The 116,835-nt window shown below is 30.3% G+C and overlaps 3 protein-coding genes, 3 non-coding genes and 1 pseudogene across 17 annotated transcripts; 3 read left to right on the top strand and 4 right to left on the bottom strand.

The window, feature by feature from the left end:
• Nucleotides 1-17,079: 17,079 nt before the first annotated feature.
• Nucleotides 17,080-20,081, top strand: LOC111291177 (uncharacterized). Its single transcript, XM_022882801.2, has 5 exons — nucleotides 17,080-17,310; nucleotides 17,446-17,495; nucleotides 17,855-17,981; nucleotides 19,142-19,246; nucleotides 19,327-20,081. The coding sequence occupies exons 1-5, from the start codon at nucleotides 17,205-17,207 to the stop codon at nucleotides 19,947-19,949; spliced, it is 1,011 nt and encodes a 336-aa protein (XP_022738536.2). The 5' UTR covers nucleotides 17,080-17,204; the 3' UTR covers nucleotides 19,950-20,081.
• Nucleotides 20,082-29,890: 9,809 nt separating this feature from the next.
• On the top strand, nucleotides 29,891-30,001 carry LOC149516052 (small nucleolar RNA R71). Its single transcript, XR_016346762.1, has one exon. It is a non-coding gene; the product is annotated as a small nucleolar RNA R71 (small nucleolar RNA).
• Nucleotides 30,002-44,198: 14,197 nt separating this feature from the next.
• Nucleotides 44,199-51,489, bottom strand: LOC111290510 (Vacuolar protein sorting-associated protein 26). Of its 9 annotated transcripts, XM_089767998.1 has the most exons (13): nucleotides 51,246-51,489; nucleotides 51,067-51,159; nucleotides 50,882-50,946; nucleotides 49,667-49,721; nucleotides 48,921-49,010; nucleotides 48,741-48,825; nucleotides 48,560-48,655; nucleotides 48,190-48,374; nucleotides 47,990-48,078; nucleotides 46,584-46,683; nucleotides 46,469-46,505; nucleotides 45,254-45,332; nucleotides 45,071-45,134 (listed from the first exon to the last, which is right to left on the bottom strand). In XM_089767998.1, exons 1-13 carry the CDS (start codon nucleotides 51,300-51,302, stop codon nucleotides 45,086-45,088), a joined length of 1,080 nt encoding a protein of 359 aa, XP_089624124.1. In that variant the 5' UTR covers nucleotides 51,303-51,489; the 3' UTR covers nucleotides 45,071-45,085. The 9 variants fall into 9 exon arrangements, with proteins under 9 accessions (XP_089624123.1, XP_089624125.1, XP_022737585.1 ...); XM_089767997.1 differs by lacking the exons at nucleotides 45,071-45,134; nucleotides 45,254-45,332 and adding an exon at nucleotides 44,199-45,030; XM_089767999.1 differs by lacking the exons at nucleotides 45,071-45,134; nucleotides 45,254-45,332 and adding an exon at nucleotides 44,199-45,030 and having other exon boundaries at nucleotides 46,469-46,509; nucleotides 51,246-51,486.
• Nucleotides 51,490-68,299: 16,810 nt separating this feature from the next.
• On the top strand, nucleotides 68,300-76,971 carry LOC111291474 (ERAD-associated E3 ubiquitin-protein ligase component HRD3B-like; annotated as a pseudogene). Its single transcript, XR_016346348.1, has 5 exons — nucleotides 68,300-69,672; nucleotides 70,178-70,393; nucleotides 70,512-70,834; nucleotides 70,952-71,194; nucleotides 76,478-76,971. The product of XR_016346348.1 is annotated as an ERAD-associated E3 ubiquitin-protein ligase component HRD3B-like (transcript).
• Nucleotides 76,972-77,613: 642 nt separating this feature from the next.
• Nucleotides 77,614-93,202, bottom strand: LOC111291475 (protection of telomeres protein 1b-like). 3 transcript variants are annotated; one of them, XM_022883266.2, is made up of 10 exons: nucleotides 92,911-93,202; nucleotides 92,308-92,444; nucleotides 85,440-85,629; nucleotides 84,209-84,273; nucleotides 83,970-84,058; nucleotides 80,491-80,772; nucleotides 80,297-80,373; nucleotides 80,085-80,143; nucleotides 78,671-78,823; nucleotides 77,614-78,026 (listed from the first exon to the last, which is right to left on the bottom strand). In XM_022883266.2, the coding sequence occupies exons 1-10, from the start codon at nucleotides 93,023-93,025 to the stop codon at nucleotides 77,772-77,774; spliced, it is 1,422 nt and encodes a 473-aa protein (XP_022739001.2). In that variant the 5' UTR covers nucleotides 93,026-93,202; the 3' UTR covers nucleotides 77,614-77,771. The 3 variants fall into 3 exon arrangements, with proteins under 3 accessions (XP_022739001.2, XP_022739002.2, XP_022739003.2); XM_022883267.2 differs by lacking the exon at nucleotides 78,671-78,823; XM_022883268.2 differs by lacking the exon at nucleotides 92,308-92,444.
• On the bottom strand, nucleotides 92,638-92,739 carry LOC149516051 (small nucleolar RNA snoR113). The gene has a single exon (XR_016346737.1). It is a non-coding gene; the product is annotated as a small nucleolar RNA snoR113 (small nucleolar RNA).
• Nucleotides 93,203-105,158: 11,956 nt separating the features above from the next.
• Nucleotides 105,159-105,265, bottom strand: LOC149516050 (small nucleolar RNA R71). The gene has a single exon (XR_016346752.1). It is a non-coding gene; the product is annotated as a small nucleolar RNA R71 (small nucleolar RNA).
• Between the last annotated feature and the right edge of the window lie 11,570 nt (nucleotides 105,266-116,835).

Below are 116,835 nucleotides of genomic sequence, written 5' to 3'. Positions count from 1 at the left end.
TTATCAAATTATTGGGAGATTTACATCAAAATAAAACTTACCAAACTATTAAAAGATTTTACCGATTACTTCTTTAACTAAAATTTAAATGAATCCGATGATGAAGCTTCTTCAAGGTGGGACACTAGTCTCCATGAATACTCTTGAGGTGAGAGAATTATCTTAAACTACTAATAAACTATTGGAGTAATTTTAAGATCAATTTTTAATAGTAAATATTTTGATAAATCATAAATATGGTTAAGGCTTGGATAATTTAAAATCAAACTGGTACTATCATTTGGATAGGCACCATAGGGGTACTATAACCTTTTTCATGTATAATCGTATTTCTGAACTTAAAATCTCATTTCGTGGACTAAAATTTACTATTTAAAAATACCTAAATCAATCTTAAGATTCCTCTTTAAATATGACAGATTCGATCAGGTCGCTAATCATACCTTAACAAAAAAGATTGGTGATGACTCCTTTAATCCATATCTAGCGGTAGGTCCATGGATCTATGCGTTATGACATAAAGCATTAGCAATTCCATCAAAATACATCCTTCAAGACTTCCTAACAAGTTCATTCTCTTTAATGACTATCACATTTTCATCAAGAAAATCTAACTTCATTGGTTCATAATCTTCAGTTGCATGATCAACAAGAAACTCGACTATTACACTTCTTTTAATTACCTTTTGAGTTACATAGACAATATAATATTCTGAAAGTATAACTTACCATCGCATTATTCTCCCTATCAATGAAAGCTTTTTGAAGATATACTTGATAGGATCTAACTTTACTATCAGCCAAGTAATGTGATAAAACATATATTGCTTGAGCCTTCGAGCTATCCAGACTAGTGCACAATATATTTTCTCTAATGGCGAATACTTAAACTTATAATTAGTGAACTTTTTGCACAAGTAGTAGGTTGCTCACTCTTTTTTATTGGTTTTATCTCTTTGCCCCAACACACATCTTATTAAATTTTCATTTACTGTTAAATTTAAAATCAAAAACTTTCCCAAAACTGACGGCACCAACACAGGTGGATTTGATAAATATTCAAACTTGCTTAGCATTCATCATTCTATTCTCTTGGATCATGTTTGCTAAAAAGTTTGAAAATGAGATCGCATTTGTACGTGAGTTGAGAGATGAAACAAGTAATATAGTTTAATCTTCCCAAAAAGCCTTGCATTTCTTTTAAGGTATGATGAGGGAATAAGTTTTAAATATCACATATTTTATCCAAATCCACTTCTATTCCCCTTTCACTAACCATAAAGCCTAATAGTTTTCTTGATTTAGCACCAAATGTACACTTGGTCGAGTTAACTTCAACTGGAATCTTCTCAATCTATTAAACAACTTTTTGAGATTGACTACATGATCTTCTCTTTTATTAGATTTTATAATTATATCACCCACATACACTTCTATCTCTTTATGCATCATGTTATGAAAGAGAGTCACCATCACTTTTGATAAGTAGCACTAGTATTTTTTAACCCAAAAAGCATGACTTTGTAACAAAATGTCTCTCACATGATCACAAACATTGTTTTCTCCATATCCTTTCAAGCCATCTTAATCTGATCGTAGATTGAGAAGCCATCCATAAAGGAAAATGTAAAATGATTAGCAGTGTTATCCATTAGGGTATCAATATTGGATAAAGAAAAATTATTCTTAAGACTCGCCCTATTCAAATCCCGATAATTGACACACATTCTCACCTTTTCATTTTTCTTAAGAACATGCACTATATTAGCTACCCATTTAGGATATTTTGCTACCTCTAAAAATCTAGCATTAAATTGCTTTTTTACCTTCTCTTTAAATTTTAGTAGCATTTATGGCTTCATGTGCCTTAGCTTTTGTTGTACTAGCTTGTATTCCAATTTCAAAGGTAATTTATGCTATACAATATCGATACTGAGTTCTGACATATCCTGCTAAGACCATGTGAACATATCCACATATTCTCGAAATAGTTCTTCTAGCATTTACCTATCAGTTGGTGAAGAGACATACCAATTTTAACTTCTACTTTATTTTCATCATTCTTTAAGTTCACTAATTTGGTAATTTCTTGGTGAGGCTCAATTGGCTTATCTTCATGTTCTATTAATTTCAAAAAATCAGGAAATAATGTGTAATTATCTAAATCTTCTTCATTATCAAGTTTATCAATATGAATTGAATTTTCAAAATTGAATCCAAGATTATTGTCATGATTATCTTCATGTTCATTATTTGAGACTCTTCAAGGGATGAGATGAAGAGAATATTGGCATGCAAAAGTGGAATGGCAAAAAAATGATTAAGACAAAATGAAAAGAAAAATGGATCTAATAAATGAAAATGAAAACAAATAGAAGAAATGCATACACATCTTCTAAATATTTTATTAAAATGACAAATATAAACACACCACAAAAGATCTCCTAATGCTCATAGAAAGTAATTAGAGATTTAAAGTTTCACAGTACATTACTTTTAAAAAATTTTAAAGACAGTAGGCAGTTCTATTACATTCTAATTATTAAGCTCAAAATTCGAAGAACAAAGATGCACAAACAACTCTTCATCTTGACTTTTTTTTTCTCATCCACTATCTGAATGGCCAGCTCAGAAAAAGCTTCAATCAACTCCGTAATTAGGATTTTAGATGAATCTGGGTAAATACAACCTCCTAAATGAAAATAATCATAAGGGTAAGGAATAACCATTGGCTTTGACTCCGGCACATATCCCCTAAAATTAGCCATTCTCTTTTTTTTTTCTTATTCATGATTTTCATTTTGTTTTCTCTTATCGGTTTATAACCTAAGCTAAATCTATCTTTCTTATCATATATTGTTGGTGGCTTTGTGATTCATTGCAAATTTTTTCCAAGTCTAGCTTTAAGTTACCATCCCATCCCATCTCATCCCATTATGGTAAGTTGTTTAACAACCATTTTAGTAGTCGTAGATAGGTGCAACGAATATAATTTAGATCCTTCAGTCACATATGATATGTTGGCAATTTCAAAAGATCTACAAAAGCATTTTAAGGCTTTATTTGTCGCTTTTATATAAGGAATATTTATCAGTTAGGTTACCAATAAATCTTCTTTTTCTGTCATGCAAGTAAGCTTTCCATCAATAATGAATTTAAATTTTTTATGTAATGAGAATGGAATAGCACCTATTGTATGAATTCATGACCTACTTAACAAGCAACTATATGAAAGGGAGATATTTATAACTTGAAATTTCATATTGAAAGTGTAAGGGCCAATTAATAACGACACTTCTGTAGCTCTTAGCACCTTATTTTAGGTCTCATCAAAAGCTCAAACTACCATATAATAAGGTTTTATGTAAGATCCATCAACCGGTAGTTTTGCCAAAGTAGTCATAGGCATAACATTAATTGATGAGCCATTGTCAATTAGAACCTTAGCCATTATATAACTCTTGTACTTTATAGTAATGTGAAGAAGTTTAGTACTTCATCATTCCTTAGGAAAATCTTTTCATCACTGAAAGAGATATAGTTTAAAGTTACAAGATTGTCGATAAGCTATTTTATGTATTCAACAAAGACATTATGAGACATATATGCTGGATTTAACACCTTCAATAAAACATTATGGTACGACTCTAAGCTTAGTAATAATGACTTTAGTAAAATTCTAGTTGGCATATTGTTCAACTGTTCTACCATGCTGTACTCACTATGTTTTATTAACTTTAAAAATTCATAAACTTCATTTTCAGATACTAGCTTTTGGCATTCTTTATCAGGGACTATCACAAAATTACTCTAATTTTTTTTCTTTAACTTTAACTATTTTTTCTTAGTTTTTTTTAGTGTTTCTAAGGTGTAACATCTCTCACTTCGGGTTATACCTTCTATGCTTATTATGTTTGTAGTATTTGGATTAACCATAACGTCACAATCGTACTTCTATGATACTGATTTGTCATTATGGTATGAAAAAAGATCAGGGACTTTAATTGTCACTATTAGTCGAAAGATGGCCTTTTCTAGCCTTAGGGTCAGTTTATCATCATAATAAATAGTTATCAATCCATACATAAACCTATTCTTCAAATCAATGGTAGACACTTCAACTTTCATTCTATTTTTTTTTTTTTATAAAATTCTATTTGACCCATATCCATCAATTTTTACACTTCCTAATGGAGTTGGTCACAACTCTCGATAAAATGCATTAAAACACTTTTATGATAGTCATAACTTTTAACTGAATTAATTGTTTTGGAGCATTTATAAGGCTCTATTGACTTCAACATATCAACCTTGACTAAGGCTTCAAACACCTTAACCGTTGAAGTCTTGACTTCATCTATCCCTCTCTTCACATGGCATGTTTGTCCATCAATCAAAGCACTTATTAATGGTCTAGTATGATTTAGTAAAGGGGTTTCCATTAACATTTGGAGTCCTTTTCTAGTTGGTATCAAAGTTTAATACATTTTCATTGATTAACCTTTACACTTTATACTTCAAAGCAGTATAATTTTTTGTAGAATGACTCGACTTTTTGTATTGATAATCATAGTATACATTAGACTCATACCATTTTAGAAATAAAGGTTTTAATGGTTTAACAATAATAGGGGCCAGTAAATGTTTCTCAATAAGTCATGGGTATAGATCTATACATGTCATGGAGATAGGGTTAAAAATAGTTTTTTACTGGGTATTTCTTAGGGCTCTCGGACCACTACTTGGATTGGGTCTCTATTTTGATCTAGTAGGTACAATAGGATGGTTGTATGCATAGGTAAGTACCTGAAAGGATAGTTGAAAATGGGGTAGATAAGCTGGTTATTGTTTTAGTTGATACGGTTGACAAGGATGAGAGATGGATATAATATTATTTATAGGAGGGTAATAGGTTTGGTACACTGGTGCAAAATATACAGTGAAACCTTTAAACTGTTGCTCTACATAGTTCACTGCTTGAGCTTCATTTTTTATCTTTTTAGGTGCTCTACCTTTTTTGGTGCCACTTGTTTCTCCTACATCAAGCTTGCCATTCTTTATGGTATTTTTAATAATCTCACATGATATTACTATATCTATAAAGTTTTTGATTGCATTGCCTATTAGTTTTTCATAATATGACACACTTTAAGGTGTTCACAAACATGATAGTTGTCTCTTTTTCAATGAGGAGAGGTTGTACTTGTACAGCTATATTTCTCCATCTCTGTGCATACTCCTTGAAGTTTTCTATCACCTTTTTTTCCATGCTATGCAAAGACAAATGATCTAGAACCAAATCTATAACATGTTGGTATTGTGTAAAAAATCCCTTTGTGAGCTCTTTCTAGGAATAGATACGAATCTTGTCTAGTTGAACATACTATCTAGCTGTAAAACTTATAAGATTATCCTAAAATATGTGCATCAATAGTTTTCCTTATAAGCATATGCTATCATATTTCGATAATACATAATGACATGAGTCATTGGACATTTTATGCCATCATATTTTTCAAATTCAGAGACTTTGAATTTAGGTGAAATAACTACGTTCAGGACCAAACAAAGCTCAACTATGTCCATGAAGCCATAAAAACTTATTCCCTTTATGATTCTAAGCTTTTCTTCTAATAATTTCATCTTCTATTGAGCACTGGTATTTTTCACTTTTTCATATGTTTTTATCCTTATCTTCTTTCTTTCTTTGGGATCATTCAAGTCAAGAATCAAGATTGACTCGGATGATTTTTCTATCATAACGAGATTAGCAAAATTTTGAAATTATCTTACAATAAGTGTGGATGTCATTCTTGGATAAGGATAGGAATATCCTTTAAGAATATAAATTTACACTATGGCTCCTTAAGAGGATTAGATCAATTACGGCTCAAACCTTGGAGGATATATAGGATCCATCATATCTGGTGATTGCTCTTGAGAGTTATGATTTTCTTCCACCATTTTTTTTGTCAAGATTTTTGAGCATGTCCATTATCTTACTACAATTCCTTTTTAGTTCTTTTTAAGCCTTCTCAGTCCTTTCAAATCGATTGGCTTATTCCTGTTCCATGATTCTTGTTTGAGTCCTAGTGTTGTATGAATGGCAAGTAGGTTGAATCAAAATTTTTAGGAAGTGAGCTATTCTTAAACTTTTATTACCATAAATTTTCAAAAATCAGAATGCCATGAGTTGATAATTTTATTTTTCTCTTTTTTTTATGATTTTTTTAAAAAATATGGTCATTAAAAATGGAGCACGTGATGCATAAATACAAGTGAGATATTTACTTTTGGATGAATTTCAACACTAGAAAATTTCATTGATTTCAATTTTTGTTACATGAGATTTATTATTCTAGAATTATATCCATTAAAGCATTTGACTTGCTTATAATAATCCTTGGCTTTATATAGAAAATTCACTAGATGTTGTCCATATTTTCCTACTGAATTGACTTCTCTTTTTAATGCTTTTACCTTTTCAACCATCTCCTATGCCTTCTTCATCGCCTTGTAAACTTGATTGGTTAGGTACTCTATGTACTGTTACCTCTCTAAGCTTTTTGTTTTCTTTTTATGTAGGCATCTCTTTTCAAATCACATGTGAAGATCTAATCTTTTTCCCTTCTTTGCCACTTATCTATTATTGCTAAAATTTGGTTCTTGTGGTCTTATAATTGCAGCTCCAACCTTTTGGTGAAGGGATTTTTTTTCATTCAATACTTCAAGGTGCTTTTATTTTCTGTTTTATGAGCATAGCCTTCAAGCTTTCTTTTTCTTTTTGGCATTTAGCTAATCTTGCAGAAGCTGTAAAGTATAATTCTTCCTAATTCTAACATTCTTAAGAATTTTTGGTGGTTTTTTTTTTCTTTATTTTAAGCTTTGCCTTTCTATTGGTTCACTTCTTTTCAGAGCTTATCCATTTTATGTTACCAACTAAGGTAAGACTTGTGACTTTTTTAGTCTTGAATTGGACTCACAATCTTTTATTTTCTTGGTGTAAATCTTTCAAATCATCGTTGGCCAAATCTTTTTTTTATGACCTTCTCTAATATATTCCCTTGTATTTTTACTTTGCATTTCAACTATCCTATCTTTTCATGAAATCTTAGATTTTCTTTTCTTATTTCCTCTTTTTTAGCTTCTAATTCTTTTCTGACAAGCTCGACTTCTGATAATTATACTTATATTGAAAGGTTAGCTGATTGATATGAGCCGTTATCAAGAGGTAATATTATGGCTCTAAGTCACTTTGCTTTCCAAATCTAGTAATCAGGAGTGACTCTGTTGAGAAAAGGCCCTAATCTCATCCTTCACATTTTTTTCTATGCTTAGATTAACTGCTTCGAGGTTCTTGGTGGATTGGTCTCCCCATAGGTGAATTTATACTTGAACCAGGGTAAAAGTGGTAGAAACAAACTACTTTGCATCGAATTGCCTAAGTACCATCAATGAAGCATAACTTACCACGCCCTATAGTCTTAATAGTGGTATCCATGGTTCATTTCTTCCTTGATACAACATAGGCACACGAGGCATCCATGGCACCATCCATTCTATTTCATCCACATTAAGCCTTTGCAAGAATATAACACATTCTTTCTTAGTGTTCAAAGTTGGCCATTGGCTTTTGTAAAATCTTCGATTAGTGTCTTGTTTCGAAGATATGGCTTTAAGAATGCATTTTTTTATACTTGAAATGACTTTTAACCCACATATATAATAGCGGTGCACACCCTATGAACCATCTTTTTCTATTCCATTGACAAAAATTTAATGACCTGATGGTTTTGGCTAGGATTGCTGGTGTAGAATTAATTACTTGAGTTTCAATTTGCTAGAAAAAGTCCACCATCATTATCTTGATGTACCCTAAGGTTTTTAAAAAAATCATGTTATACAATGCTAAGGCAAACACAGCCATACGTTGATCATCATCTAAATGCCCTTGAATAAAATTTTGGAAAAAGTCCTAATGGATACCAAGATGTTCACCTTTAGGTTTTACGAAGGAATCTATGGTTTCCACTTTAACCTTTATAAGCTTGGTCAACTGTTTGCGATAACTTGATTTTGGCTTTTGAGTAAATACTTTATTTGGACGCTATAGTTTTATCCTGAGCAAAATTGAGTACTCCTCAATGGTTAGCACCAAATCTTTCTGATTAAAAGTTATGCATCTATAAAATAGATCCTAAAACTGTATGGTTGCTCTGACCAACTGTTCCTCAATCACTATTGTAATGAATGATGCAATTTATCCGTACTTTTTGTAAAAACTTTTTTTTTTCTCATTTAACTGATCTCAGATGATGGCTAAGTCTTCTAAATTATTTTGTGTGAAAACCAAATACCACTTTTGTGTAACTCAAACACATAACTACTGAGCAAACAATCTCCATTCTTTTGCTGAGCTTCCTTCGACCAAACATATACGTCATTATATGATTCACATAGGATATTGATAGATGATGAGCAAATTTGTAGTTTTACAGGATCCATGAAAAACTTATTGAGAGAAAGATATCCTAAAGCAAATACCTCGATGCAAAACTATATGATATGATTTATGTAAAAAGAAAAAGAAAGGAAAACAAAATTGAGTTAGTGTGAGGATGTGGTTTGAGATTAAAAAAATATTTTTTAATGAGATTTTTTATTTTTTTTTATTTTTTTATTACACACAACTTTTATTCCTACACGTTTTGGACTTAGGTATTTTCTACAAAATGGTGGGCGAGACTCTACCGAAGGCTGGCTTCTTATGACTTATTATATGCTTGATTCAGATTTACATGTGTCTAGAGGTTCCCAAATTATTCCTCACTGTCGTTCATGCTGGACTAGTAAGGCACCTCGACCTTTACCCATTATAGACAACAAATGAATAGGGTTCAATTTACATGAAAGTATTTCGTTTACCATGGCGAGGTTATCACCTTATTAAAGCATAGGTATTTTACTTCCTCTTATAAGGGACGAAGCTCAGGTATAAAGCTCATGCATGAAATGCAAGATATCATCGTGTGTGCAAATGTTTCTTAATTTATTAAGAATAATATATACAGATAAATAAAATAAATGAAAAATGCATGTGAAATTTTCTTTTTTTTTTTCAATTTGTTATTGATTGTTAATTTTTGATAGGTTTTTATTTTTTACTGAAAAGAAATCAAAATTTAGGAACTTAAAATTAAATATCAATTAAGACTATTTAAAGCAAAATTGAGGATAATATGTAGTTAATTTTGGCCTAACTTTTCAAAAAATGGCTTCCCCACGAGAGTCGCCAAACTGTGCAACGGTTTTGGCATTGTTCAATGAATTTGGAAACGAAAATGAAAAAAAATGAAAAAATAGGGTCACCACCAATCTTTTTTTAGCTAAGTGCAATTAGTCACCTATTAAAATAATAAAATTTTAAAATTAATTAAATTTTTTAAAAAGATAATTTTAGGGTATACAGAACAATTTGGGTTTGAGAGTCAGCTACACGTGGGGAAGGATTAGCGCCCTCATAACGTCCATTTAAAACTGTACCAATTAAATACATATTGTCCTTTAATTTTGATTAAAATAATCTTTAATTTGATGTTTGAAGATCGTTTCTTTGACTTTTTTTGTTTATTGAAATTTGGTTTTTCTTTTTTTTCTTTTATTATTATTATTATTATTATTATTATTATTATTATTATTGCATTTTATTCAAGAAAAATAAATTAGAACCCTTTTATGGAAATAATTTTTAAAATGTCCTAGTACATTGGTAATATTAGAATAACTCTTTCTTACCTAGAGATTTTTTAGGCATAACTTCTCAGAATACCTTAGAATCTTATTATCGGGGGGGTTCATATTTACTTTTTGTAAAATGAACATATGTATGCTATGCAAATGACAACATGTTGATGTACACATTTTATTTTACTTTTAAAAATTTTATTGATTTTTTTATTAAAAATTTTGAAGAAAAGAAGAATTTTTATCATATTAAAGATATTTTATAAATACTCCCATACGTTGGTAATATTTAAAAAAATCTTTTCACCTAGAGATTTCATAAAGCATCATTTCTTGGAATACTTTTAGAATTTTATCATCGGATGAAATTTTTTTTTCCTTACTTTTTGTCATTTTATTTTAACAAATTAGGTAATTTTTATTTTATTTAATAACAAAAAAAAATTTATTGTATTGAAAACTTTTTATAAATACTCCAATATGTTAGTAGCATTTAAAAAAATTCTCACCTAGAGGTTTCGTAAATATCGTTACTCGAAGTACTTTTGAATCTCATTGCTGGATAAAATTTTTTTTCTTACATTTTTACTAATTTTTGGTTATTTCCCATTTTTTCAATTAAAAAAATCAAAATTTAAAAATCGTTTTTTTAGTGTTAGTATTATAATCCTTAGTTATTATTTTTATTATGATTATATTGTTTTATAAAGTTTGTTTTAACTTTTAGTAGAAAAAAATTAGACTTTGTTTTTCATTATTTAGTATCATTTACTTTTTGGTTTTCATTTTTTATTAATTATTATTATAAAAACAACAAAATTTATTCTAACACATTTAAGCATTTTAACATGCATAAATATTAATGATAAAAATTTAAATTAACAACAATAATATTAAAAAATAAAATAAAAAAGTTTTTTAAAAAAATTTACTTGAACCGAATCGGTTAACAATCTAATCAACGTTAGCTTGGGTCAATCAACATCGGTCTAGGCCCATTCAACTAAATCTATCAAAGATCAAAGGGGAAATGGGTCACGGGTCAATTGCGTAGATCCTGGGCCCATGAAACAATGTTGTTTTGCTTTTTTTTTTTTGGCAAAACTATAAAAGGATAAAAAAAAATTTTTACTTAATTTTTCTTTTAATCTTTCTCTCTCTAAAAGAGAAAGTTTCTTTATCTAAAATAACCAAGCCCCATAAAAAACCCCTAAACTCAAAATCCGACATCAATGCATCGCACCGTCTGCAATCGTCGTCATTGTTTGTTGGCAGGCAATTATCAAAAAATAAAAAAAGACCCTAAAAGCTTCAACTCAACCCCTTCAACACAGATTTGAGCCTATTTTTACAAGAAATGGCTCCAAACAATATAAATCTAGCCTGCAAGATTTGGCCAGAATGAAAATTTTTTTTCTTTGGTTTTTATGGTTTGGTGCTGTGGTTCCCCTTTATCAGAGGTTGTGATTTTTGTTTGTGTTTGTTTGATTTTTTTTTTTTTTTTTGGGTTTTGAGGTTTTTAAAAGAAATTTTTTTTTTAACTAGCATAACCTTTTTTTTTTCAATCTAGATTTTTTGTTTTGCAATGTGTCCTTGGATGGCCACCCCTATTTCTGTCTTTTGTAGCTTTATTTATAGAGTCAGATGATGATTAAAATCTTAAAAAATCTAAGATTTTGTTGAACTTTAGCCTACTAGAGTTAGGGTGGCCGTCAAAGCGACAGCTGGCAGCTATTAGAGCTGCTGGTAGTATGGCTACTAGCGGCTAGCAAAAAAATGCCAAAAAAAAAAAGAAAGAAAATAAAAAAAAAGATAAAGAAAAAAGAAAAAAAAGAAATGAAATAATAATAATAATAATAATAATAATAATAATAATAATAAGTGGGTGTTTACAATATTAATAAAGGAAAATAAATGAAAGGAAATGAAAGTTTTTTAAAAAAAGGGAAAAGGTACATGTACCCCTTGTTTGGATAGTTAAAATTAATAAAAGAAAAGAAATGAATCCTAATAATCATTGTTTGAATAAACAGTAAAAAAAAAGAAATAATTCATTATAATATTTTTTCAATTATAACTTCTTTTTATAAAATAACACATAATATACAAATATATCTTATACTATCTGGCTTGTATAAAAAAATGATCCTTGTAGTGACCACTTGTTCATAACTATTTATGGTTGGACCGTCAAATTTAAAGCGAGCTGATGGTTTGACCACTAAATCTAAAGCAACTCGATTGGTCTTATATTGTTAAAACTATTTATGGTTAATTTTGAAATCAATTTGTTTATTCACCATTAAACTCACATAGACAAGGTGAAATGCATTTGACCTTGCCAACAATGTATGCAATCTAGAAAGTTACAACAAATATCAAAAGATTGAGAATTTTGAAGTAAATTAAGCCTTTAGTATTCATATAAAAACTCTTAGATAAGAAAATATGCAATCACATAAAACATTTCATACTAGCGAACTAGATTCCTTTTTTGCACTAGAAAAAAAGTAATAGCATATCACCATATAGTTATTTAACATAAATTTATTTTACCAAAATAAAAAATAAATATTTTTACCCTATGAAAAAAAAAATTCTCAATAGATTAAAAAATTTATTTAGCAAAGACATTTTTAACATCTTTAATGACTAGATGAACCAAGTACCAACTTTTCAACAACCTCATTTCTTTTTATCCCATGGACATCTAAGTACTACTCTTATTTTCTCAAGATTATCAATAAAATATAGGTAAGTAGTGGTTATTAGTTGTGAGTCAATTCCTATCTACTCTAATGGATTCCATATTTCATTTTTCAAAATTTGATCAACACGAGTATTGATCTTTTCATAAATAGCATTTCCTACAGTAAGTGCATTAGCAACTATTTCAAACCCTTCTAAAATAAGTTCATCATACTTGTTATCTTTTGATTTTTTAGCTCTTTTATTCATTGAACTACTCGAAAGATCGATAGGATTTTTAAAATGAGCCTGAAGGGATGTAATGAGATCAATGTACTCCTCACTCGAAATATCATCATTCTCCAATGTTACCTTGTTTTGGGAGATTAAATTATCAATATCATCAATAATTTCTCTTAATTCATCATTAGTTCTAAAAGATTGCTCCATTCATCTCATTTCTATTGTAGTCTCAACATGCTCCCTAGTGGCTCAATCATTACCATAAAGAATCATCATCTTGTCATAATTTGGAATGAGTTTAGTCATTCATTCTTAGGCATGAAAATGTGCCTAAAAATTTATACATATTATATTGCGAGAATATAAATGATAAAATGTAAAATAGTTAATAAAATAATAATTAAATATTGATTTTAATAAAATTTATTTCAATCAATCTCTGTTGAACTTTAGGTTCAACACCCCATAATTTAATAACTAAATTCCAAGAAAATCCACTCATTCCTTACTTGAACAAGTTATAACACTTTGAGAAATTAGTTTTTATAGTTTTCCAACGGTTTTTCACTTTTTCCTTCTCTATATCTCTAATAAATTTTTTTTTTTAGCTTAATGACTATATTATCATAGGCATATTTAGTGAAAGTTCCATTTACCCTGTTCCCCATATTATGTTGATTAAAAAATACATCAACAAAAGTATCATCCATTATTGGTGTCCATGTTAAAACATCATCCTTATTTGTCCATTTATCACTTTTATTAGTTGTAATCATTTTTTTCTTTCTCAGCATAATTAAATTTACAAAATAAAAAAGGCAAAAAATTATAATAACAATTAAATAAGTAATTGAAAAATAAGTACTTTAATTGTTCAAATAAAATAATATTTATTTAATCAAAGAAATATATTTCTTTCAAATAAAGCAAATATAAAATCAAAAAAATACACAAGTAATAATAATTGTTCAATTTCTATAATCTATCCACATAGCATTAGCTATAGAATCTCTTAATTGTTCTTCTTAAGCAGCATCTTCATTCTCATTTTTAGGAGCATAATACTCTTATCCAGTGGACTTAGATTTAGTTCACAATCAATCTCATCAATAAAAGCATCATCGAGATTTACTGTTATTAAGTAATTATATAAAATACAATAAGCTAAAATTTGTTACTTTCTAGGTTCTAACTCCATATGTTAGTGCATTTGTGCTTGCTATAATGAAAAATCTTTTTTTAGGATACCAAATGCTCTTTCAATTGCATTACGCAAAGTTATATGCCTAAAATTGAATAATTCCTTAGAATTTTTTAGAGGGTTAGTTGTATATTCTTTCAAATGATATCATACCCCTCTATATAGTGCAATCAATCTGCTTCTCAACATAATTTCAATATTAACAAGATAATATTTACCTATTTAAATTTGTAACCATATCATTATTTCAGTCTTATATGTAGCTATAAATTAAATATAATATATTCATCACCTTTTAGAATCATAAGTCTATGTTTTTTTTATAGTGCATTTTTCATAATTCTTGAGTCAAACATAGTACCTTCCTATCTAGGTATACATAAGTGAATTTTAAATCAAATGAACATGTTGCCAATACATTTTGTGTTGGGTACTCTGTTTCACCATGATATTTTGGAGCATCTATATTTGATACCATAACTCTAATATGTGTTCCATCAATAACTCCTACACAAACCTGCTATTGATTTTATATATTGATACTTATTGAATATAAAATAAACATGTGATTAATTAAAGTAACTAATAATTTCTTATCTTAAAATATCGGAAGAATCTATTAATTGCAAAGTATCTTAACCGGAATATGTGAGCCATTTTGTTGTTGAAGAAATCTCTGCTTTAACTCTATTATAGCTTTTCAAACACAAAGTAAATGGTGACTAGTTGTTTCTCCTGAATGTCTAAACCAAAATTGAATCTATCTATTTTTGCATGATGAGATAATACAAAAAGAGTTTTAACAACTTGTTCTTCCATTGTAACTCGTCTTGTTGGTTCTAGACCACCATATTTTTTTAGTATTGCATATAAATCTAGAAAAGTTTTAGGTCCCATTCCTATAATATCTCTACCTTTCTCATTACCGATAATTTGATTCATTATTTCATCTATAACATGATCTCTTTCTAGACTCATACAATAATTAATAACTTTTTTTGTGATCATTTTTTATGTATACCAATAAAGAGCTAAACACATAATGTAGACAATTGTGCTTTGATGACTTTTTTTTTCACATATACTCAATCATTGTCTTATTTCTTTGTTTATCCATCTATGATTACAAAATATTAACAACAATTATTATTTTCATAAAAATAAATACACTTACATTATATATATATTGTTGTATATAAAAATAAATACACTTACATTGTATATATATTCTTGTATGAAACAAGTTAATAGTAGTGCACATTCATAGAAAATAATGTGTTTATTTAATAGCTAACAACAAATCAAAAATAAATCATATGTATAAACACTTAAGTAAAAAAAACATTATTCAATACAACTAAAACTAAATATCTACTTTGTTTAGTTTTATCCATTTTTTTATTATTAAATTTTTATTACTATAACTAAAATTAATATAAATTTAATATACCATCGAAAATAACAAACCCAGCCCATTAATATTTTCAGCATAAGCTAAAACCAAGCCAGTTATCTTCTCTAATACTTGGTTTTTATCTACAATCTACTATTGCAACTTGCAAGCTAATTTCTTAGAACACGTGTTTCTTAATACTAGTTAGATTCATGAGGTGATGATATAAATTTATAAATAAATTGACTCTTTCCGTTATTATAAAGAAATTTATAAATAATTTCTTAAAACACATGTTTCTTAATACTACGGTGATCTAGAGTAAGAAAAGAGGACAAGACTTTATTGTTAAAGCAAGTTGTATTTTATTCATTATGGAGTTAGCTTTGGATTGTTCATTTGAGTTATCTAAAGAAAGAAAAAATATGAAAGATGTTATGGCTACACTTATGAAAATCAAGCAAATCTTTTTGAATAAAATTGAGTATATTTAATACGATAAGATATAATAGTTAATTATTGATTTACTCTTAATTTTATGTTTAATTTAGTCTTTTAATTTATTTGATGATAATTTGGCTTATTTTGTTGTTAAGGCTTGAAAAATTATAAAATATTTATAAACTGTGAAGTTATATAAATTGTTATATTATATAGAATACTTGTAAAAAGAAATCATCTTTGTAAAAGGTGTTAGTTATAAAATCAAATCTAATGTGATGTTGAGTTTGGTTTTGAAGAATTCTTCTAAAATTGAAAATTGGTTTCAACAACTATATCATTTTTTGAGGTCATTTATGATTCTATTTGCATCTACTATTTTGCATCATAAGTTAAAGTTAGTTGTTCTAGATGCTCGTTTTATTAGATTTTTAAAATATCCCATGTTTTAGCTAACTAAGCTTATTTTCTCACTCTCTATGATCTAATGGTTCCAATAACATTGAAAATAGCATTTTTTTTTCCACCTCTAGAAACATAGATTGTCAAATCTCAAAAGGCATACCCCAACCTGATTAGACACCAAGTAATTATCTAATGTATTAAAATCATTAAGCTTAAGCTAAAAATTGTGAGGTAGTGATCTGACATCTCGTAAAAATATTAACTGAATCTTAGATAAAAAATTACAGCTTTTTAACACAAAAACAAAGAACCACAAACCTTTAAATTTTTTTATGATTTTACAAGATTAATAATGATACATTATTCGATTCAACATAAACAAAGGCAAGAAATAAATATCTAAAAGATAAAAAACTGTGAAGTTGTGAATATCAAAAAATAAGTACATACATCTAAAAAAAGTTATCATATATATATCTATTCATGTTTAATCATTCATAAAAATTTAAATTACCAAAATAATTTTTTATCAACAATCTTTATATTAAAAGAAACATGTAAAACTTAAAGAAAATAGAATTAATCGAAAAAATTTTTAAGATAACCATGATGAGACTAAGTTTAAGTAGTATTAATAAAAATATTTTTCATAAAAATAAAATTATTAAGTTTTCAGTTCTTTTTTTATCTAAATAATGAAAAAAAAAAATTTCATTATTTTTTTTTTCCTTTTCTTCAATCCAAACACAACATAAGTCAAAGTCTGATGGGCTTGAAGTAATTAATTTTAAATTATTAATATTTTTATAAAATTAATACTTTTTGAAAAAAATATTTGAACAAATAAAAAATCACATAATAATTGTAATTAGTAAGATTTAAAAAATCTGATTTGTTTGGATAATTACTAATCGGAAAAACAAAGGGTAGGAAATATGAATACGTGGCATGCAATAAGGAATAAGGATAAGAAAAATGACGTAAGACATTCCAACACATGGAAGTGTTTCCTTTGTAGACAAACCAAACCAAAGTACCGAATGCTCTGAAAGTCAAATCTCCATTTAAAAAAAAGAAGAAAACCCTCAAATGGCAAAGCAACCGCAGATATTTGAACTCAACAATGGAACCATACGAGTTCAGATCACCAACTATGGCTGCACTATCACTTCGTTGTCTGCTCCTGACAAAAACGGTATCTGCATCAAAATCTTCTCTTTTTTGTTTATATTTTTATTTTCTCTTGTTAAATTTAATCATTATTTATTTATTTATTTTAAATCTAAACGTTAAATTCTTAATGATCAATGGGTTTTTCTTGACTTTAAAGGTCAATTAGCTGATGTCGTCCTGGGATTCGACACTGTCGGACCGTACATGGTAAATTCTGTCTATATTTCTCTATTTTATTTATTTTAATTTGGAAGCATTTAATTTTGATTATCATCTTGTTTAATGAATTGGGTTTTGTCGGGATAAATAAAAGAACCTATTTCTATGGAAAAATCATTTGATTTCTCTTTTCAATATTATGTTTGGAATTTACATAGACAATGATCAATTTCTGGCTGTATTGATCTCTTACAATGAAAGAAAAATTTTAGATGAGAGAGCTGGGAAGTAATTTGTGTGACAAATTGATGGCTTGTTGAGATATCTCATTTTAGTCTCTTTGATTTAGTGAATGGGGTTTTGTTTGATTCTTTTAATATGTCTTGGGTTAATTTATGTATGATCAGCAAGGTGCTGCACCTTATTTTGGCTGCATTGTGGGGAGGGTGGCAAACAGGATCAAAGATGGCAAGTTTACTCTTAATGGAGTTGAATACTCTTTGCCAATCAACAAGCCTCCAAACAGTCTCCATGGTATAGATCTGTCTCTGTTGTTTTTGTTCCCTCAATCCTGCTCTTTATCTTTTCTGCTGCTCAACTTAATTCCTTGTAATTTCCTTTGTTCATTAATCTGTTCAAACATTATTTAATTCTCTTGGAAAAGAAAATTCTTATTATGGTCAGTTCAATGGTAGTTTCTCTGAAGCTTGATTCAAATTGTTATGTCTAGGAATGATAAGGAACTTTCATTCTTATTTGGAATTTTTGTTTTGGTCTTTAATGTTTCCCATCAACTCTTGAATAATAAAAGACTTTTCTCATAATTTTCGATGACCAGAATGAGACTGCAGTAACTTTATTAAAACTGATTTTCTGCATGCTTCAATCGGTTGTGGGGATGTTGCAACGGACAATAATTATGTTTTTATTTTATATCATATACTTTTAACTGTACGGGAGCAAAAAATCCAAAACATTCTTTTAACTATGCTCTATGCTCTATCTATTAATTTGGATTGTCTTGGTGAATTAATTTTGCATTTCTTTTTTTTTCCCCTTGTATGTTTTCTTTCTTAAAACAAAAACTTTACCTCATAATACTTTATTTTGTAAAGATAAAATTGAACAAGATGTTATATTCATGATGTTACTTTTTTATTTTATGTCTTCTGTTTTCATACAGATTATAAAGCTGCTGTTAAATATTAATATTATAGAAAATGACTATTTTGGTTGCATAGAATGATATTAAACCTGAGAATTTCCAGAACAGGAAAAAGTGGAAAGAAAGAAACATTGAATAGAAGTGCTCTTCCTTTTTTTTTTTTTTTCCTGCTTCGTTAAAGTATTGCTGTTGTGACTTTTGAGGACTTTAATGAATTGGAAGAGTTCATATATGTCTTGTTTATACAATCATTTGCTAAGCAGACGTGCATCTTCTTTAGGTACAGAAAAGTGACAGACGTAAAATAGAGAGAACAAATTTAGAGCAGCCATCTCACCTATGTTACATATATTAAATATAATAGTTTTGGCTTTTACTGTTAATGAATAGTTTTGCTGTGGATTGCCTGACTCTGACACCCATTTCAGATGTAAACTAATATCCCAATTTTTATTGTTCCTGCTTAGAAACATCTGGTCTATGAATATATAAAGCATTCAATTTTCATTCCTTTGTTTCTTTCCTCTAGGTGGATTCAAGGGTTTTGACAAGAAAATATGGGAGGTGGCAGAATACAAGAAAGGCGAAAACCCATCCATTACTTTTAAATATCACAGCAGTGATGGTGAGGAGGGTAAGTTCCCATCCTGTCCCTCTCTCTTATTGTCACACTTATTTCTATTTCTCTCTAATATTCCGGTTTTCCTGTTAAAGGTTACCCAGGTGATGTTTCTGTGACTGCAACCTACACTCTAACTTCAAGCATGACAATGAAGCTTGACATGGAAGCAGTGCCTGAGAACAAGGCCACTCCAATTAACTTAGCTCAACACACTTACTGGAACTTAGCAGGCCACAACTCAGGGAACATACTTGACCATTCAATTCAGATATGGGCATCGCATATCACTCCTGTTGATGAGAATACGGTGCCAACTGGTGAAATCATACCTGTTAAAGACACCCCTTTTGACTTCACTGCTGAGAAGAAGGTTGGTATTTCAATCCATGAGGTAGGTTTGGGTTATGACCATAACTATGTTCTTGGCGGTGGGGAAGAAAAATCGGGTTTGAAACATGCTGCCACAGTGAAAGACCCATCAAGCTCAAGGGTCCTTAGATTGTGGACCAATGCCCCTGGGATGCAATTTTACACTGCTAACTATGTGAATGGAGTTGTTGGGAAAGGAGGTGCTGTCTATAACAAGCATGCAGGCTTATGCTTGGAGACACAGGGATTTCCAAATGCCATAAACCAACCAAACTTCCCGTCAATTGTTGTTCAACCTGGTAACAAGTGCCAACACACCATGTTGTTCGAGTTTTCTGTTGAGTAAATATTTCAAGTCTTTTGAGGTTAGATATCTCAATAAGCATGCTATACTGTTGGTTTGCCTAGTTTCAATTTCAATGCTAGAACGTGGATTCCTTTAAGTTCCTCTTAATAATATGGCGATGAGTTGAAAGTATTTTGAGTATTGAAATGGACTTTTATAGAGGTAAAAAACGACTACGTTATGCTAGGGGTTTTTTTTTTTTTTTTTTTTTTGCCCCATTGAAAAGGGCGGAAATAAATCAAGATCCCTTCCTACCTGAGGAAATTTTGAACCATCAAGATTCCTACTGTAGCAAATCAAATACCTCCGTTGAGTTGTACTATGGTCTCTTATTTCTTGTATGGACCGATGCCAAGTCTGACAATATATAATAATCATAATAGTAACTAGCGGAATGCCCGTTCATTGCTGCAGGAGTCAAAAAAGACTATCGAATTGTATATTTACCATTCTTTTATTATTTTATTAACATCAACAAATAATTGCACAATTAATTAAGTAGCATCATACATTAAAAAATTTGTAAGGCATATTAAAACATTAAAAAAACCATACAGCATCATTAATCTCACACTAAAAAAAATCCGTAGAACCGAAAATTGAAGCTAAAAATGTTTTTTTAAGTTTGAAATCCTATTTCAATTTTGCCTAAAAAGTTAGTATTCAATAAGTGAACAACAAATTTGAATTATAAATCTATTGACAAAGATGAAATACAACTCTTAAAACTCAAATTTTAACATACAATTACTGAAGTTTAATATATTTTTACTTAATTCATTCAAAACACAAAACTACAACCCGTTACATGTGAGTGCTGACTATACTTTTAAAAAAGTCTCAAATTTCAAACTAATAGCAACTAAAAATAACGAGAACATATAGCAGCAAACAACAAACAAATAGCCCACATAAAGTAGTTCATGTTAAAAATAAATCAAATGAAAACAATGAAAGCAAATATAAGATGAGCAAGTAAGAGCAGTAATAGATGCACAAATATTTGTCAGACACAATTCCAGGGACAATGGAAAATGCTTATGGTTTTTTTTTTAATGATGTCTATTCCTCTAACCAAGAAAATTGCACTGTGATTTGATGTAAAAAGAAAAAGGGTAAAATAAAGTCTTCATTTGTTCATTTAGTCTATTGATAGTATCTCGCCAGTAGCAAAATGATGTATGCCATGTTGATGAAAATAGGATTGCTAGGATTAAATTTGGTGACAATGGTTGATGATGGCGATGGGTGTGAAGGCACAGTATCACCAAAAAATATTTGAGTTATTTGAATTTTCGGTGTTTAAGACGACGAACTTGCTTTGCAATTTTATCATTAGCAGTGATTTGATTTACATTGTTAATTAGGTGAAAAAGGAAAATCAAAAGAAAAATGAAAGCAAATTAGGTAAGCACGAGGGACAAGAAAGTTTACCTTGTGGATTGACATTGACATGTCTCAGTGCCTGAAATCATGGTCTAGATCAGTAAATCCCTAAATTCTATTGTCAACTTGTAGCACATATACTAATTTATAAATACATATTTTGTAGATGTCAAATTATTGGTAAGTAAAATATCACAATAATAGACAACTTGATAAGCTCAATAAGATCTATTAAGTTCATAAATGAAAATTTAGTTTTGTTTTAATAGAGTTCAAACTGAATGCATTAAAATTTGTGCTTGAAACACCTTCAAATTTATTAACGAAGATAAAAGATACAAAAACTATTACAAATACATGAACTGAGAGAGAAAAAAAGGAAAAAAAAATCAAGATCATGCGAGAAAAGAATCAACAAAACAAACACAAACATAAAAAAATAGCAACTAAAAAGCCATAAATAAACTATAAAATCTTCAAATCCATAGAATTCAAGAAAAATAAAACTCTGATCTTCAATTTATAATCGAAAAACAAAAATGTAAAGAAAAAAAATCTATACATTCCACTTGTAAAATTATTACTACCTGGTTTTATTCTTTCTCTTTTCTAAATAAAAATGGAAAAAAAAAAAAAGTAAAAGCATGAAAAAGTGAGGGGAGAGATATGATTCTTGAGGTAAAAAAAGATAAAATTATTGGCTTCCTTAGTTTTTATTAATCCAAATGAGCAAAAAAAAATATATATATATATATGGGGAAGTGGGGTGCGACATGGACATTGGTTTAAAAAATTTGTAACTTTGATTGCGTGGATTAGCTCATGAAATACATAAAAAAAGAAAAAAAAAAAAACAATATTACATTGCTTATTCCCAAGCTACATTAATCCTAAGCACAAAAGACAGAGTATAAGATCAACTTGATTGCCTGAAACTCTTTCACTATTATCTCAATATATATATATATATATATATATATATATATACATACACACATACACACAAATAGTACAAATCGATTTAGAAATTAAAGCAATTTGACAGATGGAAAGCATAAAAATAATCTTTTGTTATGATGAAAGACTATCTACTATATTTGGTCATATTAAGGTTGGAATTGAGCTCTTGCTAAGAGAAATGATTGGCAATGAAATCAAAATAGTTGCATTTTGAGTAATGTGAAAGCCAATTTTCGTCGGGGCCTTCTGATTTAATCTGAATAAGAACAACCAAGTACACCAAGGTATCAAATTTGTGCTAAGCTTTTTAGATTATAATTGTCGTTGAGTTTAAAACAATTCCAAAGTTTCAAGGTTCATTATATATTTCTATAAAGCCACATACTTCATCCTTTTTTCAAAAACTATATGAAGATTTAATTGCATAAATTACGTACTTTTAATTTAGCCAAAAGAATTCTCAAAAAATAAATCAGGTAGTAAAGAGGTGATTCTGTTTACTTGTAAATTCTACAATTCTAATCAATAATTCAATAATGAAATGTGGACATGGTGACCAAGTAACAACATTCCTTTATTACATTAACGAAGAGAAATTGTTGCTTTAACTAAGTATCTTTTTATACTAAATAAAAATTCTTCAAAAAAATTAAAAAATAAAATTGTGGCTTACTAGAGTAAAAAGTTGATCATGATCCTCGCTCTTTAAAAATCCTTTGTAAATTAAAACCTTACAAAATTAAAAAAAAAAAAAAAAAAAGTCATAAATTTAATATTTGATGGGACCATCCAGTTCAGCACTTGATGCCATTAATTTTGTTACTGTACTATTAATACCATTCACTACAAATGATAAAAGTGAAGAGTATCTGTTTTGCATCATATTGTTGCTGTCAGGAAATGGATTAGAATTATCTATTTTCAACACCAAATTTTCATCTCTTTCTCTCTTTTTTTCATCGATAATTGTACATTCACAAAATTAAGAAAATATGATACCAACCATAATCTTATTTATTTTGGGTATTTCTCACAAAAGTTCAAAATCATCAAGAAATTTTTGAAACTTCCATGTCATGCTAAGAAAAAAAACATTTAAAAGCAGTACCAAGGGGATTGCATGAGGCCAAGCTTGAAAGAGACAGATAGTTTGCTAGATCATTACAAAACTTAATGGATTACGGTTTCAATTTTTGGGAGTTGAAGAAAATCAAAAGGCATTCATGCCTTCAGAATTCACACATGTAAATTAAAGAAAAACAATCACAAAAAATTTCAACATAAATGTTCTTCAGCTTGTTCATAGTTCTCTTCCATCTTAAAAATTTATCCAATTACTTCCATAAAAATCATAATTAAAAATAAAAAATAATATTTTAAAAAACTAACCATCAATTAATTAACTTATAAACAAAATAATATTTTTACTCAAAAAGAAAATAATAAGAAGTAAAAAACAAAGAAGAAAGGATTGAAGAGAAAATCTCTAAATAGTCAACGCTACCATTAGAAAAACTCCACTTGAAAACAACTTTCCAGTCCTTAACGCACCCAACGAACACCTATAAAAATGACAACAAATTGGTGAACTGAGATTGAAGCAAATGTCATCATTACCACAAAAAAATCAACCCCTTTTTTTTTTTTTTTGAAAATCAAACAGGGAAAAGGAAAAAAAGTTGAGAGAAAGTAAGAAAACTGAGGAATGTTTTAGGGTTAAATCTAAGAGACCACTTCTATTTTTATTTTTATTACCTAAATTGAGATTAGAGACGACATAAAGAAATGGAAGAGGTAGGTTAGGTTTATTGTATAGATAGCTTTTGCGTTGTTGGAAGAATTGTCAAAGAAAAAAAAAAGAAAAAAATCTTATTGTATGAATAGATTTAAAAAAAAAAAAAAGTGAAAAGAAAGTAAAAATGATAGAAAGAGAAGCAAAAGAAAATGTCAAAGCCTTTCTTCTTATTCATCTCGTCTGCCTCACCCTTCCTTCAAAAATTTTTTTTATCAAATGGAGAAATTATAAAATGAGATAATTGATCATAAAAGGTAACACTATGACATAAAATAATAAGTGAAATAAATTTATTTTATGCAAAATTGATACAAAAATTAAAATTGTCTTCATCATCCAACATATCATGATATAAATTTTAACAAAAAATAGGCACAACTAATTGATACTAAAAATGTACATCAATAAAAATTGAAAACATTATATTTATTAAAAAAATATGAAAAATAAATAAAAAAGTACATGATTGTAAAAAAATCATTTTCGTATTATTTTAGAAAATGGATTTTATAATAAATAATTGTGCATACATTTTAAAATTATAAATGAAAGTTTTATTGAAGCTAACACAATTTAAGATTATTGTACATATATATTTTTTTGTGCATTGCACATATAGTTTATTCATATACATATGATAATTACTTGTAATCATCATTTGATATAGCTAAATATTAGTCATATGTAAATTTCATTTCTTCTTTACTAATTTAACATGTTGTCATTTTTATTTCATTAATTATTTTTTACTTTGACACCAAATAACAATAATTTTATTAAATCATTATTATTTAAAAGTTCTTTCAAATAAAATTTAAAAACCAAAGAACAATTGCAACTTTGATCATATAAGTGGATTAATATTATTAGGTAATTTATATATATTTGATTAAAAATGTATATAATATATTTTGTCTATACATATCATAATTTATATCTAATTAAATATTAAGATAAAAAAATAATTATATTTATTATCAATTCTAAAATTTGAATTTTTTAAATTTTAAAATATTTTTTTATAATGTCCTAATGTGTAATTTTTTTTTACAAAAAGACTAATATGATGCATGAAAACACCAATCAACAATTTAATTTAAAAAAAAAAAGAATCGAAAAATGAAATAAAATAGAAAAGCTATAAGGGTAATGTAGACAACTTCAGAATCCTAAAAAGTATAAGATTTATTATATGGATGAAATTTTTGGTTTTTTATTAATTCATTATTTTTTCTTCTCTATACAATCTCTCTCAACTTCTTTCCTCTCTCATTATTCAAACAAAAAATTAATAGCTTAAATTCATATTCTGACAATTGGTTGTTGCACCAACCGCTGGTCATCAATGTAAAAAAATTTCAAAAAAAAATCCTCAAAAAATCCTTGTTCCCTTCTTCTTCTTTCTATCTTGATGGATTTTTCAAAATCTAATTCAAACTTGCTAGATCTAACTTTAAACTCATGGCCTAAAATCTCAAAAACACTCTCTTCTATCGATTCAAACACCTCAAAATTTGAGTATGTTTAGCTCCTTCCAAAAGTCTTCCTTTTCCTTGAAAACAAATCCCAAAAACTTTCTTTTTTTTTTTGTGATTTTGAATTTTTTCAATTGTTTATCTTTTGGATTTTGGTTGCTTTGTATTTTTGTGATTTTGATTATGGTTGCGTATTTTTAGTTATGATTTTGATTTTTTTCGATTGTGTATTTTTTTTTATTACTTGTTTTACTTTGGTAAAAAAAAAGGTGACTTGTAGATGGTGTTGAGTAGAGGTCGTGGTGGTGGTTTTTTTATATAGAGAGAGTGAAAGAGTTAAGAATTTAGAGAAAGAATAAGAAGAGAAAAAAATGAACAAAAAAAATTAAGGATTTTATATTGCGAGAAGAAAGGGAGAAAAAAGGAAAAAAGAAAAGAAAAAAAGAGCTAATTAAAAGATGACATGTGTATAGCTTTATGAGAAATCAAAGGTGGTCAAAATAAATAAAATTTATCTTATGGGTTATAAGCCTCGGCCATTACAAGCTATATAACATGATGTTTTTTAGCTTTGGCTTGCTTAGCTTTGACCTTTTTTTTTTTTTTTTTTGCTAAGTAGCAACCCATTGAAACTACCATTTTTTAAGCTACAATGCTTCAACTTATAATATATTAAATGATGTATTTGGTCTTATGAAATTTTAAATGTTTATAACTCACTATTTTGTACCATAAACATTGATAAAACTTGAAAAGGCATTGCCATGAATTTTTTCCTTTATTAACAAAATGTGGACTATGATTTAAGGCGTATGTCATGTTGCTCTTGCCTTTTCCTTCTCTAGACAAACATATTGGTTGAAACTAATATAAATCCAACATGTCTAAATGTTAAAAGCTATTGGACAAAAGTCCATTTTTGCGTGTATTCTTGGATTATGAAACTTAGTTTTTGTCTACCTAGGTTGGATGTTGAAATATACAGCATGCATCACAAAGTCACACTAATAGGTTGGTTAAGGATGATACAAGGTATTGAGAAATCAAGTAAACAAAAATAAGACTAAACTTTCCTGAGATTCTCTAGATCAATAGTTATGATTTTTTTAATATGAAAAATTATTTCTTTTAAAATGAATTATAATCATTCAAAAACTAATACTAAATTTATAAAAGATTAATAATTACATCTATAATTATTTGATAAGTTTTAATGAAATAACATAATTATTGAATGAAATAACATAAATTAAAGAAAATAACCCTTTATTTCAATCTCTATAAATAGATATGGTTTCAAATTAATTATCATATTTCTTGTCTCTTACTCTCAAAATAGAAACAACTCTCTTGGCTTTATTTGTTGTATAAAATCTAGTCTAAGATAAAATATTTCTAGTCTTTTTTACGGGTGTTTAGTATTTTAAATTTCACTAGTCTTGTATCTCATAGACTAATCAGCCTATTTTTCATGATTAGTGAAATAAATTTCAATGAAAATGGCATTTATAGCACGCCTTGAAGTAAACCTTGTAATTTAAAATACGATACAATGACATAATATGAATACGATACAAAAAAGTTATGAAGGTGATACGGTTTAAAATTTTAGTTATAACTATATATGGGTTTAATAAAACCAAAAAAAACATATTTTGTTTTTTCGTGTCAATACAAATTTTAATACTTAATTTTTGTGTAAAATACAACATAAATACATGAATTTCAATATTTTACATGACACGAATATACGAATTATTAGGTCTACCTTAAAGCTTATCTTATTTGTAGTATTATTTTCTTCATTTTGATGCCAGTAATCAACCAACTGACTGAGATATCTTCATCAGCAAAAGACATTGAACAATAGTTCAAACCTAAAAATTGTCAGCTTAAATGTAAATAAGGTTCAAGGGAAAATACTTACTAAACTTAGTTATTTTTCTAGGCTCTACCTTCTCCAACTTGCCATTAAAAAATTTAAAGCAACAATTTAGGTGCATTTTTTCTTTTCTTTTTTTTTTCTCTGATGTAGAACCACTTTTGGTGGAAACATTCCTTTTGAGCTTGAACAACTTTTCAACTTAATTTTTTTTTCAGTTGGCTTCAAACAAATTCTCTGGTATAACTCCTAAACAACTATATAATATCTCATCGATCATTCATTGTTTATAACTGATTACTAATTAGATGGCCAAATCTTTTTTAACGTAGGCATGACCATTCTTAATTTTCAATGGGCAAAACAAGTTTTGGGGGCCTATTATAGCATCAATATAGTCAATTTCTTAGGACTCATACAACTTGATATGGGTATAAATGTTTTGACAATATCAATGCCAAAGAATTTGGGAAGCCTCCAAAATCTACAAGCATTAAATTTTGGTAACAACCAACCCTATTAGAAATTTCGATGACTTAAGTTTTCTCACTTCCATGACAAATTGCACCAAACTAAGTCTCTTATAATTTTTTTCAAAATCATGTGAGATGTGTTTTACTAGATTTAATTGGAAATCTCTATACAAATCTCAATTCATTACATTTGGGAACAAACTACATATTTGGTAGCAACCCAATAGGGATTAGAAACCTTATGGGCTTGGAATAAATCATGCATTATTTGAAAACATATTTGCTAGGGGTATGTTTGGGTCCAAAAGGCAAAATAGGTATTTCTCCCATTAGAAAGTGTTAGCAATAGCCATAGGCATTTTGGATTTTTTGACTGAGCTAACATGTGAAACTAACCTCGATTCATTGGTCCACGTCACTTAATCACCTCACCAACCTATAGGCTAGACCTTTTTTATGATGACTTGTCATGCCTTAGTGGATGGTCAACATCTAGCTTAGCTTAGACCTACTAGGTCATCCCTAATACTAGGACTAATCTCGAGTAGCCTAGGCTATCCAAAAACCTTTATCTTGTAAGTATAAATAACACCATCTAGGTAATATTTATCCATCTTGTTTTCTTTACTCTTTTTTCATCTCCTTCATATTTCTCTCATTAACCAATCTTTAACTTGAGCATTAGAACACAAATGTTGGGACCACCCACACCTTTTGTTCTTAATTGCCTTTTTTTTTTTTTCTATTTGATTTTAGGCCTTTTAAAGGTAGCTCAACGCCCTTTAAAGGTAGCTCGACACCTAAGCAATGTCCCTGATTCTATTTGATAAATTTTCTAGTTGAAATATCTCCATGTTTAAACAAAAAGAATTGTATGGGAAATTTTTTCTTTTTTAGAAAATGAATAGACGAGTTTTTCTCAACCTGAGAGATAATTTGCCAAAATGACCTATACTTGCATGATTGCCACTTTTTATAATGCCTGTAAGTACATAGATCATAATCAAGTAATAGAGTGATGATAGTATAGTATCATTCCTATGAAGACTATAAAATTAAATTGTTGTGTGGATTCAAGTACTAAAGGTGACAAACTAACTCCTTATATCTAAACTAAGGAAAATTGATTTGATTGCAATTGAAAATAAATCAAGAACATGTAAAAACAATATAGGCCAAGATTTCAACATCTAACAGTCACTAGATATCTTCGATTAAGATCAAATAAAATTATATCTAAAGAAAACAATGATTGAAACTTGAATAAAAGAAAGATTTAAAGTTGTTGAAACTTGTAAAAGCATAAAAGAAACAATTGAACAAAAATTACAAAAAATCGAAAGCTTGTAGGAAATAAAAAACTATGGTTGAAACTTATAAATAATTATAAAGAACTTAAAAACCCAAAAAAAAAGCTTTAAAGAACTTGTAAACCAAAAACAAAGAAAGCTTGAAAATAAAGAATGCTTTTATTGAAATAAAGAAAAAATTTAGAAAATAAAAGCCTTTGTAATGGCTAATCTGTCACCTTAGCTTGCGTTGTAGGTATTGCTATATAACATGTAGGTAGGTTTGGATTATTGATCATACTAGACCGTTTTTATCCTTGATTGACAGTTTTTAATAGCATGAGGCCCATCACAAATTTCACAAGACACAAACGGGTTTTGTATAGCATGAACAAGGGCAGTTTGAGATGGGGTTTCTAAGGCTTCAATCTTTTTGGTTAGGTTTTCTAGTTGTGAATTAATGGAATTAAAAGCATCAAGTTCATATACACCAATAGGTTTTTTTTATGTACCTTACATTTCATTCTCCATTGATAATTGTTGGCTACCATCTCTTCAATTAACTATTATGCTTCTTCAACAGTTTTGCTTTTAATGGCTCCTCCAGCAGCCAAATCTAATGTAGTTCTACTAAATGGTGTGAAACTATTGTAAAATATTTGAATTTGTAGTTATTAGGAGAAACCATGATGTGGACGCTTTCTTAATTAACAGCTTTTTGAATCTCTCCCAAGCATTATAAAGATTCTCACCATCAAATTGTATAAACATAGTTATTTCATTCTTTAGCTTGGCTATTTTGACGGGGTGGAAAGAATTTGGCAAGGAACTTTTACACCAAATTATCTTAAGTTGTGATTGATCCAGATCGTAAAGAGAATAACCAACTCTTTGCCTTGTTCTTGAGAGAAAAAAGAAAAAAAATCTTAGTTTAATAACATTATCTAAAATACCATTATATTTAAAAGTATCACATAACTCAAGAAAATTAAATAAGTGGAGATTTGGATCATCTATTGATAATCTTCCAAATTGTATAGAAGTTTAAACTATTTGAATAATAGAAGGCTTGATTTCAAAGTTATATGCTTGTATGGTTGGCCTTCTTATGGATGGTTGAAAACCATCAATATTAGAGACAACATAATCCCTCAGTGTCCTATGACCTTCATTGTTTGCTTTCGCTATTTGGATTGCTGTAGGTGATATTGTTTACTCTTTTCTCAAATGTCTAAAAGTTCTTTCAATTTTGCTTCCAAGTGAAACGAGGTCAACACTTCTAGATCTGCACATACATACAAAGAAAAAGATCAAAATAATTTAAAACAAATAAAAGTAAATGTTTAGATTACAAGGGAGTAGAAAATTTTTATTGATATTGAATCAAACACCGTTATAATCCTCGACACCTATGTCCAAAACTTGATTGCTACTTTTTATAATGCTTGCAAGTGCATAAATTATAATCAATTAATAGAGTGATGAAAGTAAAGTATCATTCCCACAAGAATTATAGAATTGAATTGTTAGGTGGATTCAAGTACCAAAGGTGACAAACTAACTCTTTATATCTAAACTATAAAAAATTGATTTGATTGTAATTGAAAATAAATAAAAAACATATAAAGAACAATATAGGCCAAGATTTCAATATCCAACTGTCACTAAAAATCTTGGATTAAGACTGAATAAAACTAGATCTAAAGAAAATGATGATTGAAGCTTGAATAAAAGAAAGAGTTGAAGTTGCCAAAACTTGTAAAAGCATAAAAGAAACAATTGAATAAAGATTGCATAAAATCCAAAGCTTGTAGGAAATAAAGAACTATGGCTAAACCTTTTAAAGAATAATAAAGAACTTAAAAATAATAAAAAAAAAGTTTTAGAGAACTTATAAACTAAAAAAAAAAAAAATCTTGAAGATAAAGAATGCTTATCCTAAAATAAAGAAAGAATTTGAAAAACAAAAACTTTTTGTAATGTCTAATTTGTCACTTTAGCCTATTAATAAGAAGCTAAAAAACTAAATAAAAGAAAGAAGAAGAATGGTGTATAGTGAAAGTTTGGGCTATAGGGTAAAGATAAAGGTTACAAGTCAATTTCAATCCAAACTCTAATGAAAGAGAGTTATCTTAATCCATGAGAAGTTGATCGAATGTGGGATATTTGCTTCTTGAATTGCATTAGCCGAATATGCTTCTTAAAATTCATCTTAGACGTTCATCACGCCTGATTTTACAATCTTGAAAAGTTTCGATTAAGCTTGCATTATCAAGACCTCGTAATTGCTTTCATCCAAACTTTTAAGATTAGTCTTGCAAAAGTGATTTAGAAATATAACTCTTTAACAATTAATTAAAGAGTCATGGTGCAATAAACACTCTTTTGGCCAAATATCATAGAGTTCTTCCTTAAATAAAAGTCTTCAAATATCTCACATGCATGTAGGAGTCCCCTTCGATTTAGAAAAATCGAATGCTTGTAAGAGTCTAAGTACCATTAGGAATCTTACTTCAAGCTGAATTTAGAAAACCTACTTTAAGTAAAATACAGTTGCATCCTTAATATGCTTGGTTGAACATTACAAGATTTGATCTTGTCTTAATCTTACATGGACTTTACAGGAAAATGAAAAAAATCCTACTCCAAGTAGAAAAACATAAAAATCAAGAAAACAAACATTAAATGCACCAAATTCAAGCAAATTTTAAAATTTTTCAACCAAATTGATCTTGTAAATCTTTATATATTTTAGTGCTATCACTGCATTTTTAGGTGACTGCATTTACTTGGAAGGATTGAAACTTTCACAAAATCATCTTTTTGTCATGATGCCTAATGAAGTTATCAATCTTGATTCATTTTTAATAAGTGTTAGCTTAGCTTCAAATAATTAACCAAATTATTGCCACCAAAGGTGGAAAACTGCAAAATAAAAAATTTCAATAAATTGGATGTATCAAGAAACAAACTTTATGGAGAATTCCAAGCTCTCTTGAAAATTGTTTGATGCTGAAAGAGCTTTTCTTGTAGGAAAAACTCTTTTGAAAGAGCTATTCCTCCTCATTGAGCAAATTAAGAAACTTGCAAGTTCTTGGTCTTTCCGACAATAATTTGTCAATGCAAATACAGAATTTCTAGGTGAACTTACTCTTCTCATAAATCTAAACTCATTCTTTAATAACTTTGAATGCAAAGTACTAAATAAAAGATTTTCAATAACATCATTGCATTCTTAGTTTTTGGAAATAATTAGTTATGTAGAGGAATTAAGCCATTGTAATTGCTTGCTTGTCTTACAGAAATTACAATGAAATGGAAGAATTTTCCAATGATTTTCAAAATAACTAAAGATTATTGATTAAGTTTTAACCTTAATCAAAAAGAAACTAAATTGAGCTACTTGATTGCACTAAAATTTTAACATTTTATTACACCTTTTTAGGGCATTTTTTAGTGAATATTTGCTTGTTCTTTGAGAAAATTGGCACAAAAAAACTCCTAAATGCATAAATATTCAATGTATAGGTAAAAAATATAAGAAAAGCTTAGAGCGTTTGGACTCATTGTAGATGTATTTTGATGCAAAAAGCTTTGAAAGTCCAAAACGAGTGTGCATGTGCTATATTACCATTCATAGGAGATTTTCTTACTTTTTTTCCTCTATGATTTCCTTAGCTTACTTGAGCTTAATGGAACTGTGAGCATAGTTGAACTTTATTTCAAGCTTTAATCTTCATATTTTTCATAAAAAAAAATATCATTTTTAGCTCATTAGTGCTTTGCTACCTTTGTAGTGTGGTTTGTAGCCATCTTTGGAGCAAAAAATTTTTTTAGAATTTTTCATGCACCAATTGACAACTAAATGGTCTATATTTGGTTGGAAATTAAAGGAGAAAGTAGTTACAAGTTGGCACCAAAAATTAGAAGCAAAAATTCAATGCAAGTCGTGTGATAAACTTAATGAATGATGAAAGCTTATGGCGCCACTTTTTGGATTCAAAAAGGGAGCAAATATAGCTGCTTAGTTGACAATTTGAAAGCTTTTTATTGGATAATTTTGACTTTTTGAAGCTTACAAGATCAAAGGAAGAAAGCTTGACGTGAAGTGAAGCAAAGAGAAGCAAACAATAAGTTAAAAGAGATAGTTAAATGAGTTGGAAGACTCTAGAAGATGTAGCTATTTAGCTAGCATTTTTCTACATTTTCATTAGTTGAACCACCTCACCTTTGTCCTATAAATAAGAAGGTTGGCTAGATGTTTTGGGAGAGTTTTCTAGACTTTTCCATTTTTTAGTTTTTTAATTTTTAGTACTTTACTTTCTTATCTCTCCAAACAATTTCCTCTTTCTTCTTTTAGAACGCTATTTGGGGAGAAAATCTCTTTAATTTTTTAGCAAAATTTACTTTTTTTACCTTTTTTTTTTGCATGCAATTTAAGATTTTTCAATAAAAAGTTTAAGTTCTTTAAGATTTCTTGTTTAATTCATGTATTTTCATTGATTATTCAAATATGTTTAGCAGAATTTTCATATGGGATAATGTGATTTTTCCATTGGATTTTGATCAATTTTAAGGAGTTTCAATCCATTTTTTTTTTATTCTTGATTCATACCTCTACAAATCTAGAAAAGATCACACTTAAATTTATTCTACAAATTTCCAAAAATTTTTTTAAAATTTCAATTAGATCTAGAAGCTGAGTTAAAACTGGAGTAAGTGACAACACTTCAAGACTCTTCTCTCCTAGTTGGGCAATTGGTTTACTCTTTTCTCACTTTGTACCTCTTGATTCATATGTTTTCTTGTTTAGATTCATTTGCTTTCATATAATTTCATGCACTGCAATTTTGTTTGGATCAATTTCTTGTAATTTCTCTATTTTTGCTCTATCTTGCACTTGGTTTTTGATGTACCTCAATGAGCTTAGTTTTTATTGCTTCTTATGATTTCTTTGTTGATTTAGGTAATAAACTTGTAGATCTAGATTACTTTAGCTCAGTTTAAGTTCATTTAACTTGTAAAAGCTTTTCTTCATGTTTGATTTTTCTATATTTGAATTTCACTTTCTGTTTTCACTTTTTTTGTTGATTTTTACAATTTTGCTTCTTTAATTGCATTTTGAATCTATTTTGATCTTAGTTCACTCACTGTTTTTTCAATTTACAATTGTTTGGATCAATTTCTAAGAAATTTCTAGATGTTTCTTTTGTTAGAAGTTGAAAGGTAATTAAAATAGTTATTTTTCAGTTATGAGTTAGTTATTTAAGTTTAACTCTTTCAGCTATTGTTTTGTTTGTTAATTGAACTTATTATTTTTGGTTCTTTAGATTAGTTTTACATTCAAATCATGTTGAGTTCAATCCATGATACTTTAGCTATTGTTTTAGTTAATATTCCTATTTGCTTATTTTACATGTTGAAAATATACTTCTTGCTAAAGTCATGTATTGTTCATGGTTTTATTCAATTATTCTTGTTAGTATAGCTTTGTATACACCTTTTTATTGAATCAACTTTAAAAGGAGTGTGGGGATAATAGAAACTTAGGCTAAGTCTTCTTTAGCTAATCCTTACGGGATGATATCTTGACCTTTAATTATTATTATTACTTAAATGATTTATGTGCTTGCAAAAAATTGCCTAATCATTATTAAAGAGCTTGAATAAGTTCTATGACTAAAAGAATTAATTTTAAGCATGAAAAAAATTAAAGAGAAGCCTTATAATATAGGTAGTCGATTGTCATGCACTATAAAAGTGTACAAAGTTTCAATACATTTTTGTAAAATTTTAACAAAAAGAATAGTTGATTGCCAATTCTAGGGTAATTGACTGCTATGGCTAAAAATCAATCTAATCAATTTCTTATCCTAAGGCAATTAATTGCTAAGGCTAGAGAGTCTTTTGTTTTAGAAGATAACTAAAGTAGTTGATTGCCAAGATTAGAGAAGTCGATTGCCCTAGAGCTAGAAGCATTAATGTAATATGAGAGAAGTCAATTACCTTATTGCCTTATTTCACATACTATTCTAGAATTGAAAATTACAAAGGGAAAGTCAACTACCCTAAAAGTGGAGTCAACTGCTCTCATTAAAAATTTGTACTTTTTTAAAAAATGAAAAGTGGTTTCTTTTAGAATGAATCATTTTTATTCAAATGATCTTTCAAATGAATAATTGCATCTATAATTATTCAAAAAGGTGTGTTTCTAATAAAAATATGTGATGTTTGATTTAAACAATACAATCAAAGGTCAAAATTCTTTTCTTCCTCCCATTTCATTCTCAAATAGAAGGCAAGTGTCTTTGACATTGTTTGCTATAGAAAAAATTGTTCAAAAAAAGGTATTTCTCACATCAAACGTTTTAGTGGTTTGAAATCACAAGTGAAGGTGATCTAAAACAAGACTTCATTGCATTTGAAAGACATTTTAGTTATCCTTTTTGCATATCATAACTAGTAAAGATGAAATAAACTTTAAGAAAAATAACATTTATAGTATGTCTTGAAATCATTTTCATTTCACATTGAAGGCTCCATCTTTGGTGCATGACAAGACATAAAAGAAGATAATAATTGGTTCACAAGTTGAAGTTCATTATTGTGTGATTACAAGCTTTGTACTACATTAACTATCTTTTCATTATATTTTTACAACATGTTTGTTCTATTCATTATTTTGTTCTTGGCATGTCTCTTTGTAATCAACTAATTAATCAACCTGTTAAAAAAGAAAGAGGGTTTTTAGAGGTAGATCCATCTTAAGATTTAAAATGTCCATGGACACCTCTAAAATGGTAAAAAATAAAAAAAAAATTTATTTAAAACACTTCTAAAATTTTTTCTTATACGCCCTAAAAAATTTTGATATACTATAAGTGGATACACTTAAAGAAAATATCTTGTATCCACTTCTAAAAGGTTTGCTTTGCCATTAGAGAAGAAACATCTAAAACTTTCCTATACGAAACTCCTTATGCTTTTCAACCAACTTACATGGTAAGGGAAGATACGATTATGTCTATAAAGGGTTTCTAAATTATGATGATCAAATAGTTGGTGCAAAAATACTTAATCTTCAATAGGGGGTGCCAACATTACTTTCAAGATTGAATGTGAAGTCCTAAAGGAATGGCTTTCAAAGGTTTAGTGTTTGAATTTAGACTAAAAGGGATTTTAGAAAGTTGGTTATATCCAAGTTCAACTAAGCCTTAAGACTCAAAAAGCTTGAATCTAGTTTAAAGACTTAATATAGCTATTTATGTTGCATCAGCATTGGATTATCTTCATTCCTAATTTGATAAGCTAATTGCCCATTATTATCTATAGCCGATAAATGTTTTTCTTGATAGTGACTTTATTGCCCATGTAAATGATTTTAACCTAATAAGGTTTCATTTAATGACCACCAACCAATCTATTACAGACTGAACCAGTTGCAATAGGATGTGCTAGTAGCTCTTGAGTCTAATAATGCCAGCCCATCTAATGGTTTTTTTTTTTTTTTTACATTTTTGTTAAGTTTGTAAATACCAAGATTAGTTATAAAGAGCCTTAATGGTAGGATTAGTTACAACCCAACTGAGTCACTATCTATGGGAGAATATTTAGTAAGAGTAAAATTGTAAAAGACTCATTTTGATATCAATACAATTCCTAAATCTTCTTTACTCATTTTTTACTTTTTCTTTCTATCCTTTTTTCAATTACAACTGAGCAGATTCTTTGAGCTTTTGCATCAACTCATTTTTTTACATATTTTATTGGCTTGTATCATTTGATTTTAGAGCCACAATCATATTAGCAACTAAGTTAGACAGTAAGCTAAAGGAATAATTACAAATGGAATTACAAGTTGGATTGAAAAAAATAAAAGTTGACCTGAGAAAAATGTTTAGTGGGCTTTTAAGTGAGATGATTCATGCATGGTGTGAATATCAATGATACGTTATAGCTTAACATACCAATATACCAGTCAATAAAACTTAGGTTTGAGATGCACCAAATTTTAGTTATTGGATCCACTATCTTAGAGAACCCAAGTAACCCTGAACAACTGTTAAAGGTTCAGGAGCTTGATAGCCAACCCATTATTAAAGAATCATTTCTAACAGATAATGATCACGAAAAAAAAAAAAAAACCCAAGAATCATGGCAGCCACTACTAATATCTATTCTTTTTATTTGTTTGCTGATTTCTTAGGGTATATTAAGCCTTCTTTTTCAATTGTTAGATACTCTAATTTTAGGTTTTTTATATTAAAAATGAGGCAAACCTCTGCTATTGGAAATAGATTTAAGACTATTGAGATTATACATGATAGAAATTTGGTTAGGCCTTACTTTTTGAAGATTGTTGATGCTTGTGTGATGTTTGAAGGAGTTTATCCAAAAGTGTTTGTGATTGGTTATAAGTTATTTATAGTTTGTGATCCTTACGAGTTCAGGCTTCTAATGATGGGGAAGAGCTAGTGTAATGGTCCGAAAGCTATTTCATTTGTGTTAATTATTGCTAGAAGTATTATGTCATATGTTGTTAAGCAATTTTGTTTGACACCTATTAGGTTGGCCTTTGTTTGTAAGAGGTGTAATGGCCTAGACCTATTGTTTGAAGAGCTTTGGCATGAGGTAGTTCCACTATTGATTGCTATTCAAAAGCTTCAATCTTAATACTAACAAGAACTATCTCTTTACTTTGAGGGAACTACTATCAGAGTTAAGTTGGAGAATGACTCTACAATTTTTGTACTATTTGATGCTCACACCATTAGTCATGTTTCTCCACACTTTTATGGCCAGCCCTTAACTCATTCTTTATGGGCAATTGCAAAAGTACTTGATGCTAAAAAAACTCTAAATATCATAAATGATATTTTTTCAACTTATAAAAACTAAGGTCATTCTACTTTATTGAAACGAACAAAAGATCAAATTAGAACCACAAAGCAAGTTAATGATGTACTAATTGTATGCAATGATTTAAAGTTGGACTACTTTATGATTATTGGTGGTGTAACATCAAATAGTACAAATGTTGTTCAATTTGCTACAATAGTTGCTGAAGCTAATTGGTTAATAAGATCAATGCTAAGTTCATCAGCAACTTCTACATTGATGTTCTTTTGAAAATAATGAGTTTTCACCTTTTCTCTCTTATCAGAGCTTAAAAGTATTATGTTAAGAACTGGTTTGAGGATTCTCTTATGCTTTATGTTTCAAAAATAATTTTTCTTTTGATAAGGTTATGTTCTTTGCTATTGCTTGTGTTTTTTTCTAACAAAGTTTCATTTAGTTTGAAAGTCAGATTCATAGGTATAAGCTATGCCTCTGGTAAGAAGAAAAACTTTTACACTGAGTGTACAAAAGTCTATTATGATGGTGGAAAAGAAGCAGGAAACTATTTAGAACATGCCCTGCGATAACACATATGCATAGATTATTTAGAAGTATGTGAGTTCTTGGTTGGTTTTTGAAATAATATGCATGATACCATTCGAATTTGTTCAAAATATCCTATTTAAGACATTTCACTTGTTGGACTTATTCAATATGTTTCATCTTTGGCATCTCTATAAGATTTGTGCTTACCTTTTCAGATTAGAGAAAGGCCAAAAGTACTACTTTTGGGTTTGATATAAAAAACTTATTAGTGTTACATCTTTTGTTGTTCATTATGCTGGATGGCTCTTTTATATGATTGTTGCACGATATCATGATTCGATAAGAACATGGATTGAAACATATATTGGAGACAATTGACATACTACGCAAAATCGAGAGATGACCACAAACATTTTTTACTAGCTCAACTTTGGATTGGTAGCATGTTTGATTAGTAGCATGACAATCTTGGTTGTTTATGGAACTAACCAAACTAGAAGATTTAAGGATACAATTCAAGCTACTTCTAGCTTGGCTCGTAAACCTAATTGTCTCACCGGTTGTAAGATTAGATACTTGTCTATGAATAAGGTATACTTGTTTCATGAGGTTTCTAATTACTTACTTTTACAGCTTGTATATGATTGTACTAAAATTTTAGTATTTTATCATATGTTTTTAGTGTAATTTCTATTGAATATTTTTTTTTTTCTTTTGAGAAATTTGGTAAAAATACTCTTAAATGCATAAATATTCAATCTGTAGGTAAAAATATGAAAAATGAGAAAACTGGGAGCTTTTGGACTCATTTTGGAAGAAATTTGGTGCAAAAAGTTATGAAATGTCAAAACTAGTGTGCTTATACTTTTATTGCCATTTATGAGAGATTTTCTTATACTTTTTTTTATAATTTTCTTAGCTTACTTAAGCATAATTAAACTTTATTTCAAGTTTTAATTTTCATATTTTTCATTTGAAAATGTCTTTTTTAGTTCACTAGTGCTTTGTCACCTTTGTAATATTTTTGCACGTGCTAGAAAGTTGATTTGTGTATCAGTGTGGGTTTGAGGCTATAATTAGAGCTAAGAATTTTATAGATTTTTTAAAAACTTTTCATGCATATATGGACAACTAAATGATTTGTATTTGGATGAAAATTGAAGGAGGAATTAATTACTAGTTGGCACCAAACATTGGAAGAAAGGATTCAATTTAAGCCATGTGATGCATTTGGTATCATGATCAAAGCTTGTGGTGCCATTTTGAGGATTCAAAGAGGGATCAAATGCAACTGCTTAATTGGTAATTTGAAAGCTTCCCATCAAATATAATTTTATGCAACTGCTTAATTAGCAATTCGAAAGCTTTTCATTATATATAATTTTGACTTTTTGGAGCTCACAAGATAAAAAAAAAAAAAAAAAAAAGGCTTGATGTGAGGTATAGCAAACAAGGAAGCGAGATAAATAAATTGGAAAGATCTAGAAGAAGTGGCAACTGAGTTGGATTTTTCTTGCATTTTAATTGGTAGAACCATCTTTCATTTTTCTTATAAATCAAAAGGATTGGTCGGGCCATTCAAGAGACTTTAGATATTTTTTCATATTTTTCTTTTTTTGTATTTACTTTCATTTCTTTCCAAATAGTTTCCTCCTTGTTTTTTTAGAGAGCTATTTAGGAGAAAATTGCATTTATTTTCCAACAAAATTTACTCTTCTTACTTTTATTTTACATGCAATTTAAGATTCCTTCAATAAAAGTTCATGTTCTTTAAGTTTTCAAGTTAAATTTGATGAATTTTCACTTGAATCTCAATTCTGTTTGACAATTCTTGATTTTGACCTATGTGCGACTTTTTTTTTGGATCTTAATCAATTCTTGCGAGTTTCAATCCTTTTTTTTTTTTGTGGATTCTTGATTCATAGTTCTACAAATTTGGAAAAGATCACATTCAAATTTTTTCTACAAATTTTCAAAAAATTCCTCAAAATTTCGGTTAGATCTAGAAGTTAAGTTAAAGCTTAAGTTGTGACAATACATCGAGTCTTTTCTCTCCTAGCTGGTATTTGGTTGCTATTTTCTCACTTTACGCTCTTTAATTCATGCATTTACTTGTTTAATTTTATTTGATTGCCTTCAAGCATTTCAATTATGTTTGGTTGGATTTTGCGCAACTACTTTATTTTTACTCTTTCTTGCATTCAGTGTGATCTACTTCAATGAGCTAAGTTTTTTATGGTTTTATGCAATTTTTTTGTTGATTTAGATAGTAAACGTGTAGATCTAGACTGTTTTAGATCAGTTTAAGTTCATTCCATCTATAGAGTTGTAGATCTAAATTTTGTTTCAAGAATCATTAGTTTTCAAATTTCAATTGCAACTTGCGATTTTCAATTTTTTTTGTTAAATCTTGAGATTTCTTTCCGTTGTTTGCACTTTAATGCTATTTTGATTCAAGTTTACATGTTGTTTTTGCAATTTACAGTTTGTTTGGATCAATTTCTAAGAAGTTTCTAGATGTTTTTTTGTTAGAAGTTTCAAAGTAGTTAAATTCAGTTACTAGTTAGTTATTTTAGTTTATGTCTTTTAGCTACTATTTTGTTTGAAAATTGAACTTGTTATTTTTGTTTCTTTAGATTCATTTTACATTAAAAGCATGTTGAGTTCAATTCATGATACTTTAGCAACTATTTTAGTTAATTTTTCTAGTTTGCTTATTTTACATGTTACAAATTTACTTCTTGCTAAAGTTATGTATTGTTAATGGTTTTATTCAATTGTTCTTGTTAGTCTAGCTTTACATACACCTTTTGATTGAATCAACTTTAGAAAGAGTGTGGGAATAATAGGTAATTAGATTAAAAATTCTTTAGCTAATCTTTATGGGATGATATCTTAACCTTAGGTCACTATTATTACCTAAATGATTTATATGCTTGCAGAAAATTCAGATTCGGTCTCAAGGATGAAAATTGAATATTTTTAGCCAAAAAAAGATGCCATCCTACATAATGAAATACCTATAGATTTTTACATCTTTGTCATTAATGCCATGGAACTATTGGTTCTAAAAAATGGAGTTGAATCAGTTGTTGGAAAGGTAAAAATAAGTGATTTCTGTGGTGAAATAGGGTACCTTATTATCGATCACTTGTTAGCTTGATTTTACAAGGTATGTGGGGAATGACACAAGCTCATTTGCTATGGGGTTGATAATCTATTTTTGCAATAACTATAAGTATATAGATCGATCAAGTAATAAAGTGATAAGTATTCAAGTATTGACTTACATAGGATTATAGATTGTAATGTTGGTGGATTCAAGTACCAATGGTGAAAACCTAATCTTTTATATCTAAACAAATGAATACTAAAGTGGGTTGCAAAACAAATTAAGAAAGCAATGTAAAAAGGATTATAGGCCTAGATTTTTACTCCACCAACTGTCATTTGATAAGTAAAAGAGGTGTGGCCAAATATAACTAAAAGAAATAAAGATTGCTTTTGAAAGCAAGGAAGAATAAGTGAAGATCGAAAGCTTGTATAACATAAATCAAGAATGCATAATTCAAAACTTAAAAGAAAGAATATGAAACCTAAACTTGAGTAAAAGAGAAGGTGATTGCCGAAACTTGTAAAGCATAAAAAAGTTGTAACCAAAACTAATTAAAGAGAAAATAGCTACAAACTAGATCTTGAATAGGAAGAATTCTTGTATTAAAAGAAGAATATAAGAAAACAATTATATAGAAGAAAAGAATTTTAGAAAATAACTTTGTTAGTAACAAATTTGTCTCTTAAGGCAATGACTAAAACTTAAGAAAAACTAAAGAAAAGACTAAAAAAAAAAAAGAGAAGAGATGAGAAGAATGGGATCATGAACAAGGGAAATGACCTTGTTGTTTATAGGCATAGGTTCAGCCATAAGGGGTAAAATTACAAGAGTTTGACTTCTATCTAAATGTTAAAGGATAAAGTTTATCTTGATCTCTAAAGAACTTTGACCGAATGGGAGTCTTAGTTCTTGAAGAAGCTTGGTTGAGTATGCTTCTATATAGTTCATATTGGCCTTTGATCAATCTTGAAATCCATCATGCTTTAATCTTCATCCTTGATTTGGTTAAGGTAGGATTACAAGATAAGGTGATTGAATTCAATCTAAATTCCTTTAATTCAAATAGGAAAAGTCCTTTCTTTATCACAATTCTTCAAAAGATACACAAAAGAGTCTTCCATGCATGAAAACGTCTTTGGCCGATTAGGAGAGTGTCCATGTGAGCTTGAAATGGCTTGAAGTCTTCTTGGAATTTGACTTAGCTAAATGGATATGGGTGAGAGGAGTCCTTGTGATTGCAAAACTTCATCAAATGTGCACTATCATTTTTTTTGCATTTTAATTGGCCAAATGGTTAAGTTTTTGTGTAAGTCAAACACTTCAAATCTCCTTGAATCTTGCTATAGCCGAATGCGAGTGATATGGAAGTGTCCTTGTGCATGTAAACTCCTTCTTGGCTACTATCTTCCTTGCATGGCCAAAAGTCATCTTAACAAGCTTCATGCATGGAATGGTCAAAAAAGGTTCAGCTACTATCTTCCTTGCAACCCATGCAATCCATAGGTGGAATTGGTCAAAGAAGGTTCGGCTACTATCTTCCTTGCAGGGCCAAAAGTCATCTTGCATGCATGGATTGCATGGGTTGCATGATTTCACATCCCATGGCCTTAAAACCTAAAAATCATGAAAACAGCATTAACAATACCCAATTCAATCAAAATTTTCAAATTTAGCATCTATTTTAACTAGCAAAATCATTATATTTTTAGGTACCATCAGGTGCCCTATGCATAATAGTACCATGGTGGATTATACGTGGAGTGTTGGTCAGACACTTTTTGGACCATATTCAGAGATGCACATGGTGGGGATAGAAATCTCCTTAAAACAAAAGCAGCATGTTAAGTTCATACAGAGACGGCACCTATTCAGATAATGTTCTTTTAATGATCTTGAATCTGCAACAGGGTCTTGCAGAAGCTAAGAAGAAATTTTCTGTGAAGAAACTTGAGATGTCTCAAAGTCCTGATGCACTCGACGTTTAGTTTTCTTTTTGTCTTTTTCCATTAGCTGTGTTGACCAGATGACAAAGCTGATCTAAAAGCATTTTATCCAACATCAGTCCCTGAAATTGTACATGCCATTCTCTTTTTCTGGGTTGCTCGAATGGTTTTGTTGAGAATTAAGTTGGGACATGACGTTAACTTCCTAGGCACAGTGGATATAAAGCTTTCCAGGTTGCAGTTTGTGAAGCCAACATTGAAATAGCCAATTTCTTTTTGGAGCAAGGTGCTGATATTCACAAAATTGCTGGCCATCGATGGACCCCAAAAGAGCTAGCTGTACAATAAGGACTTGAAGAAATATGAATGATATTCGAAAGAAGCAAAGAAATGAAAACTCCATCAATTATGCCTAGTTCTGGGAAGCAGGAGACAAGTTACCTTGGAAGGTTTTATATGATTTACAGTAGTTTTCTTTTTCTTTTGCTCCTTGAGGACAAAGATCTTTTTAGGGAGGGTGTATTGTTAAAGGCCGAATCAATTGAAATAGAAATGGGCTTATTAGCTCATAAGTCCAATAATGTGAGCCCATCGAATGGATGTTGCTTTACAGCTCTATTAAGTTCGCTAGTACCAAGATTAGTGGTAAGGAGTCTTAATGGTGGGACTAGTTACAACCCAGTTGAGTCACTATCAGTGGGAGAATATTTAGTATGAGTAACGATTATAAAGGACTCATTCTGATGTCAATACAATTCTTGAATTTTTTCTACTCTTCTTCTGCTTCTTCTTTCTCTCCCACTCTCAATTATCGCTGAGCAAATTCTTTAAGCTTTTGCATCTGCTCATTCCCTTACGTCTTCTATCGGCCTGTATCACAACACATTAATGGGCAAAGCAATTTGATTGGGATAAGATAAGAGGAACTGTGGGATATGTTCCAACAGGTAATTCCCTCCTCTGTTAGTTCTTACTTCCTGCAAATTGACTTTATATGACCTTTAACATTACTCGTTTAATTTATCATCAAGTTGATACATTTTGCATTTGATCTTCATCTTGATGATGCTGGCACTTTCTTGAAATGTTTGGAATTGCATAATATGATATATAGGAAAGGAAATATCGACACTTGATGTTTACAGCTACGGCATCCTTTTAATGGAGAGCATGTTTACAAGAGACTTGAGCCTACATGATTATGTGAAGACGGCACTGCTTGAACTTGGGCCTACATGATTATGTGAAGACGGAACTGCTTGATCGTCCGATGGAGATAGTTGATCCTTTGCTTAAGTTCGAAGATGGAGTCTCAAACCAAACTAGCCAAAGCAGCGTAGGCATAAGCATTGGGAACATCTGCATTGGAGTCATATGCTCTGCTGATTTGCCAAGAGAACGAATGAACATCAGAGATGTGCTGCTGATAGAGCGTCACATTGCTAGAAATATGCTTCTTGGAGACCATAGGAGAAGAGAAAGACTGAGATTAAGAAATACTAGTCAGTAGCAGCTTCAGTCCATTATAGAAATCCTTACTCATCCATATTGATAATAAGGTTATCTTCAGGCAGATGAGGGAGATTATTCTGAGCCACTTACTACAAGAATGTAAGAAAGATCTTTGGAGTGGAGGAGATTATGAGCTGCGATGGAGGGTTAGAAGAGGCTGCTGTGGTGTCTGGAACATGGAAAGGTGTTAAAAGTATATAGGACCTTTGGCTCATCGTTGAGAAATAGGGTCTTGGACTTGTGTTCAGGGATGCAATTAATGCAAGAAGTTAATAATGAGATGGAGATGCAAGGCGTCTCCATCGTCAATATTTTTATAAATTAAAATATTATTCAGACATCTATTTTGTGACACTAATTCCATATACTGAGTCTAATTTATGCTTAAAATCTGTTGTGGATATCAAAATATAAATTGGTTTATAATGTAAAACATGCAACATTCGATATATCTACAGGGCAAACCAGCTTAATCAAGATGTTATAAAAGTTGTTATTAATTGTTTACACCATGTCTGATCGTTAATGTAATTCCAATGTCATCTTATTATAATCACAATATTTACTATTTAGAGTATCTTTCAGGCCTTTGAACCGAATTTGATAGGTTTTTAACCGTCTTTAGCTGCCAGAAAACCTGGGAATGAGAACGATGGAGGATTATATGTTACACTTTCGTCACACCACTAGCAACTATACTCCTAGCCTCACATCTAGATGGAATCCTACAACTTACATGAATGAAGTGAACAAGCCAAATGATTAAAAATGAATCATTGACTTCTTTAAGCTTTCCTAGTCAAGAGAGTCAAGAGGTAGGAAGAAGCTTGTATCAATATCAGCACCTTCTCTAGAACCTTCACCTAGCTATCTGATTCATTCTATAAGAAATTGGTATCCTACGAGCATAGGATGATCAAATCCTGTTGAAATGGAGAAATATTTCAATCCCATGGGATAGTATTCCGAGTTTCATACTTCATTTATATGTTTCCTAGGTTACCTCTAATTCAAAATATATATATTTTTTGTTCTAAAATTGTACTATTAAGTGTACAATGCTATATTGAAGGACAATTCCAACCAAGGACAAAACAATCATCCTTCTCAACATTTAAATATTTAACCACATACAAGCATATTGAAGTTTCAAATATTTCCAAATTACAAGGAAGCTGCTAGCACATTGAAGTTTGTAACTAATAAAGAACACGCATATTTATCATAAATATGCGTAAGTTTCTTTCTTCCCTCCATTTTTTTTTTCTATTTCACAGTTACAACTAGTGATATTGTGGACCTCACCTTGTTCGAACAAGTTCAAGTGGGAGAGTTTCCATTGCTGTCTGAAATTTAAAAAGATAGACTTAGATACAGCAAAAAGCTTTGATATGGAACAGAAGCCTGGAATAATGCTTACCCATAGTCTTGGAGTTATTGGATCAGATTTTGGATGTAATCTGGACAACTCAGACTGAAAGCTGATGACTACAGCAACTTTGAATTCAATGGAGAATGGACTGCACAGTGCATTTCAAAACAAATATATATTTAAAACAAAGTTACAATAATGGTATCACTTGACACATCTATTATGATGAAAAAATGTGAACATATAATTCTCGATGCATGCTTAAACTTATTGATAAATTATCCAAGATTCCTCTAGCCATTTTATTGAATTGTCAATTTTCCCTTCTTTTAATTGCAAAAGTGTATTTCTATGAACTTATTGATAAATTAACCAAGATTTTCCTAGCGATTTTATTGAATTGTCAATTTTTCCTTTTTTTTTTAATTGCAAAAGTGCATTTCTATATAAATTCATTGGCATCTGGAACTCTACTGTGAATTTGTATACAGAAGGTTCAATTTATCAAGGTAAAATAACTCTGTATAACAGATTAACAATGACCATAGTGACAATATGTAAAGGTTAACATGACTTTAAAATATTAATATTACTAGGGTCTGGAAGGGAAAAAAAAAAGTTAAGCTAGAAAGAAATTTGGATGATGAATTGGCAAGAAAGGGTAATAGGAGATGTATTACAATCAGAACAATCTTTAAGGGATTATTACTGCTTAGATTAGAATGTTTAAAATCATTTATATATCAAATTCCTCTCCTTTAAAATATTTTTATGCCCACAGCCAGATATGACCCAAGCTTACACTCCCCAAGCTCCCTCCAGATAGAGGGAAGCATAATGCTAGGGTAAGGGCCTGATTTCTCCATTTATAAGTTCGCATAAATTTTGTAACCTATCTTTCATGAAAGATTTGACAGCTAACAAAACCATGCTCCCAGGAAAATTAGGTAAAGTCTACAACTGGGTTGGATATTTACTCATTATAGAATTATACCATGCAAAGGAAAAATGCCTCACCCAGATATTAAGGATGGACCATACTGACGCAAAAGGCCTATATCTTCAAGAAGGAAAAAAATGACACAGAAGATACTTTTTTTTTCATCTAAATTTGTCAGTTTTGCAGCCCTTTTTGGGGCAAGATATTACAACAGCAATCAGCATCTGCCAAATTTCCATGTCTTAGGTTTTCAGCTAATTTACCTATAACTAGGGTCCCCCACATCTTGAAAATAAGCAGATGCATTATTTGTAAAAAGGGTAGAATATCCTATTAACATAGAAAGCAGACAGTACAATATCGTAATTATCCAGTTAGCATACCAAAAAGTTCTCTATAGTTTATTTAAGATTTTCATTTTGGAATCATATTAAATGATGCAAATTTGATCACAGGTTAGTTGCAAATTTTACTAGATTAAACACACAAACACATGCACACATTTGCAACTCACCCAGCTAAGACAGTTGGACAAGTAAAAAGACGAGGGAGTACAACATATATTGGCAGAGTCATATTACGACAGACATCTCCATCTGCTATCTAGAAAAGAATGAGTGAAAGAAGTTAAATGATACATCAACTGATTTTTTCTTTTCAGCCAATATATATAAGATGAATTAAAAGGGTTACACTGGGTGTGAAAATTTGCACCTGTGTAGTCTGTATCAAAGAGGTTTCAGTGATGATTTTTTCACCAAGAAGAATTGACTCTACACGAAGTAAGTGAATGTCAACGGAACAAATGGGAAGTGTAGATGCTTCCACTGTTAATTCTCCACTGAGAGGTTCAAGCATCGAACATTGTGTGGATATTCTTCCTGTGATGCGAAAGCCACCTATTCAACCAAACATCTAGTCAGCAGGTGGTTAAAAAATCACTATTATAAGGATTAAAATGCAATGTTGCTGAGTTCCTCATTATCCAACCTCTTAGAAAAGTATGAATAACATATCAGACATTCCGTGATTTAAGATTTTAAGTACAGGATGCTAGAGCAAGAACATGGGAAATAGCAGAAACCTGATTTCAGTTCAGGAAGTATAGGATGTCTTTGAGTGTCCTGTGTAATGTAAAAGATAACCATCTCAGGAGAAATTGGTTGATCATGAAGGTCAGCTGAAAATATATCACAACAGACAAACCCCATTTAATCTAATTCATGTCGATATAAGTGAGAGGAAGACTTTAAACTGAGCCATACCTTTGTCACTCTCTACTATGAATTCCAATGTGGCAGATAACGATTTATGCAGGTATCCTCTCAGTATATCTATAGTTGCCAAATACTATCACAGGATCGATTAAAAATAAGATAGAGTCCATTAATGATTAAACAACAAGATTAAACAGAGAAAGATTTCTAGAATAAGAAAATAGTCACCTGGATGCTAATATTTGTTCCATGGAAGGTTTCATAAAATCTTTCCAAATTGTCTTCTTTAGGATTCCTCAAAGTTATAGAGAACGGTATCTGCCACAATAAACAAGTATTACTTCTAAAGGACATATGAGGCACTTGCAATTGATAAAAATGAGAATCAAGGACAGAAAGCTAAATTAAATGACAGTTACATCAACCTTGATAATTCTGTCGGACTCTGTTCACCAACACAAAGAACACAAATTCTGCCCATTTGGTATTTATAAGAGATACGAGGTACTTGCAATTGATAAAAATGAGAATCAATGACAGAAAGCTAAATTAAATGACAGTTACGTCAACCTTGATATTTCTATCAGACTCTGTTCACGAACACACAGAACACAACTTCTGTCCATTTGGTATTTATAAGAGATGTGGTACTTACGTCTCTCAAAGTCTAGAACTTATGGCAACTTATGGCAGGGGTTCAGGTTTATGCTCAAGTACCATTATTTCATATTATCTTTCTTGTTATTGGACTTGTTAAACTCTCACTTAAGCATATGATTTTTGGTGTGAGTTAATCTTTCCCTTTGTTCAAAATTTAAAAATGAATAAAAAATAAACATATGTAAATCCTGTGAAAAGGCAAAAATATACCATGCAAAGAAAACAAACAGTAAGAAGTAGAAAGGAAAAAGAAATACAATGTGCACAAGTACACAAACATATTAGAATTATATATTTCATCATTGATGTGCTACCTCTGTTGTACCTGAAACAATCTTTCCAGATGGTTTAATCTCAAGGATCTTACTCCTGTCCAAATAAGAAAAAGAATCATTTGTAGAGATATTTGCATAGGCCCAATATAAGAAGAGATAGCTTGAAAACATTAAAATAAGTCAAATACACATGACAGAAAGTGTAATTAAGATAATGCTAATTTTACAAACAATAAAACTTTTGGTTATTTTGGGAAATCCCACAAGCATAGACAAGTAAAAGAGGTTCCATAAAGCACATAGCAAGCACACTTCCAAGCTTCACTAAAGAAATAAAGCAAAAGGCTAGCGAAAATTTCATGTCTAGCTCTGTTAAACGGTTCTTGTTTATAGAGACATCATGCACCCTACTTGAAGCCTAATGCTCAGGTACCGGAGTTTCCTAGACACAGCTGATCTAGAGCCAAAGATATGCCATTGGGAGTGAGAGAACTTCAAATAACATGGACAGCATTCTAAGCCTTTTTGGCCAATAAAGAGAAGTGCCAGCCATTATTTTCCACAACTAATCACAAAATAGTTAGAAAATGTTTAACAGCCAAGAACACTACCCAACTCTCAGAAAAACACCTCAATGCCTACTATAAGGCCATTAGACCAAGGATCAAACAGTCATGTGTAACTATACAAGGTGTGAGGCCTTGATATAGAGAATCAAAACTTTCTAAATTATGAGAACCACCACTTACTGATTGTTTCATTTACCGATGTCCCCAATGACAAGAATACTATTTAAAACAAGTTTACATAGAAGTTGATTCCTCTCTATTGACATTGTAGGCTTCAAACTAATCTTTTACATCATTTGCTCAATTATCAAATCATTCAATAAGAGAGACATAAACAATTCACCCTTTTATTATCACCTATCCTAATTGAATCAAATGCCAAGTTTTACCACCAGAGCAAATGTCCAAGGCAGTTAGCACTATATAGTTAAGCAGGAAACATGATAAATGCTCGCAAATATGAATCTATGTCAAATTGGAAAGTATGTAGAAAATTTCACATTTGATAAAAAGCATAAAATGATCCAAGACACCATCCTAGATCAGATTCAAGTAATCATTCATAAATAAAGCTGCATATTATTGAGGCAAATTTTGAACCTTAACTTCAGTTACAGTCCACATATATTAAATATGGTGATTGTATTTCATAATTATCAAGCAGAAGGAATTAAACTAAACGTACAGGATGGGAATCGGCTTGACAACACCATAAAAGGACTCGATGACTCCTGCAGACCCTCCTCGAACCTTCAAACCAAAAAAATAAAGAAGAAGGGGAGGGGGGACAGTAAAAGAAAAGATCAGTATTCAAGCTAACGATTTTTTTTTCCTTTTCCGGAAACAAACAAGTGATTGTAGAAATAGAACCTGGAGATTGACTGATCCGTTAAAGGCCATGCGAATTCCAGAGTGAGAAATAGAGGAAGCAGACTTCACCACGATTTTGCCTTCAAGAGGCTCCTATAAGAAAGACAAAATAAAATCCATCGTCAAATTCAATTACCATTTTTAATTTATTGCAGAAAGTTAAAAAAGAGAGAGCGCACATAGGGGAGATAGATGCGGTTGGGTCGGGAGAGTTTGAGCTCTATTTTTGTTGACATCGCCTACAAGGAATGATCAACTCCTTCACAAGTGCTATTGCAGATTTACAGATACAGTATAGTTTTTGGCTTTGAGCGCGTCCAGATCTAGCTTTATACTATTTTACATGCCTGTGGTTGGAGCCTGAAGGAGGTACTCATGGGCCAAACTGAATACCGGTATGGGTCGGATAAGATCTATCAGATTTTCAATTTTTTTTATTCGATTTGACCTGTGCACCTTTTATATTATTAGACCGTATCCGAACTTTATAAATAAAATATCTTAATAAAATCGATCTGGATAAATTTGAAATGATAAAATTAAAATATGAATATTTAGTTTAAGTAAATTTGAGTTTTAATTCAATTTTAAAATTGAGCTTATGATTGGATAAAACTTATGCTTCTGATTTAATTAAATAAAATTATAATAAATAATTTAAAATAATAACTTAAAAAAATATTTATAAGAAATAATTTAATTGATTTTTGACAATTGAAATTAATTGACAGGTAGACAATTATTTCATAATAGACTCATTAATTCTTTTAATATTTTCTCTATCTCTTTTTTGAGACTTCACAGCATGACAAATTAGATAATAAAGACATTATTGTCACTAACAATGTCTAGAATATTATTGCTAGAATTAAAAAGGTTGATTGACTAATACTCACTAGCTTTAATAACCCAACTTAAAAAGTAAAGCTCCAAACGTTTTGGTTTGTCGCACTTTTGTAAATTAGGATATGGCACCTTGAATGTTAATGTTTTTATCACCCTCATGCCAAAAAAACACACCACGTATATAAGATATAATAATCTACTTTTCATTATTCATATTATAATACACCCATAGGTGATATTAAACAAGGTCAAAAGACAAGCCATTCAAGCATCTTTAGAAGCATTAGGAATTAATAAATGTTGTGGTCTATATAACCTTGAAGTATCATATAAAATCATTGAACATAAAATTCCATCCAACACAAACACAAACACAAAGAAATAGAGTATCAAGTAAGCCATCAGGCATTTTGTATCCTTGGATGTAATAACTTGTAAAAATTTAATAAATAACAATAGCTTACATTCAGCCATAACTCAAATGCTAAGTGACTAAAAAAATGTGATGGTCATAAGATCTCAAAGCAATACAATACATAATACCACAAAGAATAAATTTTTGTGAGAAAACAAGAAACTATTCAAGATCACAGAGAAGTAAATTACAATGGATCTCTTAAATTGCACCCCACCTCTTTTTATCTTTTAGAGAGAGAAAAAATCAGCAAATTTCTTCCTAAAACTATAGTTTTCTACAAAACAATTTTGACTTATTAGAGTAAGATATAATCTACAAGTTTTCACAGGCCCATTTTATGATAGTGAAAAACCATCAATAAACCAAAAACCTACCTCAAGCACATGGCACCATGCTTGGTAATTGGTATGACATATTTAAAGTAGTCATTTCCATCATACTTTTCCATTCTATCTCTTTATCCTTCTTTTTAAGAAAATGTAAGAGGCAACCCAACAATATTAATGTAAAAGGCAAAGAATGATGTAACTGTTTTGCCATAAATTAAAAAAATTAAGCATGTCAAGCCAGCTTAGATATGCAAAAGATTAGCCAAACTTTAAAAACCTGATCTCATACCTTGTTCATTTTTTTTTTCCTCCCCTTATGCAAAATAAGACAAGACAAAATAATAGTTATGAGCAAAACAATAGCTCAAACTAACAAACCAACAATAATAATGCTAAGGTGTCTCACTCTTAAATAGTGGTTCTCCAACCGATAATATATTTAATTAAATATAGCATTACAAACAAATAATTCAAGAAACAACCCAACAATGACAATAAACACCACAAATAATTCCAGAATAAACATTTAATCATCCAAAAAACACAATAGATTAAAATGTTTTCCAACAAGACAACAATCACAATACAACAAGTATAAACAATTACATCAAGTCACCAAATAAGCTCCATCCCATATGAGCCAAAATACCAAACTATATCAACCTATTAGACCACTAGAAAAGAAGTCCAAAATAAAATAACTATCTAAAAAATATAACTACAACATTCCATTATATGAAATTAAGAATAAAAAGTTACAAAACAGAATTTCATATTTAGTGGAATTGTTGTTGTGAAATCCCTTCCATCTTCAATTTCTTGAAAATAGAATTAAAAGAATATCCAAAATAAAAAAGAAAAAAATTAACTTGTAATGAAAGAACTAAAAATGAAATTAAAACATTGTCTTCTACTTTTCAAGTCAATCATCGATGACTATATTTGTTTCATTAAGGATCAAATCTTTAAAATCTAGCAAAAAAAGTATTTATAAAATTCATTAAATCACTAAGGGGGCATTTGGTTCAGGGGAATCTATATATTTTCTCTTGGAATCTTACTAGTGGATAGTTAATTTCAACGTTTAGTTAAAAGGTAATTCGATTTCAAGAGAAAGTGACAAATTTTCAATAGTACCTAAAGTCTAGGAATCAGAAACCCACCTCTCCTTGTGGTATTCTAAGATTTTGGGGGAGAAAACTATGTTATTTCCAAATTTGATCTAGATAAAAAATTATAAAATAGCCGTAACCATTTTAAAAAAACATGTCTGGAAGTGACTACCAGTTGTAGGTTTTTGTTGCTAAAATTTTTTTTTTATATTGCAATTAATGGCGTTTGGCATGAAAAGCACCTTAAATAATCCTGTTCAATTTTTTTTTTTGAAATTATTTAAGGCATTTTTTAACCAAAAATATCTTAAATAATCCCCTAAAAATTTGATCAGCATTATTTAAGGCATTTTTTTTTACTAAAAATGCCTTAAATAATTTTAAAAAAAATCTTATAAGTAATCCCTAGCAATAAACATTAAAAGGAGGGATCAAACTTATGATTTTATGGTTAATAGTTATATGCTCTAACCAACTAAGCTATTCCAATTTTTTTTATATTATATCTCTTAAATCTTATAAGTAATGAAAGGGATTATTTAAAGCATTTTTTTATCAAAAATACTTTAAATAATGCCCTTCAAAAACATTAAAGCACTAGAGAGGGGGGTTAAACCTACGATCTTATAGTTAATAGCCATATGTTCTAATCAACTGAGCTACTCCAGTTTTTTTTAATTTTATTTATTAAATCTTATAAGTAATAAAATGGATTAATTAAGGCGTTTTTTACCAAAAATGCCTTAAATAATCTCCTTTAAAAATAATAGTAGAGATTATTTAAGGCATTTTTGGTCTAAAATCACCTTAAATAATCCCCTCATATTTTTTAAATTACATTTATTTAAGACATTTTTGGACCAAAAATACCTTAAATAATTTTTTTTAAAAAAATATTTAAAAAAATAAAAGGGATTATTTAAGGCATTTTCTGCCTTAAATAATCCCCAATATTTTTTTTATTGATGACATTTTATAAATAAAAACAACAATTAAATAAAAATTTATCTTCTTTTGCTATTAAAAGTATCATTTGTCATTTAGGTATTTATTATTAATAAAAGCTAATAAAAAGTTGACATCATATGTCATGAATGTTATAGTAATTATTCAATAATTAATATATGTGGATTTTGCATAACCAAATGAATAAATTTGAATACGGGATGCCCTGAAAATGAAAAAAAAATCTCTGGTATCTCACTTTCTCAAAGATCACACTTTTTCTCGAAATTTAAGATTCTGTAAATCAAATGCCCTCTAAGGGAATGATAAATGGTGAACAAAACAACATAAATATATCTAATTAAGTTATAAATACTTACTACAATCAATGTCTTCACAAACATTCAATTTTTCCTCATTTTCAACCGGCATAGGTGTAGATTTTAGCCAATTCTATATACAAATAAGAGTCTCAACCATTTTTTGAGTTAAAGAATTATGGAATGAATCAAGAACACACCCTGCAGTGCTAAAATTAGATGCGAAAGCTACAGTAGATATAGGAATGGCTAATACATCTTGCACTATCATAACAAGTATTGGATATTTGCAACCCTTTACCTTTCACCAAAGTAAAATGTCAAAATTCTTATCATTTTGCTCATATATATATATATATCATCTAAATACCTTTCCAATTCTAACTTTCCCTTTTTGCATTATAACTCTGCATTTCTCCTTTTGTATTTTGACAAGCCACACATCTCGACATCATTAATATCAAAATTCTCTTTCAACTTCATTGGTGCTTAGGAACTAGAATAAAGCTACCAAGAACTGAAGCATATTGCTTAAGTGATATTTAAAGTGAACTTCACCCAATTAGCCAACTCCATAACCTTTTTTTTCATCATGAAACTCATCAATAACAAGCATAGCATAATCCATCTTGCGTCTAGGATCTAAAATAACAACAATGAATAACAAAGGATCGAGATTCTTTACATTTCCCTAATATTTCTCAAACTTATATTTCATTTGAGAAGTCATTAATTGAATACATGGATTTGGATCATGCAATTTGTCATTAATTTACATTCAAACACTAAACACCACATAAAAGTAATTATTACCAATGACAAACAAAAAACCAGAGACACATAAAATGGAACATAAAAGCTTTTCAAAAAGGGAAATAGGAACATAATTCCAATTATCTTTAGTAGGCAAGCACTTATTTTTTTCTACCTTAAGCTCGACTTTATATTTGTCACCTTATTCCTTTAACCGATCAAAAGCTTTTTAAAACTTCAAAGCAAATTCCAACATTAAGAAATTTCAATTCCACCTAGTCTCAACATCTAAACAAACTAGGCTTTTACTTGTTACTTTTTCTTACTCCACACAAATATTAAATCTTTTGTAACCTTGCAAGGGATGACTTTACATACCTCACAGCAGAATAGATTCAAAAGATTGAATCATTGAAATCTTTTAAACCCTCATTCATGACAAGACTAAAAATGTGTGCACAACACCTCATATGCAAATGTTCACTTTTTAAAATACTACTTTTCAATTATTAAGTCTTTTTTTTTACATATTGGATACCAAAATCATTAATGTTTGCATATCTATTATGATAATGTTATCAATTTCCCATTCAAGTAAATGTTTCTTAATGCATTTTCCTAAAATATCACCAAAATAATTAAGAATTTGAGTGAAACTTAAAATTCATTTATGCAATTTCCACTTGATCAATGAAATGAACTGTAAAGCACATATGACTAAAATTTTAGCTAGAAGTTCAAATATTAGTAGTGAACCTTGAAGGAACTTGAAATCAAGATTGCATAACACTACAAACCTCATGAATCCCTTATACTCGATAATCCTAAATGGCAACTCATCTAAAATGATCATCCTAGCAGAATATTTTTTACAGTTTCTTAATCAAAATTTCATGTAGCAAGTGATGAACTACTACCATTCCTTACATCATCCCCAAATAGAGCTTTAAATATTAGGGTTTTTTTATTCACATCAAGTTTGTTCGAAGGGTTTTTTTTAACATCTATTTGTGTGGTTACATAAGACAATAATTCCATTTATACTATGACAGTTCATGGTTTTACCAGAATTTTACAAGAAGTTTTTTTCTTAGCTATATTATTACAATGTAACTTGGTAAAATGATCTCATACCTTGGATGTTAAGCATCCCAATTTGCCATTTGGTATTTTAGCATATAACGGGACATAGGTAGTGGCATTTCATAGACCCATTTTCTAGATCATTTACTATTGTTGTTGCTCCAAAAACATGAGTTTCAACCACTAGTGGCAAGTTCTTGGTAATAGGTGAATCATTAAAAACACTTTGGCTCTCGGGCAAAGCATTACTATTAAATGGATTGCTTGATGTTGTTGAATCCATCCAGTTATCTAGATAAAGGCCAAATGCAACATGTTAAATAATTTATTAAATATATAAATATGCTCATATAGAATAAAAAGAAAATAAGAATCATTAAGAAAGATGTAGAGCATAAAAATTTAGCACTAATGCTATTAGTAACAAAATCAAACATATTTTTCTCGCATACAACCTAGCTAGGCTTCACCTAATTTGAGAAACATTCAAAATATTATTTTAACCTTAAGCATAAATAAACATAATTTAAAAACAAATTTTTAGAATCAATGAACAATTTACCTGTTGTTTTTTTTTTTCTTTTTCTCACTATTACAAAAAGTGTTTAATAGAAAAAAATGTAATTTTTCTTAGTTAGATAAACACGAAGTGACAAGATCAATGTGAATGTCATGTCAAAACTCCTTATACAAAAAATTGAAGAGACTCAAAGTATTCAATCTTACAAGTCTAATAGAAAGATAACTATTTTTTAGAAGATCAATACGTATATGTTAATAGTTTCTAACAATTTTATAAAAAATTACATTTATTTTCAATTACTATTTTCTTTCTTCTCTTTTTTAATTGCTGTTAAATATATTATTATTTATCATAAAAATATTTTGTAAGCCAAAGTTTTGTGTGGATCAATATTCTTTTGTTAATTTGCTACAAGTGGATCAATATTGCTCTAATTGTTTAATTAAATTTATTGTTGGAGATTGGAGAAGTACACGCTTAATTAAAGGCATAACGTTGACATCTTAAATTCAAAAGTGATTTTTTCTTATTACCCAAAAAAAATGATTAATTGTCAAATTGATAAATTCAATTCAAAATTTTAACTAAAGCTTTTTCGCAATTGCACAATTTTATTTTATTTACTCCAACTAAATTTCAAAAAGAGTTTTAGACCACACCAAAAAAATCAATCATGTACCAAGTCTAGCATGTTACTACAATAACGCTAATCAAATAAAAAGTAGCCAGGTTTATTTAGAATCTTCATTTTTGTTATTCACACTTAGGAGTAGACTACATAAAGAGAAATACTTGCATTTTAGTAGCATTCAAGATTATTCCTCTCTTAAAAACAAAGAGAGAGATAATAGTGAAAGGTTTTAATATTTATCAAAAATCCAAAATCTTAAACTATGTCTCAACTAATTGTTTTGAAACCCAAGTGATAGTTACACATAAGTTTATTAATACTAAAAATTGGATTTACCTTGAAGATATGTGGTGTTCCTTTGGAGAAGGAAAGCTAAAGTGCAAAAGGAATAAAAGAGATGCGTCATTGAATGTCAGTGAAGAAGTTGAAAAAATATAGTGAAATGGAAGGATAATGAGCTTTGATGCAGTGTACGACATGATGAAAGATTGAGAAAGTGAGATTGAAAATTAAAAATTATGTAGTTAATTTAGGGTTGAGATTGAAACTTGAAACTTGAAATGTGTCAACAAAGAAAGTGTGTATGAATGAATGAGTTAAGGTTTTTTTTTTTTTTAATAAATATGTGTACTAGACTTTGCAAGTGGGCATTACTAGGTAAGTAAGTAGGTTTAAAAAAAAGTTGAAAATTTGGGCTTCACTAAAATTTTAATATTTTGGGTTTTTTAATTTGGGTTTATTTAGGATTTTAGAATCCAATCCTCTTATAGTTTATTACCATTATGGCTTTTCCACATTTTTTTCTGTATGATTTCTTACAAAAAATGCAAAACTTGAATGTAGACTATTTGTTATTTCAATTAGCCCTTTTTGTAATAATTCAAAATTTTCTATTTCAAATTCATCTATATCTCATTTAGTACAAATCATTGGTTTTACTTGTATAATCCTGTTTGGATCTACAATTTGTAAAGTAAAAAATCAAGGACTTCTAGATCATAATTTTAGTGGTTTTTTTCGCTTTAAACCCTATGATGGTTTCTTTACCATCAATTTCTATAACTGCTAATGGATGTTTCATGGGTTCCTATTTGTTTAATGGTAATGCATTGTTTCTATAGCTAGAAATTGTTGCTCCAATATCTAATAACACATGCAAAGAATATGGTTTATATTTTTTAAACCAAAATTTTGCATTTAAGTAATTATAAAACCTTTTTGGTTGATTGTTTAAAAAAGTACTAACTTCATCATCTTCAATTATATATTGGGTGATGATGGCTAAGCTTTTGTTTTTTTCTGTTTTATGTTTTTTAGAGAGAAACTGAATTTAAAACGGAGTTTATTGTGTTATAAACTGAGGGTTGTGATTGGTTATCACTTGGAAAAATAAGAATATTGACACTATTTTGTCTTGAAAATCCTGAGAAAGAATTTCTATATGGGGTAGCAAAAGATTAATTACTTGTCAAACTTTCTACATCATCTTATTGATTAGAAAATGAATGTATTGAATCAAATAAAGGTAAAACTACATTGTTATTAGAACTATTAGCCTAAAAAATATTTTTGAAATACAAGTTATTTCCTAATGTAAAAATTTCTACAGAACTGACTCTACAGTGTATAGGTCTTTTTTCTGTAATTTTTAGGCACTGAAAGGTCTCTAAGTTTCATCAATCGGGTTTTAATTTCAATATCATAAAATTATGGTTCAAAATTTTCAATAATTTTTTGATCTATTTGTTTAATAAAAGTAGTAACAACATTTGTTAACTCATAAATAGTAGTTCAATTTATAAACAGATCATGTACTACTTCACTTAAGTTAGAATTCTTTGTTTTAATTCTGAGTTTCAAACAATCTTCTATTAAAGGGTATTTAATAGAAATAAAATTATTTTATTTTATTTTAAACCAAACAGCTCATGAAACTAAATTTGATTATATTCCACCTATTATGGAATTAACAAGACTTGAAAATCTTTTATCAATTAAAACAGCTAAAATTGGAATGTTTTTTCCAGAAATGAAAAGAGGGTTTATGGTGATCGTAATAACTCCTATATGTATATATCTAACTTCAGGATATTTTGTTAAAAACTTTTTTATTTTTTCTTTTGTAAACAAAGAAATATCAACTGATCATTGTTTAGAATCATTAGCAATTATGGCTCCACTAATTTTTTTCAATGTGACGTTTAATCCATGGTTTTAGTTTTTTGAAAAATTTTGTTTTATAAATATCATCTTTTTTTATGATCTGTATTTTTTAAATTTGTTCATTTGAAAAGAAGTGTGTTTCTCTTATAATATCTTTAAGAGAAGTCATCTGTTATGTTTCAACAGAATTTGTTATAAAAAAATGTTTCTATTTATGATACTTCTTCTTGATTAGAAGTAGTATTCGTTATAAAAATGTATTCTGATTCACTATTAGAATTATCTAATTCAGATTCTGAAATTAGCTCATAAAAAATTTCTTCATCAGATAGATATTTTGCAAAATAGATTGATAAATCTTGTTGTTCAAGAGTTTTAATAACTTTTTTTTATCACTTTTCCTTTTTTTAGGGCAATTAGGTGCTATATGACCTTTTTTTCACAGATAAAACATTTGCATTTTTGTTTTAGAAGTTTTTCTTCTAACAACAAATTTTTTGCCTTTGTTTACCTTGTTTTTAGGCTTCCATTTTTTCATAATGTAACGCTTATTGTGTTTATTTTTTCTAAAATATTTTTTGGTCTATTGTTTACAGCCAAACTCAAGTTCATTTTCTAAAATCTTAGTGCATTGTTTATTACTAAGTTTGCTTTTGACTCATTTTGCTGCCTTTTGTTTAAAACAATATTCAATAACTTGTTTTTGAATATAATTAACTCTATTATCTAGAGTATCATATAAGGAAATATTATTAGAACTAGTAAAAGTATATTTTTTTTATACGTAATTCTAAATAAATAGAACAATTTTGTAAACATAACTCATTCCATGGTGAGAGAAATTTATGAAAATATTGTTCTGTCCAAAATGTTGAAAGTTCTTTTTCTAGTTTTTGATATTTAGACATATACTTTTTAGAGTAATCATCTAAATTTCTAATATTATAGAGTTTTAATTTTGATAGAATGTATTGAGCTTCACTGTTTGGATCAGCTTCATCCATTTCACCATAAAACTTATTTTTTAAGATCTGAGTTAGACTTTTGAGTAAATCAAGAATTGTAGTAATCTGATTAAGAAGATTCCTTTTTTGGTTTTTTCCTAATTTAGAGTTTTTCCATTTTTTAAGGAATTGTAAAACATCACCTTGTCAGGTGCCGCTAAAATAATTTAAAATTTTTTCTTTTGACCAAGTTTCTTTGTAGTGAGTTACTACAATAGACATTGATTGTGCCCAATCATATATGATTTTTTTTCATATTCTAATAAAAGGGATTTAGACAGATCAAAATAAGTTTCTCATGTTGCAACATTTCTTTTATAGAATTTATTATTGTAGGATTTTAGGATGATGATTGTCTTGGTTCTATTTGTTTTATCTCATCTTAGTTTAAAAGAAAAGGTTGATGTTATTCTAAAATGTCTGGATTAGACATTTTTAGAAATCTAAGTAAACTTATGTCAGGACTTTTAAATAAACAATAATTAGATCCTATTGAAAACCTAGATCAAGTAAATAACATCATTCAAAAATTTTGCAAACCTTGCAAATATCAATTCCAATAAGGAATCTCAATGATGGAATATGCCAAATTTCTTGAAGAGCTTCCTCTTGTAAAACTAGCAGCATTAGAATTGCTAACAAAGCTCTCTCTAACGAAAGATTTGGATCATCTTCAGCATCTGTTATTTCAATACTAATAAGGATGGCAGATATGGAACAAATCCAGAACTAATTTTTCACAATCTTTTAATCCAAAAGATGAAGAATTAGTCAATCTTGAAAACATACAAGAAAGATAAGCTAAAGAATAAGCCAACTATGAGCCAGCAATCAATCAGGCAACCAGTAGACAACTTTTAATCTTTTAGCAGACAGCATTCAAATTTACTACAGTGATTGTTATAGTCAAAAGTAAATTGCCAATAGTCAAAAGTAACCTAACCATTAGTTATGTATAGTGTCCATGTATAATGTCAAACCTTTGGATTATAAATACCCTTTCTTGTTTCTAATAAGGACAGAATCTTCTGGGAGCTTCTCTCACTCCTTTTTCCTTTCTCACTTCACTTTTTTTCTTACTCTTATCTCTACCATCCTCTCTTTGGCTTTTATAATCCTATTTTTGTTCTTTGTAAATGGTATCAGAGCCTAGTCACCAAATATAGTTCTTGTTTCATTTTAGTTGCACGATATATATATATAAAGGTTGTAATGCATTTTATCTTGTAAGTTCTCTGTTATCTTCTTTTTATTTTCTAAAAATTATTTTATGTTTTAAAGCTCATATTTCTGTATTTTTTAGTTTTGTGGCTGGTATTTGTGCAAATTAAGTGGTTTTGAAGACATCATTTTATTTGAATCTGGATCGAATTTTAGAAAATCCAAACTGAACCAATCTGAATAATTTGATTTGGGTCAATTTTGCAATTTTCTTGATTTTTTTCTCAGCCCTAAATTCTAGTCCAACCCTCTAAATAAAGTGCTTGCGTTTAGTTGTAGAGTTAATAAAAATTAATTAATACAGCAAACTTGCCAATCTCATTTATTTTGATTTGACAAGAAAGCATGAACTTTTCTATTTGTTCAACTCAAATTTAAAAGAATTTCATTCAAAATATCCTAATTCAAAATTAATTTAAACCCAAAATATTTCAAACCTAAACTAAATAAGTTTATCCAAACCCTAATTACAAGTATATATAAGATGGTATTGTAAATAATTTTATGATACATTAGAGTTAGGATATATATTAAGATATGTACAAAAAGTATATAAATATTTTTTAAAAAATAAAAATTATTTGAAATAAAAAAATTTTCTTATAACAATGATTCAGGAAAAGTTAGTTATTTATAATCCATCTATAATGTATAATATTTATCCATACCCAAAAATATATATAAGTATCGATATAAAAAAATCTTTAAATTGATGAAAATAGGCAAATTATTAATTATATTTTTAAATTACTATTTTAATTTTTTAAATTTATTATATTTTTATTTAATAATAAGATTAATTTTAGAAATAAAAAGGAATTGTAATTATATTAAATTACTTTAATTAGAATACAATTTTTGGATAATAATTTTTTAAATAACTTTTAACTTATTTAAATTTTTAAGTTGTAATTCTAATTAATGTAATAGTATTGGACATGAACACTTTAAAACTTTAAAATTAATGAAGATAAAACAAGATCTATAAACGTAAGTCATGTCATTTTTCTTAGCTTCACGTTTTATTATTTGCTTATAGGATATACAACAACTACTTATCAATATGTTTCATTCCATCTTTTTTAGTGTTATATTCTTATATTTTATATACATCACATATCTTTTACATATTTTATTGTCTTTTATATTGTTTATTATTGTAAGACATTTTATTATTTTTGTGTTAGAGTCAACTATCTAACTACTACATAAGTTAATCTGCAGTTCAACCTCAACACGCTACATTAGTTTTTAAAGGCTAAATAAAACAGTTTGTTTTGCTTTTTTGGGAAGTTTTTTGCTTTTAATGCTTTTTGGTATTTGTGCTATGTACAAATTGCTACTTTGCTTTGTTTGTTTTCAAATTTGCATTAGTTTGTTTCCTTATTTTTTCATTTCTCATGTTTCCTATTACTTATTTTTTTAAGATGTTTTATGTTTTAGGTTTCTTTTTACTCATGATTTGTGTCTCAACTATTTTTTTTTTTTTTACCTTTTTTGGATTGTTATTGGTTCTTTAATATTTCTTTCCAGTCTTTTCCTTGATTCTTAACTGTTAATTTTTGAATTTAACATATTTCTAATGAATGATGGATGAAAGAAAGGGGAACCGTGAAGCGTTAGGGGAAATGGTTTTAGGTAGGTTTCGATTTTATTTTGAAGAGGGAGGGCAAATTTCATTGGTCGAGAATAGAGAAGTTTGGTTCAGCTTATGGGTTTTTCTGGTTCATTTTAGTTATAATGTAAAGAACCAATTTGATATATGGTATTTCAAGTATGTTTTTTTATTTAAAATTTTCAATAGTCAAATTTGAATTTGGGGCAACGTTTTTTTTTCTTTTTCATTTTTGGGGGTTGTTGTTATATTTTGTTTGTAAGAATGTGGGTGAGAGGTGGTAGCTTGAATACACGAGATGTTTTTCCTATGGTGAAGTGAGTTAACATTTGAATGATTTGAATGGCTTTCCTTTGGCTAAGTTATGGATGTTCATCCTTATGGGTAGTTTGTCTAAGGATATTAAGGTCACTTCATTGTTATTTTTTCTATAAATAACATTTCGCCCTTTTTATGGTGAAAAAAGAGGGTAAATGCTTTTATCGTAATTTTTTATTTTTTTAAAAAAATATTTTTAATTTTATTAGCCATTTATTAAAAAATAAGTCATCTATGTAATATTTGATGGTCAATTTGTATAATCACCTATGATATTTTTTTTTTGTTTTTCAAACAAGTAATTTAGCATAAATAATAAACTTTATTAAGGAGTTATGTTAAAGTTAAATAGTTATAAATGTAGGTAATGATTTACTTTCATATACTGTACTACAAAGTGCTTTTAGGCTAAAAAAGATATGAGAGACCTAGTTTAGAATATTTGAGAATTGATTTATGTTTTTTAAGGGGACAAGTTGTTAGGTGTCACTAATAAGGTACATTAAGGAGTTATATTAAAGGTAAATGGATATATAAATATAAATGTCAGAATGATTCCTTTTTATGTACTATATTGTAAATTTTTTTTAAATTATTAAAGATGTGAGAGATTTAGCTTTAAATGTTTAGTCAGAGTGATTGTACATAAAGTTTGAGGTATTTTATTAAAAGTGATAGTTTGTTATGAGGGTTGTGTTTCTAGGTTTTTCCTTATTCTAATTTTTTTATGAGTATTATTTTCTTTCAGTTACTTTCATGTTTTAATACCACTGCTTTGGTTCATTGTTTTCTATTCAAGATTGTTGTGCTACACTTATCATAACTTTTATGCATTTGTTTGGTTTTAGGTTATTTTCTTGGTTCTAAACTAAGTAGTCTCTTTAGTTTTTTTTTTTTTTTTTTATGAATATTGGCTGGCTTAGATTTGTGTTTCTCCTTGTTTTTTGTTTCTTATTTGGACAGCTTCCCTAATCTTTGTTTGGTCATTTCCTATTTGAATTCTTTCTTGTATCTTCTTGCAAACTCACGATTTTACTTGCTTTAGTTATTTTTAGCCAACTTTTCTTTATCTTTGTCATCTTTGTGCTTTAATTTTATGGAAAGTTTATATGATATTTCAAAGGTAACTTTTGTACCTAATTAAATTAATCTATTTGAAAGTATTTTTTTAGCTTTTATTGATTAATTCTGAAGGCTGTTTGATTTTATTCTATGGTTATTTTTATTTCCTAACCGAAGTTACTTTTGGTGTTTGGTTGCTGTTTCTAAATAAGTCAATTAGGGAATTCTTTTCTATTTAAGTTTGTAGTTATTAATATCATTAAAGTCATTTAATTGTTAGGTTGTTTTGTTCTTTGGTATGTGGTAAGGTTTTAATTCTATTTAGTTATTTTCTATCCCACGTACAAAATAGGTATTTTGTCACTCATATTTATAATTCATTTATCTCTTTTGTTTCATTTTTCTACCAACTTAGTTTGCACTTTTTCTCTCAAATACTTTAACTTCATTGACAATACTCAAGGTTTGTTATTTTTTTTGTATAACTGAACATTAAATCTTTTTTGTTTTTTGTTTTTATTTATGATTCTATTACTATCATGCATAAATATAATTAGTTTTATGTCTGAGATTATAGTGACCTACTTCTTCTTCTGCAGTTAAGTTTGTTTGCCTTATATGTCATGTTATTTGTATTTTTTTCAACTTATGACTGATTTATTTTTAATAATAATTTCTACGTTATGGCAATTGATACTTTTGTTTGTCATAATGAAATTTATAATTTCTCAACCTTGTTATCGAGTCTCTTTTATTCAAATTATGGTTCTTATGTTCAGTAGAAATAAATAGTCTTGGTACAACTCAAACTCGAGAGAATAGGACTAGAAGGGTCGAGAGATTAAGAGAAAATAGAAATAAGATAGGAATAGGATTAGTTACTAAGAGTCAAGCTGTAAAGAGGAAAAAAGTGCACCATATCAGTATCCATTCTAATGTCAATACATAGGAAAACTTAGAAACTATTAGTACAGAGTTAGTTTATGTCATTTTACTGATGACCTTGCCTCTTTTTATGCCAAACCAACAAAGGCTTCGTATGTCATCTATTGCATCTTTGAGTTTTGATAGATCTTTTATGCATGACTCAGACATTGTTGATGCAAACAATCTAGCTGCTGCTTTGGCAGGTATCATCCAAGTCTAAAAATAGTCCATTTATAATTATCTCAGCAAGTTATCCTTACTTTCTTTGTAGTTATAAGGTTTTCTTTTTATTAGTGCCTTTATTCCTTGAATCTTTCTACTATTCATTCACTTATAGGTGATAAGGTTGATGGATTTACCTATTAGCTTGCCAATCTTTTTGTCAAAATTCCACAATGTGGATTTAGTGAATTTATGGCAGCAAATGAATACATTTTTGTTTAGTTTGTTTGTTTTTAGCCTATAGGCTACACTTTGCAAATGATAACTACTTAAAGCTAGGAGATTATTGTACCTTCATGAAGATTTAGGATAAAAGATTCATTGTTATCATCCATCATAGCCTTAATTAGCCATACACTTAGTCTATGTGAAAAACAAACATCCTCATCTTTACTCTCATAATCAAGATTGAACTACTTAATCATCTGCCCAACTTACATTTTGAACTCCCCTACGGTCATCTATTTATGTTTGTAAGCAACATTTTAAACTCAATAACACTAACTTGTTTATGCTCATATCTTATCTTTTTTAACAACCTTATAATTAACAAGTTGTAGTTGTTCAATAAATTTCCAAATTCCTTATGCTTTATCAAACAATATCTTTGTATTTTAGGCTTTATTGGTATGAACAACTTAATTAATACATTCTTTAAATTGATAAAAAAGACCCTTAAGCGAAACTAGGATGATTTCTAGTTAAATGTATAAATATATATTAATTATAGTAAAATAATAGCCATATATATCATATATATTATATTATATTGCAAAACACATAAATTCCAAATAAAATCTACCATGTGAATGTTTATGTGAATAGGTTCACACATAAGTTTGGTTGTCAAACATAGAGTTGCTTACTAGTATAGAAATAAGTTGAGGGGTTGAATGACATGCTATGGGATTAATCTTCAAATAGTTATTAAATGTCAAAGGATTTATTTGCAACAATGTTTATTAAATTTACTCACCATAGAATTGATATAAAAAGACAAAATTCATTTATATTCGATTCATTTACATCTGGATATGTAAATTAAAATAGTGTTCATTGTATAGTTTGTGAAAAGATTCAATATTTGTTTAACAAACAATTATGGATAATATTTTAATATTAGTTAATTAAACAAATAGATCATGAACATAAAAAAAAAAAAAGTGTTCATATTCAATTTGTGTATACTCTTTATAAAAAGTGATTGAGTGAAATGATGAAATTCTTTGAAAATATTCTGTGACAGGAAATTTGACTTGATATATATTTTTTTAATAAAATGAATATTTTTTTCTTACCATTAAAAATTAAATTTATAAATTGATTTTAGATTTCAAGCCTTTCCTAATAAGCACTTTAAAATTTATATTAATTTTTTAAAATTTTAATTGTACATTAATGCTAGAAGTAAGAAATTTCATGTTAATTAATATATGATATATTAATGTACATGAAACAAAATTTAAATAGGTACTTTGTTAATTTCAATTCTTTGTACGACATACAACAATATGTTAAATATATAACAATTATTTATTTTTTATTTTAAAAGTTTAATTTTACATTAATGTTAAAAATAAAATTTATGTTACTATGATATATTTTGCACATGAGACCAACTTTACATGTTAATATACATTTTATTAATTTTAAATATTTATGCAATATAGAACTATATTCGATAATATTATTATTTAAAATAAATAAAAAATAAATATTCACATGTAAGGTATGTGACTTCAAATACTAGTAATTACGAGAGTACTACATAATATATATATATATATATATATATTTTTGTTATGATTTTATTATGATTTTTATAAGTAATTTGTAGCATAAATATAAATTGACATCCACCGGAATGTGAAAAAGTGTTAGGGTGAATGACAAAAGAGAACGTGGCAAAAACTGACTTCCTCTTTCGCTTCTGACCTGTCTCCAAGGTATTCCTTCATCCCTGACCAAGAAAGAAAGTGGAAGTCTCCTCTCCTCCAACAAATCCTCACTGTTCTGTTATAGATAGCTACATCTTAAAACAAACAATATGCATCAAAGGTGCCATCTCTCCACACTGCCACTTTTACTCTTCCTCCTCCTTTTCTCTCTTTTCCCTCTTTCCCTCCTAGCCCCCCCTTTCGTTCTCCTCCTCTCCCAGGAAGACCTCGAGGACGCTTATTACGAAGACGCTTCCCCTCTCCATTCCGACTCTTCCTGGTACGATGACGACTTCCCGGCTCCCATCTTAAGTCTGACGACGACCTCTGCCCCGGATCATGGCGCCGGCTCTTCGAACCCACTACCACCTTCCCCTCCGACTACAGCACGCTCAGCTCCTACTACGGCGCTGTTGACAAAACGATCTCCGCTTTAACCAGTGCAGACGCCAGGATGATGGGGGAAGCTTCGGCGGAGATCGAGAAGACAGCAAATACGGAAGGTGATCCGCACGCGCGCTCGGTGCTACGGTTTTTGTACGGGATGGGGATGATGCGTGAAAGGAACAAAGGTAAAGCATTTTTAAATCATTATTTTGGTGCAGAAGGTGGCAATGCCCAATCCATGATGGCATTGGCTTACACTTACGCGTGGCAAGACGTAAGCTTCTCTCTCTCTATATCTATATATATGCACATATGGCGGTTAAATTATATGGTGAATTAGCAGAAATAGCTGTAAAGAGTTTTTTGATATCAAAAGATTTAGCTGTGATCGAAACGATTAGGATACACAATGGGGCAGAGGAGAATAAGGAAGCTTTAAAGAAATCAAGAGGAGAAGACGATGATGATTTTCAGATATTGGAATATCAAGCACAGAAAGCGAATGTTGGTGCTATGTACAAAATGGGTCTTTTTTACTATTTCAGATTGAGAGGGTTGCGCCGTGATCATTCTAAGGCTTTGGTGTGGTTTTTGAAAGCTGTGGAGAAAGAGGAGCCTAGGTCTTGGAACTTCTTGGTGAGATTTATGCTAGAGGAGCTGGGTTGAAAGGAATTACACCAAGGATCTTCAATGGCTTTCACTTGCCTCAAAGCAGGGACTTCATTGGTCTTATAACTGGATGGGTTATTTATATGTTAAAGGTTATGGCGTGGACAAGAATTACACCAAAGTATGTTCATTTTTCTCTTCACAGCATAACTTCTTCACCCTATTTTCTTTCTAGATGAGTTAGCTTGTCCATGCTTTTTATCACTTGCATAGTCTTCCTAGCTAATGCTGTTTAGCTCTAATGTCTCTTGTTTATAGTTTTTCGCCTTATTGAATGTTTTGAAGATTGAAACTATGGCAAACAATGATCCTGAATTCTATTTTCAAGCTTCTCTTTCATCAATTACTAATCTGGAGTTATCATGATGAATTGGTGAAAAGAAGGTGCTTGCACCAGATTTTCTAGTTGTTATAACTAACATTGAAGGTAGTTATTCATTGATTGGATTTTCATAGTTTTGAATCTAGGAACAATAATAGTAGCTGAGAATTCAATTGAGTTTTTTAGGAAAAAAAATCCAGACTTCAGACCACTTACAACAAAAAACAATAACTGGACACCATATGCTTTATCATTAGTATGTCGATTGCAGAGTTGTGCCAGAAACTGATACCTTTTTGTGCAGGCAAAAGAGTACTTTGAGAAGGCTGCTGATAACGAGGATTCTGGTGGGCACTATAACTTAGGAGTAATGTACCTTAAAGGGATTGGAGTGAAAAGGGATGTGAAGATTGCTTGTCAATGTTTTATTGTGGCAGCTAATGCAGGTCAACCAAAGGCGTTTTATCAGTTGGCTAAGATGTTTCATACTGGTGTTGGGCTTAAAAGGAATCTTCCTATGGTAAATATTGTGTTTTATTCTTATAGTTCCTGTTTTCTAATTTTCACCTTTGTATGAGTTCCATATCTTTATGAATAACGTACTTAAACTTTTCGAGGTCCTTTGAGTTTTTTTTCAGGCTACTGCATTATACAAACTAGTTGCTGAACGGGACCATGGAGTTCCCTGTCAAGATGGGCACTTGAATCTTACATAAAAGGCGATGTGGGGAAGGCATTCCTCTTGTATTCTAGGATGGCTGAGCTAGGCTATGAGATAGCACAGAGTAATGCTGCATGGATCCTTAACAAGTATGGTGAACGCAGCATGTGTATGGGTGAATTTGGGCTTTTAACTGATGCTGAAAGACATCAACGTGCTCATTCTTTGTGGTGGCAGGCTTCTGAGCAGGGTAACAAACATGCTGCATTGTTTATTGGGGATGCATATTACTATGGTCGAGTATGTGTCTGTATTCTCAACAGAGAAGGCATTGTCTAGTTTTGAGATTTGTTTTTCTTGATATTGCTGTCTTATTACTCTGTCGAAGTTTCTATAACTATATCTTCTCTCCTTCAGGGAACTGTGAGGGATTATGAACAAGCAGCAGAAGCTTACATACATGCAAAATCCCAATCTAATGCACAAACCATGTTCAACCTTGGATACATGCATGATCATGGACAAGGACTTCCTTTTGACCTCCATCTTGCCAAGCGTTACTATGATCAAGCACTAGAGATAGATCCTACAGCAAAGTTGCCTGTCACTCTTGCTCTCACAAGTTTGTGGATACGAAAGAATTATGCTGACAGTTTCCTGGTGAGTTGCTCTTTATGGTATATGTCCTCCCCCTTCTGCACCCCCCATGTGCCCCCTTTGAACTATGTCTGAACATCAAAGAAAACTCTGTTCAATCTTTAATACAATTTTGTTTGGTTCACTTGGTCAAAATGCTTGCAATTGCACGAGGCTTGGAACTTATGGTTTGCCGTTCCTCCATGAATTGTGGTGCTTACCTTGTCTTGCATTCCATCACTTAAAAATGCACAATTTGTTCTCATGGAAAAACTAAGAAATAAAACTATGTGGAAAACTAAGAGAAAAAACTAAATGTAAATTGAAAAATTGCTCATTAAAAATTATACAAGCACCTTAGGTTTATCTACAACTAACTAGGGGTTAAAACTAGAAAACTAAATCTTCCTAAAAACTGATCCTATAATTGAGGGATTGTCTATCCTAATTTTTTGTCCTTAATTCTAGGGATACAAATACTTAATTCTAGAGATACAAATATAAATATATATATATGTTACAATATTACAACCAGTTATAAATAAGTGTTTTCCCACATTCCCCCTCAAGCTGGTGAATAGGTGTTTTCCATTCCCAGCTTGAAAATAATTTCTTGAAATGTTACACTGCTGAGACCTTTAGCCAACACATTTGCAAGTTGACCCTTGGTTGATACATAAGGTGTACAAATCAATCGTCTAGTTTCTCTTTTATGAAATGCCGGTCTACTTCAATGTGTTTTGTTCTGTCATGTTGCACAGGATTGTGTGCAATGCTTATTGCAGACTTGTTATCATAGTAGAGTCTCATTGGTCCATCCCACTTGATCTTCAAGTCTTCAATGATAATCTTTAACCATAGTGGTTCACAAATTCCTTGAGCCATTGCTCTAAACTCTGCTTCAGCACTTGATCTTGCCACCACATTCTATTTTTAACTCCTCCAAGTCACAAGATTACCACCTAGGAAAGTGCAGTAGCTTGAGGTTGATCTTTTATCAGTTATTGAACCTGCATAATCAGCATCTATATATGTCTTTAGAACTAGCCCCGAATTTCTTTTGAATAAGATACCTCTCCTAGGATTAGCCTTCAAATAGTGCAATATACGATAGACAGCCTATAAGTGCACTTCTTTTGGACTATGCATAAATTGACTTACCACACAGCATATGCTATATCAAGTCTAGTATGTGAGAGATAAATGAGTCTTCCAACTAATCTTTGGTACATCTCTCTATCTGCAATAGCATCTTCATTAGCTTCTCCAATTTTATAATTAGGATCTATAAGAGTATTTGCAGGTTTACATGCGAGCTTCTCAGTTTCCTTTAGAAGATCCATCACATATTTATGTTGTGAAATGAAAATACCATGCCGTGAGTGAGCTACTTCAATTCCTAGGAAGTACTTCAATCTCCCTAGCTCTTTTATCTCATATTCTCTAGCCAAACACTGTTTTAGAGATTCTCTCTATTTTTCATCATCTCCAGTTACAATTATATCATCAACATACACTAATAGAACTGTGATTCTCCCTGAATCAGAATACTTGATAAATAATGTGTGATCTCTTTGACTTTGTTTATATCCCATTGCTAGCATCACTTTGGCAAATCTCCCAAACCTAGCGCTAGGGGATTGTTTAAGGCCATATAAAGCCTTTTCAGCTTGCATACTTTGTTTGCTTCTAGATGACCTCCAAATCCTAGTGGAACCTTTATATATATTTCTTTCAAATCGTCATGTAGAAAAGCATTCTTTGCATCAAATTGTTGAAGCTGCCAATTATAATTTGCAGCCAATGATAACAAAATCTTAACTGTATTCATCTTGGCAATTGGAGCAAAAGTTTCCTGATAATCCACTCCATAGGTTTGAGTGTAGCCCTTAGCCATTAACTTAGCTTTATACCTTTGAACAGTGCCATTCGCCTTGTATTTTACAGTGAAAACCATTTACACCCCATTGGATTTTTTCCTTTAGGCAATTCTACCAATTCCCATGTCTTATTTTTCTCTTAAGGCCTTCATTTCTATTTTCATGGCTTGCCTCTATTTCTGACTGAATAATGCCTCGGATAATGTAGTTGGAACAAAAATAATGTTTAGGCTCACAAGAAAATTTTTGTGGAATGGTGAGAATTTTTCAAATGACACAAAATTAGAGATTGGGTATAGTGAATGCTTAGTACATTCTTTAGTTCCTTTCCTAGTGGCAATAGGAAAATCATAATCACTAATTATACTTTTACGAGATTCATGCATATTTTGAGAAATAGTTAAAGACTATAGTTACCTCATTTTCAGAGTTAGGATCAGGTTCTTGGACAGGCTCTGGTTCAAGATCTAGAACTTTTCTTCTTGAGTACACTTGTAATTCCTTCATAGAATCAAGAACAATATTTTCCTTTGTCACATGTTCTGTGTTTGGAATGGGTTTAGACTCAAATTCAGTGTTTGCTTGGGCTCAGCAGAAACAAGTTTTAGCTCAAAATAATTAATGGGTGAAAATGTTGAAGAAGAGGACAAATCAAGCAAAAAGAAGTCTTTATCCTTATCTTCCATGAAAGAAGTCTCCACCTGAAGATAAGGTACTTTCTTCAAAAGTGACATCTGCAGACACAGAATTTTTTGGTTGGAGGATGATAACATTTATACCTATTTTTGAGTTGATGAATATCCCTAAAAAATGCACTTAATTGCTCTAGGATTCAACTTCCCTCTATTGTAACTGTGAACTTGAACAAATGATGTACAACCAAATATCTTAGATGTGAGGTTGTTTGTGGTATTAAAGTTAGGATAGAATTGTGAGAGTAGTTCCATAGGAGTTTTCAACCCCAAAATCCTTTAAGGTAACCTATTTATAATATGTGTGGCAGTGAGAATAGCTTGCCCCCAGTAAGATTTGGGTACGTTTACTTGAAAAAGTAAAGCTCGGGTTGTGGCTAGTAAATGAATGTTTTTCCTCTCTGCCATTTCATTCTGCTCTGGAGTATTAATACAATATGACTCATGGATAATCCCCTCTTTTTGGAAATAGGTAGATAAACTCTGGTTGAAATAATCTATTGTATTATCATACCTAAATCTCTTGATTTTCACTCCAAATTGATTCTGGATCAAAAACACATTTTTCACATCTGATTTGGGTTTAAGTAAAAATATCCTAGAGACCCTGGTACAATCATTTATGAAAGAAACAAACCACCTTGCACCCAAATATTAGGAATTGTAGAGGGACCCTATATGTCATTATGAATCAAGAAAAATGAGTAGAACTTATTTTATTGCTAACTGGAAAAGACGCGTCTATGCTTTGCAAGGTTACAAACATCACAATGAAAATTTTCAGCATTTAATCGTTTGAACAAAGAAGGAAACATGTTTTTCAAAGTTGCAAAGAAGGATGTCCAAGACAAAAATGATAAAGCCAAATTTTTTCTTTATTAGGAGATTTTTCATAAAGAAATGACAAAGGTAAACTATTCTTGATATTAGTTGTGTTGTTTGATGTCTCAAGATAGTATAGTCCATCCTTCTCCTTAGCAAGTCCAATCCTCTTCCCCAAATTTTGGTCCTGAAATTCACAATAGGAGAGATAAAAAGTCATGTTGCAGCTCATATTTCTGGTAAGTTTTTGTATAAATATCAGATTAGTAGACAATTCAGGAACACAAAGAACATTTTTAAGAACAAACGAGGGATTAATTTGAACATCTCCTAATCTTGCCACTATAGTAAGTGAACCATTTGCAATAACAATTTTTTTATTACTAGGACACAGGATATATGTACTAAACTTCTGTGAGGAATGTGTCATATGGTTTGTGGCTCCTGAGTCAATGACCTAAGAACTCGTAATAGGCTTAACTGAAACATTTAATCCATGAGAACTAGAAGCTTTACCTGAATTAGAGACCTTACCTAAGGAACATACCCTAGTATGCTTTTCAAGGGTTTTCAATAGGTTTCTCAGTTTTTTAATTTCTTCTCTGTCCAACTCTTTTTAGTTTCGAGACATCTGTAGTACTCCGATGATTTTCTCAGTTGGCACTTCTTCAAATTGGGTGGTAGTGATATCTTTCTTTGAACTGAATAAGTCTTAAGATATAAGCAGAAATTACTCTTAGCAATGAAGGCTAAAGAAGGGAAAAATAAAATGGCTATAAAGCCCTTAACAGGATTCGACAATGAAGGCCTGAACAGGGTTCGACAATAAAGGCCTAAAATAGAACTCGGTAATGAAGGCTAAAAATTTTGCTTCCCAAAAAGAGCCTAAAGCTTTGATACCATATGAAAAAACTAAAAAATAAAACTGTGTGAAAAAAACTAAGAGAAAAAACTGAATGTATATTGAAAAATTGGTCATTAAAAATTATACAAGCACCTTAGGTTTATTATACAACTAACTAGTAGTTAAACTAGGAAATTAAATCTTCCTAAAAACTGATCCTATAATTGAAGGATTGCCTATACTAATTTTTTGTCATTAATTCTAGGGATATAAATACTTAAGTTTAGAGATAAACCAGTTATAAATAAGTGTTTTCCCACGGTTCTCATTCCCCTTACCACAAGAATTTAACTGTAAAACAAGAACCAAGCTTAGCATTTTCAAGCACTTTGAAAGCAGCTCTAGTTTTTAGATATTGATAATTAATATAATGTCCTTGCATGCAAGTTGATTGCACTTTATACGCTTCTTAAGACAGTGATCAGAATTTCTTCTAAGACTCGTGAACACAAATGGATCTCAAAATTATTTTTACATCTTTTTAGAGATAATAGGCTAACCAACTTTCTATACATTCTTTATGCTCCTTTTTGGTGGTTGTTCATTCTGATTAGGTTGGTATGTGGAAGAAAACCATGGAATTCTGTTTTTCTTGAAAATCATGATAGAAATTCCATGATAAATTGGAACTTCCCTAAGAAAAGGAACAATACAAGAAAACAAACAGAGGTTTAGAATGGTTTTGCACGTTTTAGCTGGTCATTTGTTGTTACACCCTGTAATGAATTTTAACACTGATGGCATAAAATATAATCTTAAATAGTTATAGAATTTCATTTATTTTTTGTTGGTTGTGGAAGAAAAGAAAGAAATCTTGAAAATGATTAGTTATTGGTAGATGAATGTGAAGTTTTTTCTATTCATTCTGCCTTCTAGTCAAGAAAATGGATCGGTCAGATGGTAAAAAATTGGTTCTTTTTTTCTTTTTCTTTGTCACTTGGGGATGGCTGAATATCCGTCAATTGTTCTAATTAGTCCTCTGACTCAATGATTTTTGTTTCTTTATTAGGTCCATGTAATCGATTTCCTGCCTGAAGTCTATCCAAGAGTGGAAGAGTGGGTGAATGTGATCATGGAGGAAGGAAATGCAACAATATTGACTCTATTTGTCTGTCTACTCACTGTTCTATACCTTTGTCAGCAGCAACGTAGTCATGTTGCTGCTGTAGGGGCACACCAGCCTAACGAGCATGTTGTACTCGGTGTCTGCTAATTTGTAGCTGCTGGTATTCAGATTAGATGTGTAATTGGCTCATGGTCATCTGAAAAGTAAGTTAAAATTTCCATAGCAAGCAATATACATATTGTACAGGTAACAGGTCGGCTTGGTTTTTTGGCTTTGGTACATTGTAACGTAGAGAATGTTTCAGTTGAAAAATGGCTCTTTGCGTCTCATCATATCAAAACATGTATTGTATGCCAATTTCAGTTAGCAAAGAGAGTTCACTTGAATTAGTTGCTTTATTAAATTAAATTAATTTGTTTACACCGCATTGTTGATTAGGGATGTTTCTCCTTCCCCCTTTGTTCGGTTGGCGCTTCCATGAAAAATCACTTGACAATTTTCTGTTGATTATGAATCGAAATGTTTTTTAAATAAAGCAAACAACACCAAAATAAAATAAAAAAAAAAAAAACTTTTAAACAAGACGAATAAGTAGAATGTCAAAAAACCAAATAATCCCAGAAACATGGCCTACTGATCCGACAAAATATGAGAGTTGAAGACCCATTGCCCTGGGTAAGTAATTTCCTTAACACAAATTCACAACTGTTTAAGGTTTCTTTTGATTTGTGAAAAAATGTCTGAAAAATGATTGTTATATTTGTTGGTATTTATTTGGCAAAAAATTATTGGTTGGTCAATGGAATATGATTTCTTATTAATCAATAGAAAATAGGATTATTTTTAGGAAAATTGTTTCCTCTTTTTTAAAGGGAATAGATTTTTGTAAAAAAAAAAAAGAAAATTTTCATTGGAAAGACTATTTATTAAAATTGTGATCATATTTTTGCGTAAGTCAAATTTTGTACATGATTTTTTAAGTTTTGATTTAATTTAATCTAATCTAAAATATTATTATATTAATAAAAAAATATTAAAGCTCAGACATAATTTCCCATTTCTTTTTCATGCCCTTAATATACAAGAATAGGAAATTTCTTTTCTTGACCATCATAAACGAATTCTTTTGAATTTGAAATGTTTACCTACCAAGAGCAAAAGCCAATAGAATAAACAAGCACCCCTTTTCCATAGTTACTCCTAGATAGTAGATATCGACAAATTGCGGTCAAACTCTTTAACCGACAAGCTTGGTGTCACAGATCTTATAGCACTTGAGGTAATGAGATTTCAAGCAACACTGCACCCATGGTAGATTTCTATCACAAATCTTACAGCACTTGAGGTAATGAGATTTCAAGCAACACTGCACCCATGGGGGATTTCTAGCGGCACCCTTAATTTCCATGCCACCAGCACTTATAGCTACCCCAAGCAATTTAATTAGCTTCTGTGTCAATGCATCGGAGGAATAACCGTTGAAAAATTTCGCCTATTATGGATGAAGAAATGCAGTAAAACAGAATCAAATAATGTAGAACAGCTATGAGAAAAGCATATAATATACTAGTAAACTTCAATTTCACAAGACAGACGAATATTTTACAAAATCAAATCAGCAGATGCAACACACTTCAAGTTTAGTAAGCAGATATTCAGCTGAAGAAAACAAAAACAAGTAGGCAAGTTTAGAAAGATTCCCAGAATGGGCTTCCAAGGTTTTCCTTTTCCTGTTGCTGTGGCTCCGAATTTATATTTCCCCTCAATTCTTAATTTTTTGTTTGAGACACTTGTTAAAGAAAATTATATCATGCAGGTTTTGGTCATCCTAAGGTTTACAGAACCTTATATCTCAAAACTTGAAGGAAAAGTTTCTTATAGGTATTGGCATCAGAGACTCAAAATACGTAACTACTTATGGGCAAGAGGAAGTTTTTTCCTACACTCTTGCTTTTTATTCCTCGTTGTTTTCTTTTGGGTTTACATTTGGGGGAGTAGGAGTCAACTATTAAATGAAGACTATCATTAAATATTTGCAATCATGTAAAACGATTTTACACTAGAAAAGTCTAAAAGATCATCTCACCACAAGATTTATAAATGTGAAGAGAAATGGTAGTACAATAATGTCCTTACCCCATCTTCAGCATAAGCAAAAGCATGTATTCTGGCAGTCGGATCCTCTAGAGCGAACCTAACCCTATAAATTCCAGGAGGAGAGCAGAAATCCTCAACTCGCCATGGAATTGCAGCAACAACTCGTACTACACACCTAAATTTCTTTCTTACCTGTAAGGTTATCCGAGCAACACAAAAGCAAAACTACAGTTAAACGTATTCTCTAGCTTAATGCTGCCTTTGCCATCAAGTTAAACATGATCACCACCACCCCCCCCCCCCCCCCCCCCCCCCCCTTTACTCTTTACTCTTTCCCATTCCTGGAAACACCCTGAAAAGTCTCCCCCCTTTTGACCCAAATTCCAAGCTTTCTTTCTGTGACCATCACCAACTTTATATATATAAGAACAAATGAAGCAAGAGAGGATATGGATCCTTGCTCAAGTTTTGAAGAAAAAAAGGTTAAAACCATTAAGCTCACTCCTCTTTAACCAATGTGGTGCTCACCAGACTATATTAGGTATAGCCACCAATCAGGTGGCAGTTTCACCAATAATCTTTCTTATTTCCCCTAAATAAAACGAAGACATGAAGATAAAAGGAGAGGATATCAATCAAAAGAAGGGGATAGAACTGGCATTTGAAAGAAAAAAAAAAAAGGGAATATTCAAGACAATTGCAAACAAAAAGAGAAGAAAATCATCTTTGTCATCACAATAAGACAGCAAACAACCAGTGCCCAACCACTCAGACCATCCTGCCACCCACTGCCAGTCGGAACCAACTTTCACCATCACAACCAGGTACTACAGCCATTAATCAGCCAAACTTGCAGAAACCAAAAATCTGTACACTACAAAACTCAAACCAATTATTGCAGCCAAAAGTTTCGAATTTCAACTGAATTCAAAACAAATTCAATCTGAGCCCAGCTAATCTTGACAGATCAATAACATGGATGGTTGTGTGTTAGGGAAAATGGGTCCCACGTGAAAGCAATGTATGAAATTGGCTTGGGTTGGGTCAACAAGGGGTGCGAGGGAGGGAGGTGACTATTTCTGGGTGTTTTCAAAGGGTTCAGCAATTAACTCCATTGCTTTCTATAGAATGACAAATTTGAAAGATATGCAAAAGATTGTAAAAGGAACTGTTTGACATATCCAAATATTTAGATTTAGGGTTTGAAAATACTAAAAAGAATAATAAATATAAATGCCCAAATTATAGGAGCACCTCATTTTTCAGAAAAGAGAGGATGAAAGAGAAGAAGAATCTTCAATCAAACAATCAGGCCGTCACCAACCTAATAAAATGCAACAAAGAACAAAATTGCTTTGATTTCCATATGTTTACCAGGTAAATTAGTACCCTCTACTACTTTTAACAAAATAACCATATCCATGTAGTCAAAAGAAGCTGAAGGGTATAATACCTTTCGACACATGAGAACATCCATCAAGGTTGCAAATGGTACATCATCGCAGTTAACCTCTGAGGAAGGACGTACAAATATTAAAGTATATCATCACTAATCATTTTCAATTGGTTCCAGGAAAAAATGCAACAATTGAGTCCAGGAGATTGAATCAAATATGCTAATAAATGAGAACTTAAAACAAATTATAGTCACTAACAACATGGAACCTGTAATTCTTGACGGCCACGGAAAGCTCCAATATGGCATCTTATCCAGTTTGCATGATAATCGGTGATCATAATTGCTAACATGGATGGATATAGTAAAAGAGTGAGAAATTGAACTTCCAGAAAGAACATCAATCAAAAGGAATACATAATCTATTTGGTTAATAAGGTGCTACATGCAAAAAAAAAATCACCTCTGGCGCTCGAGTATGAGCATATTGTCATTTGGTATATCTCGGATCTTCGAAGATGGTGTCAACACACCATACCATAATCCTTCATGCACTTTGCATAATACATGAAAAAGTTTCACCCATTGACCAATTTTCGGCAACTGAGGGGTATATTTTCTGCAATCTTCATTAATGATCACCCTTAAGATAGTTCCAACGGTGGGAAATGTACATAGCACATCTCTTGATAAAGGCATGGGTTCCAAACATAAAGGAAGCTGGTTTTGCATTTCATCTTCGAGCCTGTGGAGTATAGTCATTAACATGAATAAATCTGTTAGAATACCAAATAAAAATGAAAAAAAAAAAAAAAAAAAGAAAACCTCAGACATAGCAAGCATCAATATTGTGTTTACAAAACTAAAACCTATTCATTTACGCATTAGTCATTAATGAAGTTAACTTTGATCATAACAGAGTTAAAACTGTTGACAGACCGGATTTGAATTTTAAGAAGATACTGTCACAAAGGTGGAAAGGAATGCACATGTATTCCCTTCAAAGTAGTCCATGTTTTTATTTTATTTTTTACGTCAAAGTAGTAACATAACAGTAATAGACAACAGCTAGCTCATTCAAACCCAAAACCTCACTAATTATGTATAAATGTAAATGACTATTTTGAAGTTTTAAGTATTTGAATAAAAATTGAAAAAAACAAAACAAAACAAAAGGTTGGTTGCTAGAAAAATCTTTTGTCAACAGTATCAACATAATGGCAACTCATTGGGTCTAAATTCATGCTATAGAAACTTCACTATAAGAGAAGCGTGCATATTATTGCAGCCTTATAAGGAAAAGTTAGCTTGTTTTTTGCTATGTAACTTTAGAAAGCTTCACCTATACTTCTGCAGTATTTTTGGCAACGTGGCAACTCTAAGGTTCTAGAAATTACCAAACTCAAACATCAATCTGACAGTCTCCCTAATTGGGTGTTTGGCCCAGCTTTTAAAAAAGCTTTTCTACTCTATAAGCTGAAGTTAGATGTTTAGCAATCTCACTTCTAATATTTTTAGCTTATCAGGAAGTTAATTTGGGTTTCCAGACCAGCTAAAAGTTGAAGCTTCTCCAAAGTGACTTTCATGGGTGTTTCATTAATATTTTCAGACTTCCCACCTTACTCTTCATGCTTAATAGAGATGGAAAAGAAAATTACCTCATTAGATAGGAGTCAATGGTGTTATGATCTTTGTCAATCTCAAAAGTGCAGGTATATAGATTTTATGCTTTTCTTAATAATTTTAGTTCCCTTTTTTTGTCAAACCTTTAGAAGTTGTAAGAAGAAAAAATACCAATGGTGACCTGAAGATAAATTAAAATTTGGAAGAAGAAAATATTTGAGTGCAGTTATGATACAAGGGCATCAAATCAATTAGACAAAAACCTAGAAGCAAATAGTTTTTAATTTGAATAATCAGCCATCTCAAGTCGCCAATATGTCATACCTTGAAGTAAAATGTTGCAGAACAAGTTTGCTAATACCTAATAGTCAATAAGCATTGATATTCGGCCAAACACGTCCAGCACACTTTGCATACCTTAAACAATTTAGTTCATAATTTACTTGGAATTAATTTATCTTTAATTTATAGTGCTTACCTAGTGCAGTTTATTCTTTTTGCTAGTTCACAATGTAGTTTATCCCCTATTTAAGACTCCAAAATCCAAATCTTTGGAAGACAAGCAATTAGTTTTTAAAGTTTCCATAAATATCTATATGCTTTTCATATTATGCTAGGTTTCACATTGAGGAAATTACAAATAATGACGTTATAAAAACATGAATGCCGAATATTTTGTGCTCTTGCAGTCTTTTCCTTTTCTCATCATCTTCTAAATCTCCATAAACTATTCTTTCCACAACCAGATCTGATTTTCCTTTTCCAAGTTTATATGAGAGTTCTATAACCTAACATGTTACCTTGAGTAACTAGAAAACTATAACATCATAAAGAAAATATAACCAACCTAACACAGCACATAGCTGGAATACCACCCACAACTTTCTTCCTCAATTGCATCCCCATACTACCCCTAATAAATCTTGTGCAAATGTTCAGACCAATATCAACCTATTAAAAGCAGCAAATATGTCCCAACTGCCAAAATTTTCCACAAAATATTCTTCACTTTCAACAAGACAAACAGCCTTAAGCCGGGAGCTTTCCACCTTTAATCAACCTCTAAACACTAAACTCTATCTCCCATATGTAGATCTTAAGAAACCTAATTTTCTTAATGCATGGAAAGGATAGGATAACATACTGAATTAGAATAACTGGCTTCATGTTATTACATCATAATTTAGGCTTTAAAGTTTTCTTCCATCAGAACACTTGTAATTCATAAAAGAACTAATTGAAACTCTAATTGCATACACCTCGTGAGTGCTTCCACCGAAAATGTAGCTATGTTAACCAACCGCCTGCTTTGCATTACTTTAAGCTAACCACAACTTTAAAAGCAAATCCTGAGCCACAATCTTCTTTTAACATGATAAGATAAAGCCTAATCTCAAGCTAAAAACACTCATTACCATATATAAGTCACATAGACTCTGAATAGCAAAGTAGAGCCTTTCCAAACATAAAATTGGAAGATAACAAGCCAATAAGCTCCATGCAATGAGAAAGGAAAAACCACCCTTTCAGGAAAAATAATTAATCCAACAACCTCCAGCTCCCAGAAGATATAGTGCAATGTATACTTCACCAGCCTCATTTTCATCTTTACCTATACTAACTTTTGCTTTCTACAGGTAACAGCATCTAGTTTACCAATAACACAAAAGTCAATTGCGACTGATACACTCTACAAATGTTGGAACAACCATGCCTTTGCGATATAGAAACATACGGCAATTAACTTGAAAATTCATCTTTAGTTTCTATGTATATAATTAACAGCCATGCAAGAAAGATCAGCAACTAGCAAAACCTTCTTCAAACGGAAAAGAGAGGCAACGGGGCCAATAAATGCATTCAAGAGAACAGCAAGTATTGCGCATAGCCACAGCCACCAATCTGCAATTTCATTCACTGGCCTACTTGACTGATATGCATACTACCTTAACCAAGCTTCCAGTACAAATGTGTAACTACTGATCTTGGGGGAGAGAGAACAATAGGTTTTCTATACCCAGTTAGCTTTTCTAAATATCCTAGTAATTCAAGCCATTAAATAACTTTCAAAGAAATGTGATAGAATTCCCGTGGGAGTGAAAAAAAAAAAAAAAAAAAGACAAAATAACACCAGTCCCATACATGGCATTGAAGCATAGCCAAATGCTTTGTTATAAGTTGATATATCAGAATTTACATGGAACCATGTGTCAATGATGCAATGCGAAAAACAAGAGGATTGCAAAGTCCCTCAAACCCTAGCATTTGCTTCCGGTGAAAATATAAACAGTGAGAAGCAATTAAAAGACACTAACTCACTTTTTATAAATACCGAAGGGTGGAGCATCAGTTCCATCCCAAAGAAAGACCATCCACTCATCTTTAGCAGTTTTGCATATATGAAGTACCTTAGTAGGGCCAAACATTAAATATGAGGATACATCAGCAGACCTTGAAATTATCAAAAAGCAGTATTAACCTATAATTACATTGGACATATTTAAACAATACCAACTACAAAAATAAAAAAGAGGAAAATCAAAGATATGATTTAATACCTTGCAAGCTAAATTTATCCTATCCACTTCGTTGATCTCTCTCAATAATAAGAAGTTGATCGACACTACCAAGCACAAAAAGGAAAAAGGTTTTATATTGGGTAATGGGAATGACCAGATATTTGGTATCATAATTAGAGGACAGAATCATCAAAAAAGCTAGTGCACATGCAAAACTTTGAATGTCTAAATACATGGAACCAAAATCCCAATGCATTTTTTAGCGTCACAAGTCAATATCTTTGAGTATTGATATATAGATATATGATGTGTGTTGTGTATTTGTCAGAACTTTAAAAAGAGTTAAAAGGGGTCAATTCAGGAACTGTCCTATTCAAGCTAATTCTAAATATATCAACTTACATGGTAATCAGAGTTGACAATAGAAGTTCCAAGAGAAGAAGGTGCACTGTTAACTACTATTATTATAACCTTTCAATCTATTCCTCATATCAAGCCACTTTCAGCCCAGTACTTTAAAAAACTAAAACATTAAAAGAGTTCTTCAAAAAGAAAAGGTGGAAGATAGGCCTGGCACCAAGTGGCTCAATCTAGTGCAGCCCATTAATGCCCAAGCCCACTACGTAATATCACTTCTATTACTCCTAATATAATAGCATGGAGAACATGCTAAGATATGCAGAAACTCTGTTTGTTTATACCTATGTGTTTAACTACCATCCAGTTCAGGGGTCTCTATAACTACCACAAGTTTCAAACTTTCTTCAAGGACAAGTTGAACTAAAATCAAGCTCTGGTAAACTGCAGATGCAACCCTGAACGGCTTCAAGAATGGAGGATAGGGAGAAGAAATCAACCTCAGTCTAGTGGATCACCCGGGAATAGAAAGCACGATGAAAAAATTTTAAATAGAAAAAACCCCTTAAAATGAACATCAACCAAAAAAGTTAAATAATCATGTCAAATGGAATCTAGAAGGGACAAAATAGTGATAAGAAGTTTCTGAAATTTTTTTAACTAAAAGTAAGCAAATGGAGTAAAAGTAGAACCAGCTTCAAAACACAAACTGTTCCAACCGTACACATTTGTTAGAGTGTGAAAATGCAGATTGACATTAATTGAGAGATGCAGATTAACATTAATTGAGAGATTATAATTATTGATACTTAAAAGACATTTAATCGACTAGTTAAAGGTGAATATAGATTTTTTTTTTAAATATACATAGAAAAGGTGAAATATAGATATGACTAGCAAACGAAGAGCATACCATCAATAACCTTTGAATTTGCTAACCATTTTCTCAGGTCTGCTATTATCTTGTTATCCTGTTCTCTTGCGTGAAATCTTAAAGAAACTTGATAAGGATGGAAATTTTCACCATCTATCCCTTCATATAAAGCAAATGAAGAAAACCTTTTGTTGAATATAGCATATACATCTCCTTCATGAGTTTTCATCTGCAGAAAGGTAATTATGCTTTTCAAACTAAATTTATAAAAGAAAAAAACACCATTCGTGGTTAATGAAAAATATGAATCTAGAAGGCAATACAATTGTCTCTTACAGAGTCTATAAAAAGTAGAAGATCTCTTCTATCAAGCTGAGCATTGTTCATACAGTAAGAAATACTACATAAAATGTTGAAGATTAAGTCACACTCATGCCCTAAGCTAATAGCTTAAACTTTCAGGATGATTGTTTGACATGCAACCAAAGCCTCTTTAACTTAGCCGAGAGATCAAATCCTGCTTGCCAACGTACGGTTATAAATGGAGGTGGCAATCAGAAAAGTCAGACTGGCTTCAAGTCAAGTCATTTCTTATTAAGATCAAAGGTCATTTTGGGTTTGGGTTATTTCATCCATTAGGTCACTCAAGGCTTCGAGTCATTCTAAATCAAATCATGTCCAGCTTGAATTATTTCATATTATGTCATATTGGGTTTAGATCACTTCATTTATTGAACTCACAATGAGTTTTAAGCAATTTTCAATTGAGGCTCTTCTTTTGCAATATGTTTGTCAATAAATAGAACAATTTGAGAAAATACAGTTAAAGGATGAAAGCATAAAGGATTATCATTTATATATAGCACCAATGTTTTACTCATTTGGAGAATCTAACACTTAACAATATATAAATAACAATCAACTAAAATGTATGCTACAAACAACTAATCTCAAAATTAAATTACGTAAGAGTAAATATGAGATAAAACTAAATTTATAAGCATTAATCTAAGGCTAAAACAAGGAGATAGGAAAATATGCAAATATCTTAATTCACATGAAGTTCAATCACTATATTAGAATTTAATTGCCTAGATTCACATGATTTTCTACAACTATTTCTTAAAGTATTAAATGCTTTTGGACCATAAATTTACCATGAACTAAATTTCGAAGCATTAATCTAAGGTTAAAACAAAGAAATAGGAAAATATGCAAATATCTTAATTCACATAGGTTCAATCACTATAACAAGATTTAATTGCCTTGATTCACATGTTTTCCTACAACTATTTCTTATAGTATTAAATACTTTTGGACCATATATTTCTTCCTAAAATGTTCACCTTTTACCTCTTTGCATTTATATATAATTAATTCTTTTCTTTTTAGCCTATGTATTTATCCTATTGATTATACACTTTGAGATTAAATGTTAAATATTTAATTTTACTAAATAAATTTGGCTTGAGCACCATTTAAATAAATTTGGATCATTTTAGGTCTTAGATCAATTCAAATTTGGGCCAGTTACCACAAATATCAAATCATTTCAAATTACAAGTTACTTTCAATTGAGTTAATTTAGATATCTCGTCATTACTTTTGAGTTATTTCCAAATCGGGTTATCTTATCTTGGATTCATCTGATTAAGCTATTTTACTCAATTCTGAGTTATAATCAGGTTCAATTTTGAGCCAATTGAGTCGAGTTAGGCTAGATTTGCCACCTCTAGCTATAAACTTTCATCATAAAGTATATGATAAGCTTGTCATTTGACCAAATGGAAAACGCAAGAAGCTTGTGCATTTGGAAGTGTGTAGAGCTGTAAAGTGTCAAGGTTTTAGTTTGAGCAGTTATAAAATCATCGAATATAAAAGCTTATGCTATTATGTGAGGAAGCACTCTCATCTGCAAGCCCATTGCACTCATGCGAGGGGCTAGCAAGGACTATGCATAAACCACCTCATTTATTGTATTACAATTTATTTATCAAAATTAAAGCAACATGCCTCCAATGCTAGACCACAAGTTCAGAAGGCTCTAATATCATCCCAAAAATAGGTCAACCTAAAAGCTCAGTTTGATAGCTGAGGACCTGAGAATAAGTTTACGATTTTATCTTCAACAACATAATCAAAGAACAATACCGAGTGCTAAATTAAAAGACAAGACTACTTCAGCAAAATGCATGGGAGTAGCTTGTATTATACCTATAAACAATTAATATTTAGTAGATATATTACATTGAATTTGATTTTATTTATCAATCAAATTAAAACAACTAATGCAGTCTAGTCTACAAATTGAATTGTCTTGATTTTGCTTGCTTGCATTATGACAACTCATTTGGAGGTTAATAAGTATGCATGAACTACAACTCAAAATAATCTTCTTATAATCTAAAAAAGAACCATATATAAGAAATACAATAATATATTACACATTAAGGTCAATATTCACTGACCATTGGCTCTTAAAAGTTGATAATATTCAGAACCTAGACTTATGAACCACCCGAAAAAAATTCCTAAAGTAAGGGAACACAAAATCATACAATTAATTTTTTTTTTTTTTTTTACTCCTTGCCATTAGATAATGTGACATATATACCAATGACATGCTCACTGCAATATGTTAATATATTTCTTTATACTCACTGCAAACTTAATGCCCTATTTAATGGCTAAAGGATACACTACAAAGACAAATTGGAGCCATTGAAGATGGAGTGGGAGAGATACATCACTGCTGGCCGTAAATTATTCTTAGCCAGTATAAAAATATAAATAAGAGATGTAGTTCTTTTACAGCAAGCTTAACTAGAAGCATAAGAGAATCCCCATGATGCAGTATTTAATTGCTGATGCAAATTTTGCACTTTCAGGCAAATATAACGGCAGTTACAGAAAATGCTTAAAGGAGTTTAAAACATGGCCAAAATCCATCTCAGAAATACTTGGGATTATTTTAACAGTAAAAAAATAGCTTGTTTAGATAAATTTTATCTATCCTTTTGGATAACAAGGGCTAAAAGGTAGTTTGGTTCTTCAACGATATAGAAGTCTTTTGTTCCAAACATAAGTTACTTTGGTAGTTAATAAGCCATTAATACAGTAATTTATCAGTCAAATTGAGTTTCATATCTAGGTTTTTGAAAATTTTTCTTTTTCTGAAATAGGCCTTGATATTTTGGTCATTGAGGCCTTATCTTGATTCTAGTTGGGTAAATAGGATATTTCCAAACTTTTTATTTATTTAAATTGCTGTGATCTAATCTAATAACTTTTGCTAAATAGATCACTTCATACCTTCAGTTTGGCAAATTGATTTTAACAGAAACTTGAGTTGTTGATATGTTATCAAACAAACTATTGTTTGAGTGATCTGACTTAAGTGTACTTGTTCTTTTTATTTCAATTCTCTCCCCTTTTCAATTACTCTTTCCCATTTTTATTCTTTCTATTGCTACATTGCTATCAGTTTATCATTCACAACTTGGTAATTACATCCTTTAACCAGTTTCTTCTTAACTTTTCAGTCTAATTCACATTTCCATTCTCATATTTTTCAAATGCTAAACCTTATCCAAAGTACAGACAAATGCATACTGATTGGACCCTAATCTTATAGATGAAAAAGTCTAGCAGCCAATCCTTTCGATTTAAGCATAAATTTCTTTTGAACCAAACCTAATCAACACCAAAACTATCATGCGGTCCATCTACCATAACTATAACCTACTTCCTGATGTAGGATACACTTGGAGATGTCTGCCAACTTAGAATGTGTAATGGAATAGGATCGGAACTTAGGGGTTTTTGGTTTATGGCTATACAGAAATTCAGATCAGGCTTAAGAATTCATCAGGTTTTAAATCAATTCAGTCCATTTTAATACGGGTTGAAAACAAAGAGAACAGTTGCAGGAAATTCTTCAAAGTAAGAAAGTAGCGCTTTAATTGGTTAATTAAGGGGTTGACTGCTGGGAATTGATAGAAACTGTGGCCAAGAACCAGGGTTGGAGTCTGAAGAAAAGGGATGTGATTTCAGTTGCAAAGAAGAGAAAAATGCTAGATTAAAATAGGAGGTTCTTGTGCAGTGAAGCATAACCCAAGAACATAGAAAAAAAAAAAAGGATAAGGGGGATGACTCAAAGAGAAAGAAAAAGAAACTAGCGAAATTCTTGGCATCCATGCCTCAATAACCCAAAATAATCATAATTCTATTAATATTGAAATCTAAAGATAAATATGTATTTATGATAATTACTAGACTACTACAAAGGCAATGATAGAAGAGTTTTAGTGAAAGATGAGGAGATTAAGAAGAGATGGAGAGATTATTTTGATAATCTCTTTAATAGCAGTTTTGAGCATGATATAGGTGGGTTGAACATACCGTTTAAGAATGTAAATCGTGCGTTTAAACATATTATTAAATGATATGAGGTTAAATAAGCTTTGAGAAAGATGAGAGTAAAGAAAGCTGTTGAACAAAATGGAATCCCAATTGAAGTCTAGAACTGCTAGGGTGAAATAGGGATAGGATGGTTGATAGATCTTTTCAACAAAATTTGGCGCACTCAAAAGATGCCAGAAGAATGGAGGAAGAGCACTTGAATGCCTTTATACAAGAATAAAGGTGATATATAAGATTGTTCGAACTATCAAGGAATAAAACTTATGAGTCATACTATGAAACTTTGGGAGAGAGTAATTGAATGTAAGTTGCGACATGAGATCATTATTTCTGAAAACCAATTTGGGTTTATGCTAGGACACTCCACAATATAAGCAATCCACCTTTTGAGGCTTTTATTAGAGTTTTAGTGAAAAAGAACGATCTACATATGGCATTTATCAATTTGGAGAAAGCATACGATAGAGTTCCTCGAAAAGTGCTTTGGTGGGCCTTAATGAAGAAAGAAGTCCATTTAAAGTATATCAACATAGTTAAAGATATGTATGAAGGAGTTGTAACAAATGTGAAGACGGTTGGGGGCATGACAGATAGCTTCCCCATTACCTTAGGATTACATCAAGGCTCAACACTAAGTCCATTTATTTTTGCATTAGTTATGGACGAGTTCACTAGACGTATCCAAGATAAGGTTCCATGGTGTATGTTATTTGCCGATGATATAGTCTTAGTCCCTGAAACTAGTGATGACTTTAATACGAAATTAGAAGTATGGAAGAGTACATTGGAGTCTCGGGGTTTTAAATTGAGTAGATATAAAACTGGATATATGGAATGTAAGTTTAGGAATCATAGGGAAGCGGGTACTAGTGTGATTAAGTTGGATGGTGAGGAACCACCAAAAAGTAGCCAGTATCAATATTTGGGATCAATTATTTAGAGTGATACTGAGATAGAAACGGATGTCAAGCACAAGATTCAAGCAGGATGGGTGAGGTGGTGAAGTGCATCGAATGTGTTACGTGATCGTAGCATGCCTTTGAAGTTAAAAACAAAGTTGTATAAAACAACTATAAGGCCTGCATTGCTATATGGAACTGAATGTTAGGCTACTAAGAAACAACATGAGAAGAAAATGAACATAGTGGAGATGAGGATGCTTAGATGAATGTCTGGTAAGACTAGAAGAGACAAAATAAGAAATGAAGAGATTTGAGAAAAATGAAGAATAGTCTAAATTGAGAAGAAAATGAGAGAGGATCGTTTGAGATGGTTTGGACATGTGAAACATAGGCCTAACTATGCACTAGTAAGGAGAATTAAGTCTTTAGATCTAAGAGAGATCAAACCTTTTGGAGATAGACCACGAAAGACATGGATACAAGTAATAAAAAAAGATATGATGGTTAAGGAATTAAATGAAAAGGTTGTTGTTGATAGAAATGAGTGGCGCAAGAAGATTCAAACTACAACCCAACTTGACTCCCTTATTAGGTCTTTCATACAGCCAACCCCAGAGTAAGGGATATGAGGCTTAGTGTGTTGTTGTTGTTATTGTACTAGACTACTACAAAATCAACTAGAATTAGTAACCTAAACTAACTACTAAACCAGTAAATAACCAACTTAGACCTCAAGAAAATAAACTAAAATCCTAAAACTCTATAATCAAAACTCAACAAAACCTTAACCCTTGGGCAAAGGAATTAAAATTTTCAACCTGCCCTTGCACATGAAAACAGTCAGAATCTATAAAATAAAATCTTAAATTGCTAGTACTAATACCATAAATATGAAAGCAAAAGAGTTTCCTAATAACAACCATACTTCAACAATTCTAAAACCTAACCTCAAATTGTCAAAATCTTATTTGTAAGACTTTCTCCAATTTATCCTACATTCCAATAGCTTCAGAAGTTGCAGTCCCATAAATTCTGGGAAAAATAGTTTTTTAAACCTTTTATGGAATCATAAACAGCAAAATGCACATCAAATTCCTAATAACAGCCATACTTCAACAACCCAATAATTTCAGAAAAGCGTGTCAAAGCTCAAACTCCTACAATAAATAGAATCCTTAGTATTATAGACACACGCATGCCTGCAGCCACACTAGACTAGTTAGTTGTGTATAGGTATATGTGAATTTGGGGGGAGGAGAATACACATTGGAAGTATCTCGAACAACTACCTTGCCATGAAAGCCTATTATGTACTATATCAGATTCAATTATAAGGTAACTTAGATGAAAGATCTAAGTGCAGACATTTTTCTGTTCATTTCTTCCTAATCCCCTCTTCACTTGTCTAAATGAATTTGTTAGTTTTCCATTTACGGAAAAAAGTGCTTCAACAAAATATAGAATTGTTTCCATAAAAAAGTTAAAGTGAAATATTAAACGAACAAACATAACCAATATTAAGGAGAAAAGAAAAGAAAACAGAAGGAAAGAGGCAGGAAAATATTTTGGACACAAGATTATACCATGACACGAGAAAGGTGAATAATATCTCCAACAGACGCAACATGAGGAAGAGCGCCGATACATTGAGCAAATAGATGAACGGGAATCCCATATTTGGGATGTGACTCATCAATTATTTTTAGCTTACAGAAATAATCTGCAAAACCGCAAATTCTGGCTTAGCCAAAACGAAGACCAAAAACAAAATTAAGTTTACAATAACCAGAAAAATAGGACTCGAGAATATAAAAAACAAATTTTCCCAGAGAATCATTTTCCACATCTCCACAGCTTCCTTATTCGGATTATAAATGTTAAGGATTTTACAAAGTATAGAAAGATAGAGACAACTGGCTCAGCACAAACACCTTATTGCAACAAACATCATCCTACTACCAACCCAAGGAAGAGAAGTAGTAGCCGTAAGTCCGGCCTTTGTGTCATCACGGCCAGTTACAGTCACAATCACAGATTGTAAAAACGAATTTAAAACGGCGAACCACGAAAAACGTTAATAGACACCAAAAATGGTTCAGAATCAAACATCTAAGTTTAAACTCGAGCTTCATATCTAGATCTGTAGCGAAACAGACCAAAAATAGTAAAGAAATGAGAATACCCACCGGTGCCCCTGGATTTCTGGGGCAGACTGAAGTCAAGAATGACGGCAATAAGGTTAACTTTCTGGTTGATGCAAGGGATGGCGTCCTCTATCTTAAGAAACTTGTAATCAACCATCTCTCTCGGCTAATTGCTATATAATTTTAGGGTTTATTTGTATTTGGAGGGAAATGAAAATTGAAACTGATAGTGCAGTGGTTAGTGATAGAGGTGTTGTGTATACAGGCCGAAGGCCGAGCAGCCTACGAAAGCCAGCCTGCTACTATTTTGGAGAGGGTGGTTCCAAGCACACTGTTATTTATTTCTCTTTAGGTTGTTCTAAATATATAACAAATTTCTTACTTTACACCTCATAATTTTTTTAAGAAAAAAATCTGCAAATATTAATTTTATCTTTTAATGATTTACCAAAAAAAATAACAATTTCATACTCTCATGCATTCCATACACTTTTTCTTCTTACTTTTTCTTTCTTCATTTTTTTTCTTATACACTAAATTCTAAATCTTTAAAATTAAAATCAAATTGTTGAAACCTTTGTTAAATCTTATAAACTATGTAAAAACAGATTCAAAAATGAGAAAAAATAATGAGAGAGATAAGTTCAACGAGATAATAAAATTTTACCTAATTGAGTTTGATTTTTTTATATTTTCGAAAATCTTTTTCAAGAATACATAATAAAGTTTTGAAATAGATTTCAAAAAATATTTAATATTTTTGAAAAATCATTTTTGAAATTTATGATATATTTCGAAAATTCATTTTCGAAAACACAATATAAATTTCGAAAATGAATTTATGAAAGTTGTATTATTGGAAATGAATTTTCGAGAATTATATTACATTTTCAAAATTTACAAAAATTATATTGTATTTTCAAAATTTTATTTTCAAAAATATATTATAATTTTCTTAAATCAGTATAGTTCTTCCTATAAAATTTTTTTAACATGTTGTGATATGTAGATCAATTTGAAAATTATCTTGATAAAATCAATCACTAGACAATTTATATACTAGATATGATCACATAGATTCATTTACTACAAAAAATGTAAGAATATGTTTTTGAGGTTTAGTGTTATTGGAAGGTATAAAAGCATAGAATATTAGTTTATTTATATGTAAAAAGTTAAAAATGTTGAGCAGATGTTTTATAGTAGAAAAGTTTTAGTTTCTATAGTAGAGAAGTTTTGGTTTCATGGGCTAGACATATTAGAAAAAATCAAGGTTTCATGATTATGATTAAAAACTCTGAGGTGGAAGGCTCGAGGAAACCTAGAATAAGATTGATATGTGCACGAAGTGGAAAATACATATAGCTAAAAGATAAGGGCAATGTAGAAGAAATGCAACATAAGAGAATGGGAACAAAAAAGTGTGGTTGCCCATTTGTGTTATGTGGGATTAAGTTGGTAATGGATGATGAATGGGGAGTGAAAATAGTCCATGGATTTCACAATCATCTACTAGCAAAAAATTAGAGGGACATTGATTTGTAGATCGATTAATTGAAAAAAAAAAGATTAGTTATTGATATGTCAAACAGTATGGTCAGATCCAAAAACAAATTATTAACTCTAAAACAACATAATAAGAAAAATGTTAGCATTATAAAAAAAATAAAATGAATGTCAAAGGCACAAATATGTTGAAAAAGTTGATATATCACAAATACAACAATTGATGAAAAAATTGACTAATTGTAAATACTTAAAGTGACATAGGAGGACTAACAAGTGAAGCAATTATGTAAAAGACCTATTATAGGCTTATCCTATTAGTGTCTAAATGTCTTGATTATGGATTGCACTTATAAAACAAATAGGTACTGTATGCCACTACTTGAAATTGTTGGTGTAACTTCAACTAAGATGACATTTTCTATTGCATTTGTGTACATGGGGGCTTAGCATTCTAAGAATTACATTTAGGCATTGGATAAGTTAAAAAATTTAATGCCTCCTAGTATATTTTCTACTTCATTATTATGATAGAGACTTGAAATTGATGAATGCCATAGAAGCAGTGTTTCTAAGCATGATCAATCTTCTTTGTAGATTGTATATCAACATAAATATGCTTACAAATTGTAAGAAGTTTTTTAAGTAGAAGGAGAAATATGAGGCATTCATGTTCGATTGAAGTGTACTAGTATATTCATCTGCTTATGATGAGTACGAAAAGAATTTGAGCTCATTAGAAATTGATTACAAACTTATCCAAGTGCATTAAAGTATGTGAAGGGTTAATGGCTGGCAAAGTATAAGGTCAAAGTTTATTGTTGCTTAGACGGATAAAGAAATACAATTTGGCAATGTTACAATAAATAGGTATAATTTATGTTGTATTGTTAAGATTATTTATGGTTTTTGGTTAGTGTTTCACAATAAGTCATCAATATACCTTTATTATTTCATTTAGAGATAAGAGTACACATTCAAAATTAAAGAGGCACATTAGATCATCTCAAGGAATTTCAAATCATCATGATGATAATCAACACACTTATTGAGTTCCAACATTCAAAGATCAAGATTTTATTTGAGTGAAGTCTTACCGTTGTAAAGCATAATTTCAAGCTTTCATTATTCAAAGAATTGCGAGGTTTGATATTTAAGAGCACACTGAATATGATATTGAAAGAGGTCAAGTTAGCTAATCATATTAGAATTGATGCAAATGCTTATGATTACGTAATCAAAAGCTCACATGGATTACCTTGTGCTCATGAAGTTGTAGAGCATATAAGGGTAGAAAGTTTAATTCTTTATCTGAAGTGCATCCATATTGGAAAAAGTTTGATTTAGTGAAGAGCAAAGATAATGAAATATCTGAAGAGTCAACCATTTAGTCTGAGATTGACCAAATGATATAATGTTTCAATAAATGTGATGAGTTCGATAAGTTGGCTTTGAAAAGAAAGTTGAGAGAACTTGGTGACCTATCAATAACTGCCTTGATGCCACCATTAAAAATGGCTAAGACAAAAGGTCATAAAGGTATAAAAATAGATACCTCTACATGATGCTACTTGCCACACTTGGAGATTATGTTATAAGCTCAAGATTGTATATCCCCACCAACCACTGTAAACTTAGTGAAACTAAGAACACAGATTGCTAAACTTCTTATTCATCGACCCTATAATAAACAAAAATATGATATTTGGATAGTTTGCTAGTGGAGTTACATCCATATATACAAAGTATCATTAATGTTGATGTGGATGGACATTGTGATTTTCATTTTATTGCTGGGTTGCTTAGATTGGGATTAGATGGTTAGGTATAGGTGTGACGAGATCTAATTAAAGAGCTTAATCGGTTTCAAGGCGATTATGTGACTTTGTATGAATTTATGGGATGTGTTGAGGAATTGTTACAAAGTTTATCGAGTTTCAACACTTTTACCTCATACAATAAGTGAGTGAACTTACTTGATATAGGTCATTTGATTACCTCTTGATATAACGTCATGCTAGTCCACATCGGTCTAAGACAGTGCCTGATATATCTCCCTATTAGATCTATACCACATGCACCATTAGAATAGAAATTAATTACTATTGGATTTATTAATGATTGTCATTTTGTGTAAGTATTATTAATTGGTGTTGTCATTTACTTTTTATATTATTGTTCCTATTTTATGTAGGTGTTAATGAAGCCATTGTCATCAATACCTCTTATTGCATACAACTCGTATAGGATTCAATATAATTATGCTTGAAGATGGGAGATTACATATGTACCCCGCATTGAAGATTTCAAATTATTATTTAGTACAAATTTTGATATAACCACTCAAGAAATGGTACACATTGATTGATTATTTTTTGTAATAATTGTTAATAGTTTATATTAATGTTTACAGTTTATATTTGTTTATGCTTTATATATTAAACATGTTATCTAATAGATGATTGTTATATTGAATATGTTATCTAATGGGATGTGTCATATTGAACAAGTAATAATCTAATGAATATTTTACAAATATAAACTAAATATAAACATAGTTAACTAAATATAAAATTAGTATCTAAACACAATTAACTAAATATAAAATCAGTATTAGTACATAGTAATAAATATATCAATCTTTATTCTTTGACCTCTTAACTCGAAGATATACATACAATAGATGAGTGGGATCAATTGTCTATGTGAAACTCTCTGACAAGGTTGATACTATCATATCTACTTAGGGGAAAGAGCCAAGCAAAGATGATGTTGTGGTCACTACTACTGATGGTGAGGATGACGCGAACAAGAGTGGAATGAGAGGTGCTAATGTCAATGAGACTGAGGATGAAGAGGACATCAACGGGCTCAGAATTGTCGATGTCAATGAGATTATGGTTGGAGCATGCACTGGTGACCTGGCTAGTACAAATAGTTTGAATGCATGAATTGATGGTGTAAGAGTCGATGCCAATTTAGACTAACTACTGCTACCTACAATAGTATGGTTAAACCCGTCTAATATGGCTCGTTCTCTAATAAATGCATCTCTTCAATAGTCAATACTCTGACCAAATCTACCAGCTAATACATGATTAACAAAAGATAATAAGGTCAAGCTTAATTACAAAATAATAATAAAGTTATCAATATTGATATCATATAATAAAATTAACAAATTAATAAAAAAATCATAAAATAATAAAATTTCTAACTTGCTGAATCACTAATATATGCAATATCTATTGGCTAAAGCTAGAATTCAGATCGATGCTCTGGATTTTGAATTTGACAGTGTGAAATTGCTATGAACTAGGCATCATAGTCAAATGAACACTTTCTTAGTCTCTAACATCTCTAACCTTGATGCTTAACCGACTCAACATGCATATCCCATCTATCCTAGAACCGATGCATGATGTTATATACAGCATCATATTGGTTGGATGGTGTTTCTTGATTAGCATGGGATAGAGCCAATGGGCTTGGAGAAATAGTTTGTACAAAGCCAAACTATCGTAAAACCCACTTTGGATGACACACCTCTAAGATTGCTCTGCACTTGATACATCCAGTAAAAAGGCAATGTCATGCAATGCATGTCCCTCCTATCTATCGACATATGGTTCCCACTACATGTCAGATACTGTCAACCCATCAAGGCACTCTCGTAAGGCTTATAACTTATTAATATAAATACGAGCCTTCCATCTTCAAGCATGCGGTAGATCGTTTAAATATGACAATATGGCGATTGGGCCCAATGATGAAAAGTACTCATAAATCTATGCCTAAATTAAATATATAAGTAGTATTTAATCGGATCTAGTGTCATGATACTTTTGCTAGTTTTTTTTTTCAACCACTGTCTTAAATTCTTTGAACGTTTCAAAGGTTTAGACTTTTGTTTCATGCAATACACATAACCATATCTTATATGATCATCAGTTAATATAATGAAATAAGAGTATCTTTTTTTAGCATTTGCGTTCATTGGACCACATACATTCAAATGTATTAGTCCAAGAACCACCCTGGCTCTTTTTTCTTTCTAGTAAAAGGTGATTCTTTTCAAGCAAACATGATTTATAAGTTCCACATGATTCATAATCAAAATGATCAAAATATCTTTGTTTATGTAACTTTGTGATTTTTGTTTCATTGATGTGATCAAGCCTTTAATGCCATAAGTAAAATTGATTCAGTTTATCTAGTTTAGCTTTCTTGACATTTATATTGAGAACATCATTGTTTAATCTAAGAATATACAAGCCATTATCAAACATGCCCATGCCATAAAACACATCATTTAAATAAACAGAACAATAATTACCTTTAATATTACATGAGTATCCATCATTCATACTTAAATAAGAAACTAAAATAATGTTTCAAGTTATGACAAGAACATAATAACAATCTTTTAGTTCCAAAACTAAACAAGAAGGTAAAGGCAAATAATAAATCCCCACGGTATAGGCAACATCACTTGCACCATTTCTGACACATAATGACACATAATGACACATCTCCCTTCGTTAGGCATTTACTATTCTTTAGTCCTTGTATGTCATTACATAAATGAGAACCACATCTAATATCGATGATATTGAATACCTAAAAAGTTGTCTCAAGAAAAGATAAACCGATCTCAATCATAAACATACTTGAAGTAGAAGTCTTTTTAGACCTTTTCTCCTTCAAGCTTGTCAAGTAGACCTTAAAATTCCTCTTCCAATGACTCTCCTTACCATTATAGTCACATATACCCTTATCCTTCTTGATGTTGCCAACTGGCTTGATAGCCTTACTTGCATTCCCTTTCTCATTAACCTTTTTACTTTTTTTCTTCTTAGTTCTTATTGGCCTTGGTTAAAGAAACTAGAAAAGTTTTAGGCTTTTCATTCTTTATGGACTTTTCAGTAGTGTCTAGCATATTTATCAATTATGATAATGTTACTTATATCTGATGCATATTGAAGTTTATTACAAATTATGAAAAGCTATTAGGAAAATATGACAAGATTAAGTTAATGCTTAACTCATGATCCATAAGAAATCTCAACTGTTCAAGTCGCTCAATCCAATTAATCATCTTGAGGTAATGCACTTTAACTAAAGTGTTCTCAAACATCACTGTTCGAAACAATTTTTTAAAGGTCCCAAACCTTTCAGTCTGTCCTTATTTGTCAAACAATTTTATAAGGTACAAAATGATTATTGGAGCATCTATATTTTCACATTGCCTTTACAACTCAGGGGTCATGCTAGCTACCATGATACGTGTAGCTTGATTAGCATGGTCTTTATGGGTTTCATACACCCACCACATTGCATCATCAACACTAGCATCTGGTTCCAATGGAATCGATTCATTAAAAACATAAAACATTTTCTCTTGCCTTAGGACAAGCTTCAGATTGGGGTACCAATTATCGAAATTAAGCCCTGTGAGCTTATTAACATTAAATATGCTATGAAACAACAAGTTATTACTTATCTTTTGCAACCCACAAAATATGAACAAACATTAGTTATATTGTTCAATACCAATACAGATAAGATCTAAATCCATATATTAGTTGTTTTGACTTTTTAATCAAATCAATAGCCTTTACTATCAATTAGAAAAAATCATATTTTTCTAGTGAGCTAGGATGCCATTTAGTTTACCATAATCTTAAGGTTTGTCTCAACAAGCCATGATAAGTAAATTAGGTAGATAACTTGCTTATCAATCACATCCCCATATGATTCTTAGATTAATTGGGTGACAACTCCTTATCTAGTCACATTTTATGTGATTTGCCTAATCATTGCCTTTATCATTATACAACCAAGTTCGTCACATCCGGACAATAGAATGATAGTTAAGTAAGACTAATTAATCATAACACAACCTTATTTCAAATAATGAGTACCTTATTTTAATGGCTTTTTGGAAATCTATTTTTGATAAGCCTTCAATGCTCTCAAAAATGGATTTTTGAGATCCTTTTAAGCTTTTTGAAAATAGATTTCTAAAAACCTTAAATTTCTGAAAAGCTTGAATTGTACGAAATTATACCATAAGCCTTAAACTATTTTCGCATGCATTTCAACCAAATTAATAAAAAAAAAGCTACAAATCGTAGCTATAATAAGTGAAAAACTTAAAAAATAGATAATTTTGAGGTTACTTTGATAGATTTAAGGTTAATCTTGGATTGAAAGTGAAAAGAGAAGAATAAAGCATGAAGGATTAAAAGGGTAGAAAGATAAAATAAGAAGTTGAGGTATGGGGTGTATTTAGTAGAAATTTTGAATTTGAGGTGTATTTAGTAGTGAGGTGTATAGAGTAATAAGTGAGGTGTATTAGAATTCCCCTTTCTCTCCGCACCATCAACTTTTTATTACAAAATTACCCATAAGCAAATTAAATTATTTATCATTTAATAAATTATAACTTCAACCCTCATATGCCTTAATTTTACTATTCTTCTTTTTTTTCCCTTCCTCCTAGGTATCACAAACCCTAAAGATTAGTTCACAAATCATAAATCTTTCAAACAATTATTTTTATCTTATACAAATGAATAGCCAAATAAGAAACAAAATCAGTCAGAATGAAAAGCAGTTAATGGACAAGGTAAGTCATTTAAAATGCATTTTGAATAAGAAATTTAAAGCTTAGAAATGGATATCCGAAACAATATTGCCTTACTGAATATGAATATTCGGTATGTTTCTCATGTTACCATAAATGCATATCTGGTAATATAATATGCTTTCCATATATGCATATCTAGTAATGCCATATGCTTTTCGGATATGCATATTTGATAACATATAGAGCTTACCAAAAATGCATATGCGAAAAGCGTATTACATTATTGGATATACATATTCGATAACATCAAAAGTCATAGATATGCATATCTGGTAATGCAAAATTGGTTCCTGTATTCATCTTATTATAATTTTTTAACATTTTGAAATGTGCAGACCAATTTGGAAATTGCACTAACTATTGGAGATGTAAGATTATGCTTTTAAAGTTAGTTTATTATGGAGACATAAAATGTTAGTTATATAGATGCATAGAGTAATAAGTTAAATATGTCGTGTAAGTATTTTTTAGTAGAGAAACCTTCATTCATGGGCTTGCTAGGTTAAAAAAAATAATAGTTTTGTGATTGTGATTAAAAACTCTGATTTATGAGATCTAATAAGGAAACCTAGAATAAAATTGACATGTGAAAGAAGTAGAAAATACAAACAACAAAAGAATATAAACAAGGAATAAGAAATGCAATATAAGGGAACAAGAACAAAAAAGAGTGGTTGTCTATTTGAGTTACCCAAAATTAAATTAGCAAGGGATGATACATAGAGTGTGGAAGTAGTATATAGGTTTCATAATCATCTACTGATTGCACTAAAATTTTAATATTTTTTTACTTATTTTTAATGTAATTTTTCCTTGAAAATTTTGGCAAAAATACTCCTAAATGTATAATTGTCTCATGTGTAGGAGAAAATATAGAAAATGAGGAATTTTGGAGTATTTGGACTCATTTTGGAGGGTTTATAGTGGTAAATGTTAAAAAAACACAATAACTAGTGTGATTGTTCTATCTTACTATTTAAGGGAGTTTTTCTTAACCCTTTCTTTTATGTTTTTTTTAAGCTCAAATGAACTTCATGGAACCTTATTTCACATCTCAATTCTCATCATTCTCATTTGGAATTGTCTTCCTTAGCTCAATAATGCATTATCACTTTTTAAGCATCTTTATACGTGCTTCAATGTAATAGTTGCATTAAAAAGTTGGAAGCTATTTTTGAATTGATAATTTTTCAAAATTTTTTGAAGGATTATATTGCATTATTTGTTCACTTAATGACTTGAATTTTGGTAGTAAAATGAAAGAATAAAATGTTGTATTGGGTGATAAAAATGAAGGAAAAAATGATAGTGTGCGATGGATACAAGCATTACACAATCAATGCATCTTGGTGCCATTTTTGGAGATTTAAAGAAGAACATTTGGAGTTGTTGAGTTGGTTGTTTGAAGGCCTCCCATTAGTCATAATTTTAACTTTTTGGAGTGCAAAAGATCATGAGAAGAGGGCTTGAAAGCAATGGGAGTTAATGCAGCTAAATAAGCAAGCAAAGGCCATAAAAGAATGAAGGAAAAATGATCTAGAAGTTGGCAATTACTTAGATATTTTTGCTAAAATTTTAAGGGTTGAACCACCTCCCATTTGTCTATAAATAGAGTAGAATGGCTAGCCAAAAGAGGATAATTAGATAGATTTTTAGATTTTAGTTTTAAGTTTTTTGCATTTACTTTCCTTTGCACTTTTATTTTCTTACTTTCCAAATAAGGTTGTTTGGCAACCAATTTTCTTTTACTTTTCATGCAAGTTTAACTTTCTTGCTTTAATTTTTAGTGCATTATATGATTTCTTCAATAAAAGTTTCAAATCTTCAAGTTTTAATGTTCAATTTCAATTGTTTTCACGAGTTATTCAAAATTGTTTGGTGATTTACAATTGTGACCTCTTTGTAGTGTTTTGATTGGTTTTTAATCAAATCTAGCTTGTTTCGAACCAAATTTCTTTTAGATTCTTAACACATAGACCTTTAAACCTAAAAAAAAAAATTAGCTTTAAATTCAATCTGCATAGTTCTAAAAAAATCTCTAAAGTTTCAACTAAACATTAGTGGTAGAGTTAAACTTTGCATAAGTGACATCATAGTGAGGATTTCTCTCCATCTTGGCATTTGGTTTGAAATTTCTACTATTTACACTCTAAGATATATGTGTTTACTCGTTAATTCTCATTTTATTGCATTTTAATTCATGTTTTTACAAGCTGTTTGGATGATTTTCTTTGTAAGCATTTTGTTTTTCCAAATTTTGCACTAGTTTTGAATTATAATTCATTGAGTTTTTGAATTTCAACTTATTGATGCAATTTCTTTATTGATTCATGTTATAAGCTTATAGATCTAGGTTGTATTCACTCATTTTAAGTTCATTTAATTTGTAGAATTTTAGATCTAATTTTCTTGCTGTAAATTTTGTTTTTCTAGATTTGAATTCTTCTTTTTGGTTTCAAGTGTTTTAGCTAGTTCTTGAGCTTTTGCTTTTTAAATTGTTCTTCAATCTTGTTTTGCTCTTAGTTTAGTTACTATTTTTATAATTTCTATTTTAAGTTCATCCAATTCATTGAAGCTTAGATCTAATTTTCTTGTTGAGTTTTGCTCTTTTCAAATTTGCAATTCATTTTCAATTTTTCCTAGCTCATTGGAACTTTACACTTTTGGTTCCTTACTTTTCATTTCAATTCTGTTTTTACTTAGGCTAATATATGTTATAAGTTACAACTTGTTTGGTTTATTCCTTTAAAATTTTCTTAGTTGGAAGTTAAAATTAGTTAAGGTAGTTAAGGTTAGTTGTTAGTTAGTTATTTTGATTATGTTTACCTTACTACTATTTTACTTGCTTCTTACAATTGCTATTTTAAATTTTTAGATTAGAATTATATTTTAATCCATGTTTAGTTTATTGCCTACCATTTTAGCTACTATTTTTACACATTATTTTGTTTTACTTAGTTTACATGTTACATGCTTACACCTTACTATATTTGTGTTAAATGTCTTGTTTGATTTTATCTTTTTAGTTAGCTTAATTTCATGTTTACCTTTGTTTAATTAAGCCAACTTTAGATAGGATATGGGGATAAAAGGTACTTAGGCTAGGAATCTTTTTAACTAATCCTTGTGTGATCAACATATAAGCTTTTTATTCTTTATTATTACTTGTACGGCATGTATGCTTATAGAATATCTGAATCAAGTTTTTGACACTATTGCCGACGATTAGGAGTCAAGAGTCATAGGCTAATATCGTGCTTCACCATGCTCATCTATAGATTAGTTCACCCCTTAGTTCACATAGCTTTAGTATAGATAGTTTAGACATAGCTATAACCCTAAAACCCTGAATATTTATTTGTTTAGATATAGGATTTTAGCTTTTCGCCTTTGGTACTTGTGAACTACCCAACATTATATTCTATAATCCTTGAGGAGACAATACTTGGAATGCTCCAATTTATTACTTGATTACAGGCTCTATACAAAAGTAGCAATCAAGTTTTTGATGCATTTGACGAGGATTATAGCGGTGTTCACAATATCAATAAAAAATTTCTAAGCTTCTATATTTTAAACTCTCTTTTATTTTTGTTTATTTTTCTTTTGCTTTTCTTTGATCTTTTCTTGTTTGTATGCACAAATCTAAAAGTGTTGACTTAGCTTCAGTTGGTTAAGAGATAAAGAGAACCTTTAGAAGAAAAAGAAAAGAGCAATCAACACCAACTGCACCTACTTTTATGGCGAATGCAAATATAAAGGGCAAAGAATTTTGAGGGACTATGTAGTTCCCAATGCAGATTATTTTTAGCCATCCATCCGAAAGCCAGCTATTCAAGCCAATAACTTCAAGATAAAGCTTTCAATTATACAAATGGTCTAAACTTCTATGCAGTTTGAAAGACTACCAAGTGATAATCCAAATCTACATCTTTCTAATTTTCTTAAACGTTATGATTCTTTTTATTACAATAATATTTTTTATTAGACTATTAGACTAAGATTATTTTCTTTTTCTCTCAGGGACAAAGCAAAACGTTGGTTGTCTTTTTTACCATCAGGCTCAATTACAACATGGGATGACCAAGTTCAGAAATTTTTGGCAAAATTTTTCTCATCAACAAAGATTACAAAACTAAAGAATGAGAGTACCACTTTTATGTAGGTTAATGGTGAAACTTTGTATGATGGATGGGAAAGATTTAAAGAATTGCTTAGAAAATGCTCACATCATAGTTTACCCCAGTGGCTCCAAATTTAGATCTTTTACAATGGTCTTATACCAACCATGAGAATCACCTTAGATTTAGCGGCTAGAAGGGCTACAATTAGCAAGACTCCTAAAAAGGCTAATTAGCTAATGGAAGAAATGGTTGTCAATAATTACCAGTGGAGCATGGAAAGAAAGGTCAATAAAAAATCTACTGGTTTATTTAAAGTTGATGATATTACTTATATTAACTCTCAATTAGCTACCTTTACAAAAAAGATTGAAGCCTTAGGAACCCAATCATAAGCCAACCTTGTTAATGCTAGACAAAGTCTGTTTGTATCCTGTGACATATGTTAAGGACCTTATTCATAAAAAAAATCCAATATAAGGTAAAACTTGCCCACTACATCCGACAAAACAAACCAAGCAACAACCCCTATAACAATACCTACAATCTTAGCTGGCGAAACCACCCTGACGTTTCTTGGAACCAACTAAACCACCAAGCCACCAATAACCAAACCAATAACTACCACACCAATCCACCAAACTATAACCCACTCTAAGAAAAGAAACCTACCTTTGAAGACATGTTGACCTAGTTGATGCAAGCTAACAATGCCAACATTCAAAGCTAAGCTGCATCTATCAAAAACCTAGAAAATCAAATAGGTTAACTTGCCTAAGCCAAAGCAAATCACCAATAGGTACTTTGCCTAGTAACACTGAAACTAACCCAAAAAAAAAAAAAGGCAAGGAAGTATGCAATGTAGTATCTTCTTTGAGGGATGTTAGGATGGATGATTCTAATAACGAAAATGAGGAACCATAGTTATAAGACAACCTAAAGCGAATTTTATTAGAAGGAAAGACATTCTAGAAGATGAAGAGCTTTTAAGACTTAGTAAAGAAATCTTGGAGCGTTTTAACCCCATGGCATTATAAGCCTCTAAAGTTATTAAAACCTATGAAAAAGACCTTGATGAAAAAAATGATGAGATGGACTATAAGAAAAATCCAAAAGAATATATTGAAGGGTTGCTTAAAAAAAGGCAAATGCTGCTACAAATAGGGAGAGTATTAATAGAAAACTTTCTGCCTGAAAAGACAGCCCAAGGTGCTCATGCCCAAAATAACCAATAAGAAGGGGTAATGCCAAAAAATGATCCCTAATAAAAAGATCCTGAAGAAAAAAAGTAAAAAAAGAAGAAAAGATTCAAGAGGAGTTCAACAAAGGCCAATTATGATTGCCAGCATGTATAAGCAGTGTTTTAATGTTAGCCCACCTACCCCAATGCCTATTCCAAAAAAGCGGCTCAAGGAATTAAAAAAAGCCACATTTTTAGATGATTGTAGCTTTAAACTTTAACAACTCTTGCCCAAAAAGTTAAAAGATCCAGGGAGTTTTATTATACCTTGCATGATTGAAAATTTGAAATTCTTTATTGCCTATGAATGTTTTTGTGTAGTTAGGTTGTGAAAGCTGAAACCTTCTATATTCAACATTAAGTTCATTAATCAATCTGCTAAGTTACCATAAAAGATGCTAAAAAATATCTTAGTGAAAGTTGGAAAATATACATTCTATGTGAATTTTGCTATTTTAGATATGAAGGATGATCAAGCTCCATTACTCTTAGGTAGATTTTTCCTGTTCACTACCAAAGCCGTGATAGATGTATATGAGGCTAATAGTACCCATAGGTTTAGACATAAGAAAATACAATTTGTATTTGTAGGGTATGGTATGATAGGACATGAAGAAGGTGTTAGTATAGTTAAAGAATTTAAGGAAATCCTAAAAGAGTCTAACCTATTAGTAAAACCTCCTAACCCTCTGAAAAACTTAACAAACGCTAGCTTCAATTTTGTCAATCCTTCCAAAAACTCAAGCTCAATTTATGTAATCCCTGCTAAGAGAGTTAGCTTATCTCCTCAAACTAAATATATTTATGTTATACCACAAAGAAGGATGCAACAAGGAAAGTTAGCTCCAAAGGGATGAAAGGATTCTGTATAGATTTAGGAATGGTTAAGCTTGACCAAAACTAGCACTGCTTAGGAAATAACCCAAGTTTTACTTTAATGGTTATGATTTTTTATTTCTTTTATTTATTTTTTTAAGACAAGTGTGTTTTAATGTTTTTATTTGAGTTTGTTTTTAAGGATGAAGAGAAGTAAAAAAAATGCCTTATGGATATTCGGCCTTCGAGAAATTGTTAGGAAGTATTTCTTTTTCCTTTGAGCTTTGATATATGATTCTATTTAAGTGTGAGGGAAAAAGAAAACTTTTTTATTCTAACTAATCTTTGCTTTTAAAACCAAATTGACTTGCTAAACTTCATTATAATATTCACTTAGTTGGAAATTATATATATTCTCTTGAATAATTTAAATATTATATGAAGTGTAAGGATAAGTATAATGAACTTAGAAAGATAAATATAATGAACTTAGAAAGAATTCTTAAGCATCTCTTTTTTTTTATATGATTTTTATACATGCATCTCTATTCTCTTGATATGAAATGCTATGATTTGTGTGAAGGTTTGTGAAATATAAATTTGCACAAAATTTAAGATTTGAACAAGTATTCTAGAATTCACCTACTTAATTTTTAAGGTAAAATCTTAGACTGTATTTGACTCAAAAGATAATCAAGGCAGTTCTTTGGATCGTTTAATCCTTTTTCAAGCCCACAATTGACAATACATCCATAGTACCATTATTTTAAGCCCATTTGCTAATCATTTCCTTTGTTTATTTAGCCACATTACAAGCCCAATAATGTCTTTTCTTTTATTATTATCCTTTCTTTCGTTGTCCTAACCTATTATGCTTACTTGTATACCATGGACATATTCTTGTATTTGGAAAGAAGAAAGGTGCAATGAAAGAATGAGAATCAGCAAAAGCAAAGGCAAAGACTAATAAGCTAAAAATGGCTATCATTCAAAAAAAAAGTCAAAAATACAAAGCAATGAAAAATGCCTCACAAGTTAAGTGTTCAAAAAAGGCTCCCCATTGTTCAAAGTCTAAAAAGTTTAAAAAAAAAAAAAAAGTAAGCCTAGGGTTTTAAACTTAAAAATTTAATTTTTTCTACCTTGATCCAAACCTTACATTACAAGCCTAAAAGACTTTTTGATATTGAGTTGAATATATAGGTCTAACATTAATGGAAAGGAATGAGGAAAGTGGGTGGATGAAGCTTATTCTATCTTTAGATTGAAATATGATGAAGTGTTTTACATTCTATTTGCTTGAGTTATATGCATGACTTAAATATGGAGTAGATTTGTATGTATGATTAGCATAAGTCATTGAAAGCTTACTTTTGAAAGACATTCTAGTAACTCTATATTTATTCTTAATTTTGTATTATGCAGTAGTACATATTAAGAATTTTGTATAATTTTTGACATTGAGGATGCTTATAATGTTTTTAGTTTTGTTGATTTGAGGTTTGCTTAAGGACAAGTAAAAATTTAGGTATGGGGGTGTGATAGAACCAAAATATATAAAGATTTTACATGTTAAAATGTTACTAAAATTTAAATTTTTGGATGATTTTTGGTGATTTTCATGCTATTTTCATGATTTTAGGTTTTTCAAGCTCAAAACTCATTTTCATACAAGCAATGCGTGTAATCATGCAAAGCTCACATTCGACCTAACCATGTAAGCTCCATGCTACCCACATTGATCCATACTTAAACATGCACAAGCCCACTTGGATCCCAATCTATTCAGCTAAGATGGAACTTAAAGATAATCATGCTTCCTCTACTTAGCCAAGAAAAGAATGCATTACACAATGACTCTACAAGCTCCACCACATTCGACCAAAGCAAATCCAAATAAGCTATCATGTATTTCTTCCATAATGGTGACTAGATGCATTCGATCAAGATGAAGTTAAAGCTTATCATAAAGGTTGTTGATTAACCTTGAAAAACTTCACTTGGAGTAGGATTTTATCCATTCAAACTTCAAGAATTGGATAAAAATCCAATTACTCTTAAAACTCTAAGCCTTAATAGAATCTAATGGAAGAGATTATATAAGATTTGATCAAGCAAGGGCCAAGATTGATCCACCAAGACTCCATTTGGCCAAGAACACCCAAGCATAAAGAGTCCTATTCGGCCATGAAGCTTAGAAGACCAAGATAAAGCTCATCATTTGTATTTGAATTAAAATCAAACACTTATGTAGGCTATCCCTTTGGTCGAACCTATCCCTATAAATAGGTAAGGTCATTTACTTGTTTCATCATTCCTATCTTTACTTCTCTTATTTCTTTTAGTTTCTAAGTTTTTTCAATTCTTTATTTCTTTTAGTTAAGGTATTGGCTTAGGTGATAGATTTGTCAATTACCAAGTTTTTATTTTTAAAATTTTTTCAATCAAAAAGTATTTTCATTCAAAGATCTATTTTCCTAATTTCTTGTTTACAAAATCTTATTGTTGTTTTGTTTAATTTCAACACAAGCAACCTTTAATTTTCAAGATCCAAGTTTTTTTAATTTTCTTTGCAAGATTCAGCTAATGTTCTTTCTTGTTCTTTAATTTCTTTTATGCAACATTTATTTACCTCAAAAGCACTTTGGCATTCTTGTTTACAATCTTTTAATTCTTTCCTTTGCAATCTTTTAAGTTTTGGCTTTAGGATTAGTTGTTGGCATTAATCTTTGCTTCCCAAGTGACAGTTAGTGAAGTTTAGATCCCTGCTATACATCACCTTTAATCTTTACTTGATCTTTATCTATGTAAATCTTGTAACCCTAAAACCCTGAATATTCATTTGTTTAGATATAGGATCTCAGCCTTTTCGCCTTTGGTACTTGTGAACTACCCAACATTACATTCTATAATTCCTGAGGAAACGATACTTGGAATAGATACTTGGAATACTCCATTTTATTACTTGATCTATGTACTTGTAGGCTCTATACAAAAAGCAGCAATCACATGGAGAGAAAGGTAAGTAAGTAAGTAATTTATTGGTTTGTTTAAAATTGATGCAATCACTTTCATAAACTCCCAATTAGCCACCATAACAAAAATAGTAAAAGCCTTAGGGGCCCAATCTCAATCCTACATTGTGAATGCAATCCAAAGTCCCTTTGTTTCATGTGATATTCACGAAAGATCCCGTTCAAGTGAAAAATGTCAATTTAGGATAGATCTTATCCAATTTATCCAACAATTCAAGCCTAACTACAATCCATATAACAACACTTACACTCTTGGTTGGTGAAATCACCCTAACTTTTTTTTAGAATTAGCCCAACCACCAATCCACTAAGATCCAAAACAATAAATTCCACCCCAAGAAAGAAAATAAGTTTTGAGGATATGTTGACCTAATTGATGCAAGCTAATAATGCCAATATCCAAAGCCAAGCTGTATCAATTAAAAAATTTGAAAACCAGATAAGTCAACTAGCTCTAGCAATAACTAATCGCTTTAAAGGTACCTTGCCCAGTAATACTGAGTCCAACCCTAAAAAACAAGGCAAGGAAGCTTGTAATGCTATTTATTCATTTAGTGATGATGGGATATATGAATTTGATAAGGAGGATAATATCATGGATGAACCAATAGTGGTAAATCTCCCTAGTTTTCTAAAGTAGCATAAAGTAGATTTTATTCGGAGAGACAATATCTTAGAAGATAAAGAACTGTTAAGATATAGAAGAAAGATTCTTGAAGGTTTTGATCCCATAGCATTAGAGGCCTCTAAAAACAGTGAACCATATAAAAAAAACCTAAGAAAAAAAATGCTGAGATAGACTATGAGGAGGATCCTAAAGAAAATATTGAACAATCTATTGAAGAAGGTTATATGTTATTGCAAGTAGGAAAAGCATTCTTAAAAAGCATTCAACTTGAGTTCGAAAAGGCAGTTTAAGAAAAGACAATTTAAAAAAACGCAGTTCATGAAGAGACAATTCAAGATGAGGCAATTCAAGAAGAGGAGATATAAAAGAAAATTCAAGCAAGGCCAAGGATGACCGTAAGAATGCATAGACAATGTTTTAATGTAGCACTACCTACTCTAAGGCCTGTTCAAAATAAACTGCTTAAAGAATTAAAGGAAGCCATATTTGTAGATGACTACAGATTTGAACTTCAACAACTCTTTCCTAAAAAGTAAAAAGATCTAGGAAGTTTTACTATTTCTTACAAAGTTGGACATTTAAAATTTGATTAAGCTCTTTGTGATTTTGGATCTAGCATAAACTTAATGCCTTTAAATATTTTTATATAGCTAAGATATGAAGAGTTGAAGCACGCAAAATTCAACCTGAAATTTGTTAACTAGTTTGCAAAGCTTCTATAAAGGATGTTGGAAAATGTGCTTGTGAAAGTTAGTAAGTATGCATTCTCTATAAACTTTGCTGTGTTAGATATAGAGGATGATGAAGCTCCACTATTGTTAGATAGACCTTTCCTATTAAATGCTAAAGCCTTAATTGATGTATACAACTCTAACATTACCCTTATATTAAAAAACAAGAAAATACAGTTTATAACTAAAAGATATGATATCTTTAAGGATGAAGACGATGTGAATGCAGTAAAGGTCAAGAAAAATCTTAAGAAATTTGACTTAGTTGCTAAACTTTTTGATCCTCTAATGCAAAACCACTTGGCAACACCTGGCTTTAGTAATGCCAAACCAATGATGAACTCAAGCTCAGTTTATCTGATTTCAGCTAGAAGAGTTAATACACCTCATAAGACCAATTCTATTTATGTCATTCCTTAAAGAAGGATGCAACAAGGCAAACTCCCTCCTAAAGGGATAAAATGATTTTGTTAGATTTAGGTATGCTCCAACTTAACCAAAACTAGCATTGTTTAGAAGGCAACCCAAGTTTTACTTTCATGGTTTATATTTTTTTTATTTTTATTAGGACATGTATGTTTTGATTTTTTTTGTTTGAGTTTGTTTTGATAGGAAATAAGTAAAGTAAAAAGGATAGCTCATGCAAGTAAAGATTCGACCTTAAGTAAAATTTTGAGGAGTATTTCTTTTTCCCAAGCTTTCTATTTTAATATATTGTTCAATTAAATGTTGAGGGGGAATTTTTTGTGAACTTAAATGCTTTTTGAAAACTTGTGATCCCATTTTTTTACTTTCAAACCAAATTGACCTGTTAGATTTCATTGTTATGCATATTTAGTTGATTTTGCAAACTTTTCAAAGATTGACTGTAATATGATATGAAGTTAATTATGAGTATGGTGGAACTTGAAAGGAATTTTTAAGCATGTTTCTCTTTGGATATGATTTTTGTACCTTTTTTTTATTCTCTTTCAATGAAATGCTATGATTTTTGTTAGAATTTGTGAAATGTAGATTTGTATGAAACTTGAAGATTCGTATAAGTACTCTTCAATTCACCTACTCAACCTTCGAGGTAAAATCTTATACTGTATTTGACTTAAGAGATGATCTAGGCATTCTTTGGACCATTTGAGCTTTTCAAGCCTACTTTTTTAATGATGCATCCCTAGTACTTATATTTTGAGCATGTTATATTATTCCCTTTTTTTGTTATTTTAACCACATAATAAGCCTAATATGCCTTTTTCTTTTGATTATTATCCTTTCATTTATTTTTATCTAACGCAATTGTGCTTACTTATACTTTATGGACATCTTTTTATGTATTTAGAAGGAAGGAAAGTGCAAGGAATGAAAGAAAAGAAATAGGCAAAAACAAAGGCAAAGCCTAATAAAGCCAAAAATGGCTAAATTCAAAAAAAAAAATGTTGTGAATAAAGAATATAATGATACCTAAAAAATTCAAAGTTTCAAAAAAGCTCTCAATTGTTTAAATCAAAGTCCAAGTAATTTCAAGAAAGTAAGCTAAGATTTTGAGCCTAAATTTCCTTTTTCCTACCTTGACCCAAGCTTTGCATTACAAGCCAAAAAGAACTTTTGATCTTGAGTTATATGCATGAATTAAAGATTGAGTAAATTCATAATTGTAAAGAGCATAAGATATTGGGAGTTTGATTTTGAAAGAATTTCTTGTAACCCTATGTTTATAATTTAGCTTTGTATTATGCGATAGTTGATGAAAGAAATTTTATGTAATTTTTGACTTTGTGAGTATGTATAGTGATTTCTAGTTTTGTTAATTTGAGAAATTTACATGATGACAAGCAAAAACTCAAGTGTGAGGGTATGATAGCACCTAAAAATATAGTAATTTTACTAGTTTAAATTGGTGCTAAAATTTAAATTTTGGTCAATTTTTGGTGCCTTAATCTATTTTCTTGCATTTTAGGGTTTAAACCCTATGGATGGGGAAAACATACAATCCATGCATGCAATGAAGCATTCGGCCATACAAAACCAAGAAATAATTGAATCCTATTGGTCCAAAGACACTTATATGTATTCGAAAAAAGTAAGATATAACAGGATTGCTTGAATTTCTCTTGCATTAGAACTTGTTCATGCGACAAAGAAAAGGAGTTGTATCCATGAAAGACTCTTACATCATTTGGTCAATTCAAAAATTAAAAAAAAAAAAAAGATAAACCCCATTCGGATAATTTGGCAAGCATAAAGACTCTTTCATTCTCTATACCATTCGACCTTATCTAGTTCCAAATATGCTTCAAGCAATTTCAAACTCACATGGACTCTACACTATTCTACCAAGGGTGTTTGTATCCCATCATGACTCTTGTGCTCACCTCTTAAAGAGTTGTAATGGAAGAAGAAATCTAGCAAAATAAATTTCAAGATAATTTAAAATCTTGTATTAAAATTCAAGCCTTAGTCGAACCTACCAAGAAGATTGAATCAATATGGAATTCATGACTTCAAGATGGATCACACGGCCAAGGTTGCTCCCTAATACTACTATTCAACTACACCTTTTCAAGAAACAAGAATCCCATTCGGTCATGATACTTCAAAGATGAAGATTAAGCTTGATCCTTTAGCATTTGATGTAACTTCAAACTCTTGTAAACTTATCTCCTATGGTCGAATCTTTCTCTATAAATAGGAAGGCCATTCAACTCAATCCATCACTTCTCAATTCTCATTTCTCTTATTTTCTTTCATTTCTTTGGTTTTAGTTTTTTTCAGTTTCTTTAAGTTATTAGCACAGCTCTACCAATAACCAAGTTGTTTCTTTAATTATTTTTTAAATTCAAGAAGTATTTACTTTCAAGATCTCTTTTACTTTTTTACTTTTAATTTCAAATCTTGTTGTTTATTTTTTTATTTTCAACAATCACTCCTTTTTACTCTCTAAGTTTTCAATGCTCTATAGTTTAAGTCTTTTTCTATGAAATTTTTTATTACAACTTTTTCTTTTATGCACATTATTATTTGGCCAACCTTTAAATTCCTATTGTCTTCAAAGTTTCAATCATTTATTTTCTTAGATCCAATTTTTGCACTCATCTTTTACTTCTCAAATGATAGTTGATGAAGTTAAAATCTAAGCCTACATTACTTTTTCTTTTCTTATTTTACAATCAACCCTAAAGTTTCATTTGTTTAGATATAATAGTTTAAAATTTCACCTTTGGTATTTGAGAACTATCTAACATTACAATCTATAATCTCTTGAGAGATGATACTAGAATACTTCTATTTTATTACTTAATCCGTGCACTTGTAAGCTATATAAAAAGTAGCAATCAATCATATCATGAAAAAGAGTTATCACTACTCTTTGATAACTAGCTCCAGCATTTTTTAGCCTAACAGGCATAACTTTATAACAAAATGTGCCCACATTGTTACAAATGTATTTTTTTTTCATATCGTCCTTAGGCATTTTAATCTAATTGTATCTTAAAAAACCATCCATGAATGAGAACATGGAATGTCTTACAATATTGTCCACAAGAGCATCAATACAAGGTAACAAAAAGTTATCATTCGGACTCAACTTGTTCACATCTTAATAATCCACACACATCCGAATCTCTCCATCTTTCTTGGAAATTAAAACTATATTAGCCACCCATTTAGGATATTAAGCTACTTCCAAGAATCTTGCATCAAACTATCTTTTTAGCTCTTCTTTAATTTGTAATAACATTTCTAACTTCATGTGCCTCAATTTCTATTGTACCAACTTGCATTTTAGTTTCAAAGATAGTTTGTGTCCTACAATTCGATACTAAGACCTGACATATCTTGATATAATCATGCAAATACATCCATATATTTATGGAGCAAATCTTAAATATTTGCCTATCAATTGAAAAAAGTGAAGTGTAGATTTTAACTTCTTTCTTGTTTCTAGAATCTTCCAAATTTAATATCCCTATAGGTTCTTGATGAGGCTCAATTATTTTTCTTTTGTCACTTTACTAATCTCAATAAATCAAGAGGTAGAGTATAGTCATATGATTCATTTTCAATATAAAGTTTACCAATATGAATTAGATTTTCAAAATCAAACCCTCGATTATTGTCATAAGTATCTTCATTATTTGAAAACCTGAAAATGGGTAAAATTAGAAGCATATTGGCAAAATGTATTGACACAAAAGAATGGGAAATGAAAATAAAAGAAGAAATGAAATAAAAATGCATCTTTCTAATCTTTTAGTAAAATGATAAATACATAAAAAATTTCCCTAATGCTTTTAGGCACAGGCAATTAAGGACTTAATTCCCTACATTAATTTTTTAAGATTCAGAGACCATTGACAACTATATCATCTTAATTCTTAACCTAGCAGACATGGATACACTAATAGATCTTAATTTTGACCATTATTGCTTCTCCATCTATTGAATAGAAAGTCTAATGAAAGCTTCTTTTATATTCATCATAAATTCTCCACTAGCAGCTTCTGACAAGTCAAGGTAGATAGATCCTCCTAATCTAAAAGTATCATAAAGGTAAGGGATAACCAATTTTTTGACTCTGGTTTACATTTTTAAAGGCTAGCCACCCTTTTTTTTTTCTTAGCTTCCATAAACCTCTTCTTATCCAATCTTGTTGGCTTATATCCCAAGCTAAACCTCTTATTGCTATCAAGTACGATGGTGGTTTCTTGATCCCTTAAAGATCTTTTCCAAGTTCAACCCCAAGGCACCAACCTTTTCCAATAGTTTGCTTGACAAACATTTCAATAGATATAGATAAGCGCAAAGAATATAATTTGGACCTTTTACCTGTATAAGTAGCATTAAAAAGTTCAAAGGATATATAGAAGCATTCTATTGCCCAATCTGTGGCTTTTATATATGGAATGGTAATTGGCTTGGTTACAAGCAAAACTTCCTCACTAGACACACCAGATAGTCATTAACAATGAACTTAACTTTTCGATACAATGAGGATTAAACAACGCTTACTATGTGAATCCATAGTCTTTCTAGCAAACAATTGTATGATGGTAGAATATCTAACATTTGAAACTTTATATCAAAAGTACAAGGGCTAATCTATAATGGTATTTCAATATCACCCAACACTTCTCTCCAAGTTCCATCAAAAGGTCGTGCAACCATATGTCTTATTTTCATATAAGATATGTACTGGGAATCAAATCAATGTTGACATAAGAATGACATTAGTTGAAAAGCCATTAT

The sequence above is a fragment of the Durio zibethinus genome, chromosome 11 (genome assembly GCF_047325235.1).
Source record: "Durio zibethinus cultivar Kanyao isolate XHJ-2024 chromosome 11, ASM4732523v1, whole genome shotgun sequence".
NCBI lineage: Eukaryota > Viridiplantae > Streptophyta > Magnoliopsida > Malvales > Malvaceae > Durio > Durio zibethinus.
The sequence above is the reverse complement of the archived record's forward strand: the minus strand, read 5'-3'. Positions and strand labels throughout refer to the sequence as shown.

Bases quoted from the DNA above. Each gene is read 5' to 3' on its own strand.
- LOC111291475 (XM_022883266.2), bottom strand. From the start codon at position 93,025: ATGGTTGATTACAAGTTTCTTAAGATAGAGGACGCCATCCCTTGCATC. The intron at 85,630-92,307 runs GTATAATCTTGT...ACCTTTCTGCAG, and splicing joins TTCACCTTTCTCGTGTCATG to ATGAAAACTCATGAAGGAGA. The intron at 78,824-80,084 runs GTATTATACCCT...ATAACCTTACAG, and splicing joins ATGTTCTCATGTGTCGAAAG to GTAAGAAAGAAATTTAGGTG.
- LOC111290510 (XM_089767997.1), bottom strand. From the start codon at position 51,302: ATGTCAACAAAAATAGAGCTCAAACTCTCCCGACCCAACCGCATCTAT. The intron at 51,160-51,245 runs GTGCGCTCTCTC...TCTTTCTTATAG, and splicing joins ACCGCATCTATCTCCCCTAT to GAGCCTCTTGAAGGCAAAAT. The intron at 48,656-48,740 runs GTATGGCTCAGT...ATATATTTTCAG, and splicing joins CATAGTAGAGAGTGACAAAG to CTGACCTTCATGATCAACCA.
- LOC111291177 (XM_022882801.2), top strand. From the start codon at position 17,205: ATGGCAAAGCAACCGCAGATATTTGAACTCAACAATGGAACCATACGA. The intron at 17,311-17,445 runs GTATCTGCATCA...TTGACTTTAAAG, and splicing joins GTCTGCTCCTGACAAAAACG to GTCAATTAGCTGATGTCGTC. The intron at 17,496-17,854 runs GTAAATTCTGTC...ATGTATGATCAG, and splicing joins ACACTGTCGGACCGTACATG to CAAGGTGCTGCACCTTATTT.